Below are 121,814 nucleotides of genomic sequence, written 5' to 3' on the forward strand. Positions count from 1 at the left end.
GCTGGTCTTGCACTCCTGACCTTAAGTGATCCGCCCACCTTGGCCTCCCAAAGTGTTGGGATTACAGGCGTCAGACACTGCACCCAGCCTGAAGGCATTTTATTTATTTATTTATTTATTTACTGAGACGGAGTCTTGCTCTGTTCCCCAGGCTGGAGTGCAGTGGTGTGATCTCGGCTCACTGCAAGCTCTGCCTACTGGGTTCAGGCCGTTCTCCTGCCTCAGCCTCCCGAGTAGCTGGGACTACAGGCGCCTGCCATCACGCCGGCTAATTTTTTGTAACTGAAGGCATTTTAAAGAAAATATTGGCCGGGAACGGTGGCTCATGCCTGTAATTCCAACACTTTGGGAGGCCGAGGCAGGCAGATCACGAAGTCAGGAGATCCAGACCATCCTGGCTAACACAGTGAAACCCCATGTCTACTAGAAATACAAAAAAATTATTCGGGTGGGTGGCAGACACCTGTAGTCCCAGCTACTAGGGAGGCTGAGGCAGGAGAATGGCATGAACCCGGGAGGCGCAGCTTGCAGTGAGCCCAGATCGCGCCACTGCACTCCAGCCTGGCGACAGAGCAAGATTCCGTCTCAAAAAATAAAAAAAAAGAAAATATTGAGATGTAGCATTAACAGAGAGATTGCTCATAACCCATTTAAGATTTTAGTAACTGGCTGGACACGGTGGCTCATGCCTGTAATCCCAGCACTTTGGGAGACCGAGGCGGGCTGATCACTAGGTCAGGAGTTCAAGACCAGCCTAGCCAACATGGTGAAACCCGTCTCTACTAAAACTATAAAAATTACCCGGGCTTGGTGGTGGGCGCCTGTCATTCCAGCTTCTTAGGAGGCTGAGGAGGCAGGAGAATCGCCTGAACCTGGGAGGCAGAGGCTGTAGTGAGCTGAGATTGTGCCACTGCACTCCAGCCTGGGCAACAGAGCGAGACTCAGTCTCAAAAAAAAAAAAAAGATTTTAGTAACTTTTATCCTGTTTTGATAATACTGACTCAGAAACTATAATGTATACTTTATAATTTACTTCCTAAATGACACTTGATTTTCTTCAAGAGCAAGATAGTTGCCCTGTGCAGCTGGTCTCCTTGAAAACTATTTTAGTTCTATCCTCATTTCCTGTGATAAATATTTTGACCTTCTAAAATTTCAGAATATTGCACCAAGTAGAAAGAAAAGGTTTTTTTTTCTTTTCTTCTTTTTTTTTTCTGAGAAAAAGGGAATGTGAACTTTAGCGTTCTTTCAATAGCGTTCTTATCTGTAGAAATGCATAACAGTGTCCTAGTAAGACTTGACAATAACTCTGGTCTTCATCGTATTTTGTGATAAAATTTTTGATTTAAAAGAACCTCTGATCTATTTATCATGGCAAATGGATAGAGCTTTCCTGCCTGTTTTCTTTTTTTTTTTTTTTTTTTTTCCTTTTTTTTTTTTGAGACGAAGTCTCACTCTGTCGCCCAGGCTGGAGTGCAGTGGCCGGATCTCAGCTCACTGCAAGCTCTGCCTCCCGGGTTTATGCCATTCTCCTGCCTCAGCCTCCCGAGTAGCTGGGACTACAGGCGCCCGCCACCTCGCCCGGCTAGTTTTTGTATTTTTTAGTAGAGATGGGGTTTCACCATGTTAGCCAGGATGGTCTCGATCTCCTGACCTCGTGATCCACCCGTCTCAGCCTCCCAAAGTGCTGGGATTACAGGCTTGAGCCACCGCGCCCGGCCAATCCTGCCTGTTTTCTTTCTTTCCTTTTTTCCTTTGAGCTTAGATTTTTAAAAGCACATAATTAAAAATCAGGTATAAGACCGGATGCGGTGGCTCACGCCTGTAATCCCAGCACTTTGGGAGGCCGAGGCAAGCAGATCACCTGAGCTCAGGCATTCAAGACCAGCCTGGGCAACACAGTGAAACCCTCTCTCTACAAAAAATACAACAATTAGCCAGGCATGGTGGTGTGGGCCTGTAGTCCCAACTACTCAGGAGGCTGAGGCAGGAGAATCACTTGAGCCCCGGAGGCGGAGGTTCCAGCCAGCCCAGATCGCACCACCGCACTCCAGCCTGGAGACAGAGTACGACTCCCTCTCAAAAAAAAAAAAAAAGAAAAAAAGAAAAAAAGAAAAATAAAATCAGGTATAGGTTGTGCCCATATGTCATCTTGAGACGTGACAATGTGCTAGCAGCCCTCACTCTCAGTGCCTCCTCGGCCTTGGCGTCCACTCTGGCGGCGCTTGAGGAGCCCTTCAGCCCGCCACTGCACTGTGGGAGCCCCTCTCTGGGCTGGCCGAGGCCGGAGCCGGCTCCCTCTGCTTGCGGGGAGGTGTTGAGGGAGAGGCGCGGGTGGGAACCCGGGTTGCGCGCGGCGCTCACAGTCCAGTGTGAGTTCCGGCGGGCGCGGGCACGGGCGCAGGCTCGTTGGGCCTCGCACTCGGAGCGGCCGTCTGGCGCCGCCGGCCTAGGGCAGGGAGGGGCTTAGCACCCGGGCCAGAAGCTGCGGTGGGTGCGCCCCGTCCCCCAGCAGTGCCGGCCCGCTGGCGCTGTGCTCGAGTTCTCGCCGGGCCTCAGCTACCTCCCCGAGGGACAGGGCTCAAGACTTGCAGCCCGCCACGCCCGAACCCCCGCGGGAGCCTCCCGACTAGCACCGCCCCCTGCTCCGAGCACCGCCCCCTGCTCCGCGGCGCTCCGTCCCATCAACCGCCCAGGGGCTGAGGAGTGCGGATGCACGGGGCGCGGGGCTGGCAGGCAGCTCAGCCTGCAGCCCTGCTGCAGGATCCAAGCCTGTTGGGCTCCTGAGTTTAGTGGGGACTTGGAGAACTTTCATATCTAGCTAAGGGATTGTAAATACAGCAATCAGCACCCTGTGTCTAGCTCAAGGTTTGTAAATACACCAATTGGTACTCTGTATCTAGCTAACCTAGTGGGGACTTGGAGAACTTCTCTGTCTAGCTAGAGGATTGTAAATGCACCAATCAGCACTCTGTGTCTAGCTCAGGGATTGTAAACGCACCAGTCAGCACCCTGTCAAAACGGTCCAATCAGCTCTCTGTAAAATGGACCAATCAGCAGGATGTGGGTGGGGCCAGATAAGGGACTAAAAGCAGGCTGCCCCAGCAAGCCAGGGGCAACCCTTTCCCTCCCGTTTCACACTGTGGAAGGTCTGTTCTTTTGCTCTTTGCAATAAATCTTGCTGCTGCTGACTCTTTGGGTCTACGCTGCCTTTATGAGCTGTAACACTCACTGCGAAGGTCTGCAGCTTCACTCCTGAAGCCAGGGAGACCACTAACCCACCAGGAAGACTGAACAACTCCAGATGCGCTGCCTTTAAGAGCTGTAACACTCACCACAGAGGTCTGCAGCTTCACTCCTGACAGCGAGACCACAAACCCACCAGAAGGAAGAAGCTCCAGACGCCTGTGAATGTCTGAAGGAACAAACTCCGGACACACCATCTTTAAGAACTGTTAACACTCACCGCGAGGGTCTGTGGCTTCATTCTTGAAGTCAGTGAGACCAAGAACCCACCAATTCCAGACACAATCTCAGTTACCATCCAAAACTATGATCAAAATGTATTTGGACCAAACTACAGGATGAAGTTTTATTTCTCCTTTTACCTTCCATTTTTTAACCAGACTGTTTTAGTATCATATAAAGTTAATCTTTCACATAATGTTGTGCTACCTATGTCAAATGACTATTTTGCCATACAAAATCAGAAAATATTGCAATACTCCTTTCTTTCTGTTTGTAAATTTAGTTAATTTCTTGGCAAACACTTTTATTTTCATCAATATGCTATCAGAACTTAACAATTTCAAATTGTATTATGACAGGGCATATTTCTTTAAATATATTATGGCTATACAAAAGCACATCAAATATTTACTTTATGAAAGAGAACAGTGTTTACATTTGCTCTCCAAAACAACATGAAATACAACTTTAAAAACATTTAGATGAAAGTTTGAATAATCTTGACACTAAACAGCTGGATGTTATATACTATCATGAGGAAAACTCAGGGGACAAGCTATGTTCACATGATACAATGGGATTCAGGGCAATTCAAAGATCTCTGTGCACAATGATTTCACAAGTAGTACATGTAAGTGCTTCTTGAAACATGGAGAAGCCATTTCAACATTTATTATTAACATACAGTGGCTCTCTGACAATACCTGCCATCCTAATATAGATGCATGGGAACTTTCAACTCACCCTAGATATATTTTAAATTGTTTACATATAAACAGTTTTGCCAAAAAAGTAGTTTAAATGTCTGCACTAATTTGATAACAAGTTCACAACTGTAATAGTTCTTTTTGTTTGTTTGTTTTTAGAGATTCTTGCTCCGTCACCCAGGCCAGAGTGTGGTGGCACAAATACGGCTCAGTGTAGCCTCGACCTCCCAGGCTTAAGTGATCCTCCCACCTCAGCCTCCTGAGTAGCTGGGACTACCAGAGCATGCCAACACACCCGGCTGATTTTTGTATTTTTAATTTTTTTTGTAGAGATGGGGTTTTGCCATGTTGCCCAGTCTGGTCTTGAACTCTTGAGCTCAGGCAATCTGCCCATCTTGGCCTCCCAAAGTGCTGGGATTACAGATGTGAGCCACCTCACCCGGTCTGTAATAGTTCTTAATCCAAATAGTTTATAGTGAACACATATTACAACACATTCCATATTGTATCATATTAGGTGAAAATATATCAGAAAATGAGTCTTCATTAACAGGGTACAGCCAACGTTTCTCCAAAATTAATTACCTTTTTCCCTTTAAGTCAAAATAGCATAATACCATGATAATTATGGCTTTGTGTCTTTTCTGATAATATCTCAGTCTGATCTCAAAAAACAAAGGAAAAGCTGGGTGTGGTGGTACACACATGTAGTCCCAGCTACTTAGGAGGTTGAGGTGGGAGGGTGGCAGAGCAAGATCCTCTCTCTAAAAAAAAAAAAACAAAGGCCAGATGTGGTGGCTCACGCCTGTAATCCCAGCACTTTGGGATGCTGAGGCGGGTGGATCACAGGGTCAGGAATTTGAGACCAGCCTGGCCAACATGGTGAAACCCCATCTCTACTAAAAATACAAAAATTAGCGGGGCACAGTGGCGGTCGCCTGTAATCCCAGCTACTCCGGAGGCTGAGGCAGGTGAATCACTTGAACCCAGGAGGCAGAGTTTGCAGTGAGCTGAGATCGCACCACTGCACTCTAGCCTGGGCGACAGAGTGAGACTCCGTCTCAAAAAAAAAAAAAGGAAAATTAAAAAAAAGTGAGGATACAGATATGTTTGAATGACAAAGCCCTTAAGTTTGACTTAAGACCTTTACGTCTGTGTTTGTTTGTTTGTTTGTTTGTTGAGACAGAGTTTCACTCTCGTTGCCCAGGCTGGAGTACAGTGGTGTGGTCTTGGCTCACTGCAACCTCCATCTCCCAGGTTCAAGCAATTCTCCTGCCTCAGCCTCCAGAGTAGCTGGGATTACCAGCATCCGCCACCACATCTGGCTAATTTTTATATTTTTAGTAAAAAGGGGGCTTCACCATGTTGGCCAGGATGATCTCGAACCCCTGACCTCAGGTGACCTGCCTGCCTCGGCCTCTCAAAGTGCTGGGATTACAGGTGTGAGCCACCACCCCCGGCCCTATCTCTGTGTTTAAATGAGGGTAGAGATAGGAAAACTGTAAAAGACAAAGGAAGAAGCACCTTGAATTACATGTTTTATGTGAGATGGAAACATTTTCCTTTAAAGCTGTGTAACTGGAAACATCTTCTGGACAAGGCAATACAAAAACACTACATTACAGCATTGTGCAATGAATACACACACTGCATTTCACAATAACTGAAAACTATTGGGGATAACCACCTCCAATGACTACTGATTCAGAGAATAAAAAGATTAATGGTTCCAAATTACTTGAGACTTAGGTAAAATAAAAATAAACAAAAAACTTTTTTTTTTTTTTTTGAGACAGGGTCTTGCTTGGTCGCCCAGGCTGGAATGCAGTGGTGTGATCTTGGCTCACTGCAACCTCCACCTTCCTGGGCTCAGGTGATTCTCCCACCTCAGCCTCCTGAGTAGCTGGGCCCACAGGCAGGCGTCACCACACCCAGCTAATTTTTGTATTTTTTTTTTGTAGAGATGGGGTTTCACCATGTTGGCCAGGCTAGTGTCAAACTCCTAGGCTCAAGTGATCCTCCCACTTTGGCCTCCCAAAGTGCTAGGATTACAGGTGTGAGGCACTGTGCTCCCCCTCAAAAAAACTATTTTTTAAATGGCAGTATATATGGTATGCAATAAGACTCCCATAAATCTGGCAGAGTCTTTTTTTGTGCGAAGTGGGGAGGGCAGGGGTCAAATGTAGCATATTTAATAGTGACTACATTCAAGAAAAATATAAATCCAACTTCAAAACAATGCTTTCTTTTTCTTTTTTAAACAATGTTTTATTTTATTCAAATCAATTCAAACTTTATAAAAATTTTAATGTTGCAAGATAATACGATCTCTTACGAGAACCAATTGTACAATCAAGTTTTAACCAAGATAATGTTTACTAATCTAACAAGATCAAGATAAAACATTTACCAAAGGAAAATACAGATAATACAAAAAATACTATCATAGGAAGCTAAGATCATCTAATACTTTAAAAAATAATAGTTCTAGTTGTCTTTAGATGTTATGACAATGTATAGCAGAGTTTAATAACAGAAAAAGCAATAATGTCTACATTGGTGGGATAAATTTCTTTAAGATTTTTATGTGCAAGACCACTTAAAAAGAGGACAAACCACAGATGAAAATGAAGGCAACAGAAAAATTCAACTTTTCACAACCAAAAAATTAGTGCAACCTTAAAATAATTTGGAAAATGATGTTCTAAAAGATATGTTGTGGATCTGTGTTCTATTGTCTAAGATTATATCAAAGCATAATTCTAAATCTTTCTAAAGTGTAAGATTAAAAATACTTAATCTAATTTACAAGGCATATGTAAATTCTGTGTTTTATCACAGGTATGTCTCTTCAACACTAGCTTTTGAAAATGGGCCATTTGAAGAGACAACAATTTTTAGGCCAGGCATGACCCACCATGACTGTAATCCCCAGCACTTTGAGAGGCCAGGGCAGGAGGATCATGTAAGGCCAGGAGTTCAAGACTAGCCTGGGCAACATAGTGAAATCCGGTCTCTACAAAAAAAAAAAAAAAAAAAAAAAATTAGCTGGGTGTGTTGGCTCGTGGTGGGAGGATCGCTTGAGCCCAGGATCCTCCCACTGCGATCCTCCTACCAAACACCATCATGTCCTGGGATCGTGCTACTGCACTCTAGCCTGGGTGACGGGGTGAGACTATGTCTCAAAAATAAAGACAACAATTTTCATTCGAAAAATTTCATTCAGGCCAGGCGAGGTGGCTCACACCTGTAATCCCAGCACTTTGGGAGGCTGAGGCAGGCAGGTGAGGCAACCTCACCTGAGGTTAGGAGTTCGAGACCAGCTTGGCCAACATAGTGAAACCCCATCCCTACTAAAAATACAAAAATTAGCTAGGCATGGTGGCACATGCCTGTAATCTCAGCTACTCAGGACGCTGAGGCAGGAGAATTGTTTGAACCCAGGAGGTGGAGGTTGCAGTGAGGTGAGATCGTGCCACTGCACTCCACTCCAGCCTGGGCAACCAGAGCCAAAGTCCGTCTCAAAAAAAAAAAAAAAAAAAAAAAAAAAAGAAAAATTTCATTCATCTTTACTTGAGATTGAATACATATGAAGTGTGCTTTCAATACATAAAAATAATAGTGGATAGCAGCAAAGGAGTGGCGGTAGCAGTGGAGGAGGAGTTGTGGCAGATTAAGGAGAATCTGAGAATTCCTATTGTAATTATTTGGAAATTGATAAAGATAATTCACAGTTCTAAAAACTCAAGACTTTACTTTTTAAAGGACCAAAATAAACTCAAGACACCTTGCCAACACTTTCCCACCTCTCAACAAATTGATTACTCTTTTACACATAAAACTGAAACAGTTATGGCATCAAAATTGATAGCAACGAAAGTTTGTAAAACTGTATTTCAGTCTCTTTTTCTTGATTCCAAAGTGCAAGATGCAGGGTTTTCATAATCTTTTAGCAATGTTTCTCCTGTCAATAAGACTTCATTTTGTTTGGCAAAGACAGTTTTTGAAATAAGTCTATTCTGGTAGGCTGACATAAAACAAATGACATGGGTGCTGCAAAGAACAAACCTGTATGAATTGTAATATTGGATTGATCAGTCTTAGAGGGTAAATTGCAGATCCAGGCAACCGAGACCTTGAATAAGAAAAAACTCTATTTTCAGAGTCCCTGTTTGAATGTTCAATTAGATCAACTAATTGTCCTTTCACATCTGGTTGTTCATAAAAGCAAAACCTGCCATTTGAGTGTTCAATTCTAGTGTGAAGTGTTTACTATGGGAGCAAAAGCTTGAGCTTGAAAGATAACGCTCATTAGGGCTATCTGGGACAAGAAAAAAACCATCTAGCACATTTGCTCACTTCTCTTCTGCCTGTCAGCGTGTGATTGCCCCCAGCACCATCCTTATTTTGCAAGTTTTTTCAGCTCCTCTGTAAGGCTTGTCACAACCATAGTGTCACTACTTTGGACAGAATCATCAACTCTTGCCATCCCAGGAGGAGAGTTGGATCAGAATTCAAATGACAGTGGATACTTTCAGACACATGGACAACTGCACCTGTGAGTCCACAGAAGTTCCTTTAGATTTGATTGTTCTGTATTGGAGGTAGTAATGATGAAAGTGTCTTCAGGAATGTCTTCATGACTTGTTCTTGGGCTCTGCATTGTAACTCCTACAGGTGCCAATTAACAAGCCATTCGGCGATGGATCCACAAAAATCTCCAGGGCAACGACCAGGTCCTGCTCTACCCGATTCTCAGCTTTGGGGATAGAATTCCCAGAAACTTCTGTGTTCGGAGTTGGTTCCTTACAGTGGTTCTTAGTCTTGCGGACTTCAAGAATGAAGCCACAGACCTTCACGGTGTTACAGCTCTTAAAGGTGGCATGGAGCAGCAAGATTTATTGTGATAGAGCAAAAGAACAAAGCTTCCACAGCGTGAAAGGGGACCCAAGCAGGTTGCTGCTGCTGGCTGGGGGTGGCCAGTATTTATTCCCTTGTTTGTCCCCGCCCATGTCCTGCTGATTGGTCCATTTTACAGAGCACTGATTGGTGTGTTTTTATAGGGTGCTGGTGCATTTACAATCCTTTAGCTAGACACAGAGCGCTGATTGGTGCATTTTTACAGAGTGCTGATTGGTGCATTTACAATCCTTTAGCTAGACACAGAACGCTGATTGATTGGTGCTTTTTTTTTTTTTTTTGAGACAGAGTCTTGCTCTGTCGCCCGGGCTGGAGTGCAGTGGCCAGCTCTCAGCTCACTGCAAGCTCCGCCTCCCAGGTTTACGCCATTCTCCTGCCTCAGCCTCCGGAGTAGCTGGGACTACAGGTGCCCGCTACCTTGCCCGGCTAGTTTTTTGTATTTTTTTAGTAGAGACGGGGTTTCACCATGTTAGCCAGGATGGTCTCGATCTCCTGACCTCGTGATGTGCCCATCTCGGCCTCCCAAAGTGCTGGGATTACAGGCTTAAGCCACCGAGCCCGGTCTCTTTTTTTTTTTTTTTTTTTTTTTTTGAGGCAGAGTCTCGCTCTGTCACCCAGGCTGGAGTGCAGTGGTGCAATCTTGACTCACTGCAACCTCTGCCTCCTGGGTTCACAGCATTCTCCTGCCTCAGCCTCCTGAGTAGCTGGGACTACAGGCGCCCGCCACCACGCCCAGCTAATTTTTTGTATTTTTAGTAGAGATGGGGTTTGACCGTGTTAGCCAGGATGGTCTTGATCTCCTGACCTTGTGATCCGCCTGCCTCGGCCTCCCAAAGTGCTGGTATTACAGGCGTGAGCCACCACACCTGGCCGGTGTGTTTTTACAGAGTGCTGATTGGTGCTTTTAGAATCCTTTAGCTAGACACAGAGTGCTGATTGGTGCATTTTACAATCCTCTTGTAAGACAGAAAACTTCTCCAAGTCCCCACCCAACCCAGAAGTCCAGCTGGCTTCACCTCTCACTTCCATGGGAGAACTGTCCAGACAACAGCATGACACTCTTGCAAAGGATAGAGCCTCTCATCTAAAGGCACAGAATACTGAATGTAGTCTTGAAGCATAAGTCCAATAAGTACAGGCACATGTTCATTGAGGTGAAGATGCAAGTCTCCACTCTGAAATTCTGAACTCTTTACTTTGTTTTTTGTATGAAGTTTCAGGCTGAAGATAGTGAAAATCCGTGCCAGACTTGGATTGGAAGAAAGAACCAAGGCTTTGAGTCTCATCGTCTCATTTCTGTTTTGATACATGTTTTCTTAGTTTGTAAGCCAAGGAGAGGACTATAGTGAGGATTGTGGAGGGAAGTGGACCTTACTGGTCTTTGAGCTCTCACATCTTTAAAGACTGTTGGTGCCGAGAGAAAAAGTATCCTCATCTGGCAGAATTCCCATAGGATGTGCTCCCCTTGCTGTTCTGCTTTTGTTTTGCAGAAAGCTGCCTTTTCAATGTACTCATTAGGCTTTTACTGTTTTTTCCTTTTTTCCTTTTTCATCTTTCACTGTTGATATCACAGGTGGCCATATCTTTACCAGTGCAGCTACCAAATAAGAAATCATCTTTTCCACATTCACTAGCTAGTGATAGTTGTTGTACTACCATGAAATCAGTGTCTTCTTTACTTTTATTCAGGTTACAAGATTTCTGGAAGGTGTTAAGATTGATTTTAATTAGTCTTTGTGACTGGTTACTTCATCCAGGGGAGTAATTTCTCTCTGGAATATTAGCTCCACACCCCTGGAGAGCCTGTGCGGCTGCATCTTCGTCTGGAGTTGGTTCCTTCCGGTGGGTTCCTGGTCTCGCTGACTTCAAGAATGAAGCCACGGACCTTCGCAGTGAGTGTTACAGCTCTTAAAGGTGGCATGGACCCAAAGAGTGAGCAGCAGCAGGATTCATTGTGAAGAGCGAAAGAACACAGCTTCCACAGCGTGGAAGGGGACCTGAGGGGGTTGCTGCTGCTGGCCTGGGGGGATGAGGGGGTGGGGCGGGGATGTGGCCAGCTTTTAGTCCATTATTTGTCCCTGCCCATGTCCTGCTAATTGGTCCATTTTACAGAGTGCTGATTGGTCCATTTTACAAAACTCTAGCTAGCCGCAGAGCGCTGATTGGTGTGTTTTTACAGAGCACTGATTGGCGCATTTTACAAACCTCTAGCTAGCCACAGAGCCCGCTGACAGCTGCGTTTTACAATCCTAGCTACAGAGTGCTGATTGGTGCATTTTACAATCCTCTCGTAAGACAGAAAAGTTCTTTAAGCCCCCACCTGACCCAGGAAGTCCAGGGGGCTTCACCTCTCACATCTATGTATTTCTTCAGCTTCATTTAACCTTTGGAGCCATTTTTCTTTCAGCAGCAGCAGCGCAGCAGTAGCCACCAGCCACCAGCCACCAGCCACCAGCCTGGGTCTCCTCCAACGCTGGTGCTACTGCTGTGAAATGTTGTGTTGTTTTGAGCAGCTGTATTTGTGATACTTTGTTACACAGCAGCAGAAAAGTAATGCAACGTCAGTGGTGTTATTGGGTGGCAAAGTTTGGGATTGGGGTTGAAGACTCAACTGATTTAATTATAATTGGTTCTAAATTTAAAATTGCCCACACAAAAAACCCAGAAATCAATGTGAACAACAACAACAAACACACAAAAGCACTTCCTTCAGTGTCCAGATCAAGCCTTCTTCGTCACCCCCTCCAACCTTACCTGTTTCCTCCCTAGATATTCATAGAGAGTAATATATTTTACCATCTAAATAGTCTTCTGTATTGCTCTCTAGTAGCTTTTTGTGTATACCTAACTAGGTTTCAGGTTCCTTGAGGGTGAGGATTTATTTTGTTCATTTTTGTGCCCCCCACAGTGCCTTGCACATAGAGACTCTAGTAAATGTTACTTATTGACTGAAGAAGTAGGAGCATGACCTGCATTTCACAACAAAAAGAGTTTTAGTTAATTAGCTAGCACCCGCTCATCAGCAAGGCCTAAACATCTGCCAGTGGAATCGGAGAAGTCTCTTCCTAAAAGTTGAAAAGCTGAGTTTATTCATCACAGATTGGGAACTTGTAGTAGGTGTGTGTGTGAGCGGGGGGGGAGGTTTTACCAATTAAATCAAATTACAAGAGTTTGGTGCCCAATTTTCAGGGGAGTTTGTGTAGTGATCTTTGTCTTTTTCACTGCATGATGTGACTCTTGATTATGGGATGGAAGAAATTAGCATTATGAATTTTCTCTGTGCTTATTTCCATAATTAATTGTTTGTTGATTGTTTTGAAGAAATTTAAGCAGAATTTGAGGATTTAGTTTATCAAAAAATGTAGTGAAGGGGCTAGGTAGCAAAAACTTTTTTTTTCTTTTTTATTATACTTTAAGTTCTAGGGTACATGTGCACAACGTGCAGGTTTGTTACATATGTTGTTACATATGTATACATGTGCCATGTTGGTGTGCTGCACCCATTACCTCTTCATTTACATTAGGTATATCTCCTAATGCTATCCCTCCCCCCTAACAAAAACTTTTTGAAGAAATTCATTGACCTGCTTTCTTAGATCAAGGACGTTTTGAAATAAAAAGGCTCTTAGAGATCCAACTTGTAGCCTCTAGTGGCTTGTAATAATTTCCTGCTGATGTGGCAAGTTACCTTAAATCGTTTCTAGAACAAGACGTGAGGTATAAATGCCAATGTGACAAAATGTCTTAACAGTAGACTTGAAACTGCAGGAGGATCATAAGAACCCATTTGTTCAAGGAAGTGGAGGCAATTCATGACTAAATCTAGACGTGTGGTTTAGGCAGATGGCAAGTGAATTCATTTATCATTGCTGATCTGCTTTGAGCTCAGTGGAATCGCCGATTGTGACAATCCGCAGAGCTAGTTGGTTGAAATGAAGTCACAACTCGGAGGAGAGTCATGAATTTTGACGAACATGATTCACCTTTAACATTTTTATGGCTGCCTTCGGAGTGCAAACGCCCGGCATGTCCCTGAGTTATTAAGCATTTGCCCTATCACTGTGGGGAGGAGTCTTCTGAATACCAAAACGATTTTGAAATTTCAGGCTATACGGTCAACATTGGAGGTGTCTCCATTCAACTGGCCCTGTGAAAGTTTCAGTCTTTTTCATCGAAGTGCTGAAATCGATGGCCGAGTCACAATGAAGACGGCTCCAATCGGAACCCTCTCGCTCCTCGTTTGGAGCAGCTGTCTTTGCGAGGCAATCTTCTGAATTGACTGGATCGGAATTGATCGTGAGAGTCGTAACCATCCGTTTTTGTACGAATAAAGTTGACAAACTTTTTTAGACGCCTTTGGCGTTTATGTTTAAAACGACACCACCTGCTAAGTAACAAACAGACTCTTCTTTATCGCCGTGGCAAAAATGCATTCTTCCCGTGTGTGTGTTTGTTTGTTTTTACCCTTCCGCTACACTCTTAAGAAACTTGGCCGCTTCCGCCCCGAGAGTGCCCTAACCGCGAGTCAGGTTGACAGGGCTGCTCGCATGCGCCGTCTCCACCGTGGTGTTTGTCGCAATGGGCGCTGCGCGGAGGGCTACATGGAATCTCGACTTTGCAGCTTGAAGTCATTTTGTTGGCGGCGCTGGTTACCGGCTACCTCCGCGCGGGCACTTGATTGTAACAGAAAGTAGTTCCGGCCCGTGTTGTTTCGGCCGAGGAGCCGTCGCCGCCATTTCAAGACCGTACTAGGTAGATGGCCAACTAGAGTTCCCAGGGTTCGAAGCCTGTAACTGCTGCCGCCGCTGAAGCCCTCCAGAGCACTGCTACGGCTGCTGCCCTTGTACTACTACCTCCAAATACGTTCTTGCCGGTAGTGGCGGCAGCAGGACCAATTACCTTTTTTTGCTCTCCCTCGAGAAGCTCCTGATGGCGTCTTCCGTGGGCAACGTGGCCGACAGCACAGGTACCGGTGTCCCGTTCTACCTTGGCAGATGCCCCCTTGGGGTCTCGCGCCGTCCTCTACCTTGTATCACTCCTTCCCTCCCTTACCTCGAACCATCCCCATTACATCAGTGACATTGCTGAGCTTTTCGTAGTAGATCGGGTTTTCCGCTGTCGTCCGCTTCCCGAACATTTCCTCCTCCTCCCTTGCTTGCTTTTTGCTCCCTTTCTTGCTTTGTTTTTATTTCGTAAATGTTGTAGCTTTCCACTCTCTTTGGGCGCTTCTATCACACGTGCGCGCTTAGAATGTCGTGGAATGGACTGCATTGGAATCCCTGCCCTTTCACTCCTTTGCAGCGGTTTTCTCCCCTAATTCCAGCTCTTCGCCTCTCCTTTTTCCCCTCCGTCTCCCCCTCCAGCCTTTTCCCCTTAGCCAGATTTGGTCCTTCTCTGCCAATCTAGGGCGGGGGTGCCGTTCCGATGTAATCATATCCTCACTTTGCATCACCCGAGGACGAGCAAAAGCTCGTCGATGGTGCCACAAGTCACCTCGAGAAGAGGGGACGTTGAGCAGCACCCCGCTAGGCAGTGCCTTTCTGGTGTTCTTTCGGTTGAGCGGTCCCAGTTTAGATTGGAAATTTCCAGGGGTTTCCTTTGCCACCGCTCAATTCCACCGCAGCCCTCAGCCCGGAGGGAACCACACCCTTCCCTTCGCGAGGTTGCCAGCCCCACTGTTCACTTCCTATCCTTGGGGGAGAAACCACCCCGATGCTGCTGCTTTGGCGTTGACCACCCTGCCCGCCCAATTCTCGCTTTGTGTTACTTTCTCGATGTATTCCTCCGCCGCCGCCTCTGGGTCTGCCATCCCCATTCTTTAGCCCAGCATCTCTTTATTCACAGGGTGTAATATTTTTTTAAGTTTCCATCCCTGCTTGAAGAGTTTGTAAAGCAACTGGAGTGTAGCTGCACAAGTACAAGGCGGTTGCCCTTTTAGACAATTCAGTCGCGAGCATTTGGTACTAAAAATACGAAAACAACCAAATTATAGGAGTGTCCTTCAGCTGCCTTTCCATATTGAGTCGATTTGGGCGGAAGGGGGTGGGGAATTGGGCTGCGCTTCTGAGGTTTCCCGCGAGGTTATTTTTTGGTTGTTTCTCAGTTGAGATGTGTGGAGGGTTTTAGTTCCTGTTTCTGGAAGTTGTGCTGTAAGTAGTAGGTGAATCGTCCATAGCATCTTATCCGTAATTGTAGGGAGTGGGATTAATAATTAGTCCGTGTCCCTCTCCCCACTTCTCCACCGTGATTTTCAAAGGTTTAAGATTCTGTACTAGCTTGCCCTTTTTAATGTGTTACTTTATTTGAGGAAGCTGTCGTTTCAAGTGTTAAAATAGATAAGCGGCATTGAAAAGTGACAATGTGTGAAAACAAGGAGTTAGGAAGTTCTAGAAACTTAGCTAAAATGTAATTTTAGTTTCTGTTAGAGAGATAACCTCTCCCAGATGTGGATGCCAGTCTCAGTGCTCTTTGTGTTGGTGGTCAGCTGTGCATTCTGTCAGGAAATTTACTTTGCTTTCCTCAGTATCCAGAACACTCAACAGCTCTAATGATTGGGGAGCTGGGCTCAAGATTGAACTCGTCACCTTAACCTTGGTAGAATTAAAAAATTTGTCCATAGTTTCCCATTTCAACCAGCTAGTGAAGTGCTACGGTCGAATTCCCAGTTTTAAGTATTTACAGTTGTGACAAGCAGTTTTTTCCCCTCTATGGGCTTTAGCTATATCCTTTAAAGATCTTGATGTATCTGGATTAAGTCAGTTGCAGCAAAGTGCTTTTATTTATTCATTATGTTGTGCTTTATCAAATATATTTTAGCGTCCATCCCCCCTCCTCCCCAACGTTTTGACCATTGCAGTTGCAGATAACTGCCTGGTTTATATAGGCTTGTTTGCACTGTCTTAATCCTTTAGTCAATACCAGAGCTCTTTGGAAAATGTTAGTGCTAAACCAACGTGGGTGGGATTTAGCCAATTTAGTCTCCTTGTGAGTTTGGGATGGTAGAGGAGCAGTAAAATCTTGGGTCTTTATTTGAAGTGTTTGATGACCCCTTTAACTATTTTGGTTGTTGACAAATGACAAACATCTTGTTTATCAGCTGTTTTAAAAATAGCACTTTGACTTTTTGGTTTTTTCCTTAGGCTCGTTTCTACTTGTCCTTTTAAATAATTAAATTGTGAAATATACAAACACATTGATAGAATTTAAAGAGTTAACACATCTGGTGTCCTCACTGAGGTTAAGACTGGTAGATTGTTACCAGTACTCCACTTCCACAAATCCAACCTGAAATATGGCACAAAATGTTAAGTTTTCCAATATGTTATTCTGGTATTACTAAGTCTTTGTGACCTTGCAAATCACACGTTTAATATTTTGTTTCTGTATGTAAACTAAGATATAAGGAATAATGTTCGGTGAATCCTTAGATGCTACCTATGATTTATAATTTAAAAGTACAAAGTATTTTTGGTCATAAAATGTAATCTCATATGGAAGTAAATATTCCTTTCTAGTTTGGGAAAGTATTAATGGGTGAATTCTAAAAATGTCAATTCTGCACTTGATGTTAACTTGGAGATATAAATAACGTGCAGAACACTCTAGTGCTTTACATAGTTTCAAGCATTTCCATTTTTAAGTTAAATATACCATATTTTTACATTTTTTTGTTTACATTTCTAACTTTTTGTTTTCCCCCCTCCTTCCCTCAAATGTTTTGATGATTCTCCAGAACCAACGAAACGTATGCTTTCCTTCCAAGGGTTAGCTGAGTTGGCACATCGAGAATATCAGGCAGGAGATTTTGAGGCAGCTGAAAGACACTGCATGCAGCTCTGGAGACAAGAGCCAGACAATACTGGTGTGCTTTTATTACTTTCATCTATACACTTCCAGTGTCGAAGGCTGGACAGGTAGGAGATGTGGGGGTACCTGCTCGTGATTGCTGCCTCTGGGTGCTGAGCTTGAAAAATGATACTTAAATATTTGAACTTGAAATTTTTCCAGTACCGGGTTTCAGCTGAGCCGCCAACGCACATCTGCTCTCTCTTGCCCACTTGTGACATGCCCAGCTGCCAGTTTTTCTCCTTCCTTTTGTGGTGGTGGTTATATTATCAGTATGACTAGGGACCTTTTCTAGATTTTTCTACCTGGGTCTGCTGCTTTCTAGACTCTGTTCAGGTAATAAATTATTATCAATGTATATCTGAGCATCCAGTCTCCCTTTCATGAGACCTGTCAGTTTGAGGGACTGAAATGCTCAGAAATGGTGTTTATGTATGCTGTGGCAGGAGATGCATACCTGAAGTTTCGTTAAGTTGTTCTGGTGTGTTGCTTTTAGTTAATCAGTTGAATTAATCAAAAGGGAAGAATTTGTGTTCCTGTCCTTTTAATAATTGTCATTCTGGCATATTTAGACACTTAAAGACATGCATCATTAAATCTTAACAAATGGAAAACGAGATTTTTCATCTTAATGATTGTGATTTCTAATGTGTGTGTGTGTGTTTTTTTATTTTTGTGATGGAATTTCGCTCTTGTTGCCCAGGCTGGAGTGTAGTGGCGTCATCTCGGCTCACTGCAACTTCCGCCTCCCAGGTTCAAGAGATTCAGTTGTCTCAGCCTCCCGAATAGCTAGGATTACGGGCATGCGACACCACGCCCAACTCATTTTTGTATTTTTAGTAGAGACGGGGTTCTCCATGTTGGTCAGGCTGGTCTTGAACTCCCGACCTCAGGTGATCTGCTCGCATTGGCCTCCCAAAGTGCTGGAATTACAGACGTGAGCCACCGAGCCCAGCCAATGTGGTAGTTTTGTAACAAGACCCTAGTTAGAATTTAAAAAAAAAATTTTTTTTTTTTTTGAGATGGAGTTTCACTCTTGTCACCCAGGCTGGAGTGCAGTGGAGCAATCTCAACTCACTGCAACCTCTGCCTCCCAGGCTCAAGCGATTCTCCTGCCTCAGCTTCCCGAGTAGCTGAGACTACAGGCGCCCGCCATCATGCCTGGCTAATTTTTTGTATTTTTAGTAGAGACAGGGTTTCACCATGTTGGCCAGGCTGGTCTCGAACTCCGGACCTCAGGTGATCCTCCCAAAGTGCTGGGATTACAGGCGTGAGCCACTGCACCCAGCCAGTAATTTTGTTTAATAAGAAAAAGCTTTTCATTTTGAAATGTAGAATACCTTCACTTTTGAAAATCTTTGATTTTCCAAATTTTTCTGGCTATGTACTAGTTAAAAGATAAGGTATTATATAATGAGCAATAGCGCAGGTCTCAAACTGTTTGAGTTGCATATGGGCCATACCTTCTCTTCTGTAATGTGAATACCCATGCATTAACACTTCTCACCTTTTCCAGATCTGCTCACTTTAGCACTCTGGCAATTAAACAGAACCCCCTTCTGGCAGAAGCTTATTCGAATTTGGGGAATGTGTACAAGGAAAGAGGGCAGTTGCAGGAGGCAATTGAGCATTATCGACATGCATTGCGTCTCAAACCTGATTTCATCGATGGTTATATTAACCTGGCAGCCGCCTTGGTAGCAGCGGGTGACATGGAAGGGGCAGTACAAGCTTACGTCTCTGCTCTTCAGTACAATCCTGTGAGTAAAATTTTAGTGGTTATTTTCCCTTCCTAGAAACCCAGAAAGAAACATAGTGTGATATTTCAGACACTAAAGTTGGTTTTCACATGGAATAAAGTCAAAAGTTTAGAAATGCTTATGTACTTAAAATGGTGAAATTGCTTTTAGCTGGTCTGCGTTATGTTAAAATATTTGTTTTATTTTGCAAGTTATATTAAAAAGCATAAAAATTCTTATTGCAAGAAACTACATCAATTTTAAAATAACACCTATAAAGTACAGGGCGCATGACTTTTTTTCTGCTGTGATTAACTTTGAATAAATTCTGGTAAGTGTTTGCAAGTTAATTGATTTTCAAGGAATTGTGGATAATGGGTCTTAATCTGTAAAATTTGTAATATAAAATAGTTTAAAACAAGATGCCACTATATGGAATGATGTGGAAACTAGGCTACGAAATTTCCTCAATATCCTGTTCTCTTTTCTTTCAATGTAATTAGAAGTGATAGAATTTAGATGATACTACTCACACTGGGCTTTTGATTAGTTTAAAAATTTTTTTTGTCTAAGTTGCAGATGTATTCTGGGAACAAGTGAGGCTCAACTGGCAGACCTTAAATTCATACTGTGTTTAGGATCTCTGAAAGATACAAAAGCATAAGACTTTCCCTCAGAACTTATGATGTAGTTAGAGAGAGTAGATGTAAACTTAAGAGGTAAGTGATAGTGGGGTTACAGAAATCTAGAAAAAGTTCCCAAGTTGCATTGTCAACATTCAGTTTTGTAACCTACCTGGAAATGGCTAAGTTTATTTTAGCTACCATTTACTGAAAGTCTGTGTGGTCACTCTACTGACAGCTTCAAATCATTGGTCTTAGTTAATCCTCACAATAATTCTTTAAAATAGATGATATTATTTCTGATTTTTATCAATTAAAAAAAAAACCATGGACTCAGGGTTATGTGCTTTCTTGGGATCACAAAGCTAGTAATGAAGTATTAATAGATATTAAAACCTGAGTCTGAATATCCTCAAAGCAAATGTTGAAGTGAAAAGAAATAAAAGTGGGATAATGTGCCCAGAGGGCACCTACCCATCAAAGCAGCCCTTAGCACAATCAAAAAACCATTGATCATATCCTGCTGTCCCTTAATCTCCATTTTATTGGTTAGGAAACTAAAACTGAATTTAGTAGTTTGCTCAAAGATCCAAAGTCACTTTTCATGATGACATCTATTAACAGTTTTTGTAGTGAATTTTGAGAGTTTAAACATGTCCTTAAAAAAAAATCCATTGCTTTAAAAAAATTTTTTTTAAGAGATGGAGTCTTGCTTTGTTGCCCAGGCTGTACTCATACTCCTGGGCTCAAGCAATCCTCCTGCCTCCACCTCCAGAGTAGCTGGGAGTACAGGTGTGTGCCACCACACCCAGCTTCTAAATTTATTGGTTTTTGAATGGATACAGTGAATACCTCCAGTTAGCACTCTTGGAGGTAGCAAATGAAACTAATTTCTCGTCTGTCTTTTCAGAGACACTCAGTATGTATATATGTACATTTGAGTGACTTTTTGTAAGTTTTATTGCAATACTAATCTAGCTAGTTACCCACAGAAAGTTTTAGGGAGTTTACCCACAAAAAGTATGTGCTGCCACTGGGCCTTGGACCCCATTTTTCCCAGGGATCAGGGCTCACCTCTGTACCCAGTTGTCACAGTAAGTTCTTTCCCTTTATTAATCAGGTTGATTCTACTCTTGTTGATAGTGTACTCTCTTACACAGCTGTGATTCTTGCCATCTTTGACTCTGATGCCCTTGGCTCAGATTTCCAATTGCCTATGTGTGTAGCAGAGCAGTCATTGCTACTGATAGTGTACCAAGCAGTAGGAGTATGTTGAGAAGGAAAACTAAAGTGAGAGATGGAACCATGCTATTTAATATCTAACCTGCTGTTAGCAGGAAGCTTATTGTTGTACCCTACCAAGGAAGTGAGATAGTACTAAAATAAATCATGGGATTACCTCTTGAATGCATTGAATGGCCATGTGTTCTCATCTGGTTCTATGTTTCCTTCTAGTGGAAGGTGCTGCTTTATTTATTTATTACTGTTTTTACCAATAAGAATGAAAATGGGATTGTGCAAATTCCCTTGATTTCAACTAAATGTGCCATAGTGATCATATTTTAATTTATTTCAGGATATCTAAAGTCTTAACTAGATTTAAACTTACTGTCAGATGCCTGTTGTCAATTCAGTACTGGTAGAATCTTGCGTCTGTTCCTTATGTTCTTGTTGACAGTGCTTAAATGCATTATTAGTACATTGTGGGCCTGAATCATAGATGTAGTTGGCATTCTATGAAAAATGGTTAAAGAAACTCAGGTTATTTTGGTTTTGCAGCAGTGAAAGAGTAGAATGTTAGGGTAGTATGTTTGGTAACCTTGGTGACTTTTCAACAGTGTTTAACTTTTTAAGTTAATAGATACGTCAATTTAGAAGTTCTCTGTGACTTGATTAGAGAAATTATCTTTGACACAGCTATCTCATTTTTTTCATTCTGAATTATCTTCTATAATGTTGGGTGTTTTCATAATTTTGGTAAGATTTTAGTCTGTCGTGTTTTTTTTTTGGAGACGGAGTTTTGCCCTTGTCACCCAGGCTGGAGTGCGGTGGTGCGATCTCGGCTCACTGCAACCTCTGCCTCCTGGGTTCAAACGATTCTTCTGCCTCAGCCTCCAAAGTAGCTGGGATCACAGGGCCCCACCACCACGCCTGGCTAATTTTTTGTATTTTTAGTAGAGACAGGGTTTCACCATGGTGGCCAGGCTTGTCTTGAACTCCTAACCTCAGGTGATCCGCCAGCTTCAGCCTCCCAAAGTGTTGGGATTACAAGCGTGATCCACTGTGCCCGGCCAGTCTGTTGTATTTGAAGATCTTATTGCAGATAGCATCTTGCAGTGGCAGCACATGTTCTTTTACATGATGACTCAACTAGAGTTGCCTATACCTGGCAATTCCTTTTACAAATTATGTATAAAATTGTCCTTTGTGTAACGGCTATAATCCCGAGTTGTTTTAAACAGGTCAGTTTCTGAATCTATAGGTTGTTGAATTTGTTGCTTGTGCTTTGATTGTGGATGCACAGAACGGAGAGCTGCTGGCATCCTGGCCATCATGTGTGTTCCTGTCATGTTATTTATTACTGCTGAGCCTCACTTATACAGCTGCACTGTAGAAAACCATACATTTCGATTCTTTTTGTTCTGCTTTTTGTTAAGGTTGCTGTGCAAATGTCATATTTAAATACGTGAGTGCTCATTGTGTATGCGATGCTTTGTTAGGAATTGGGGAGATGTGTTGTGGTTGAAGTTGGCGGGTTATAATATAAGACAGGACCTGACCCATAAAGGAAAAAATGGTGTAAGCTCCTCGGATGATAATTGTTGGAGAGTATTAATCAGAAGATTTCCTCGAGTGGGTGCTTATAACCTAAGCATTCTGTAGGAAGGTAAATAGCAAGTAGACTTCCTTGGCTGAAGTGGTAGTCAAGTAGTAACAAGAAGTGAATGTAGTAGAGGAGAGTCAATTGGAAGATTTAGAAAGAATAGAGAGGCTGAGGAGTTTGAATTTAATTTGAGAGGCAATTGAGAATTACTGTAGGTTTTTATCGACCTGATTTTACTTCATATGTATGTATGTATGTGTCTAGATGTTGTGGCTGGTGGGGGTGGGAGGCTCTAGGGGGAAAGGCAGGAAACTGATGCAATCTTAGGAGGAACAGTTCTACAGGAAAATCTTACTCATTTCCATCTCCTTTTATTCTCACGATTTTCCCTTGTTTACAGTGCCCTCCTCCTTTGTCTATTAAAACCCTTCTCATCCTTCAAGGCCCAGCTTAAACTTTTCTTATGAGCTCATCATCTAATTCTCTTAAAATTCTTTACTACTGAGTGGGCATTTAGTGTGTGCCTTGTCTTTTCACATAGATTTTAAGTCCCTTGATGATAAGGATTCTATATCTTTTCCCTACAGTTCCAGGCATGTTATTGAATTGAATAACAGTTTGCATGAAATGAATTAACCTGGATTGGATAGAATGGGCTAGTTTTGAGAAATATAATTGTCAAAAACGTTTTGATTTGATAGATGAAGCAGAAGTGATATCTTAGGTTTTGAACTGTTGGGAGAATGGTGGTGCCCTTGCGTTTTCTAGAAATTAGCTGTTCATGCACATAGGTTTGGATCCCCAGACAGGAGAATTGGATTTCACCGTTACAATTAATATGACGTTTTAGCTTTTTCTAAAACTGTCTTCTTGATTATCTTATAGTAATCTTGAAGATAATCTATTTTTAACTATGAGCATTATGTTAACTTGATTTAGTATACTGTAATGGATCTATATGATAACAACAAAATATAGATAGACAGATACACTGTCAGGACTTAAGTGGCATCCATCCAACAGTTCATAGAAACTAGAGGGTAATAAAATTATGCATTGGTTGGCTACTATGTATGGCCATTACAGTCATTGTTGGAGAATTATTGCAAGACTTCTGATTATTATGGCTTAGAAAAGGCATAGGAATTGGTAAAAGTCCAAACGTATATAACCACAATTATCAAGTAGTAGAAGGAGCTTGTATGAATGGATTGGATTATACAGTCATGGTCTGCCAAAACAGGGGTAACCCTTTAAGTTTAGAAAAAACATAGCCATACAAAGTAGATAGCAAGATTATATAATTCATTACTTCTGAGAGTATAGTGTTAAAAAGTGCTCAGACTAATTAGAGGAGAAGTCAAATAAGATTAATGGTACCTTTGATGTTTTGAGGATTAGTATTAGCCTTTTGTGCTCGAAGTGATGGGAGACAACCTAACTCTCTAGAACATCAGTCATTGCTTGAGGGACAGTACTGAGTCAGGAAGATCATGGAACTGACCCAGTATGGCTGACTGTAAGATTGTTGTGTGGCAGCCTGTCCTTTGTTGGCAGACTTTTTGGTTCACCTGATGGATGATACTATACAACCACAAAAGCTGTTTATCAGTAGAATTAATCAACTGATTTTGGAAACCATAATATAGTTCCAGAGCAAATCATATATATGATGATTTTTCGGCACAGTTGACAGAATTTCACTTTCTTTCTTTCTTTTTTTTTTTTTTGAGACGGAGTCTTGCTCTGTCACCCAGGCTGGAGTGCAGTGGCCAGATCTCAGCTCACTGCAAGCCCCGCCTCCCGGGTTTATGCCATTCTCCTGCCTCAGCCTCCAGAGTAGCTGGGACTACAGGCGCCCACCACCTCGCCCGGCTAGTTTTTTTTTGTATTTTTAGTAGAGACGGGGTTTCACCGGGTTAGCCAGGATGGTCTCGATCTCCTGACCTTGTGATCCGCCCGTCTCGGCCTCCCAAAGTGCTGGGATTACAGGCTTGAGCCACCGCGCCCGGCCAGAATTTCACTTTCTAGGACTTAAGTCTCTTTCACCCATGGAACAGTTTGGAATCATAAGCATACTTCCTATTGTCATTGTTTCTGCCTGTCGACTGGTAGATGTGACTGACAATGGCAAAATAGGGCAAATAAAAATTTAAGCTCACTGTTGTGATGAGTGTCTCATCTAGATGAACGGACTGGTGAGTCAGATGACTAGCAGCACAATTGAGCTGCTAATAAAAAGCAGAGTCAACTGCTTTTCATTATTCACCCACTCAACTCTAATGGCACTTAATACTAATGAGTAATCTAGTGGCAGGTGCCAGGATTGAGGCTTTGGTTGGATAATTCTTCTGCCCGATAGTGAAATGAAGTCAGGGTTTCTAAATATGCCTGACAGCCTAAGGGGAGGTTTGCTCATAGGTAGTCATTTGCTAAATATGTTTTTTTCCACTCTGGAAAATTTTCGGTCCTTGACACAGGAGTGATTCATCATAACCTTGAATAACATAGTTGGACAAATATTTGAGAGGTGTGTGTATATATGTATTTCTTTTCTTTTTTTTTTTTTTTGAGACAAGAGTCTCTGTCGCCCAGGCTGGAGTGCAGTGGCGCGATCTCGGCTAACTGCAGTCTCTGCCTCCTGGGTTCAACCGATTCTCCTGCTTAAGCCTCCCAAATAGCTGGGATTACAGGCACACGCTGCCATACCTGGCTAATTTTATATTTTTAGTAGAGATGGGGTTTCACCATGTTGGCCAGGTTGGTCTCGAACTCCTGACCTCAGGTGATCCTCCCACCTCGCCCTCCCAAAGTGCTGGGATTACAGGCATGAGCTACCGCGCCCGGCCTGATATATATATATATATATATATTTTTTTTTTTTTTTAACGTGACTGACATTTGGGGAGGAGAGAAAGAAGTTCTAGTAAGGTCCCATAGTCTTTTACCTGAAGCTAATGGGGCCAAATGCATTTCAACATTCAGAATTTTTAGGATGTTAGAAAGATAATACCATATATAAAACACCCAGAAAGGTCTGGAGCAGCACCTTTTATTTAGTAAAACACATTTATATTTCTGCAGCAAAAGATAGGAGTATTCATACTAAGTGAGATAACTAAATTCTGTAAATAGTTTCATGTCACCTCAAGTCAGGTTTAACCCTCAAATGAGGTTTTGGAACTTTTTGGGATTTGGAATTGTGGATGAGGGGTTGTGGTCCTGCACTGAAGTTTGTCAGGCAGTATCTTTAGTTGATAGAATGAAATGACAGGGAGCTAGATGCTTAAAAGTGATTTCAAGATATTTTTAATTGACAAAGCAGAGTATAATTAATGACAGTGTCTCTGGGTTTCTAGGATTTGTACTGTGTTCGCAGTGACCTGGGGAACCTGCTCAAAGCCCTGGGTCGCTTGGAAGAAGCCAAGGTAGGTGTTTGATAGAACACATTTAAACATCAGTGTTATGAAAACTTGTACTTTTTGCCAAGTCTTCAACTCTTCATTGAGCTATCTTCACAAAACAGTCCTTTGAAACTGAGGAAAACTGACGGCATGAATCGCCTCAGAATAGAGCAAGGCCAGGCTTTGGCATATCTGTTCTAAATCTGGGGGTAAAGCAAGAACCTGAACATTTTGGAGCCTTTCTGCTGAGCTAGACCATCTTTATAACACTGGGCTCCGTCATGATCTTATGTGGGAATAAATAACATTCCTTCAAATCTGAGGCTTGCCTGCTGGTGACAAGCAGAGCGCCTGTGATTTGGCTCAAGACTCCTATATGATGCAGGTGCCATTGAAAATGCTGCTCTTCTAAGTCCTTTGTGGCTTGTAAGTGGAGAAGAATTTCATCCAAATGTTACCCTGTAATACTGGCATTTAAAATTCTTATTTAACCTTCCTCCCTTCATCTTCCTCACCCTTTACAGTGGAAGAAAGGCTGTTAAAATGATTGCAAATTAATAATTGGAACATCCTGTCCCTTCTTGTCCCCACTCCCTTCCCAAGTTCCTTTTTCCTCTTTTCCAATCCTAGTTGTCTACCTTCTTTTCTTCCTCATTTCCTTCTTTTATTCCTCCCCACCCCAACCCCTTAAAAAAAAGCTCAGAAGGACAAAGCTGGTTTGTTTGGGAAATGGACTGATCGAAAGAAAACTTGCCCAAGTGGAAAGGTGGCTTTTAGCATTCTGTGTTTCCAAATAATGAATTTGAACACCAGGTTGGGTTAATTAAAGCTTTTGGTATAATTTAAAATTAAATTTATAATGCAGTTGTCTTGTTACAAGCCACCTTACGCAACCGCGCTGCAGGGGTGAGGAGTGGGGAGAAACCAGAATGCTTCTGAAACTCCCACCTGTTGCTCTGAGCCCCACGCGCATGCTAATGCGTGGAGTGTATGCGCAGCGTAGCTGTCTGTTTGACTGCTTCATCCAGGGAGGGAGAAGGCTTTTCAGCACCATCTAATGTTAAAAGGCACAGTTTTAAGTGCACAGCTCATAAATTCTGCTGACAGTTTGGATTAACCTTATGTAGGTTGCCAGCTAATGAATTGTAATTGATTTCAATCTTAGCCGATAAATCTAATTGGTAATTTATAGAACAAATATTTGATAAGTTCCTATTAATTGTCACCCCACCAAGCGGACAGCTAACATGAATTGCACTTCACTGCAGCTTTAGAGATCGGTTTAGGCTGAGACATTGCGCCTGCCTTAGGTTGCTGACTTCTTTATTTCAGAGCTCTGGAGACACCTAGTTTGAAAAATGTTATTCTGTTTTTTTGTGAGAACTTAGTAAACAAGAAAATACTCTTGAGTGAAATGCAATGTATTTCTTTTGTAATCAGTGCATTTGAAAATTCAAGCCAGCATATTCCTAGTAGATGGAAGCAAAATTAAGTTGTCTTTGTAGAAAATGAAGAGCCTTTCTTCCAGCAAAAATCCCTGCTGTATGCAATAGCCCTGATTAACCCTCTCCCTTCTGCATGTTTCCCATGTTACAGACTTGAGACTGTCCTCATTCCCATATGTAATAGACATCCAAAGAATTTCAATTGCTTTGTTGAACTTTTACTAATGATCTTGTTTTTATTTTCTCTCTTGTTTTTGGTTTTTCACCATTGATATTGTATTTAGAAGGTTTCAGGTGGGTGAAACCTCCTATTCCATGCGTAAGGTGCCTCGCTGAAGGGAGCTCGAGGCCTGGATCTAGGGCAGACACACAACCTCCTCCTCCTCTTCCAGCAAGGAACGCACCGAAAAGTCACATGATGAGAAATATGGTAACGGGTTTGTAACTGCCACAGCAAAACAATTTGCCTCCATGCCTGAATCTTCTGTCTTGTGGCTTCAGAAACAGCTTAAAATAATTTTATTTACAAGCAAGTTATGTAAGAGAATGTTTTATACTATAGCCACAATTCTGTCAAAGATAAGTAAAAGTTAATTGATATTAAAAATTATTAGAGATAATTTACTTAGTAAAAGCTTCTAACTCTTCTTGTTGTTCATTTTTTTTTCCTTTTTTCTTCTTTGTTTGGATTGCAGCATTCTGCTCTTCTGATGATGCGCTGTGACCCTGCAGTAGCGCACAGGCTGCGCAGCGTTAATGCGCATTGCGTGCGAATGAACCCCTGTGAACGGTTGACTAGATGAGTAATCTGATTGACTGGCTCCCTCAGTCCTATTCTGTAGCCTTTTTGGATAAAATTGGGTTTTAACGTACCTCGAGTCCAACTAATCTCATTAAACGAATATTCTCTATGGGCCTGTCTAGTAGATTAATGGATCTGGTTGGCCGTTTGCTGCGTCTGGGGGTGTTCTATGTAGCGCAGCAGTTCGCAGCGATTGCGCAGTGCGATGCTGTTAGGTTGCGCAAGCGATGTTTGCGCTCGCATTACAGGGACCTCAACCTAGGTGCAATCCTGTCATGTGAGGTTTCAGCTTCAGTCCTCCTTGGGAGACAGGGGCATTGTGAGAATGTAACTTAAGGCCTGGCTTTATGATATCCAACTTGGCAGAAAGACATTTTTCTCTTCAGTAGCATAGTTTTGATGTTAGTGAGGAACGTTGTTGAAGAGCAGCATTTCCCAAAATGTGTTTCCTAGTATTCTAATAAAATGCCCAATGAAAGAAGAGTTCCATGGTCAACTAAGTTCAGGGAACCCTGTTATACTATTAAAGGCTTAGGGAAGTCCAGTAAAGAAACCCGTTTTCCTAATTTATTTGATCATGAACTCCTTTTTTTTCAGCCATACCTCTTAACACCTCATAGAACACACTTTGGGAAACAGTGGGGGTAGGAAAACTCGGCCTCAAGTTGCGCCCTCTAGATAGCACTTGAAAACATGACAAGGGTCAGTAGTTGTTTGGATAAGAAAACTCCATCACAGAGCCTTATAGCACCTGACTTCACAGTTAAGTCCCAGTGTAAGGGTTGGTCTTTGGTTGGCAGAACTGAACATGGTGGTTTGCACTTGGGTTCTGGTGGCGCAGGCGCAGGAGCAGCCAGCTGTGGCAGCGCATTAGTTTTGGCGCAAGCGAGCCTATGCTGCAGGGTCACTTTTGGCTGGTCAGAGAAGGAATAATGATATCACCTTCTTCCCCCCTCCCCCCAATCTTTTTTTTTTCCCTTTACAAATTTTCCCCTTTCCCTTTACCTCCTTTCCCTCCCATCTTCTTTCATTAACCCCTCCTAAGGCATGTTATTTGAAAGCAATTGAGACGCAACCGAACTTTGCAGTAGCTTGGAGTAATCTTGGCTGTGTTTTCAATGCACAAGGGGAAATTTGGCTTGCAATTCATCACTTTGAAAAGGTTAGTCATTAAATTAATAATTGGTATTTTTGAAGTGCTTACGTGTGTAGTGTTTTTACTAGAACTAAATAATAGGTGTTAACCAGTCACATTATATCTTTGTTTCTCTGGCAGTATAGGCAGTATGTGACTTACAGAGAACAATGACTTGACTTAAATATTTTTTCAACTTGACAGTGGTGCAAAAGAGATACACATTCAATAGAAATTGTACTTTGAGTACCCATGTAGCCTTTCTAGTTTTCCCTTTCAATACAAGATTCAGTAAATTACATGAGATGCCCAACACACTATTATAAAATAGGAAGGAGGCTGAGGCCGGAGGATCACTTGAGCCCAGGAGTTTGAGGCTGCAGTGAGCTATGACCATGCCACTGTACTTAGCCTGAGTGACAGAGTGAGACCCTGTCTCTAAGATTAAAAAATAAAAAGGTACCATAAAGACACATGCATGCATATGTTCATCACTTCACAATAGCAAAGACATGGAATCAGCCTAGATGCCCATCAATGGTGGGCTAAAGAAAATGTGGTACATATATGCCATGGAATACCATGTAGCCATCACAAATGAAATCATGTCCTTTGTAGCAGCATGGACACAGCTGGAGGTTATTATCCTAAGTGAATTAACGCAGGAACAGAAAACCAAATACTGCACGTACTCACAAGTGGGAGCTAAGCATTGGGTACACATGGACAGAAAGGGGAACAATAGACAGCAGGGCTTACTTGAGGATGGAGTGTGGGAGGAGTGTGAGGGTACAAAAACTACTCACTGGGTACTATGTTCACTACCTGATGGACAAAATCATTTGTATACCAAATTGCTTTGACACAATTTACCCATGTAACAAACCTGCATGTGTACCCCGAACCTAAAATAAATGTTGGAATTAAAATAAAACTCATATTAAAGTTTTAAAAAAGGGCTTTGTATTAGATAATTTTACCCAACTGTAGACTAATGTGTTCTGAGCATGTTTAAAATGAGGCTAGGTGGGCCAGGTGCGGTAGCTCACACCTGTGATCCCAGTGCTTTGGGAAGCCGAGGGCAGATTGCTTGAGCTTAGGAGTTGAAGACCAGCCTGGACAACATAACGAGACCCTGTCTCTACAAAAATTTTAGCTGGGTGTGGTGGTGTGCACCTGTAGTCCCAGCCATTTGCAGGGCTGAGGTGGGAGGATTGCTTGGGCCTGGGAGCTGGAGGTTGCAGTGAGCCGAGATTGCACCACTGTACTCCAGCGTGGGTGACAAAGTGAGACCCTGTCTCAAAAAAAAAAAAAAAAAAAAAAATTTAGGCTAAGCTAGGATGTTCAGTGTTTTAAATGCATTTCGACTTAAGGTATTTTCAACTTATGATGGGTGTATTGGGACATAACCCCATCCTAAGTTGAGGAATATCTTTGTTGCAGTGTTTGCTGGATAGCACATGGTATGGCAGTTTCCAGTTTTGTGTTGAAAATGTACTTTAGGCTGTGTACAGTGGCTCACACCCGTAACCAGCACTTTGGGAGGCTGAGGTAGGAGGATTGCTTGAGTCTAGTATTTTGAGACCATTCTGGGCAACATAGTAAGACCCTATCTCTACAGAAAATACAAAAAGTAGCCATGCGTGGTGGTCCACGCCTGTAGTCACAGCTACTGGGGAGGCTGAGATGGGAGGATCACCTGAGCTTGGGAGTTTGAGTCTGCAGTGAGCTGTGATCATGCCACTGCACTCCAGCCTGGGCGACAGAGTGAGACCCTGTCTCAAAAAAAATGTACTTTAGTAATTAAAAATGATTTTTATAAATGGGCTTTAAAGAAGCAGGGCTTCTTGGTGAAAAGGCAGATTCCAGGTCTGGGGCAGCAAATTTAAAAAATGTTTTGGAATGTCTGGTCATACCAGAAAGCAAGGAAGCTTTGACATATTACTTTGTGTCAAAAGGACTCAGGAAGCAACTTGAGGAGGCTCCCACTGGCTAAAGATAAAGATGGAGACTTGAGCATCAATAGGAATAATAACTGAAATATACTACAACTTACCAAATATGTTTAAATCTATGAGCTCATAATTATGCTAAAACATTCATTGGTCACCTTTGGAAGACTTATATATTAAGGAGCAATTAATTTGGAAAACTGGTTAAAAAGAGAAGAATAAAGTTTTTGAGGAACCTCTATACTAGTTCCCAAAACGGCTTTACCAATTTATACTTCCCCCATCAGTTACAAGGCTTCCCTTTCTTTACATCGTCACTAATACTTGTTATTATTCGTCCTTTTGATGATAGCTATACTAACAAGTGTGAGATGCTAACTCATGGTTTTATTTTGCATTTCCCTGATGATTAGTGATGTTGAGCATAGTTTTTATGCATCTTACCTGCCATTTTTTTTTTGAGATGAGGTCCTGCTCTGTTGCCCAGGCTGGAGTGCAGTGGCGTCATAATAGCTCACTGCAACCTCAAACTCCTGAGCTCAAACCTCCCATCTTGACCTCCCAAAGTGATGGGATTACAGACATGAGCCACTGTGCCTGGCCTGTACCTCTTCTTTTGAGAAATGTCTGTTTAGATCCTTTGCCTGTAGTTTAATGGGTGTATTGGCTACTGAGTTGAGTTCCTTATCCCTTTATCAGATGTATAGTTTGCAAATCTCCTAACCCGGGGGTTGCCTATTCAGGCTGTGTAATTGTTTCCTTTACCGTGCAGAAGCTTTTTAGTTTGATGCAATCTCATTGCGTATTTTTGCTTTTGTTACCTGTGCTTTATGCTAAGTGAAATAAACCAGGCACAGAAAGTTAGATACTGTATTATATCACGTATTTGTGGAATCTAAAAAAGTTGATTTCATAGAAACAGTAGAAAGGTGGTGAGGCTTGAGGGGTGAAGGAGGGATGGGGAAAAGGGAGATATTGGTCAAAGTGCACAAAGTTTCAGTTAGACTGGAGGAGTAAGTTTTAGTCATCTATAGTACTGCATGGTGACCACAGTTGTTAATCATGTATATTTCAAAATTGCAAAAAGAATAGGTTTTTAATGTCCTCAACCACAGAAAATAGGTGATGGATATGTTAATTAGCTTGGTTGAATATTTCTAAAATGTATACATGGATCAAACCATCACATTGTATGCCATAAATATACACAATTATATGTCAACTTTAAATTTAAAAATTAAAAGTATAAAGCGTTTGTCTTCCCTCTCCTGTATGAATTGGACCATAGAGTAACCTAATAGTTGATGGGGGAAGCTTCTCTTTATAAAAGCATTCTAGCTAATAAGTGAAGAAGGAATGATATAGTATCATCATTAATAGTTAAAGAATTTAGGCCGGGCGTGGTGGCTCATGCCTGTAATCCCAGCACTTTGGGAGGCCATGGTGGGTGGATCACCTGAGGTCAGGAGTTTGAGACCAGACTGGCCAACATGGTGAAACCCGGTCGCTACTAAAAATACAAAAATTAGCTGGGCATGGTGGCAGGAGCCTGTAATCCCAGCTACCCGAGAGGCAGAGGCAGGAGAATCGCTTGAACCTGGGAGGCGGAGGTTGCAGTGAGCCAAGATTGCGCCATTGCACTCCAGCCTGGGTGACAGAGCAAGACTCCATCTCAAAAAAAAAAAAAAATAAATAAAATAAATAAAGCATTTATCAGTGACAAAAATGAGATATAATCAGGTATTAAGTACCTTGTGATAAACAATTTCACTGGTGAAGTAGTCTTGCAAAAAGAGAAAAGAACACAAACCTAATTAAGCTTCTGGTTCTACCTACCAATTCATAGGAGATATACGGGACAGGAAACATGTTAAAGGACGCCATAGGGATGCAGTCAGCAAAATTCAAACTTTGGGAAGCTGACCTTACTTCAACAAATTGTAGTAATAAAAATGGAAATTTGAATTAAACTTTAGGCTGGGTGTGGTGGCTCACCCCTGTAATCCCAGCACTTTGGGAGGCTGAGGCAGGTGGATCACTTGAGGTCAGGAGTTTGAGACCAGCCTGGCCAAGATGGTGAAACCCCATCTCTACTAAAAATACAAAAGAAAGAAAAAAGCCGGGTGCGGTGGCCTGTGCCTATAATCCCAGCTACTCAGGAGGCTGAGGCAGGAGAATTGCCTGAACCTGGGAGGAGGAGGTTGCAGTGAGCCAAGATTGTGCCACTGCACTCCAGCCTGGGCGACAGAGTGAGTGACACTCCACCTCCAAAAATAAATAAATAAATAAATAAATAAACTTTTAAAGGATTGAAAGAAAGGCACATTGACAAATTATATGGGTCTTATTTGGATCCTGACTCAATGAGAAATTGGACCACTGAATGGAATTTTTTTTTTTTTTTTTTTTTCTGAGACAGGGTCTTACTCTGTCTCCCAGACTGGAGTGCAGTGGTGTGATCTTGGCTCACTGCAACCTTCACCTCCTGGGCTCAAGGGATTCACTTGCCTCAGCTTCCGGAGTAGGTGGGACTACAGGCATACGCCATCACGCCCGGCTAACTTTTTGTATTTTTAGTAGAGACGGGGTTTTGCCATGTTGCCCAGGTCTTGAACTCCTGAGCTAAGGCAGTCGACCTGCCTCGGCCTCCCAAAGTGCTAGGATTACAGGCATGAGCCACCGCGCCCAGCCGATATTTAATATGAAGGAATTGCTGTCTTTTTTTGTTTGTTTGTTAAGTAGGATAATGGTATTGTGGTTAGGTTGGGAGGAAAAAGCTTGTGTTGTCCCTGAGATACATACTGAAATATTTTCGAATGGAATGTGTCTGGGTTTTGCTTCAAAATGATCTGCGAAGAGGGGGAGTAAGTTGGAGTATGGATTAAATAAGATCAAACATGATATATGAATTGTTGAAAATGAATAATGGAGACTGGGTGTTATGTTCCTCTACTTTTGTATGTGTTTAGACGTTTCTATTATAAAGTTTAAAAGTTTTTGGAGTGGACATCTATCACTATAGACAATCTAAATTAAATGCATCACGCTGTGTTTACTACAGAGTTGTCATCTAAGTGAAGATGAAGTGTTCTTTTTTTATTTTTTTTGAGACAGAGTCTCACTCTGTTGCCCAGGCTAGAGTGCAGTGGCACGATCTCGGCTCACTGCAGCCTCCGCCTCCCAGGTTCAAGCAATTCTCCTGCCTCAGCCTCCCGAGTAGCTGGGATTACAGGTGTTAGCCACCATGCCTGGCTAATTTTTTTTTTTTTTTTTTTTTAGTAGAGACACGATTTCACCATGTTGGCCAGGCTGGTCTTGAACCCCGGGCCTCAAGTGATCTGCCCGCCTTGGCCTTCCAAAGTGCTGGGATTACAGGCATGAGCCAGTATCTTTCTTGATCAGTGGTTCTCTTCCTTGGTTACACATGAGGAGCTTATAAAAGATCTGGACCCTATCTTCAGAGGGTCTGATTTAACTGGCCTGTGATAGAGCCTAGGTACCTTTTCTAGGAGGTAAATTCTTAATATACTGCCAGGGTTGAGAATCACTGCTCTAGACAACATGACAGCTATTTGAATGATACCGTTTAATGGTTAGTATTTCCTTGAAGTATTGTATCTTACTGTATATACAGCACTATTTGCATGTCTTAATAAGGTCTTGCTGAGCATGTAGTTCTATGCATACAACTGAGGTATATATTTTCCTTTTCAGTAAGAGTTTGCTGCCTCTTTTGCCACTATTTTTTCAGAAGAGTTAAACTGGTGTAATTGTGAATAAAATAGGGCCAATCATTAGAAGTATTCAGTTTAATGAAATTGGAGCAGGCCCATTTTAAATTTTTCTGTTCAGGACCCATTTTGCTCCTGAGAACATGAGGCATGAGAAGTTACTTTGATAATATTGAGGTTTGTAAAAATAATGAGAAGGCACTAAATAAATCATTGGTTTATTAAAATGAAATGTAATTGAAACTCTGCAAGGACCTTGGAGTAAAAAAACTGTAATTGGGAAGTTGATCTGGTGAAATCCTAACTTGCTGTGAGTAACTAACTGTCCTGAAATTTTTAGGCTGTCACCCTTGACCCAAACTTTCTGGATGCTTATATCAATTTAGGAAATGTCTTGAAAGAGGCACGCATTTTTGACAGGTGAGAGAATGTTCTGTTTAATAAATTTTCTTGAATCTTTGTTGTATTGACACTTGACAGTTTGGAGCGAAATGATGACAATAGTCAATTGAAACACATTTGCCTTTTCTAGTACGTTGTTCCCTGCCCATGTCTGCTGTGTTGCCTTTTATTTATAGGTGTTCGTTGCCTGAGTTTTTGTTGTTGGCTTTCCTCAAAGCCATTATCCTTCTCATTGGGAGTTTAGTTGAAATTTTTTAATTGTAAAATGGTTGAAGTGGTTCTTTCTTAGACTAAATTATTCCTTTGACCTGATTTAGAAAGCACAGTAAATCCTGACTTTTAACTTTTTGTTGTTGTTGTGAAAGGGCAGCCTATTTTTTATGTGGGAGTACAAAATTTCTCAGTGTAAAGACACATTTTATAAAGGTATGATTTTGGTTTGAGGTTAAAATATAATACAGCATGAATTATGTAATTACAATGACTTGATATATTTTGATATAGTACAGCTTGAATGAGTTGTAACAAACCATCCATTAAGAATGAGTTACATTTTGTGTATGTGTGTGTGTGTGTTTATTTACAGAGCTGTGGCAGCTTATCTTCGTGCCCTAAGTTTGAGTCCGAATCATGCAGTGGTACATGGCAACCTGGCTTGTGTATACTATGAGCAAGGCCTGATAGATCTGGCAATAGACACCTACAGGCGGGCTATCGAACTACAACCACATTTCCCTGATGCTTACTGCAACTTAGCCAATGCTCTCAAAGAGAAGGGCAGTGTAAGGATTTTTACTCATTCTATTTGTTATCTGGTAGGATTAAGAGTCTTTTCTGGCCAGGTGTGGCGGCTCACACTTGTAATGCCAGCACTTCGGGAGGGTGAGATGGGAGGATTGCTTGAGCCTAGGGTTTTGAGACCAGCCTAGGCAACATGACGAAACCCTGTCTCTACAAGAAATACAAAAATTAGCCGGGCATGGTGGCGTGCACCTGTAATCCCAGCTTCTTGGGAGGCCAAGGTGGGAGGATCGATTGAGTCCTGGGAGGTTGGAGCTGCAGTGAGCCGTGATTGTGCCACAGCACTCCAGCCTGGGCAACAGAAGACTCTGTCTCAAAAAATCACAAAAACCAAAAAACAGCAAAAAATGAAAGTCTTTTGTTCAAGTATTGAGATGGTATATTGGTTTACTTTAGAGTTTTGGTTGAGGGTAAGAATACCAAAAAATAGCAATTTTCTGTAGCATTACCAGCCATTAGGCTTAATTAAGCAATTATTAGAATAGTATCAGTGGAGGCTTTATGATTCTCTACAGTTTTTGAAGACTTTGTTTTGTTTTCTAGGTTGCTGAAGCAGAAGATTGTTATAATACAGCTCTCCGTCTGTGTCCCACCCATGCAGACTCTCTGAATAACCTAGCCAATATCAAACGAGAACAGGGAAACATTGAAGAGGCAGTTCGCTTGTATCGTAAAGCATTAGAAGTATGTGAGGGTGGTGTAGCTGGGTATTTAGCGTGATAGTAGAGGGAAAGCAGTTAAGTTTACCATCATCCACCTCTTTTGTAAAAATAGTGGTTGAATCATTTACAAGAGGATTATTCATTGAAATAGTAATTGAGTACCTAAGGTATGATGTGAGGCCCTATGTGACATTCCAGAAGATCCCTGCATTCAGAGTTCATTATTCTGTGGATAAGATCTGTACAAAAAAATTAAACATTAACCCACAGTTCAAGAGAAGTTACTGATAAGTATAAAATCTTAGTGCCTGATGGCTGTATAGTAGTGGTTAGTAGATACGGTAGGAGTTTAGCAGAGAGAGATCTCAGTGGTGTTGGAGTCAGGTGGTCAGGATAAACTAAGAGCAGAAGAGGTGTACCTCATTATGTTTGAAACAAGAAGAGGTATAAAATAGAGGAAGAGGTAGAATTTGAGAATGAGTAGACTTTGAAAAGGTAGAGACAAGTTTAGGGATGTAAACGTACTTGGGCAAAGTTCTTAAGGTTGTGGTGAGTTATTACCGCTGCTTTAGCAAATTTTTTAACCTCAGTTATGATCTTGACTCTTTATAGGTCTTCCCAGAGTTTGCTGCTGCCCATTCAAATTTAGCAAGTGTACTGCAGCAGCAGGGAAAACTGCAGGAAGCTCTGATGCATTATAAGGAGGCTATTCGGTAAGAGACACTAACGGCCTTATTTTTAAAATTATTCTTAATTTTAAAATGTTTGACATTCGGCACACTGCAGATGCTAAAATGGCTTTAAATAACAACAGAATAAGTTAGCATTACAGTGGGTTAAAGATTTTTGTATTGGAGAAATAAAACCTTGGACTTCTCTTTTAGAATCAGTCCTACCTTTGCTGATGCCTACTCTAATATGGGAAACACTCTAAAGGAGATGCAGGATGTTCAGGGAGCCTTGCAGTGTTATACGCGTGCCATCCAAATTAATCCTGCATTTGCAGATGCGCATAGCAATCTGGCTTCCATTCATAAGGTACTACTGTTTATTATAATATGTGCAATTTAACACCTAAAATTTAAGTTTTGGAAACTTTTTACCATCCTGCTTTATTTATTTTCCAGGATTCAGGGAATATTCCAGAGGCTATAGCTTCTTACCGCACGGCTCTGAAACTTAAGCCTGATTTTCCTGATGCTTATTGTAACTTGGCTCATTGCCTGCAGGTAAAGAATAACAGGCCAGTAATTGGCTCTCAGTGTTGTAATAGCTTTTTAATTGTTATGTGCCATAAGAATCCAAGCCTGACTGGAAATAGTGTTTTTAATAGGCTATCTGACATTACTTTAGGCCAAAGACATACCAAATATTAAATCCTGGGATAGGGCTTTCTGGATAATAACTTCTTTTTGCTTTCTCTAGATTGTCTGTGATTGGACAGACTATGATGAACGAATGAAGAAGTTGGTCAGTATTGTGGCTGACCAGTTAGAGAAGAATAGGTTGCCTTCTGTGCATCCTCATCATAGTATGCTATATCCTCTTTCTCATGGCTTCAGGAAGGCTATTGCTGAGAGGCATGGCAACCTGTGCTTAGATAAGGTGTGATTCTTTTCTTTTAATCTTTTTGTTGTAAACTAAAACACAAATACAGAAAACTGTGCAAATCAAATCTGTGGATTAATGAATGATTATAAAGTGAACACCACCCAAATTGAGAAATAAAACTTGTGAGCCACTTCAGAACCCCTTCCATTTTGTCCTGAGTATAACCCCCTGTACTTCCTAAGATGGAATCCTTAACTCCTTCACTTAAACACTAACAATAGACTGATGGTACTTTGCTTTAACTTGAAAGCCATAATTTTTTTTTCTTTTATCTTTTTTTTTTTTTTTTTTCTTGTTTTTGAGACAGGGTGTTGCTCTGTCGCCCAGGCTGGAGTTCAGCGGTGTAATTATGGCTTACTGCAGCCTCGACCTCCCTGAGCTTAGGTGATCCTCCCACCTCAACCTCCTGAGTAGCTGGGACTACAGGCGCATGCCACCACACCTAATTTTGTATTTTTTGTAGAGATGGGGTTTTGCTATATTGCCCAAGCTGGTCTCGAACCTCTGGGCTCAAGCAATCTGCCCACCTCGTCCTGCCAAAGTGCTGGGATTATGGGTGTGAGCCACCGTGCCTGGCCAGCCATCATGTTTAATGGAGTGCTTGGTATTTTGTATTCACCTTTGAGAATTAGAGCACTACTTGATCAAGGATTGGATCAAAGGTTGGATGATAGATTGGAGTGCTAGGTGTGCTTTTTTTTTTTTTTTAATTTTGAGACAGAGTCTCTTTCACCCAGACTGCAGTGTGGTGGTGCCATCTCAGCTCACTGCAACCTCTGTCTCCCAGGTTAAAGCAATTCTTGTGCCTCAGCCTCCCGAGTAGCTAGGATTACAGGTGTTTGCCACCATGCCCAGCTAATTTTTGTATTTTTAGTAGAGATGGGGCTTTGCCATGCTAGGCTGGTCTCGAACTCCTGACTTCAGCTGATCCGCCTGCCTCAGCCTCCCAAAGTGCTGGGATTATAGGCATGAGTCACTGTCCCCGGCCATAATTTTGTTTTTAGAAAATGTTTCTCTAGAATTTTCTAAAATGCTGGAGGGTTTATCATGCTCTGTCCATACTGCTTCATACCTACAAGTTTTAGATTTGCTCACACTTTTTTTTTTTTTTTTTTTGAGACAGGGTCTTGCTCTGTTGCCCTGGCTGGAGTGCAGTGGCACAACCTCGGCTCACTGCAACCTCCACCTCCTGGGTTCAGGCGATTCTCCCACTTCAGCCTCCCAGGTAGCTGGGACTACAAGCACGTGTCACCACGCCCAGCTAATTTTTGTGTGTGTGTGTTTTTTTTTTTTTTTTTTTTTTTTTTTTTTAAAGTAGAGACGGGATTTCACTGTGTTGGCCAGGCTGGTCTCAAACTCCTGACCTCAAGTGATCTGCCTCCTTGGCTTCCCAAAGTGCTGGGATTTGCTTGTGCTTTATAGATTTCAGGAGCAGGTCAAAGTATGAAGCATATTACATGAAGTGCTGAGGTTGCATCTCTCTGGAAATATTAACTAAATGCTCTGGGCAGACCTTTTTCAACAGGTGTGAGATTTGGTTTGGTGTGTTTTTCGTCAGTTTTCCTAGATGAAAATATATGTGTAAATTTTACTAACAAGCATTGGATTCTGTTGATAGATTAATGTTCTTCATAAACCACCATATGAACATCCAAAAGACTTGAAGCTCAGTGATGGTCGGCTGCGTGTAGGATATGTGAGTTCTGACTTTGGGAATCATCCTACTTCTCACCTCATGCAGTCTATTCCAGGCATGCACAATCCTGATAAATTTGAGGTAAGACTAATGTTTCTCTAGAATCACTATTTGTTTAAAAAAGAAAAAAACCCACAATGTTGGTATGTCACCATTAGGCATGGAAACCCAGTGTCTTTTGGAAAGATTTGAGCCAATGCTATTAAATATGCCATGTGCTGCCTTTCAGGTGTTCTGTTATGCCCTGAGCCCAGATGATGGCACAAACTTCCGAGTGAAGGTGATGGCAGAAGCCAATCATTTCATTGATCTTTCTCAGGTAGATAAAACTCTCATACTTTAACTTTTTATTTTGAGCAAGTTTAAATAGAACTATTAGCATGTAGTTTATTTTTTGATGATAGGTATTAAATGCTGTACTACCACATATAGGCAATTGTGTTGATCTTATTTCCTTGGTCATTTATGTTAAATCAGCATGCCTTTTTCTGAGGTTGCAAATGAAACAGAAATGTGTTATGCTTGTGCTTGGACATACAACTTTTGTGGAGATTGAGCCAGCACTTGTGACAGAAGATACTTAATAAATATTAACAAAATGGTAACTTGGGAGAAGAATAAATAGGTCTTTTAAAGAAAATAGGGCCAGGTGTGGTTGCTCACGCCTGTAATCCCAGCAGTTTGGGAGGCCGAGGTGGGCAGATCACGAGGTCAGGAGATGAGACCATCTTGACCAACGTGGTGAAACCCCGTCTCTACTAAAATACAAAAAATTAGCTGGGTGTGATGGTGCATGCCTGTAATCCCAGCTACTTGGGAGGCTGAGGCAGGGGAATCGCTTGAACCCGGGAGGCGGAGGTTGCGGTGAGCTGAGATTGCACCACTGCACTCCAGCCTGGTGACAGAGCAAGACTCCGTCTCAAAAAATGAAAAGAAAAAGAAGATAGATGAACTATGGTTCATCGGTTTCCATGGGCCTTTGCCTTTGGTTATCTTTATTTCTGTATTTGTTCTATTGTTGTATCCTCTAGGAACATAAGTTTTATGATAAATTAAGATTGAAACCTGTGGGGGAATTAATTTGCTGAGTATGTAGGCTACAGTTTTTTCTTTGTAGACTCTATTAGCCACTTTGACTGATAGAATAAACTCTACATAGTGTTTGTGTACACACATGTATGTATGTACATACACATGCAGGTATGGTATGTATGCATATATGTAAAAACATACATGTGTATGTGTATATACATATGAATCACTGAAGTCCTAGCAGAAAGGTTTTGAGACTTCTCATTTAATAAATAGTATGTACCAACAAATTTTGCAATATAGCTGTTGCTTCGAAAGTTTGCCTGGCCATTTTTGATACACAGTTAGACTCTTTGTGACCAAGAAGCATACCTCTTTCTATCTCTGAGACCTTTAGGGAGTCACTGCTGATTGACTGCAGTCTAAACTCTTCAGCATAGCTTTTGTAACCTTTCTCTGTTTGCCACAACTTTGTTAATACTTTCACCCACCATTCTACATCATGTATACCTTATGTCAAATAGAAGTGAATTACTATTTTTTTTTTTTGAGATGGAGTCAGGCTGGAATGCAGTGGCATGATCTCGGCTCACTGCAACCTCCACCTCCCAGGTTCAAACGATTCTCTTATCTCAGCCTCCTGAGTAGCTGAGATTACAGGCGCCTGCCACCACACCCAGCTAATTTTTGTATTTTTAGTAGAGACAGGGGTCTCACCACATTGGCCAGGCTGGTCTCGAACTCCTGACCTCAGGTGATCCACCCTTCTCGGCCTCCCAAAGGTCTGGGATTACAGGTGTGAGCCACCATGCCCAGCCTACTCACCATTTTCTAAACTCCCTCACACTTTACTCTAGTTCTTCATTCATCCTGTTCTCTACTGAGATTGTATTCTGTTAAACTCCTTCAAACTCCTATTCGTCTTTGAAGACCTATTTCAAATACCAGTTCTAGGCTGGGTGCAGTGGCTCATGTGTATAATCCTTTGGGACAATGAGGTGGGAGGATTGCTTGAGGCCATGACGGGCAACATAGTGAGACCCTGTCCCTACCAAAAAAAAAAAAAGATTACAAATTTCAAATACCAATTTCTCTATAAAATGTTGTTACTCATACATTCAATCCAGAAGTGAACTCTCCTCCTCTGTGTTCTGTTTCTCTAATGCTTTGGGCCCATTTTAATGGCAGTTAACTATATTTGTGCCCGAATTAATATAGTTAATTTGTGTTCTTACCACTTTTCCATCTAGGAATCTGAATTATGTTAAATGCCATTAAAACTAATGGAATTGATCTGAGATTATACATAGTGAGTTCTTATTTTCTATTCTGTAGATTCCATGCAATGGAAAAGCAGCTGATCGCATCCATCAGGATGGAATTCATATCCTTGTAAATATGAATGGCTATACCAAGGGCGCTCGAAATGAGCTCTTTGCTCTCAGGCCAGCTCCTATTCAGGTAAACAAATTAACAGTCATCACTTATAACATGTATTTGGCTAAGAAGACAGTGATGTGCTGCTTTTCCTCCCTCTGGTTAACTGATGTTTGAAACTGTAGGGCAGACATACTTTTAATTTTTTTAAGTTGTTGAAATGCGCAGGACAAAAAGAGTGTAGAGTGCAGTGCTTATAGGTACATGTATATAGAGACATGCTCATGGTTGGCTATGAACAGTTACTCTGTCTTGCAAATTTGAAGAACATTTTAGCATTATGAAAGTTAGTCTAAAATGTAGGCTGGGTACAGTGGCTCACGCCTGTAATCCCAGCACTTTGGGATGCTGAGGCAGGAGGATCACTTGAAACCAGGAGTTTGAGACCTGTCTGGGCAACAAAGCAAAACACCCTATCTGTACAAAAAATTTAAAAATTAGCCGAAGTGGTGGTACACCCCTGTGATCTCAGCTATTTGGGAGGCTAAGGTGGAAGGATTGCTCAAGCCTAGGAGTTTGAGGCTGCAGTGAACTATCACTGTGCCACTGAACTCCAGCCCTGGCGACAGAGTGAGGGTCTCTCTTAAAGAACTACTTCATTGCTTTCGACTAAAGAAGTCAGCCTTGCTGTGCCTGTGGCAAGGCCAGTAATCCTGGCTACTCTGGAGGCTGAGGCAGAAGGATTGCTTGAGCCCAGGAGTTCAAGGCTGTAGTGATCTACGATTGCACCACTGTACTCAGCCTAGGGAACAGAGTGAGACCCTGTCTCTTAAAAAGAGTTAGACCTCCTTGTTCATTTACTTAATTATGGCACCTTTAGGTTCCTTTTTAAAAAAACATTTTATTGAGGTACAGTTGACATACAAAAAGTTGTACATATTTAATGTATATGACTTGATGAATTTAGAGATAAGTATCCTGATGAAAGTTCTTAATCAGTTTTTGATCTGGTTTTTTTTAAGGCAATGTGGCTGGGATACCCTGGGACGAGTGGTGCACTTTTCATGGATTATATTATCACTGATCAGGAAACTTCACCAGCCGAAGTTGCTGAGCAGTATTCTGAGAAATTGGCTTATATGCCCCATACTTTTTTTATTGGTGATCATGCTAATATGTTCCCTCACCTGAAGGTAGGTATGAAACAGTGCTATGGGGGAATTTCAAAGAACTGTAGCTTTGTATTTCCTTGCTATTGTCTATGTAAGTCCTAAAAGACATGTCTGAAACTATTTTTTCCATTAGAAAAAAGCAGTCATCGATTTTAAGTCCAATGGACACATTTATGACAATCGGATAGTTCTGAATGGCATCGACCTCAAAGCATTTCTTGATAGTCTACCAGATGTGAAAATCGTCAAGGTCAGAACCTAGTCAGTATTGTCATTGAAATGAAGTTAACTGCATTCATGATCTTTTTCGTAATCATGCATTTTTTTTTTTTTTTAGATGAAGTGTCCTGATGGAGGAGACAATGCAGACAGCAGTAACACAGCTCTTAATATGCCTGTTATTCCTATGAATACTATTGCAGAAGCAGTTATTGAAATGATTAACAGAGGACAGATTCAAATAACAATTAATGGATTCAGTATTAGCAATGGACTGGCAACTACTCAGGTGAGAAGATAATACACCATTATATGTCCCGCCAAGTATGCATTTATTTCCCTTAAACCTCATAATAACTCTAGGAGGCAAGTATCATTATTACCATTTTATAGATGAGGAAATGAGTTAGTGGAAATGTGCATCTTATGTAGGTGTGTCTGATTTTAAAAGTCTCCTGGATTCAGCCAGCAGATTATTACTTACTGAGAAACTTCCGTGTTAATATCTTGTTATTCCCTGCCTGTGGCTTTACTGTCTTATATGATGAACTATCTGTACATACCATACAGTTTCTTGCTTCTGTAAACCCATCCTTTCCCTAGCTAAATCCTACTCAGACGTTCAGTTCAGACAGCTCTTCCAGGAATCCATTTCCATACTTACCGCTAACGTCTCCATCCCTACTTCATTGGTACCTGTCTTTTATACCTCTGCAATGTTTGGAATATATCATTACATACAGCACAACAGATGATAATTCCCTGTGTTTGTATCCTCTACTGAATTGAATTACTGATGTCTTAATCACAGTAATGTAGTATGTACTCAATAAATAATACATTGCATGCCTAAATAAGTAGCTCTATCAAGAGAGTATAAGGCAAAGATCTCTGACCTCTAGAGGTCATAGATGTCCTTGCACACCTGTAATAGTTATATAACAATGTAAGGCAGTACTCAAATGTGAGAATTGCAAGGTAAAACTAATTATGTGTGTAGAAACTCAGAAACAGTGATGATCGGTGTGAAGAGAGACACTCTTGGGAGAAGAGACCATTTGGAGGAGTAATTTAACCTTGAGGAGTGGATGTGATTTAGAAAAGGACATTTCATTCATGAAGAAAAGAGTGATCAAAAGCTGTTGGATTGTTAATAGGATTTTGAGACCTTTTTTGGTTAGAGCAAGAAGTTTCATAGTGCAGTCTCCCCCAAATTAAGATAATGCCGCAACGGTTTGCCTCTTCTTAAACTTCAGTGACTTTTAATGGTTAGACCATTTTGGATCTTATGGATTGAAATATTGGACTCCTTTTGCCTTTAAATATAACCATCATCTTTTCCTTGTTTTAGATCAACAATAAGGCTGCAACTGGAGAGGAGGTTCCCCGTACCATTATTGTAACCACCCGTTCTCAGTACGGGTTACCAGAAGATGCCATTGTATACTGTAACTTTAATCAGCTGTATAAAATTGACCCTTCTACTTTGCAGATGTGGGCAAATGTGAGTATGCATAGACTTATTGTTACCATCTTAGAGACTAACAAAGATTTTGTATCTAGAGCTTCTTGCTGAAGATGGTCCTTCTACTCCCATTTAGGAGCTGTTCTGCTCATTTCTTTTTAAAATTTTTTTTTGGCTGGTCGCGGTGGCTCGCGCCTGCAATCCCAGCGCTTTGGGAGGCCGATGCAGGTGGATCACCTGAGGTCAGGAGCTTGAGACCAGCTTGACCAACATTGTGAAACCCCGTCTCTATTAAAAATACCAAAAAATTAGCCGGACGTGGTGGTGGGCACCTGTAATCCCAGCTACTCGGGAGGCTGAGACAGGAGAATCACTTGAACCCAGGAGGCGGAGGTTGCAGTGAGCCGAAATCATGCTGTTGCACTCTAGCCTGGGCAACAAGAGCAAAACTCTGTCTCAAAAAAAATTTTTTTTTAAATACTTTTTAAAAAATGTATTTTATTTATTTACATGTGACTCAGCTGGGTTCTGCTCTTTTTTTAAAAAACAGAATCTTGCTCTGTTGTTCAGGCTGGAGTGCAGTGGTGTGATCTCGCCTCATGGCAACCTTTGCATCCCAGGTTCAAGTGATTCTTGTGCCTCAGCCTTGCAAATAGCTGGGATTACAGGCATGTGCCACCATGTCTGGGTAATTTTTTTTGTATTTTTAGTAGAGACGGGGTTTCACCATGTTGGCCAGGCTGGACTCGAACTCCTGGCCTCAAGAGGTCTGCCCACCTTGGCCTCCCAAAGTGCTAGGATTACATGTTTGAGCCACCGCGCCTGGCCTTGTGCTCATTTATAATCTTCAAGAGATGTAGTTTTTCAGGCATTTTTGGTTTCTCCTTCCAGTGTCTAAATAGGGCATTGTGAACCTTTTAAATTTACATATTCAAAGCATTCTTCTGTCTAAAGGGTCAGGAAACTTTTTCTTAAAGGGCCAGATGGTAAATATTTTCAGTTTTGTGGTCATGCTGTTTCACATCTACTCAGCTTTGCCATCATGGCACGAAAATAACCATAGGCATTTTGTAAATGATGAGTGTGGCTGTGTTCCAATAAAATTTTATTTATGCGAACTGGCAGTATGTCAGATTTGGCTCACAGGCTGTGTAGTTCGCCAACCCCTGGTCTAAACTGATAGCATATGCTGTCATGTACATCCACCCATTTTTAACATTCTTGTAGTAGTGTAGAGTTACGAAGGAGTCGATCTATACATAAATCTCTCAGTTCATCAGATAGGTTTGCATAAGTGGGATATCGCATAGCTGTAACTGGCTCTTAATCCATAGAACTAAAATAAAATGGCATGTTTTACCTTTAGGTAGTCTGGAGATAATTCCTTGGTTAATTTTTTCCCCTGATACCTGTTTTGTTTTATGTTCAGAGGAGAGGGGAGGATAGAAGAGAAGAGGAAGCAGATGAGTACAGGTTTACTGTCCTTAATCCTTACTTCCTGATGTTCACAAAAACTCTGAAAATCAAAAGCTTTTTCATAAGTGTGTGACAAATTTGTTTGGCAGCAAAACTACCTGAACTAACCCATTAGGGTATGTATTAGTCCGTTCTCATGCTGCTATAAAGGACTGCCCGAGACTGGGTAATTTATAAAGGAAAGAGGTTTAATTGACTCACAGTTCCGCGTGGCTATGGAGGCCTCAGGAAACTTAACAGTCATGGTGGAAAAGGGAGCAAACATGTCCTTCGCATGATGGCAGGAAGAAGTGCTGCGCAAAATGGGGAGAAGCCCCTTATAAAACCATCAGCTCTTGGGAGTACACACTCTCTATCACGCGAACAGCAGCATTGGGAATAACTGCCCCCATGATTCAGTTACCTACCACTGGATCCCTCCCATGACATATGGGGCTTATGGGAACTACAGTTTAAGAAGAGAGATTTGGGTGGGGACACAGTCAAACTATGTCAGGATATTTGTAGTCTTTTTTTTTTATTCCATTTAATATGACTATTCCTGCATCTCAATGCAGAGGCACTAATATGTTTGTTTATACGAAGTTGCTGCTGAGGGTTTTATGTAATACACACACACACACACTACTTTTTTTGAAATCTGAAATATTCTGAATTTGGAAGTTCATCTGTTCTCATAGCTTTCAGAGAAAGGGATTTTGAACTTAAAAATATACATAGAGTAGATATAAATCTAAATCAGGAGTTGGCAAACTGTGACCTATGGGTCAAATCCAGCCCACTGCTTGTTTTTGTAAATAAAATTTTTATGGACACATAGCCATGCCTACTTGTTTACACACTGTCTGTGGCTGCTTTCAAGCTACAACAGAAGAGCTGAGCAGCTATGACAGTCCGTGTGGCCACAGAGCCAAAAATATTTGCCATCTGGCCCTTTACAGAAAAGACTGATTTATATTAGGCAAATAAAGTTAGGCAAGTGTGAGGTAACTTTCTTGGTTGTATCATAGTGGGGGATTTGAAATTTGGAATGCAAAATTCCTCTCTCTTAACAAAACCCACTGCCTCTGTCAGTTCCCACAGGAGGTGGCTGCCTCAGATTTTGCCAATTAGTAATTTGTTTTGTCTTCCAGCATCGGTCTCCTCTCTTTCTTTGAACTCACTCTGAGGACAGCTAATAAGCAGAAGAGGGATAATTCAATTGATCTAATTCATCTCTGTGAAGGAAAGACTTGAGTTCACAGCAGGCTTCCATCTGGATGGAAAGAATAGAGTGTGGTAGAATTATTAGAGATCTCTGGGAGTCTTTGTTGAAATAGGCAGATATGCTATTAATAATTATTCTTATTTTCCCTATTTTAGATTCTGAAGCGTGTTCCCAACAGTGTACTCTGGTTGTTGCGTTTTCCAGCAGTAGGAGAACCTAATATTCAACAGTATGCACAAAACATGGGCCTGCCCCAGAACCGTATCATTTTTTCACCTGTTGCTCCTAAAGAGGAACATGTCAGGAGAGGCCAGCTGGCTGATGTCTGCTTGGACACTCCACTCTGTAATGGGCACACCACAGGGATGGATGTCCTCTGGGCAGGGACCCCCATGGTGACTATGCCAGGTAAGTTGCTGATAAATCACTGGAGTCTTCCTCATTCTTTTGAAAATCTCCTTTGGGGGAGAAACTTCCAAGTGAAATTATATATACTAGGAGCAACATTAAAGGCAAGGTGATAGAAAGTGAGACTTACTTCATTCTCTTCATCTGCATTGTGTGGAGGCTTAACATAAATAACAACTCTATGCTGTTTTACGTTCTCAGATGTGCAGTTGTTATCTTTTGTATTTCAGGAGAGACTCTTGCTTCTCGAGTTGCAGCTTCCCAGCTCACTTGCTTAGGCTGTCTTGAGCTTATTGCTAAAAACAGACAAGAATATGAAGACATAGCTGTGAAGCTGGGAACTGATCTAGAATAGTAAGTAAACTTTTCCTTGAACAAATTATTGGGTAAAGTAGAGAGAATATAGCTGTTATAAAATGAAGCCATAAAATAAGTGTAATATAAAATAGGTGAACTAGTTGTATGCCCTCTGGATGGGAGAAGTACTTTCTAAACTCTTAGAAATGAAGTGATCGATAGGTTTTACCATGTAAAAAGTAAATGACTGAATAAAAAATATTCAAGAAAATTAAAAGGCAAATGAGGGGAAAAAAACTTTTGTCTCAGATATCAAAGTATTAATTGCCTGGCTATGTAAAGACTGCAGAACATTTAAATTTTAAATCCCCTAGTAGGAAAGTAAAAATGGAAATGACGAGACACCTTGCCGAAGTGGAAATACAAAAGGTTAGCAGGAAAGTGTTTCAGGCTCTGTAGTAGAAATGCCAATTAAAATTATACTGAGGCTGGGTGTTGTGGCTTATGCCTGTAATCACAGCACTTTGGGAGGCCGAGGCGGGCGGATCACTTGAGATCAGGAGTTCGAGACCAGCCTGGCCAACATGGTGAAACCCCGTCTCTGTTAAAAACACAAAAATTAGTTGGGTGTGGTGGCATGTTCCTGTAGTCCCAGCTACTCAGGGGGCTGAGGCAGGAGAATCCCTTCAACCCGGTAGGCAGAGGTTGCAGTGAGCCGAGATCGCACCATTGCGCTCCAGCCTGGGTGACAGAGCGAGACTTTTACCTCAAAAAAACCACACACACACAAAAATCCTAAGGGTATATCCATTATTTGCCTATACAATAGAAAGATTTTTTGTTATCAATGAGGGAGCATTGAGGACTAGCCTTTTCATGCATTGGTGAATAAATTGGGACAGCCCTTCCTCAGAGTTTTTAGAGCCTTAAAAGTTAGATCTTTGGGCCTGGCACGGTGGCTCACGCCTGTAATCCCAGCACTTTGGGAGGCTGAGGTGGGCGGATTAAGAGGTCAGGAGATCGAGATCATCCTGGCTAACATGGTGAAACCCCATCTCTACTAAAAAATACAAAAAATTAGCCGGGCGTGGTGGCGGGCGCCTGTAGTCCCAGCTACTCGGGAGGCTGAGGCAGGAGAATGGCGTGAACCCAGGAGGCGGAGCTTGCAGTGAGCTGAGATCGTGCCACTGCACTCCAGCCTGGGTGACAGCGAGACTCCATTTCAAAAAAAAAAAGTTAGATCTTTGACGCTAATACTGTCATGTCTTCACTGCAGTCAGTGTAAGAAATAAAAACAGCATAACTTAAATGCCTGAAAGAGTAGGAATTACAGTGGTGATGCTTAGATGAGTGAGGATTTATTCATACAATAAACTAGTATTTCTTTCATTTTTTTTTTTTTTTTTGAGATAGGATTTTACTCTGTTGCCTAGGGCTGGAATGCAGTGGTATGATCTTGGCTAACTGCAGCCTCGACGTCCTGGGCTCAGGACGTCCCACCTCAGCCACCTGAGTAGCAGGGACTATAGGTACATGCCACCATGCCCCATGCCTGGCTCATTTTAAAATTTTTTTTGTAGAGATGAAGGCTCAGTATGTTGCCCAGGCTGGGTATTTCTATTTTCTTTTCTTTTTTTCCTGGACAGAGTCTCGCTCTGTTGCCCAGGCTGGAGTGCCGTGGCGTGATCTCAGCTAACTGCAACCTCTGCCTCCTGGGTTCAAGCGATTCTCCTGCCTCAGCCTCCCGAGTAGCTGGGATTACAGACGCCCACTACCACACCTGGCTAATTTTTTGTATTTTTAGTAGAGGCTGGGTTTCACTGTGTTGGCCAGGCTGATCTCGAACTCCTTACCTCATGATCCACCCACCTCGGCCTCCCAAAGCGCTGGGATTACAGGTGTAAGCCATCATGCCTGGCGGGTATTTCTTAAATGAGGTTTTTCTTTCGGTATAATGGGTGATGTTTTTTTCTTTGTGTATTTCTGAGAAGCAACATATTACATAGAAATTAAAGAAATACACTTTTTGGCCGGGCGCGGTGGCTCAAGCCTGTAATCCCAGCACTTTGGGAGGCCGAGACGGGCGGATCATGAGGTCAGGAGATCGAGACCATCCTGGCTAACACGGTGAAACCCCGTCTCTACTAAAAAAAATACAAAAAAACTAGCTGGGCGAGGTGGCGGGCGCCTGCAGTCCCAGCTACTCGGGAGGCTGAGGCAGGAGAATGGTGTAAACCCGGGAGGCGGAACTTGCAGTGAGCTGATATCCGGCCACTGTACTCCAGCCTGGGCGACAGAGCGAGACTCCATCTCAGAAAAAAAAAAAAATATATGCTTTTTGAGTCAGACTACCTGAGTGAACCCAAGCTCTCTACTTACGAGCTTTGTGACTTTGGGCAAGTAAATCTCTGTGTTGTGTCTTGGTTTCTTCTGCAAAATGGAGCATAATGTTAGTACCTACTTTGCAGAGATGATATGAGGATTAAAAAAAGCATTCCATGTAAAGTACTTAGAATAGTTCTTGGTATCTGGTAAACATTCAGCAGATGTTAGCTACTTATTGTTTTCAGAATTTCCTTCATAGAACATCACATATGTCTAAGAAAAGTGAGAAATTTGAGCCTAGGCATTAAAAAAAAATAAGATTCATGTCCATTAGCCCAGAGATAACTATAGTAAAAAATGTACTGTGTTTTATTTTCAGACAGGGTCTCACTCTGTTACTCAGGCTGGAGTACAGTGGCATGATCACGACTCACTGCAACCTCTGCCTCCTGGGATCAAGTGATCCTCCCACCTTAGCCTTCCTAGTAGCTGGGACTACAGGCACATGCCACGATGCCTGGCTTTTTTTATTTATTTATTTTATTTTTTTAATATTTTGTGGAGACAGGGTCTCACCAGTGTTGCCCAGGCTGGTAACTCCTGGGCTTAAGCAGTCCACCCGCCTCGGCCTCCCAAAGTGGTGGGATTACAGGTGCGTGAGACACTGCACCCAGCCTGTAGTGCATTTTAAAATTTTTATTAGACTCTTTGGAACTTAGTTTGGTTCATACAATACTTTTCCCCAACACTTTTGTTGTGAAAATTTTTAATTTTATAATGAACACATCTATACCTACTGTTCAGAATCTACCATTAGCATTTTACTGTTCTTGCTTTATTACATATCTATTCATCCATTTATTCCGTTTATTCATCTGCCAATCCATCTTATTTGACACATTTTGAAATAAATTGCAGACATCAGCACACTTCTCCTTAAATACTTAAGAATGGCTGTCATTAACTGGAGTTAAGTATACATATATTTTTTTGAGACAGGGTCTCCCTCTGTTGCCCAGGCTGGAGTACAGTGATATGATCTCCGCTTAGTGCAACCTCCGCCTCCCGGGCTCTAGCAGTCTTCCCCTCAACCTCCTGAGTAGCTGGAATTACAGGCATGAGCCACCACACCTAGCTAATTTTTGTAATTTTAGTAGAGGCAGGGTTTCGACAGGTTGCCCAGGCTGGTCTCAAACTCCTGACCTTAAGTGATCCACCTGCTTCAGCCTCCCAAAGTGTTGGGATTACAGGCGTGAGCCACTGCGCCTGGCCATTTTTTTCTTTTGAGGCAGAATTTATATACAGTGAAATACACAAATACTCAGTGAGTTTTGAGAAATAACTTTTTTTTTTTTTTTTTAGACGGAGTCTCACTCTGTCACCCAAGTTGGAGTGCAGTGGCACAATCTCTGCTCACTGCAACCTTTGCCTCCTGGGTTCAAACAATTCTCCTGCCTCAGCCTCTTGAGTAGCTGGGATTACAGGCATGTGCCACCACACCTGGCTGATTTTTCATGTTTTTAGTAGAGACAGGGTTTCACCGTGTTAGCCAGGATAGTCTTGATCTCCTGACCTTGTGATCCACCCGCCTCAGCCTCCCAAAGTGCTGGGATTACAGGTGTGAGCCACCGTGCCCAACTGAGAAATACCTTTGTAACCCAAACTCCTATGAAGGCAAAGAACATTATCACTCCAGAGAGATTCTTCATGCTCCTTTTCAGTCAGTCTTTTTCACCAACCCCCAGAGACAACCACTGTTCTGGAGCATTTTTTTCCCTTCCATAAATTAGTTTTGCTTTTCTAGAATTTTATCCAAATGGAACTATGTCAATATGCACTCTAAAGGCTTCTTTCAGCAAGTTTATTTCTTTTGCTGAGTGGTATTTCACTGTGTGTATGTACTACAGTTTATTTCCTATTGACATAGAATTAAAAAAAAAATAGAGTGCACAGGTCTTTCTCTTTGGAGGGTAGCATTAATATGGACATGGTCTAATATGGACATTGAGACCAACAGATATGCACAACCATTTTACTACTTCTGTCACAACAAACATTAAAACAAAGTTGAGCATGGTGGCTCATGTCTATAATCCCAGCGCTTTGAGAGGCTGAGGGAGGAGGATTACTTGAGCCCAGGAGTTCGAGACCAGCCTGGACAACATGGCGAGACCCCATCTCTACAAAAAATACAGAAATAGCTGAGTGTAGTGGTGCGTGCCTGTAGTCTCAGCTTCTCGGGAGGCTGAGGCAGGAGGATTGCTTGAGCCAAGGAGGTTGAGGCTGCAGTGAGCTGTCATCATGTCATTGCACTCCAGCCTGGGCAACAGAGTGAGACTCTATTTCAAAAATTAGAAGAAAATAAATAAAAATTATTGCTTTTAAAAATGCATGAAAATGTTCTGGCTTCTGGTTCTAAAGTATTTAGCTCTTCATCTAAGAATAATCTCATGAAAAATAATATATTCAAAAGGGAAGTAGAAATCTTTTCCCCTGTCTTTCCTGAAGAATCAGTAACTTTTTTATTTCTGAACAGAACCATACTCTTGGTGATATTAGCAGTGTTTAAAAATCTGAACAACTCAGTTCAGGTACAAATGGAAAATTACAGTGGAAAATTACAACAGTAGACTTGCTGTATTTGTCTTCCCCTTGAGTGGTTTCCTATTTCATTAAAATGATCATAAATTGAATACTTCATCTTATATCTATGTTTTAACTTTTGTAAATGATGCTTCAATGAATATATTTGCATGGTCCTGTATGTTTTTGCATCTGATTATTTCTTTTTAATAGATTTTTTTTTTTTTTTTTTTTTTTTTTTTTTTGAGACAGAGTCTCGCTCTGCCGCCCAGGCTGGAGTGCAGTGGCCGGGTCTCAGCTCACTGCAAGCTCCGCCTCCTGGGTTTACGCCATTCTCCTGCCTCAGCCTCCCAAGCAGCTGGGACTACAGGCGCCCGCCACCTCGCCCGGCTAGTTTTTTGTATTTTTTAGTAGAGACGGGGTTTCAGCATGTTAGCCAGGATGGTCTCAATCTCCTGACCTCGTGATCCGCCCGTCTCGGCCTCCCAAAGTGCTGGGATTACAGGCTTGAGCCACCGCGCCCGGCCATTTTTAATAGATTTAAAAGTGTTATTGTTAGGCCAGAGGGTTATGAACATTTAAGGTTAATACATACATTGCTAAATTGCTTACCAAAAAGCTAAGCAGTTTATATTCTAACAGTGCATAGGAATAGTCATGTGCCATTGTCAATTCTTGTTATTTTAAAGGTAGAAATAAAACGAAATGGAGAATGCGTGGTATCCCTTGGATGTACTTGTTTAGGAAAGAACTAAGTTTTTTCAGAGTACATGGAGTTGAGCTCATTTCAGTGTTAGCATTATGTAAGCTGTGACCCTTCCCTTTTTAACAGGAAGCCAATCAGGAAATGAGATAGTGTAAAGTTTGGTCATGGATTTTTTGCCACAAAGGGAACTAACTGGTTTCTCGTTTTTTATTACTCAGCCTGAAGAAAATTCGTGGCAAAGTCTGGAAACAAAGAATATCTAGCCCTCTGTTCAACACCAAACAATACACAATGGAACTAGAGCGGCTCTATCTACAGATGTGGGAGCATTATGCAGCTGGCAACAAACCTGACCACATGATTAAGCCTGTTGAAGTCACTGAGTCAGTGTAAATAAAGACTGCACAGGAGAATTACCCCTATACCTGAGCCTCAACCTTCTGGGGGAAAGGGAACTAGATAACATACTTCTTACTTGTCTGTACAGTACCTTGTTGCAGATGGGTGATATATAATGGCAATAGAATAGCACAGCCAGACTTGCTTCCTGCATGGTAGGGAGAGACACAAGACATGGGAAACTGCTGTTCCACAAGGAATCTCCGTAGAATTTTGCAGCGACCAGATGGTGCATAGGTCTGGAAGGTCTGATCTCCCTTGGTCTTCCATGGGATGGTTAGTGTGGAGGGGAGATACAGATTGTCCGGCCGCTTTGTGATTCCATGGATTGATTCAGTCTTCTGGATTAACTTTTTTCTTTATATTTTGGGTACTGGAGCTTTTAAAAATGTTTGGTTTCAGGTATTTTTATTCATGTGAAGTGTATATGATTCTCTTGAGATAAGGTTTTAAGCTAAAATGTTACTCCCTGTTCTAGTTTCTCAACTCTGACAGATTGACAGGGATTTTGCTGGTGTAGTCTTTTTATAGGTTTTATAAACCACTTGAGCCTATATCAGTCGTTTTAGTGTCTGACCTAATGTTTGGAGCTATCAATGCTTTGTTGATTTAGATGACTCAAGATTTTTTCTGGTCCGTTTCCCATTTCCTTCTCTTCCCTGACTCCCATATCCCCACCCTTAAAATTCTCCTGTAACTCAACTAACAAAATCAAGTCTGATTCAAAACATCCTAGGGTGTTTCTCTTAAACACACCATCTGGTGCCAAATGAAGATTTTTAGGAGTAATGACTAATTATCAAGGACACAGTTGTGGTACTGTCATTGATAATAATACAGCTTTTTTTTTTTTTTTTTTTTTTTTTTTTTTTTTGCCTAATTTTGACCTGTTTCACCAGTGTTTTACCCTTGACTTGCCCCTTCTATGCTGCTTCCAAAAGTGATAGTGTGTGTAAGATTTTTACCTTCCTTTCTAAAGTTTTTTTTTTTTTCTTAAAGTGAGTCCTGTTCTTCCTATTTCTTTCAGCAGAAATGAAATCCCAGGTAAGTATAAGTATTCAAGTATTTGATCAGTAAGTCACAGTTATCTCCACTGCATTTAATAACCTTCATCAAGAAACAGGTTATAGGTAAAATCTCTGAAGGACCATCTGTGTATTCAAGTAATTATATTTTAGATAATAACTGTCTTCTGGACTTGGTCTTGAAGTCTGTACAGATTCAGCCTCAATAGTAGCAAACTGCACTGCTATTTGGTTTGGAGTACAAATTAGACTTATAGTCCTCCTGGAACTTGAGTTATTAAAGTCATAGGAATAAAATTATGGGATCTCAACAAAGAGTCGAGGGTTTGAGGCTTAAACAAGCCAACATATGAATATATGTTTTGTCTCGCTGTACTGCACTTACGCTATCCAGTCGCAGATAATTTTTTGTCTGCTAGTAGTGTTCTAGATTATGTCTTTCCAAAGCGCTGAGGCTGTGCACCTATTCTGTAGTTGCAGCTGATGCCTGAATGTATCCTAGCTGACAAATTATTGATTAATAAGAACTTGAATTTCTGAAAGATGCTTACTGTTAACCAAATTTTGAGCAAGGAGTCTCAAAGGTAATTCTGAACCAGAATTACATGTTAATGAACAGTGTACCTTTTAACAATGTAAATCACGGAATATCCGTGAAGGGATTTCTTAATTTATTTTTTACTGGATGATTGAAATACCAGTTAAAGGTTGCCAGCATGGTTGCAGATAAACTGACGTTTGAAATTCACCGAACTACTTAATGTGGAATAGGGTAATATACTTCCAGTGCCCTCAAGGCTGTGACCTTACAGCCGTTTTACATAGCACATCATTCCTCCTATAGGGATGAACTTTTTCCTGGCACGAAAAGTAGCCGCTCTGGTTGAAGCTTTGCTTATTGTAACAGGCTTTTATTTCCAGGTAACATGTCTGTGGAAGACTTAATTCTGATTAGAGATATAGATATTACTGGAAACTAATTGTTTTTTTTTTTCTGTTGTACTCTGCTTTATCAAAGAAGTAAAACATTTAAATCGTGCTACAGAAATTAAGATGTTGTCTTGCGATCCTTAAACAATAAATGAATGATTTCCCCTTAATACGGCTGATGTATTTTGTGTCCTGTTATATTGAGTGTTGGCCTGATGAATAGGATCATCCAGTGATGAAACCTGTATTTGAACAGCTTCAAACAGCATCAAAGGACCAAATTTCCCTGCTGTAGCTATGATATTAGGAATTGTTTTCTCAGCCAGGTCTGGTGGAGGGTTGGGGGTTAGTTTATGATCCATTAAGAAGGCAAAGTGGCTGGGTGTGGTGGCTCACACCTGTAACCCCAGCACTTTGGGAGGCCAAGGCAGGTGAATCACTTGAGGTCAGGAGTTCAAGACCAGCCTGGCTAACATGGTGAAACTCCGTCTCTACTAAAAATACAGAAAACTAGCTGGGAGTGGTGGCACACATGCTTGTAATCCCAGCTACATGTGAGGCTGAGACAGGAGAATCGCTTGAACCCAGGAGGCAGAGGTTGCAATGAACTCAGATCGTGCCATTGCACTCCAGCCTGGACGACAGCCTGTGATCCCCAACACACCCATTCATGCTTGCTCCTCTTTTGCTTATGACCTCTCTGTTTTCATTGACCCTTGTAGTCTTGGTCTTCGTGTGGACCATTCTTTTCTTGGCTTTTGGGGGCAAAATTATTTTCCTTCCTGCTCTGTATAGTGGTCGAACTCTGCCACCAGCATCAGGGAGGAAGATACCAATTCATGAGGGGTCAGAACATGCTGTTTGCCAGTTTTCTCAGAGATATGAGAGGGAAGATTTGTTTTCAGTAAAATTTCGCATAATTTACTTCCCAACTTCTTAAAGCCCTGATGTGGATTAGTGTTTGTTTCCTAAAAGATTATTATGGGAAGAAAGCCTACTCAAAAGTTTTTACTCCTATCCGCTTCTGTTGAAAAATCTACATTATTTCCAGTTTACTTCCGTTCCTCCTGCCTTCAGTCTAAAGGAGTTGCTTGCACACCTTGAGTAAATGTGTGTAATTTCTGAACTGCCCATTTTAAGATTTGATTCCAAACCTGACCCACTCTTTTACTTGAAGCATATGCCTCTCAATTATAGCTAACATTTTTGGTTCTTTGCCCAAATCTGAGGCACAGTCATGTAATCCCCATTCTTATAAAGAGGCTTGTAGAAGTTAATTTGCAACTTCATTGTAGAGAGAGAGAGAGAGAGTAATCAGCCCCCTTTATCCAATTTTTTAATCAACTGAGAAAGTATCTGTATTTAGGTAGGCAATCTGGTGCTTAAGAGCAGGTTTTGGAACTAGAGTTGGAGTTTGAAGCTCAGCTCTGCCTTTTTTTTTTTTTTTTCTTGAGTCTCGCCCTGTCCCCAGACTGGAGTGCAATGGCATGATCTCGGCTCACTGCAACCTCCACCTCCCAGGTTCAAGTGATTCTCCTGCCACAGCCTCCCGAGTAGCTGGGATTATAGGGGCATGCCACCACGACTGGCTAATTTTTTTTGTCTTTAGTAGAGACGGGGTTTTACCATGTTGGCCAGGCTGGTCTCGAACTCCTGACCTCGTGATCAACCCACCTCAGCCTCCCAAAGTGCTGGGGTTACAGGCGTGAGCCACTGTGCCCGGCCAGCACTGCCCCTTTCTAGCTGTGTGATCTCTAAAATGAGTGCTAACAATTGCCTACTTTAAAAAGTGTGTATGAATTAAATCGTGAGACCCTGGGAACGATGCTTAGCACAAAATAATATCAAACGCAGGGCCATTTTATTTGTGTACATTATGAAATATATGGATGCTCGCTGGAGAAACTGGCACACTCTAGAAAGCGCTGCTTTCCCCGGTTGTTTCTCTTGGTGTGTAGGGAGTGAGTGCCAAAAAGCCTCAAGTAACCAACCTTTTTTTATCTCTAGTGTTTGGAGGGTTCTGGAAGTAAACATCATAGTTCGCCGTTGCCAGGCGCTGTTGAGTTGTTGCCTTGCTTTTATCTAGGGGTCTAGGTGGCCTTCCCTGCAACCCCTGACCCCCCGCTCCCCCGCCCACCCTGTGTTCCCGCCCATGCCCCTGCTCCCGCGCCCCCGCCCCAGTTCCCGCGCCCTCGCCCCAGTTCCCGCGCCCTCCCCCAGTGTTCGCAATAACGGACTTAGAGGTCTGGACAATTCAAGTAGGGAACAAGGCTCGCTTATCCAAGTAACCGCAGGATAAAAGTTTGTTAGGAGGGATTTCGCATGGTTTCTCTTTATCAGAAAGTTGTTAGGGACTTTTAATCACAGAATTGGCCTCGGGTGCCCACGCTCTAGTATTGAAATGGCGCTTTTGGGACAAATAAGCAACATCCGTGGGAGTGGAAAGCAATAGACCAGATTCCGGAAGCATTACAGCTAGGCGCCAAGTTCACAGGCGCGAAGTTCAAATTTGCCTCGTGACCACACTGTGATAGGTGGGTACAGGGGAGCGCGGGCCGGCACACGTGAGTTCCTACCGCCCCCTAGGTCTGGGCACTATAAAAGGGCCTGCGCCTGGCGTTGTTCACCGCAGTTGCTCGGGATCTTTGCACATACTCCACGGGCAGTTGGAGGTGAGCTGCTGCCGGCCACGCCAGAGGCTGCAACACCAGGTAGGTCGTGACCGGCTGGTCGGACTCAAATGGGTGCTGAAGTGGTCCAGAGGCTAATCCCAATTGAGTGACTTAATTGAAATCAGGACCACTGTGTATCTTGGACTCTGGTTGCCCATGTAGGCCTGAGGTGGGAGTACAGGAAGTGGCAGCGTGGGGAGAAGTGGAGGCGCCAGTGGTGGCGCTGGGGGAGGTGGGGGGCGCCGGTGGTGGTGTAGGACCATATGGTTGCGCCAGTGGCTGCGTTGGGAGAAGTGGGCCGCCATTGGCGGCATTGGGGGAGGTGGAGGCGCCAGTGGTGGCGCCAGTGGCGGCGTTGCAGGAAGTGGGGCTGGTGGCGGCGTTGAAGGTGGGGGTGCCAGTGGTGGCACAGAAGGAGGTGTTGGTGCCAGTGGTGGGTGGGGAGAAGTGGGGGCACCAGTGGCGGCGTTGGGGGAAGTGGGGGTGCCGGTGGTGGCGCTGGGGGAAGTGGGGGTGCCGGTGGTGTAGGAGCAAGTGGTGGCGCCAGTGGCGGTATGGGGAGAAGTGGGGGCACCACTGGCAGCCTTTGGGGAAGTGGGAGTGCTGGTGGCCGCGCAGGAGCATGTGGTGGCGCCAGTGGCTGCGTAGGAATACGTGGCACCGGTGGCGGCATGGGGAGAAGTGGGGACGCTGGTTGCGGTATTGGGGGAGGTGGGAGCGCCAGTGGTGGTGTAGGAACAGGTGGTGTTCCTAGTGGCGGGTGGGGAGAAGTAGGGGTGCCAGTGGCAGTGTTGGGGGAGGTGGGGGCGCCGGTGGTGGCCTAGGAATAGTTGGTGGCGTCGATGGTGGCATAGGAGCATATAGTAGTAGCACTGGCGGCGTGGGGAGAAGTGGGGGCGCCAGCGGCCGCATTGAAGGTGGGGGTGCCAATGGCGACGTTGGGGGAAGTGGGGGTTCTGGTGGCGGCGTAGGAGCACTTGGTGGTGGCGGAAGTGGCCTAGGAGCACGTGGTGGTGCTGGTGGGCGTGGGGAGAAGTGGGGACACCGGTGGCGGCATTGGAGGTAGGGGTGCCAGTGGCAGCATGGGGAGAAGCGGGGATGCACGTGGCGGCGTTGGGGGAGGTGGGGGCACCAGTGGCGGCGTAGGAGCAGGTGGGAGTGCCAGTGACCGTGGGGAGAAATAGGGGTGCCCGTTGCAGCACTGGGGGAAGGTGGAGGGGGCAGTGTTGGCCATGGGGGGAGGTGGGAGCCAGTGGTTGTGGGTAGGGGGTGTGTGTGTGGGGGGGTCGAAATCTCATTGGCTGAGGACTGAGTGATGGTGGGAGACAGGAGTGGGGTAGGGCAGAAGTTGGATAGAGGTGTGGGGGGAGTGGAAGCCTGCTTGGAAAACCGGTTGGAAGCAGTTGAAGGTGGCTGGAGGTGGCTGGAGGTGCGAGTGTGGGGGAAGGGTGGTTGGGTTGAGGCCTGATTGGTGGAAGACTGAGGCGAGAATGGTGGGGGTAGGGTCCAGACCTGATAGGAGGAAGGAGTTGGGGAGGAGTCAAGGCCTGTTTGGTGGAAGATTGACTGGAGGCTGGAGGCAGGAATAGGGAGCGGGAAGCGGGTGGCCGGATTCATGTAAGACCAGTGAGAAGCCAGAGTGGCGGGGGGTAAGGGGGCAGTGGAGGTTGGGCAGAAGGAGGAAGGTGATGAGGGGGCGGTGGTAGCCTATTCTGGGTAAGATTGACAGTGGGGAGTAGAGGTGGGGGAAGAGGTTGACAACCGGTAGGTGGGAGACTTCCTTGGAGTGGGAGTAGGGGACTGAAGGTGTAGGGAGGAGGAGGGCCAGTGGGATGTGGGGGTGGTCGAGCCCTGGTACATGGAAGACTGGCAAGTTGAGGTGGGAGTGGAGGGAGTGGGAAGTGGGGGTGCGTGGAGGGTGGGAAGGGATTGGGGTGGTAGAGGCCTGAGTGGGAAGTTTGCAATAAAACAAATTTAAATACTTTTCATTTTGCAGAGCAAAGTTTTTCGGCTTTAAGGTGGGGAAGACACCCAAAGATAAATGCAGAATGTGAGATGTCTCTGGTTTTGAGTTCTGGCTTTCTTTTTTTTTTTTTTTTTTGAGATAGAGTCTAGCTCTGTTTTCCAGGCTGGAGTGCAGTGGCACAGTCTTGGCTCACTGCAAGCTCTGCCTCCAGGGTTCACGCCATTCTCCTGCCTCATGAGGCCTCTTGAGTAGCTGGGACTACAGGCGCCCACCACCACACCCGGCTAAATTTTTTGTATTTTTAGAGACGGGGTTTCACCATCTTAGCCAGGATGGTCTCGATCTCCCGACCTCGTGATCTGCCTGCCTCGGCCTCCCAAAGTGCTAGGATTACAGACGTGAGCCACTGTGCCTGGCCGAGTTCTGGCTTTCTTAAGAAAGTGTATCTTTGTCTTCACTACAGACATGGATGGGTACAAAGAAGAGCTGCCCCGTTTGCAAGACCCAGAGGAGGACGAGGATTGGTGAGATTTGGAAAGTTATGGTTTCTTTTAGTTTAGTCTTAACCGTATTGGCAGAACAGCTTTCTCGAGAAGTATGTTTATTTCCTTTAGTATCTGTAGTGCGTATAACTTGGTTTGTCATAAAATGAGAATTGTAAAGAAGGACTTTACAAACTAGGAGTCCAGCCTCCTATGAAATTTATGAATCCACTATGTAATTTCTCTGTTAGTGGCTAGGAAATGATGACACTTGAGGCAACAGTGCATCATTGAATATATGTGGTTTCTAGAAAGTTCTTCATTCTGATGCAATTAAAACCTGTTGTTCCACGCCAGTATCGATAGTGCTGCCCTCTAGAGGTACACAAGTATTTTTCTTCTCCATGATAACACAAGGTGTTTTTGTTTTAAATTTTTTTATGGAGATGCACCCTGAACCAATAAAGGTTCAGAGAGCTTCCAACATGAGGTATTTGTGTGTGTGTGTGTGTGTGTGAGACACAGGGTCTGCTCTGTTGCCCAGGTTGGAGTGCAGTGATGTGATCAGGAGCTATTTTTAAGATAGCTGCCTGTCTCTAAGTTTTTTCTCTTCTGGAACACTACCCTGTTTTCTTCCCTCACAGATCCGCGTTTAAGGGTATGATATGGGGGAAGGTACAAACCAACAGAAAGTCTGGAAATAGACCTAAGTACATAAGAAAATTTACTAAACAAGAAAAATGACATTTCAAATCAATGGGGAAAAATATGGATTAGTCAATAAACCATTTGAGGATAACTGGCTAACCATTTGGAAAAAAATTAGACTTGGGTTTTTGCTTTATTATTCCTTATGCCAAAATAAATTACAAATGGATCAAATATTTTAAAATAAAAAATGAAACCATTAAAATGTTAGCAAACAGATGGATTTTGTTTCCAATAGTTTTGGAGTAGAAAGGTCTAAGTTTGATATCAAACAAAATATATGGTAAATAAAGTGGAAAAAATATTTGTATTACATATATAAAGGGCTATTTTCCTTAACAAAAAGCTTTCTATAAATAAGTAATTTAGAAAAAGGTGAACAAACGCATGGAATATGACAAAGAATATTAGAAGGTAGCTGTCTAGGAAAAAAAAAATAGAAACGGACCTCAGACATTAAAATTTTCAGCTTTGGCCGGGCACACTTTGGGAGGCAGAGGCGGGCGGATCACCTGAGTCCTGAGACCAGCCTGGGCAAGATGGTGAAACTCCGCCTCTACAAAAAATAAAAAAATTAGCTGGGCACGGCGGCCGCACCTGTAGTCCCAGCTACTCAGGAGGCTCAGGTAGGAGAATCACCTGAGCCTGGGAAGTCGAGGCAACGGTGAGCCGAGATTGTGCCACTACACTCCAGCCTCTGCAACCCAAGTGAGACCCTCTCTCCAAAAAAAAAAAAAAAAAAAAAAATTCAGCTTTTAATTATATTGCTTCTCATTAAATAAGTGATAACTTTTAATTATATTGCTTCTCATTAAAGGAATGATAAATCTTATTATTTATTTTTTTCTCCCACTTGGAAAAGTAAAGAAATGATAACTTTTAAAATGAGATACCATTTTTTATAAATTTGCAAAAAGTTTGATGATACCCAGTGTTGTCAATTTATAGGAAAACAGAAAATCTCCTACACTCTTTGTGGGAGTATATATTTGGTATAACCTTTCTGGAGGGCTGTCTGGCAGTATCACATTTTAAATGCCCATGTCCTTTGAAGTAGCAGTTCCACTACTGAGACTTTTTCTTTTAAAATAATTTTATTTACTTTCCTGATACTTGTACTCCCATATACATGAGTGCATAAATGTGATTATATCATATGTGTAATTCAGTAATTATAATTCAGTCCTATTTTTTCTTGACTTTTCCCCCCCTTCTCCCATGCCTTTCTCCCTGTAACCCATGCTAAATATTTATGTAGCTAGCCTTCCATACTTTTCTCCATGTTCATGTAATCATATATAGACAATTACAGGTTATTTTGGTCTTTGTTCGCTTTTGTGAAAGAAGGATATATGATTTAATTACCAGGACATAGAGAAATATGTACAAGAACATTCATTGCAGCACTGTTTGTAATAGCACAAATTTGAAAAGAGCTGAAATGTCCTAAGGGTCTAGTTGAATAAATTATGGTTCATTGCAAAAATGTGGTAAGAGCTATGTGTACTGATAATGAAAAGACTACGAAGAAATATAAAGTGAAAAATGCAAGTTGCAGTACAATGCATATAGCATAATATTATTTGTAAAAAAAAAAAAAGAGAGAAAATGGTGTGTGTACTTGTTCTGATGTGTGCTTACACTTAACTTTCTAGAAGGATAAATAAGATACATTGTCTCTGGGAAGAACAAGACAGAGTGTCACTCACTGCTGTTTTCAGAGTTCTTTATTAGGTAGAAAAAAAAACGACCTGGTAAACATTATTTTGCCATAGTTATTAAAAATGGGGGGTGGGGTGGCTCACGCCTGTAATCCTAGCACTTTGGGAGGCTGAGGCAGGAAGAATGCTGGAGCTTACGAGTTTGAAACCAGCCTGGGCAACATAGCAAGACCTCATCTCTATTTTTTGTTTAAAAAAGCGGGGAGGGGTGGAGGGGATTAGCAAAAGAATGAAGCCAACATTGGAAAATATACGTCTTAACAATAAAAAGGAATGCTAATTTAAAAATCATTTATTAGCAAATTTAAAATATTTAATCTTATTATAGTAATGCTGCTGACATCACAAACTGACACAACCCTTTAGAAATGATTAAGCAGATGTACCAAGAGGTATAAAATTGGACATACTTTTAGATTTTTTTTTTTTTTTTTTTTTGAGAGAGTCTTGCTCTGTTGTCAAGGATGGAGTGCAGTCGCGCGATCTCAGCTCACTGTAGCCTCTGCCTCCTGGGTTTAAGCAATTTTCGTGCCTCAGCCTCCTGAGTAGCTGGGATTACAGGTGCACGCCACCACGCCCGCCTAATTTTTTTTTTGTATTTTTAGTAGAGATGGGATTTCACCATGTTGGCCAGGCTGGTCTTGAACTACTGGCCTCAAGTGATCCATCCGCCTTGGCCTCCCAAAATGCTGGGATTATAGGCATGTGCCACTATGCCTGGCTCGTTTTTTTTTTGTATTTTTAGTAGAGATGGGGTTTCACCATGTTGGCCAGGCTGGTCTCGAACTCCTGGCCTCAAGTGATCCACCTGCCTTGGCCTCCCAAAGTGCTGGGATGACAGGTGTGAGCCACTGTGCATAGCTGGACATACTTTTGATTGAGTAATTTGATTTTTGGCAACCAAGCATAGGAAAATCCAGTTTATGAAGCCAATTAAATGTCCAAAGGTGCTATTCGTAGTATTTAATTTTTTTGTTGTTTGTTTGAGACGGTATTACTCTGTCATCCAGGCTGGAGTGCAGTGGCATGATCATGACTCACTGCAACCTCTGCCTTCTGGTCTCAAGTGATCCTCCCACCTCAGCCTTCAGAGTAGCTGGGACTACAGATGCACCACCATGCCCAGCTAATTTTTGTATTTTATTGTAGAGATGTGGTTTCGCCGCCAAGTTGCCCAGGCTAGTCTAGAACTCCTGGACTCAAGCGATTTGCCTGCTTTAGCCTCCCAAAGTGCTGGGATTGTAGGCGTGACTGCCGTACCCAGCCTCATAACATTTAATTTAAAAATTAAATTAATAGCCGAGCGTAGTGTCTCATGCCTGTAATCCCAGCACTTTGGGAGGCTGAGGCGGATGGATCATGAGGTCAGGAGATCGAGACCATCCTGGCTAACATGGTGAAACCCCATCTCTACTAAAAATACAAAAACAAATTTAGCCGGGTGTGGTGGCAGGCGCCTGTAGTCCCAGCTACTCGGGAGGCTGAGGCGGGAGAATGTCGTGAACCTGGGAGGCAGAGCTTACAGTGAGCCAAGATCGTACCACTGCACTCCAGCCTGGGCGACAGAGCGAGACTCCATCTTAAAAAAAAAAAAAAAAAAATTATGTGTGTGATCAAAAATGCAAAAGTGGCCAAGCCCAGTGGCTCACACCTGTAATCCTGGCGCTTTGGGAGGCTAAGGTGGGCGGATGGCTTGAGTCCAGGAGTTTGAGACCAGCCTGGCCAACATGGTGAAACCCTGTCTCTCCAAAAAAAAAAAAAAAAAATTAGCCAGGCACAATAGCATACACCTGTAAGCTACTTGGGGCGCTAAGGCGGGAGAATTGCTTGAGCCCGGCAGGTGGAGGTTGCAGTGAGTTGAGATCGCGCCGTTGCACTTCAGCCTGGGCGACGGGAGCGAAACCCTGTCTCAAAAAAAAGAAAAAAAGCAAAAGGTCAAATTGCAGCTCCATGACCCTCAGTCACTTGCCCTCAAATAGAGAGTACCCAGGGTGGATTGTTGGTCTCAGTTGTCCTGAGAGGTAAATGGGTTATGTGTTTTATCAGCCCCTTGTGAATTTGGTTGACAGGAGTCATGCCTTTAGCATTTGATGAAGAATTGATAAATCTGAGTTTCTGAAGCTACAGGTCCAAAAAGCAGATCTGGGGCTTCCGGTTGGAGATAGCCCTTGAGGCCAGACACCAAGCTGCCAGTCTCTAACCCATCTTAGCTCCAAATTGGGACTGCTACTTCCCTTGATGTGGGCATTGTATTTTCGTTAATGAAGATAAGATTGTTAGCTTTTTTGTTTTTTATTTTGGGCTGACTCTTTACCTCGAGCCTCCACATAGATGGGCATATATGTGTAATTACATTTTTACACACAGAAAATTATTACTTAGTGAGATCTAGTAGGCGGAATTCTTTCACAACTTGAGGTTTTTTTAGGGGGTGGAAAATAATAGAAGGGGTCTTTGGAATCACTCTTTGAGATTCATTCATACATTCATTCATTTAAAAAATACTTACTGAATCCTGACTTTGTATGGAACAATGTGAAACAAATACACTCCCAAGTCCTTGCATTGCTTAGTGTCTGGGGTGGGGGTTAGAAACATGTAAACAGGTAGTAAAGTGTGATAAACGCTGCGATGGGGCAGAAGTGCATGATGCCATACGAGTACAGAAGTACAGAGGAGGGTAGACAGGATCTTGTTTACTTTCCACAATAGCCCTATGAAATAAATGTTGTTGTTTTTTTCAACTGAGTCCCAAGAACTTGGTATTATAAAAGTCTAGAAGTGATAGTGGCTTAGAGTAGGGTACTACTAGTGGAGTTGGAGAGATTTAGATGAATATGTAATATATTGTAGTTCATAAATTCAGAGATGTCTTTTCACATTTTCGCATTCTGAAATTGGCATGTATCATACATTTGATGGCAGGTTGTAGTTTAGTAGTGTTTTTTTTCTTTCATGGAGGAGGTATATATAATAATATCTTAGATTAGATAAAATATATTAGAGAAGTGGAGCCAACAGGTCTTGCAGATGGATTGGATATGGGAGGTAAGGGAAAGAAAGAAATCAAGGATGACTCCTAAGTTATTGGCATTACTGGGTAGATGGTGGTGCCATTGACTGAGATGGGTAGGGCTGTATTTTTTTTTTTTTTTTTTCTGAGACGGAGTTTCACTCTTGTCGCCTAGTGATCTCGGCTCACTGCAACCTCCGCCTCCTGGGTTTAAGCGATTCTCCTTCCTCAGCCTCCCAAGTAGCTGGGATTACAGGCGCCTGCCACCACACCTGGCTAATTTTTATATTTTTAGTAGAGATGGGGTTTCACCATGTTGGCCAGGCTGGTCTTGAACTCCTTCTATTATCCTAGTGTCTTATGAGACAAGGTCATTAACACAGTGAAGGGGGTGGGGAAGGAGGGATTGGCACTTCAAAGGCAGAAGTTGTACTGAAATGCATAATGCAAGAGGTGGGGGTCTGATTTTCATTGATAAGCCTAATTAGTACTCTCTGATGCCCACTGACTAGTCTTTTTTAGCCCAAGCAAGATTCTTTGTTTTGTCAATACTATTACAAGATAGCCTTGATGATATGCAGAAATATTGTGTTTTAAAAATTATCCTGTTAGGCTGAATTTAAAATAATCAGAAAAGCAAGTGGGTCACCTAGTGGGTTGGCTATGTTTTAAATTTCTTGACAATGCCAAAGTTACTTAATTAGCATTCTATTGATATTTTCAATTCCTGATTTCAAGGAAAAGAAGGCTGTCACACTTAACTGGTGTTCCTGAAAGTGGGGGTGCTTGTTAAAAAATGCAGTTTGTTGGATTTTTTTTTTTTTTTTTTTTTTAAACAGTCTTGCTCTGTCGCCCAGGCTGGAGTGCAGTGGCACAATCTCGGCTCACTGCAAACTCACTGCAACCTCTGCCTCCTGGGTTCAAGTGATTCTTGTTCCTCAGCCTCCCCAGTAGCTGGGATTACAGGTGTATGCCACCATGCCTGGCTATTAAAATTTTTGTCTTTTTAGTAGAGATGGGGTTTCGCCATGTTGGCCAGGCTGGTCTAGAGTTCCTGGGTTCAAGGGATCCACCCACCTTGGCATCCTAAATCGCTGGGATTACAGGTGTGAGCCACTGCGTCCAGCCAAAAATGCAGTTTCTGATTTCTGTTGTTCTAGAATAAGGCTCATGAATATTGTCTATTTGTTTTTTTGTCTTCGCTACTGGACTGTGAGATCCCTGGAAGTCATTCTTTTTTTTCTTTTTCGTAGCCCCAGTACCAAGTATATAGTAGATGCTTGATAAATGTCGAATTAGTGAATGAATGAACCATAGATATCCTCATCATATTATAACGTATTTATTGAGTTGTAAAAATTACTAAGGGAATATAGGTCTGTGGTGAAAATAAACAGTACAGAAGCATATAAAGTAAAAATTGAAAGTCTGCCTTCACATGCATGCATCCTCCCATTCTTCTGAGGTAATATTTTTGAATAATTTGGCAGTGTTTCTTCTAGAGATTTTTCTGTAGTCATATAAAAGCATACATAATCTTTATGATTTATGGCCTTTTAAAGTTTTAAAGGAGGGATCTGGCCAGGTGCAGTGGCTCACACCTGTAATTCTAGCACTTTGGGAGGCCAAGGCGGGCAGATCACCTGAGGTCAGGAGTTCAAGACCAGCCTGGCCAACATGGTAAAACCCCATCTCTACTAAAAATACAAAAATGAGCTGGCCGTGGTGGCACACGCATGTAATCCCAGCTACTCCACAGGCTGAGGCAGAAGAATCCCTTGAACTCAGGAGGTGAAGGTTGCAGTGAGTCGAGATTGCATCACTGCACTGCAGCCTGGGTGACAGAGTGAGACTCTGCCTCATAAATAAAATAAAATAAAATAAAATAAAATAAAATAGATCTTCTTTTTATCTTTTATAAGTTGTTTTTTTAAAGTTTTTTTTTTTTTTTCTTTGTCAGCCAGGTGGGAGTGCAGTGATGCCAATCATAGCTCACTGCAGCCCCGAACACCTGGGCTCAAGGGATCCTCCTGAGTAGCTGGGAGAATCCCACATCCAGCTAATTTAAAAATATTTTTTGTAAAGACAGAGTCTCGCTATGGTGCCCACGCTAATCTTGAATTCCTGCTTCCAAGTGATCCTCTGGCCTCGACCTCCCAAAGTGTTGGGATTATAGATGTGAGCCACTGCTCCCAGCTCTTCTACAGTTTTTGAGTTTTTTTTTTTTTTTTTTTTTTTTTCAAATGTATCTTTAAAGCCTTCCAATGTTATTTCTTAGTCCTTTCATGATAGAGTTCTGGTTCTTCTTCCTTCAATGCATATTTTTTTTTTTAACGAGGTGTAGTGGGGGTCTCGCTGTATTTCCCAGGCCAGAGTGCAGTTGGTATTCACAGGTGTGATCATGGTGCACTGAGGCCTCCAACTCCTGGGCTCATACAATCCTCTCCTACCCCATGCATAACTGGGACTACAGCGTACCTGGCCTGCATATATTTCCTTTTTTTTTTTTGAGACAGTCTTACTCTGTCGCCCAGGCTGGAGTGCAGTGGTGCAATCTTGGCTTACTGCAACCTCTGCCTCCAGGGTTCAAGTGATTCTCCTGCCTCAGCCTCCCGAGAACTTGGACTGCAGGCATGTGCTACCGCACCCAGCTAAATTTTGTATTTTTTAGTAGAGTCGGGATTTCACTACCTTGGCCCAGCTGGTCTCAAACTCCTGACCTCAGGTGATCGCCCACCTCAGCCTCCCAAAGTGCTGGGATTACAGGCGTGAGCCACTGCACCCAGCCTCCTTTTTTCTTTTTCCCCGATTCTTAACATGTCAGCTAGCCTGCGTATATTTTCCTTTTTTTTGAGACAAGGTCTCACTCCCGTCACCCAGGTGGGACTGCAGTGGCGCTATCATGGCTCACTGCAGCCCCGACCTCTTGGGCTGAAGCAACTCTCCAGCCTCACTTTTTAATTTTTTTTTTTTTTTTTTTGTGGAGACGGTTTCATCATGTTGCCCAGGCTGGTCTTGAACTCCTAGGCTCAAGTAATCCTCCCGCCTTAGCCTCCCAAAGTGCTGATTACAAGCGTGAGCCACTGCATTCAGCCACCTGCATATATTTTGTAGTAATAGTAACATGAGCCTTGAAATACATTTTAGGGACTTGTTCCCCTGGTGGTGACTATCACTTGGAAAAGATACCAAACAAAATCTGCCTTCTTTTTGACCATGTATTTCTTCCTTAGTGCTTTCCTTGGACTACTTCACTGTTGGTTACTATCTCACCTGGAATTTGATATTTTGCCATTAGGGATTTGGGTGGGGCTCTCTGTCATGTAACTTTCTGCCTCATGTTGATCCTTTGTTCCTTTTGCCTGACCTCTCAAAAAACAGATGTGTTTGTAACACAAAAGTATATAAGAAGATGGATGAAGTCTGAATCAGCTGTTAGTTTATATAATATATAGTTCTGTTTACTGACAACTAACATCACATACTGACCTATACGTGGGAAACCGTACACCCAGCAAAAGGTTTCTTTCCTGATTAAAGAAAAAAACTTGAAGTCTACTACTAAGTAAGTCTAATGTACAGTGGTTGAGAAATGCATAGGAAGTTTAATCAAGGAGTTGAGCCATCTGTATTTTGAAAGATTGGAAAAGTATACAGGCAGCGCAGTATCAGCCTCTAGGCCAAATGAAAAGCCTTAAAGAAGTGGCTAAGTCTAACTTTTTTTTTTTTGATGGAGTCTTGCTCTGTGGCCCAGGCTGGAGTGCAGTGGCGTGGATCTCGGCTCTCGGCTTACTGCAATCTCTGCCTCCTGGGTTCAAGTGATGCTCCTGCCTCAGCCTCCCGAGTAGCTGGGATTACAGGCACACACCAACAGGCCTGGCTAATTTTTGTATTTTCAGTAGAGATGGGGTTTCGCCATGTTGGTCAGGCTGATCTTGAGCTCCTGACCTCAAGCAATGCAACTGCCTTGGCCTCCCAAAGTGCTGGGATTACAAGCGTGAGACACTGCACCCGGCCGAAGTCTAACTTTTAATATGTAGAACCTGGACTTCCTTATAGCTATTAGATTCCCCTCCTTTAGCATTTTGATACCCTCTGTGGACTATGTGTCACAATAACTAGTAACAAGATGACCTATGATGTAGCCAGGCGCCACATCGGAGGAGTGGCAGTGGGGTCACTGCAGTGTGACTCCTCTGGACTGGAGTTTGGATCTGGCTGACAGTGGATGTCCAGCCGGCTGCTGTCTGGTGAGCTGAAGGGTTCCGAGCAGGAAGTGCTTGGCTTCACCTCAGGCACATAGCTGTCTGGTAAGCGATGGCAGGAGGCAAAGTAGCCTGCCACAGAGCAGTGGAGAGTGAGTGCTGGGGCCCCTGGCAGATGAGGTGGAGAAGCAAGAGGCCCCAGCATCGTGGCTCACTGCAGGGAGCAGTGGCAGCTTAGAAACCGTCCGTTCATTGCCTCCCCATGAAATGGAGTTCAGTTGTCCATTTACCTAGATAGCAATCCCAAACAGTAGGTTGTCTCCAAGAAGTACATCTGGAAAGGGGACCTCCTTGCCCTTTTGCCCTTTGAATTTTTGACTACAATCTTTTCATCCTCAGGTCCTTTCCACCGTGGCCCCTTTCCCAAGACTCACTTTCATGTCTTTATTTTTATTTTTTATTTTTTTAGAGACAGGGTCATGCTGTGTCGCCCACATTGCAGTGCAGTGGCACCATCATAGCTCACTGCAACCTTGAATTCCTGGACTCAAGTGATCCTCCCCCCTCAGCCTCCCAAGTTGGTGGGATTACAGGCGTGAGCCTTCATGCCTAGTGTCACTTTCATACCTTTAAAGGGAAATAAATTACTTGGCAGAAAACAGGCTTTTCACTGATAGCTAATGATACTCAGCTAACATTCTTCCCCTGTCTTTGATTCAGCAGTAAGGACTGAGCAGCTCATTGCTTCCAATTTTTGTTCACTTGTGCTATTGTGATCCTAGTTTCCTACGGGGTTAAAACCCTTAAAACCTTTTTGCATTTCAGGAATTCTGATTGGTTGTTTTGTTCACTTATTTGGGATTTTTGATATTTGATTGCTTATGCTGTCGATAGCCCTCCTTTTATAAAGTATCTCTTGTATTTTTGCAGTTACATCCTTAATGTTCAGTCAAGCAGTGATGACACCAATGGGTCTTGTAAGTAGAGTCCACTCAAAGCAGGAACATTTTGAAGTGTCTTTGTAGAGATGACTCAACTGTGATTTGGGATGTCTGGCCTAAGTTAGTTCTAAGTTTATCACCTCTAGGGCTCTCTTTAGGTTGGTGAAATGAAATTTCCTTACCGTCAGGAGTGGAGGAGGTTCTCCGCCTTTTTTCCAACTTACTTCTTTCCTCTTTTTTTTTTTTTTTGGCTCTGGGTTTCCTTACTTTTATTTGCTTTCTATGTTTCATGGGAGATGTACATTTTAAGCAGCTCTCATTTATAGACTTTGGTTTTAGGGAGTTCAAGATGTAGGAAACCAGATTTTATCATGCCTCAGATGTTTTCTTAATGCCCTCTTTCTCTGATTTAGCTGTGGCCAGAACAGTTCCAAGGAGACAGGTCAGGTGAGTAGAAGAATTAATGAAACTTGACTTTTTTTTTTTTTTTTTTTTTTGATTAAGCGGGAAAAATCCCCATTCTCTGTCTAAGGAAATTTAAGAGTGAATTTCACATTTCCTCTGTGGACACTCTGTGGTTCTCAGCAGGATCATGATGGCTGTTTGACATCACAACCAGGTTCAAAACATTAGATTCCTTATCCCTGACCCCATTATCTAACTGGTCAGTTTCTTCTTTGAGGTATCTCTGTGAACTATGCCTTAACATCCAGGCACTACTAGTCTAAGCCCTTATTAGTGTTTACTCCATTTTAGTTTTATTTTTAGTTTACTTTAGTTTTTATTTTTATTTTTTTTGAGACCGAGTCTTGCTCTGTTGCCTAGGCTGGAATGCAGTGGCATGATCTCAGCTCACTGCAACCTCCACCTCCCAGGTTCAAGTGATTCTTCTGCCTCAGCCTGCAGAGTAGCTGGGATTATAGGCACACACTACCATGCCCAGCTAATTTTTGTATTTTTAGTAGAGACAGGGTTTCACCATGTTGGTCAGGCCGGTCTTGAACTCCTGACCTCAAGTGATCCACCCACATCGGCCTCCCAAAGTGCTGGGATTACAGGCGTGATCCACGGCGCCTGGCTGAAGTCTAACTTTTAATACGTAGAACCTGGACTTCCTTATAGCTATTAGATCCCCCTCCTTTAGCATTTTGATATCCTCTGTGGACTATGTGTCACAATAACTAGTAACAAGATGACCTATGATGTAGCCAGGCGCCACATCGGAGGAGTGGCAGTGGGGTCACTGCAGTGTGACTCCTCTGGGCTGGAGTTTGGATCTGGCTGACAGTGGATGTCCAGCCGGCTGCTGTCTGGTGAGCTGAAGGGTTCCGAGCAGGAAGTGCTTGGCTTCACCTCAGGCGCATAGCTGTCTGGTAAGCGATGGCAGGAGGCAAAGTAGCCTGCCACAGAGCAGTGGAGAGTGAGTGCTGGGGCCCCTGGCAGATGAGGTGGAGAAGCAAGAGGCCCCAGCATCGTGGCTCACTGCAGGGAGCAGTGGCAGCTTAGAAACCATCCATTCACTGGCTCCCCACGAAATGGAGTTCAGTACTTATCCATTTACCTAGATAGCAATCCCAAACAGTAGGTTGTCTCCAAGAAGTACACCCGGAAAGGGGACCTCCTTGCCCTTTTGCCCTTTGAATTTTTGACTGCAATCTCTTCATCCTCAAGTCCCTTCCACCGAGGCCCCTTTCTCAAGACTCACTTTCAAGTCTTTATTTTTAATTTTATTTTTTTTTAAGAGACGGGTTCTTGCTGTGTCGCCCACACTGCAGTGTAGTGGCACCATCGCAGTTCACTGCAACGTTCAATTTTGGGCTCAAGCCATCCTCCCCGCTCAGCCTCCCAAGTTGGTGGGATTACAGGCGTGAGCCCCCATGCCTGGCGTCACTTTCATACTTTCAGATAGAAATAAATTACTTGGCAGAAAATAGGCTTTTCACTGATAGCTAATGATACTCAGCTAACATTCTTCCCCTGTCTTTGATTCAGCAGTAAAGACTGAGCAGCTCATTGCTTCCAATTTTTGTTCACTTGTGCTATTGTGATCCTAGTTTCCTAAGGGCTTAAAGCCCTTAAAACCTTTTTGCATTTCAGGAATTCTGATTGGTTGTTTGTTCACTTATTTGGGATTTTTGATATTTGGTTGCTTACGGTGCCGGCAGCCCTCCTTTTATAAAGTATCTCTTGTATTTTTGCAGTCGCATCCTTAATGTGCGGTCAAGGAGTGGTGACACCAATGGGTCTTGTAAGTAGAGTCCACTCGTAGTGGGAACATTTTGAAGTGTCTTTGTAGAGATGACTCAGCTGTGATTTGGGATGTCTGGCCTAAGTTGGTTCTAAGTTTGTCACCTCTAGGGCTCTCTTTAGGTTGGTGAAATGAAATTTCTCTACTGTCAGGAGTGGAGGAGGTTCTCTGCTTCTTTTCCAACTTACTTCTTTCCTCTTTTTTTTTTTTTTTTTTTGACTCTGGGTTTCCTTACTTTTATTTCCTTTCTATCTTTCATGGGAGATGTAAGTTTTAAGCAGCTCTAATTTATAGACTTTGGTTTTAGGGAGTTCAAGACGTAGGAAACCAGATTTTATCATGCTTCAGATGTTTTCTAATGCCCTCTTTCTCTGATTTAGCTGTGGCCAGAAGAGCTCTGAAGAGACAGGCGAGGTGAGTAGGAGAATTAATGAAACTTGACTTTTTTTCTTTTTTTTTTTTTTTGATTAAGCGGGAAAAATCCCCATTCTCTGTCTAAGGAAATTTAAGAGTGAATTTCACATTTCCTCTGTGGACACTCTGTGGTTCTCAGCAGGATCATGATGGCTGTTTGACATCACAACCAGGTTCAAAACATTGGATTCCTTATCCCTGACCCATTATCTAACTGGTCAGTTTCTTCTTTGAGGTATCTCTGTGAACTATGCCTTAACATCCAGGCTCTGCTAGTCTTAGTCCTTATCAGTGTTTACTCCTTTTTATTTTTAGATTAGTTTAGTTTTTTGTTTTGTTTTGTTTTGAGACTGAGTCTTGCTCGACTAGGTTCGAGTGCAGTGGTGCAATCTCGGCTCACTGCAGCCTCCACCTCCTGTGTTCTGGTGATTCTTCTCCTCAGCTTCCCAAGTAGCTGGGATTACAGGCACATGTCACCACGCCCAGCTAATTTTTGTGTTTTTAGTAGAGATGGGGTTTTACCATGTTGTTCACGCTTGTCTTGAACTCCTGACCTCAAGCGATCTACCTGCCTTGGCCTCCCAAAGTGCTGGGATTACAGGTGTGAGCCACCGTGCCCAGCTTGTTTCTTCTTTTTAAGTGGCATCCTCACCTTGATCTCTTACTTCTGATCCAGTCTGTGTACCACTTACAGCTGGATCTCCTGAGGTACTGCTTTGATCATATCAATCCCCAATTCAAATAGCTCATAATAGAAAAATCAAGCTGTTGACCCCAATATTTAATGCCTTCTGTGATCTGGCCATAACCTCTCTTTCAGCCTCATCTGCTACTGTTCCTATTAATGAATCCTCTGCTCTAGCCAGATCCTGATGGAGGGGTGTTTCCCAGGTGCCAAACTGTAGGGGGTGCTGAAAAAAATTGCTGGAGTAAATATGAAGTATGGTGCTACATAACTGTTTTCCACATTGACTCCTTGAATTACTGTACAAACGTGAACTGGTCATTCTTGTTCTCCCCATCAAGCCAAATAGTGCTGTCAAGTGGGAAAATTTTTGTTCTGGCTATCTCTGATTTATCTCTGTTGAGTATTTTTACAACATATAAGCCACCAACTTCTGACACCAATGTGTGAAATGTCATGTAAAGTCTGCAGTTACAGGCCGGGCACGGTGGCTTATGCCTGTAATGCCAGCACTTTGGGAAGCCAAGGTGGGCGGATCGCTTGAGATCAGGAGTTCGAGACCAGCCTGGCCAACATGGTGAAACCCTGTCTTTACTAAAAATACAAAAATTAGCAGGGTGTGGTGGTGGCATGTGCCTCTCATTCCAGCTACTCAGGAGGCTGAGGCACGACAATCACTTGAACCTGGAGGGGGAGGTTGCAGGGAGCCATGATTGCGCCATTGCGCCCCAGCCTGGGTGAGAGTGAGACTCTCTCAATAAATAAATAAATAAATAAATAAATAAATAAATAAATAAATAAATAAATAAATAAAGTCAGCAGCTACAATCAACTGAAATTCTAGAGCCAAATAATGCATTGTATAAAACTATTAATCATTGATGATCAGTTTTATTAATTGTATTTCTAAAGTCTGGTTTATTCAGGTATGATTTACATATGGCAAAATTCACCCTTTTTAGGTGTACAGTTTGATGGATTTTGACAAGCATATGCGGTAGTATAACGATCACCACTGTCAAGATGCAGAGTATTTCCATTGCTGTTATTTATATTTTAAATGTTCTATCATGGCGCCTAAGAAGTAATCCAGTATATAATATTATACATAATGAAGTCGTTTTTGAAATTAAAATGTATCTGAGTTTTAAATAGAAAAAATAGTTTTTTCCAGCCTCTGCTAGATAGATGGTGAACAAATATTTAAAGAAAATCAGTTTTAAGGGGCTTGAAAGGAGTGCCCACAAGTCTTGGTCCAGTCCCAGGTGCCGTCTATATATGGGATACTATAGGAAGAGTAGATTTGGGAGGAAGGTGATGAGTTTGATTTTGGGCATGCTAGAATCAAGGAGCCTGTAGGCAGGGCTGATATTCAAAACTTTCTAACAACCAACAGAGCACAGGCAGGAATTAGTCAGGGTGGTTGCCTGCTGGTCAGGACAGACACCATCAATAAACAAATCGGTAAGGCTGTACCTCTGCATACTGACTAGATATCAGCTCTGCCCACAGGATGTCCAGGTAGGAAGTTGGAACTGTGGAGCTAGAAGTCAGAAGAAAAGTTGGGCTCAATATAATGGATTGGGCTGGTATAATTAATAATTGATTGCATTGGCATGAGAGGGCTGGGGATAAGTCCTGGGATTGAGTCGAGGAAGGTGAGTGAGGAGGAGTGAATGGAAAGGTGAGATGAGAACCAAAAGACGACTTTGTCCCAGAAATCAAGAAAAGAGTTTTAAGGATGGAGTGGTCAATAGGATAGCAAAGGCACATCAACTTGGCAGTGTCAAAGTGGTAAACATGGTGGAAGCAGATGAACATGTGTGTCTGTAGCAGGTACAGACATGTCCTGTAACAGTGTATTAAATATTTTCTTTCATTATGAAAGTATATTATACTTACTATACACTGTTTGGAGACAGGAAGGTGGCCAATTTCATCCTGCTGGAACTTCTGAGCCAAATACCAGGATCAGCTGAGGATGAGGACCCCAAGGGGTGCTTACCACTGGCACCCTGGGTGGTGCAGGTGCACTGCTGAGTTTGACACCTACCAGAGCAGTCCGTCAGTTCAAGTGGGTGGTGCTGGTTTGGGGCTGCAGAGAGTAGCACTGAACAGAAACTCCCTACTTTGAAGCTGCCTCTCTCCATCTGTGGCCCTCTACCCTTCTCAGACAACTGGATCTCAAACTTGATAAAGAAAGATGACAGCTCCCTGATCAATTTTTCCCCTGTGCCAAAACTATCTGAATACATAAAATAGGACAGAACTCTTTTCACTCTCAGTATGTGACAGACTCCTCCTCTTTAGAAGGATGTGAGACAGATGGAAAGATGTAGTAGGAAGATGGAAAGATTTAGAAAATTAGGTAGAATGGAAGGATTGAGTAGTTCCAAAGGAGGGGAACAGAGTTACTGTGGGAAACAAAAAATTGACGAGTGGTCAAGATCAGAAAAGGTGAGAAATGCCATGAAAAAGAAGACTGTTGCATTCATACTTCTCTCTTGTTTTTCTCCTGTCTCATCCCTCAGCTCCGTGGTGGTGATTGACTCTGATTCTGATGACGAATGTTACACCTATGAGGAGAAGAAAGCTAAGTTATTGGAAATAAACAGCGACGGCAAGTATATATTACTTTGTTAGATAAGTAGCTGAGCTCCAAAGCCTCATCACACATGGTAGTTTCAGGATCAGAGTCTGCACACTTTCTATTCAGAATCCTTCAGTAGTGAGTGCCACCGTTTCTTTCCTCGTATGTGCTGGATGTGGATATGGCTGGGTTCCCTATAACCCTCTGGTCAATTTCCCAGCAGCAGCAACTGTTGTTGCTGCCTGAGACCTTGGGGGCCCCCTCAGTAGAGTTCTCACCTGCCTAGAGCTACATCAGTGAAGCGGGGTTGGGGTGGCGGGTCAAGAATTGAGGCTGGGAAGTATGGAGGCTGCTCTGTGACTCCCTCTTCCCCTCTCTATGTGTGGGAATGATGAGGAAGAGAAAAGGAGTAAGAGGCCTGGCTCATTCTTCCTTCCAGCTTGAAGGGTGGTGGTTGTGGGCCAGCTGGCAGTGTCGTGTTGAGAAAATTCTTACTTTCTCCATTGAGCTGCTGGTCCTTGCTGTTTGCCAGTCCTTCTGTATTTTCTAGAGATTCTTGTGTTTCTTTAGAGCCTGTTTCCCTTGGCAGATCTTACCTGTTTGGATTCAGAAGCCCCTTTAACCTTCTGGGTGACTTGGAGCTTAACTCAATTCAGAACTTACCTGCTCAATGGGGATGAAACACAGGAAGACTAGAAACTTTTTTTTTTTTTGTGACGGAGTCTCGCTGTGTTGCCCAGGCTGGAGTGCAGTGGCGCGATCTCGGCTCACTGCCATCTCCGCCTCCCAGATTCACGCCATTCTCCTGCCTCAGCCTCCCGAGTAGCTGGGACTACAGGCGCCCGCCACCATGCCCGGCTAATTTTTTTGTATTTTTTAGTAGAGACGGGGTTTCACTGTGTTAGCCAGGATGGTCTTGATCTCCTGACCTTGTGATCCACCCGCCTCCGCCTCCCAAAGTGCTGGGATTACAGGCAAGACTAGAAACTTTTTAAGCATTAGGGACAGTATTTCATTGTCCTTTGTTCTCTCAGTACAGATACAGGGCATGATACGTGGGGCACTTAGTTAATATTTGCTGAGCTGAACTCAACTGAAAATGGGAGATGCTTAAAGCGCCAACTACTTTTTTTTTTTTGGAGACAGAGTCTCAGTCTGTCCCCCAGGCTGGAGTGTAGTGGCGTGATCTCAGCTCTCTGCAACCTCTGTCTCCTGTGCTCAAGTGATTCTCCTGCCTCAGCCTCCTGAATAGCTGGGATTACAGGCGCCCGCCACCTTGCCCAGCTAATTTTTTTATTCTTTTATTTTTTTTTATTTTTAGTAGAGATGGAGTTTCACCATGTTGGCCAGGCTGGTCTTAAACTCCTGGCCTCAAGCAATCTGCCTGCCTTGGCTTCCCAAAGTGCTAGGATACAGGTGTGAGCCACTGGGCCTGACCAGTACCAGCTACTTCTTAGATAACTACCCAAGTGCTATTGTTGGCCAGAGTTTCTTAGCTAACCCAGGATATCAGAGCAGGGAAGGGAGAGGTCGTTTGAAACGCTAGTCTCCTATTGTTCTACCACTCATCATTTCTTTCCCTGCTTCCTCTCTCTAGCTCTGGATGGCTGTGCCTGAGCAGGACAGTGGTCTGGGTATAGAGTAGAGGGTCTGACATGACAAGCCGTTCAAATGTGAAAGGAACTCCAAGGAGGCAGCTTGAGGGCAGGCAGGAATAACAGAGCCAGAAACCAGTTCACAACCAGAGGCTGCCAGGTGCTTGACTCCTTAAATCAGAAGAGACAGATTCTTTTAAGAGTGAACTTTTAGCTAAGGCTGCTCTTACCTTGCTGGCCTGTAGACTGTAACTGGGCATCCATCGCAGCAATGGAGGGATGAAGAATGCTCCTATAGGACTGGCTTTGTACGTTTCTTTACTGTTCTCTATGTGGCATTTCTTTCTGTTATAATGAATTTAGGCAATTCTACAGAAAACAAGGCCCAGTGAACTCTAAAACATACCTCCAACCTTTGTCGCTGTACAGTCATTTTTAAATATGTTGTAAGCAGTGTGTCCCTACTTTTTCTAATTTTTCATTTTAACTGCAGGTGGCAAATCTTTTAAGTTTTCTAGGAAGGAGGCAGGGCTTTTTACCATAGGAACATCCACTCCTTTTCTCTTCCCTCACTGCATATTTGAAGTTTTTTCACAATTAATTCAAATAACAGATAAGACTCTCAAAATATATTATCTCAAATCTGCAGTTTTAGGATAAAGAGTTTTTGCACCATAAGTATATCTTTCACATCTTGCCGATGCCATGGTTTAGATTTTTAGATTTTTTTTTTTTTTACATCCAGAATCATAGAAAGCTAGAACCTGAGCTCCAAACAGACTCCAAAGAGTGTGTGGCGTCAGACACACTGGCCTTCATTTCAGTGCAGGCTGTGATGTTCCAAATGTTCCTGAGGCCTCTCAGAGAGTGCTGACATCAGGACGTACTCCTGACTCATATCAATGGTTCTGAGAGCTTTGCACTTATGAACTAATTTAAAGAATGAAATTTTGGTGACCAAAACAGAGTTGTCAATTTTTGATTTGTCTAATGAAGGAAATTAAAAAAAAAAAAAACTTCAGCTACCATTTACTATCTTTGTAATTTTGTAAAGAACACCAAAAGTTTAGCCAAGACGTAATCACAAAATAAAGGACAGTCCTTTAAATTATAGAAATTTAACTTGATGGGGGAAAAATACCACTTTATTATTCTAATTTGTCTTATTTTGCTGTGGACCAGTGAAAATATTCAAGTCTGTACACCTGTGTTTGGGAAGCCCGGAGCAACTACTACATCTTGCTACTTAGAGGCTATGATTTGAAAATTGCCACAGGAGTTTGGTTGCTATTTGATCTGTCACTGCTCTCAGTGAAATAAAAAATAGAGGGAAAAACAATCTAAGATAACTTTCTTTTTTAAAAAATAATTTTTAATTTTTGTGAGTAGATAATAGGTGTATATATTTATGGGGTACATGAGATGTTTTGATACAAGCATGCAATGTGTAATAATCACATCATAGAGAATGCAGTATCTGTCTCCTCAAGCATTTATCCTTTGTGTTACAAGCAATCCGGTTATACTCTTTTAATTATTTTAAAATGCGCAGTTAAGTTATTGACTTATAGTCATCCTGTTGCGCTATTAAATAGTAGATCTTATTCTTTCTATTTATTTGCATCCATTAACCATCCCCACCTTTCCACACCCCTCCACTCTCCTTCCCTGCCTCTGGTAACCGTTCTTCTATTCTCTATCTCCATTAGTTCAATTGTTTTCATTTTTAGACCCCACATATAAATGAGAACATGCGTGTGGTGGCTCACGCCTGTAATCTCAGCACTTTGGGAGTTCGAGGCAGGTGGATCACGAGGTCAAAAGATCGAGACCAGCCTGGCCAACATGGTGAAACCACATCTCTACTAAAAATACAAAAATTAGCTGGGTGTGGTGGTGCGCGCCTGTAGTCCCCGTTACTCGGGAGGCTAAGGCAGGAGAATTGCTGGAACCCAGGAGGCGGAGATTGCGGTGAGCCAAGATCGCGCCACTGCACTCCAGCCTGGTGGCAGAGCAAGACTCCGTCTCAAACAACAATAACAACAGCAACGAAAAAAACATGAAGTTTGTCTTTCTGTGCCTGGCTTATTTCACTTTACATAATGACCTCCAGTTCCATCCATGTTGTTGCAAGTGACAGGATCTCATTCTTTTTTATGGTTGAGCAGTACTCCATTGCTCCATTGTGCATATATACCACATTTTCTTTATGCATTCATCTGTTTTTGGTTTTTTTGTGTGTGACAGAGTCTTGCTCTGCTGCCCAGGCTGGAGTGCAGGGGCACAATCTCAGCTCACTGCAACCTCTGCCTACTGGGTTCAAGCGACTCTGCTGCCTCAGCCTCCTGAGTAGCTGGGACTACAGGCACCCTCCACCATACCTGGCTAATTTTTGTATTTTTAGTAGAGATGGGGTTTCACCGTTTTGGCCAGGCTGGTCTCAAACTCCTGACCTCAAGTGATCCGTGTGCCCTGGCCTCCCAATGTGCTGGGATTACAGGCGCTAGCCACCATGCCCGACCTCCATTCATCTGTTGATGGGCACATAGGTTGTTTCAAATCTTGGCTATTGTGAACAGTGCTACAACAAACACAGGAGTGCAGATATCTCTTTGATACACTGATTTTCTTTCTTTTGGGTATGTATGCAGCAGTGGGTTTGCTGAATTGTATGGTAGCTCTGTTTTTAGTTTTTTGAGGACCCATCAAACTGTTCTTCAGGGTGGTTGTACTAATTTACATTCCTACGAGCAGTGTACAAGGGTTCCCTTTTCTTCTCATTCTCACCAGTCTTTTGGCTAAAAGCCATTTTAACTGGGGTGAGATGATACCTCATTGTAGTTTTTTTTTTTTTTTGTCTTTTGTTTTGTTTGAGACACTCTCACTCTCACCCAGGCTGGAGTACAGTGGTGTGATCTCAGCTCAGTATAACCCCCGCCTCCCAGGTTCAAGCAATTCTCGTGCCTCAGCCTCCCAAGTAGCTGGGACTACAGGCACGCACCACCATACCTGGCTAATATTTGCATTTTTAGTAGCAATTGGGTTTCACCATGTTGGCCAGGCTGGTCTCAAACTCCTGACCTCAGATAATCCATCCGCCTCGGCCTCCCAAACTGCTGGGGTTACAGGTGTGAGCCACCGTGCCTGGTCATTCATTATAGTTTTTTGATTTGCAATTCTCTGATGATCAATGATGTTGAACACCTTTTCATATGCCTGTTTGCCATTTGTATGTCTTCTTTTGAGAAATGTCTGTTCAGATCTTTTGTCCCATTTTTTCATTGGATTATTAGATTTTTTTTTCCTATAAAGTTGTTTGACCTCTGTATATACTTTAGTTATTAATCTCTTGTCAGATGGGCAGTTTGCAGATATTTTATCCTATTCTGTGGGTTGTCTCTTCACTTTGTTGATTGTTTCCTTTGCTGTGCGGAAGCTTTTTAACTTAATGTGATCTCATTTGTCCATTTTTGCTTTGGTTGCCAGTGCTTGTGGGGTATTGCTCAAGAAATCTTTGCCCAGACTGATGTCCTGGAGATTTTCCCCAATGTTTTCTTGTAGTAGTTTCATAGTTTGAGGTCTTAGATTTATGTCTTTAATCCATTTTGATTTGGTTTTTGTATAGCAAGAGATAGGAGTCTAGATTCATTCTTTTGCATATGGATATCCAAGTTTCCCAGGACCATTTATTGAAGAGACTTCGTTTTATTGAAGTACATACACTTTTTATTGAACATACACTGGCTTATTCATTTATTGAAGAGCCAGTGTATGTTCTTGGCACCTTTTTCTAAAATGAGTTCACTGTAGGTGTGTGGATTTGTTTCTGGGTTCTCTATTCTATTCCATTGGCCTATGTTATCTGTTTTTATGCCAGTACTATGCTGTTTTGGTTACTATAGCTCTGTAGTGTAATTTGAAGTCAAGTTATGTGATTCCTCCACTTTTGTCCTTTTTGCTCAGGATAACTTAGGCTATTCTGGGCCTTTCATGGTTCCATATAAATTTTAGGATAATTTTTTTCTAGTTCTGTGAGGAATGTCATTGGTATTTTGATAGGGACTGTATTGAATCTGTACATTTCTTTAGGTAGTATGGGCATTTTAACAATATTGATTCTTCCAATCCATGAACATGGAATCTTTCCATTTGTTGGTGTCCCCTTTAAAATAATTGATTCTTAACTGCTGTTCGAAACGCCATAGTTCCTGTCTTGTTTAATTTGTGCGAAATAATCTGCTGAAATTCAGTGTATACAGGAGATGGTAGAGGGAGTATATTTATATATGATTGTGTCTCTCGAATTTCAGATGAGAGTCCAGAGTGTTGTTATGTGAAGCCTGCCATCCAGGAACCTCCAATAGTTATTAGTGATGATGACAATGACGACAACAACAATAATGATTCGGAAGTTCCCAAAAACAACAGCAAGGATTCGGAAGCTCCCGACAACAACAGCAAGGATTCGGAAGCTCCCGACAACAACAGCAAGGATTCGGAAGCTCCCGACAACAAAAGCAAGGATTCGGAAGCTCCCGACAACAACAGCAAGGATTCGGAAGCTCCCGATGACAACAGCAATGATTCAGAAGCTCCCAACGACTACAGTAGTGATTCGGAAGTTCCCAGTGACCACAGTAATGATTCGGATGTTCCCGACGACAACAGTAATGATTCGGAAGCCCCCAACGACAACAGTAATGATTCGGGAACCCCTGACGACAACAGTAATGATTCGGGAACTCCCGACGACAACAGTAATGATTCAGGAACTCCCGACGACAACAGTAATGATTCGGAAGTTCCCGACGACAACAGTAATGATTCAGATGTTCTCGACGACAATAGTAATGATTTGGAAGTTCCTGACAACAATAGTAATGATTTGGAAGTTCTTGTGCCAGCAGAAGATTTGTGTAATGAAGGCCAGATTGCTTCAAATGAAGAAGAGCTGGGTGAGGCTGCTGTCTCCCAGCACGATTCATCTGATGATGCTGGTGAGCAGGATCTTGGTGAGAATCTCAGCAAACCACCAAGTGATCCTGAGGCTAACCTTGAAGTTTCAGAGAGAAAGCTGCCAGCTGAGGAAGAGCCTGCACCTGTGGTGGAACAATCAGGGAAAAGGAAGTCAAAAACCAAAACTATTGTGGAGCCACTAAAACAACAGAAGGCAAAAACCAAAACTATTGTGGAACCGCTGAGGAAAAGGCAGGCAAAGACCAAAAATATAGTGGAGCCACTGAGGAAGAGGAAGGCAAAAACCAAAAATATATCTGTGACACCTGGTAAGTCAGTCATGCCAAGTATGCCTGTCCCACTGAATGTGCCTTGCCTGCCAAATGTGCCTGTCTTATCCAGTCTGCCTGTCCTCCCTGTCAACCCTGTGCCATTTCAGCAACTTCCTTGTGGCCCAAGGAGGCATCCATCCAGTGAAAGGATGGTTCTGGGAACAGGGGAGGAATGCCCACACCTTTCTCATGCTCCTGTATCTTGGTATCTGCTGTTCACTAGCCTGGAGTGCTGTCTCCCTGAACCTTCCGTTCTGAGGATATCTTATTTTTCTTAGGACCTAGCCCAATTATCACTTCCTCTATGAAGTCGTGAGTCAGAGTGGCTCCTATCTCCTGAGTTACCAAAGTTCTAGAGCCCATCTCTACTAAAGCACTAGTCATACTGTTAGAATATGTTCCCGAGTCGGTCCCCTTCCCTACCCCGCCCTGGTAGACTGTGAGCCTCTTCATGGGAGGACTCTTCCTCATCTTTTAGTCTCTCAGGATTTGGCCTAGTGCTTGGCATGTGATAGAGGTTCAATAAGTTTTTTGGATATATGAATGACACTATTGATACATAAACCTTTAGCTAGAACAGCTGGCAGGATGGGTCCTAGGCCAAGGCAGAAAGATCTGCCTTGCCCTGCACGCTGAGTGAAGGTGCTGCCTAGGATATGAGCCACTCATCGGAGCAAGTGTGTGAGCTGTACTGTACCACCCCTTCGACTGTGCATGCTTCAGTTGCCCACACCACCTAGCTTCCTAAGGGCACACTCTTGGACCTTCATAGTCCTTGGTGCCTGTGACAGAATCCTGCCCAGCTCATGCTGCTGGCAGCTCTGTGATTCACGTGGGTGAGATGGTTGAGAGTGATGACGGCGGCAGTATGCCACTTCAGACAGTTTTGTTTAGAGATGTTGCACTGGGCTTGGCTGTGAGGGCTCCTTTTGGGTTTACCTTTCTGTTAGTCTCTTGATGGTACCAATTTTTGGGGTACAAGTAACCTATTATTTTTTCAGCTGGTAAAGGACGTAAGAAGCGTGGACCTTCAAAGAAGAAACACGGTGCGGCAAAAGTTGAAAAACGCAAAACTAGGTATGTACTACCCATGTTCAGTTGAACAGGAATTTATTGCACAGTTGTCACACTGGGCAGTCCACTGGGCACTTGGGTGGGGGTGGTCTGTAAGGGGATGGAGTCTGGCTGGGATGGAATTGGGGGATAAGATTTCTGTCCTTGAGTAGGAGGGCCCAAGCAAGGGAGCAGGCACCTTGGCGGAGAGCCCATGCCCAGCCTCAGAGAGTGGGGAAAGAAGTGGGAAGGGAGCCAGTGGGTGGTATTCTCTGGGTAGGGGGGGCCTTTCTGCACCCACAGCAGCTCTGGCCTCTGAGATTGCCCATGTCCTTCAACTCAGATCAAAGAACTATGTGTAGCCAAGCAAGACACTTTTTTTCAGGCTTGATATAGCTTCGTGGCCACCAGTTTATGCTAACCCAAGGCAAAGGCACTGGAAATGGTGAGAAGGCAGAAGCAACACATTGATCTGTTGGAATTGGAGGGAGAGTGGTCAAGATTGTCTTCCAGGTTTTTCTAGTGCTTTAGCTGAGCCCAGTTACTGTTACTACTATGTATATCCTTATGAATTTTTCAGCTTAAATGTTAGGATGAAATGGATTGCTTATCATTCCTTTATTTCTATTAAGCTATATATAGTTGATACTGAAAACAACAACTGATCCTGTAGACCAAATACATGTTAATGCTTAAGGCAAAAAATTAATGTGTTTTCTTATTTAGATTCCAGGAATTTCTTAGTTTTTCCCTTAAAAATTTGATATAGTAAGCATAATTTTCTTTTTTTTCTTTTTTCTTTTTTTTTTTTTTTTTTTTGTGAGACAGAGTCTCGCTCTGTCGCTCAGGCTGGAGTGCAGTGGTGCGATCTCGGCTCACTGCAAGCTCCGCCTCCCGGGTTCACGCCATTCTCCTGCCTCAGCCTCCCGAGTAGCTGGGACTACAGGCACCCGCCACCACGCCCGGCTAATTTGCATAATTTTCTTTTACTTTCATTGAAGAGTAATGTATACTCACATCTGAATTGTCTTACAAGACAAGGAATGTATTTGAAGGACTCATTATTTTTTAACGAGTGTTTGAGGACAATAAGTATATCTTAAGGGAGGGGAAAAAGACTGATTATGTCAGGCATAGGGGCACCAGGTTACCCTGGACCTGAACAGAAGGGCTGTCTGTTTCTGTACTGGCTGAGGTAGCTGGTAGCACCTTGCCAAGTGCTCTTTTAGCTGGATCCCCTTTCAGCAAGGTTTCTGCTCTAGACTCCTAACTACATATTTAAGCTACTTTGCCTCCAGGGACGTGTGTCTTGGGTAGCTCCCAGGTTGCTTTGCTAGAGCGTGACAAAAGAAGGGAAAAGCTGTCCCTTGGTGTCATTGTCAGTCTGCATTATCCAAAGGAGGCTAGCCTATTTGGACTCTTAACTGTTGTTTAGCACTTCCTGTGTCGTCTGGAGGCTTCCTGTTATGCTTAGCATTGTTCCTGTGTAGGCTGCTTGCTGGTCATGGTGTCTGATTTTCCCAGTTTGGGGTCTTGTCGGTTCCTGTGATGTGAAGGTGCTCAGTCTGCAGTAAAGAGCCACAGGCCTTGAGGTGAAAGTATGCTAAGCCACAAGGCTGGCGTTCTGTGAGCACAAACACACAGGAGTCTGGGCTCTGCCAAAGTCTGCAGAGGGTTCAGGTTTGCATCTGCCGCCTTAAATACTGATGTAAGTTTGCTTCCAGACCTAAGTAACTGGAGGCAGAAATGTTTCAGTCCCCCATTTCAGGCTTGGGATGAAGACCCTTCCGTAACCTCTGTCTTGTCTGGTACTTTGCCTCTCTGCAGCCCAACTTCCTCACGTAGGGTTTAGTTTATGACTTAAGGGTTAATAACTGTTCTGGCAAAATCTCATTCTTAGGAGTTCTGTTAAGTCAGAAACTTGCTGCGTTTGCTCCCCTTTTATCTTTCCAGCTCTTTGGGCTCATCTCTGGACTTAGTGGACTGTTCCAGCTAAGATAAAAATGCTTCTGTTTAAATGGTAGTTATTACAGTATGAGTCCTTTATGTGCTCAGCATTATTCTTTGTGCCATTTGAATTAGGCTTGAAAGATGGGGCAGCGATTGTGGTTTAATCAAAAGACCATGAGATTTGGATCAGGAGATTCACTGTCTCTGTGATCTTTGGGCAAGTCACTTGACCTCTGAGCACAGTGGAGATCGTAAAAATAGTAATAGCTTCTTTGAAGGGCGGTTGTGAGGATTAAATATGACAATGCAAAAGGAAGTTCTTTGCAAATGATAAAGTGCTGCGCAGATGGTTATTCTCAGTAGAGGTGGAGATGTAGTCATTGTAAGCCGTGGGAAAATAGATTGTGCCGAGGCACAAATGCGGGAAATTGCAATTTGTGTCCAGGGAACATTTAAGTTGCCCACTTTGGCTAGAGTGGCAGTGGTAGCTGGGAATAGAGCTTTGGACAGGGTTGACCCTGGCCATGAATGTCAGGCCAGGCAGTGAAAAACCAGAGGGGGACAGTAATTGGAGCATGGCCTGCAAAAATGAATCTGGAGGGGTATGTGTGATTGGATGAGAAGAGAAAGAGCCTGGAGGTAAGGAACACTGGAATGTTCTCATATCCAGGCATAAAGGGTAGGACAAGAACTTGAACTAGAGTCGGAACCAGGGGGATGGAAAGGAGGGGCTGACTGGAAGAGAAAGTGTGAAGAAGATAGTCTGTCTCTGTGCCCAATAAAGAGAGAAAAGGAATTTTATTTTATTTTTTGAGACAGAATCTCGCTCTGTCACCCAGGCTGGAGTGCAGTGGCGCGATCTCGGCTCGCTGCAAGCTCTGCCTCCCGGGTTCACGCCATTCTCTTGCCTCAGCCTCCCGAGTAGCTGCGACTACAGGCACCTGCCACCATGCCCGACTAATTTTTGTATTTTTGGTAGAGACAGGGTTTCACCGTGTTAGCCAGGATGGTCTCGATATCATGACCTTGTGATCCACCCGCCTCGGCCTCCCAAAGTGGTGGGATTACAGGTGTGAGCCACCGTGCCCAGCCGAGAAAAGGAATTTAAAAATGTCTTTGAGGTTTTTCAGCCAATTGTAACACAAGTTTGATAATTGAACACATGTTTAGCTGGAGATACATTCATGTTAGTCAGTTGGAAGTTTGCACTGGGCAATTGTAAATTCAGAACTAGGTCTCAGGAGAGCTCCAGAGTGCAGATACAGATGTGGGGATAAGTCTCTGAGGTTGAAACCATGGGCTTTATACCTCTGAGGGTTGCAAAGAGTGAAGAGAAAAGGCTGCAAATGAAGGCTTGGGAAATGCCCTCATCTAAGGAGCTGGATGGAAGAGGGAGCGACAGGTCTTGACAAGACGCTTACATGTGCATTCCTTCTCTCTCTTTAGCTACATAAACCTCAGTTGAATTTATCTTTACAGGACTCGTAAGTGCAAAGTCCCTGGATGTTTCTTGCATGGCCTTGAAAAGTCAAAGAGATACTCTGGAAAAAATTTAAAGCGAAATAGGGATGAATTGGTTCGGAGAATCTATGACCTGTTTAACAGATCCGTCTGTGATAAAAAGGTAGGATCAATGAATGAGCACTGATTGAGCACCTACTATACACCAGTACTCTTGGTGCTGTGAGGTGCACTAACCATATATACTTCCCGCCCTTGAGCAGAGGCAGTTGAGGTTGGGAGATGAGCCCTGGCACAAGTGAAAGCAATAGAGAATGTGTATGAGTTATAATGTATAGGACAGATGGCTGTTACCACAGGAGATCAGCAGAGGGAGAAATCATTGAGAGCCTCAACAGCCAGGAAGTAAGATTACCTGGAGGAAGTGAGACTCTGCTTAAAGGATGGTAAGTGGCGAGAACAACAGGATGGGGGAGAGGGAGAGTTGAGGCTCGACAATCAGGAAGAGAGGATTCTTGTGGAAGGATAATGGAAAAAGAGCTGTGTGACCTTGAACAAGTTACTTGACCTCAGTTTGCCTCAGTTTCTTCATCTGTAAAATGGGGACAACACGGTACATATTACCTCATAGGATTATTGTTACCCTTCTATAAGTTAATACACATACTGTGCCTAGAACAGGGTCTAGGACATAGTAAGCTCTTATTTTTTGATAGTGTAGGACTGGATACTGGAGGGCCTTGGGAATCAGGTTGGAGGAGGTTAAATTTACGTGAGAAGGCACCACTGCACAGGGATGGGGTGCATCAGGGAGTGAATAAAATTAACCCGCTGAAAGAAATTAACCTGACAGTAACCTGTGGGTATGGACTGGATTGGATAAAATCTGGAGGCAGAGAGACCTATTGGTCATTAGATTTTTCAGACTTTATCATCTCTGGTGACAACACTTTATGGAGGGAAGTTCTTACATATTCCTAAAGGTTCCCCAGCCTTTGGTGCCCTTCCGGATGACAGTGATGTCACATCAGATGGGTGGAACCTGAAGTGTTCTGAGTTGCATTTTCAGTTCAGCCTCGCCCACCTCAGCAGGGTTGTCCTTCTCTCCTTGGCTGCCCCAAGGACAAGAGAGCCCAAGTCCTGCACTCACATGTTCTATCAGTCTCCCTTGTGTCCTGATTGCCTGTTTATTGTCTTTACCCAGACTTCAATGTGGCTTTTATTCTCCTCTGAATGTTTTGATTTGTATTCTCTTTGAATAAATTTCTTCTCAAACTTGCTCTGAGCCAAGAACCTGGGGGAGAAAGTTCCTTTTCCTTTTTATTAGAGGGTAAAAAACTCTGGAGTTAATATTTTCTGGTCTGCTTAAAACTGCTTTCTGGGCCCAGCGTGGTGGCTCATGCCTGTAATCCCAGCACTTTGGGAGACCAAGGCAGGCGGATCACCTGAGGTCAGGAGTTCGAGACCAGCCTGATCAACATGGTGCAACCCTGTCTCTACTAAATACGAAAAATTAGCTGGGTGTGGTGGTGCACGCCTGTAATCCCAGCTACTTGGGAGACTGAGGCAGGAGAATCACTTGAACCTGGGAGGCAGAGGTTGCAGTGGGCTTAGTTTGCGCCATTGCACTGCAGCCTGGGCAACAAGAGCTAAAACTCTGTCTCAACAACAACAACAAAACAAAACTGCTTTCTGATTCCTTTAATTTGCTTTTCATTCTCAGCTGCCAGAGAAACTACGGATAGGCTGGAATAACAAGATGTTGAAAACTGCTGGCTCATGCAGCACTGGTGAGATGTGGTACCCAAAGAGGCGCCGCTTTGCCGCGATCCAGATTGGCTTGAAAGTCTGCGACTCTGCAGGTGATGGCAGGAGTGTGGCAGCTTCACCACTATGCTCTTTCCTTCTGACACTGTGCCTGTGAAATCACTCCTAGCTGGTAGCCTGTGTCACAGCTCGAACTGTCATTCTTGGGTGGGCAGGCATGCTGTGTGTTGCTTAGAGGACATAGTTATTGGATGTCTCACCATCCCTGTGAATCAAACCCATCGATCTTTATACCAGGCCTGCCTTTCTCTCTGCATTTCCCCCTTGCCAGCAGAAGCATCTTCATTCTCTCAGGGGCTGAGGTTCAAGGTCCTCTATGTCTAGCCAGTCACCAAATCTTCCTTCACAGTAGCTCACCATTCCTTCTCTATCTGTGCCTCCATCCAAGGACAGGCCCTCATCCCTGCTCCATTTCGTCTCCCATATGTAACTACATTGCTTTCCTGCTGAGAAACCAGGGCTTTTCAAGGCCTAGAGCCTGGCTTTTGAGGCCATTGTAATGTGCTCCTGTTTGGCTTGGCCAATCTTGTCTCTCAGTATTCTACCACTAGCCCACGCCCCAGACAGGCTGTCTTCACACTGGCCTTTAAAACATACCACAGGCTGGGTGCGTTGGCACACACCTGTAGTCCCAGCTATTTGGAAGGCTGAGGTGAGAGGCTCGCTTGAGCCCAGGAGTTCGAGGCTGTAGTACACTATGATCACACCTGTGAATAGCAGTTTCACTCCAGCCTGGGCAACATAGCGAGACTCAGTCTCTAAAATGTTTTTAAAAATGTGCCACATACTCATGTTTTGCCATACCCAGAATGGCCTTTCTAAATTCAATCAATTAGTAAGAACCTGTGAGATCCCAATTTCACCATGGAGCTTCTAACCAAATCCCACGGCCATAGCGATTGCTCCCCACCCTGTCCATCTCTGTTCCTGGAGGGCAGAAACTAGATCTTGTCTGGATATTTTTCTAGAAGTGCCTCACAAAAAAATGAGCATGTTGGAGCTGCTCTGAAAAGACCTGCTCACCGAAGGCCCTTTGCCATAAACAATATCGGGTTGAAGTAGGTTCACTATTCACTTTGAGAATCCTGGGAAGGTAGCACTCATGCTTACCTGCATGTGCTTCTGTAAGATAACCTTGTGTCTGGTGGGGCTGAAAGTCGAGGGGTTGTTGGGTAGCAGATAAGAAGAGGATTGGGGCCGGGTGTGGTGGCACACGTCTATAATCCCAGCACTTTGGGAGGCTGAGGTGGGTGGATCACCTGAAGTCAGGAGTTCGGGACCAGCCTGGCCAACATGGCGAAACCCCGTCTCTACTAAAAAAAAAAGACCAAAAAATCAGCCGGGCATGGTGGTGCACACCTGTAATCCCAGCTACTTGAAACCAGGAGGTGGAGGTTGCAGTGAGCTGAGATCACGCCATTACACTCCAGCCTGGGCGACAAAGCAAGACTGTCTCAAAAAAGATAAAAAAAAAAAAAGAGTATTGGTTTTAGTGCTCACAATTTCTTTTCATTCTTCTTTCAAGACCGAATCCGGGATACTTTGATCCATGAAATATGCCATGCTGCCTCCTGGCTGATTGATGGTATCCGTGATTCTCATGGTGATACATGGAAGTATTATGCCAGGAAATCCAACAGGATACACCCGGAGCTGCCCAAGGTCACCCGTTGCCATAACTATAAGATTAACTACAAGGTCCATTATGAATGTACTGGGTGCAAAACCAGGTAAGACTCTTCTTCTCAGACTTTTCCCAGTTACGTTTTGCTGGGGCCTCCAAGTGGCTCTTGAGTGATTTCATAAGTAGATGGCTGTCTGAATTGAGGAGGAGAACCTCTCTCCTTTCCATGTTCTCTTTCTCCTTTCTCTTCAGTAATTTGAGCCGGTCTGACCACTGCTGCCACTTGGTGCCCGGGTCTCTGACAACCCGGAGAAAATTATTGCTTTGGGCCCAAGGCCAACATCTCAGAGCCGATGCTGAGGTGCAGTGACTGATTCTTTTGTTGTGTGTTGTTCCTTTCCTTCCCAGGATTGGCCGCTACACCAAATCGCTGGACACCAGCCGCTTCATCTGTGGCAAATGTGAGGGGTCTCTGGTCATGGTGCCGTTAACTCAGAAACATGGGACCCGTATTGTGCCCCACGTATGACCATTTGCTGTGTATGTGCAGAAGTATTATAGAAAAATTAAGCAGGAGATGGCTAGGATTAGCCACGGGGATATGATGAAAACACTTGGCAGGAATTACAAGGCAATGAAGAATTCTTAAAGTTATCTGAGAGTATATTCATGTGAGCTATATCCTTTACTGGTAAGAAGTTTTAGAAAAGTTTGTTTTTGTGAAGTTAGGAATATTAGAATTTAGGTAATGTTAAGCAAGTAATATTAGAATTTAAGATTCAGGTTATTAATGATGATTGACCTTAACCAGGGACTCTGTTGCTAACTATTCTGTGCCCTTGACAGGGTATTTCTGAAGCCCTTGGGATCTACCTTGGGTCTTAGTTGAGTTCCATATTTTTCACATATAGGACAAAATGCAAAAGAAAAGTGAGTTTTCAAGAGTGGCAGGTTGAGAGAAAGAGGAGAACGCTGGAAAGAGGACAAGTTTTAGAGGCAACACTTAAACACCAGGGCTACTGTGACATCTATGTAGACAGGAAAGACAAACGTGTTTCATAAAATTCGTTGCTGATGGTATTGATTGAAACTATCTGAGCCATGTAATCAAAAAATAAAGTTTTCTGCATCTCACTTGTTAGCAAAGTCTGTTCATTGACTCCCTGCACCTAGAGCAGAACAGACCCTCTGGTCTTTTGTCCAAGACTCCGGACATCTGAAGCCCTCCAGGACTTGTCTAGAGGAGCGCGCCGCACTCCGTGTTTCTCTCTGGCTTCTGTGACTGCCCATAGGGACTTAGCAGCCTCCCTACTTCTTGGAGCAATTCAGGATATGGACTGGGATCCACATTGTATTCATTTCCTATGGTTGCCACAACAAATTACCACAAGCATAGTGGCTTAAAACAACACACATTTACAGTTCTGGCGGTCAGGTAGTCCATCACTGGTGCCACTGGGCTAAAATCAGGGTGTTGACAGGGCTGTGTACCTTCCTGGAGGCTCTGGGGGAGAATCTGTTGCCTTGTATTTTCCTTTTTTCTTTTTTTTTTCGAGACAGAGTCTTGCTCTGTCATCCAGGCTGGAGTGCAGTGGCACGGTGTTGGCTCACTGCAACCTCTGCCTCCTGGGTTCAAGTGATTCTCCTGCCTCAGCCTCCCGAGTAGCTGCGATTACAGGCACCTGCCACCATGCCCAGCTAATTTTTGTAGTTTTAGTAGAGACAGGGTTTCACTGTGTTGGCCAGGCTGGTCTGGAATTCCTGACCTTAAGTGATCGACGCACCTTGGCTTCCCAAAGTGCTAGGATTACAGGTGCGAGCCACTGCTCCCAGCCTTTTCTGCCTTTTAGAGGCTGCTCACATTTCCTGGGTTCATGGTCCCGTCCTCCAGAGGCAGCAACAGCTCCCTCTCTGACTCCCCTGCTGCCTCCCTCTTTCACTTTTATTTTTATGTATGTATATATGTATGTATGTATGTATGTATGTGTGTATGTATTGTCGCCCAGGCTGGAGTGCAGTGGTGCACGTGGACATCTTGGAGGCCACATTTTCAGCCGGCCACAAGCATCTTGACTACCCTGATACTTTTTCTAGGCAGGGTGCGTTCTGTCATTTCCCTGCTTTTCTTCATTTTGTAAAAGCTTGGAGTGTCTGGTGGCCACAAAGCGGGATGGTGTGTTTATATGGTGGGACGAGCTTCCCCAGCTAACTTGAGATTCTTCCTCCCCATTCCCACCTCTAGCCGTATCTGCAGTTTCAGCAGGGGCCCAGCTGGCCTGTGAAACTGGATCCTAGCACATTGGTGACTTAATTAGGGGGCACTGACAGTGCAGTAGACCCACCCGTCACCTTCTGTTTTAACTCAGTAGCCCTGTCACTTGCCTTTCTGGGAAACCCCAGTTATTTCCTCCCCTCACTTCAGCCTCATTGATAGCCCTGGAAAAATGCTCCCCACAGCCCGCCTCCAGGTGGCTGTGTGCTAATGACTATTGGCAAGTCATCTGGCCTTGCTTTTCTTCAAGCCCGCAGCCATTTCCCTAGTAAGCGCTTGTATCACTCACCTGAAAAACCAGTAGGGCCTTCTGAATGGTCTCCAATATCATCACCTGATCCCAAATTAACCTTTCAGTCTTACTTTCAGCCTTCCCACCTTTGCTACTGCCCTCCCTTATGCCTGGAAATACTACCTGCCCTTTAAGTCTTCAAGAAGCCTTCCCAAATGGCTCCAACCTTCAGTGCCCTGAGCTGTGGGTTCACTGTGCCACTTATTTGCCCCATGGCCCAGGCTGCTGGGTTTCACTAGTTTCGTACACATCTTGCCTCCTGTCCTGAGCTGCTGGAGTGCAGAGCTCTCGTGTTCATGTCTGATGGCCCCTTCCCCAATTATGTCAACCAGCTGCCTAACTGGTCACTCTGCACCCAGGTACTTGGGTGTTTCCCTGTGAGTAGAACAGGAGTGCCCACGGGGGCAGAGACAAAGCTGCAGACAGACATTGATGAAGGCAGGATGGGCTGGCATAGACCCAGGGCCAGGCAGGGAGAAGCAGAAGTGCCCCTGGAGCCCAGGTGGGCTGGCTGTAATGATGCACGAACACGCCTTGGTCCTGACGATCTTGTTTATTGAACAGTTTTAAGCAGGATTTTCGACGTAAAAATAAAAGCAAATATAGAGGTCTTGGGGACCATGGCCACAGTCACTGCTGAGCTGGAGGCCTGGGCTGGGCTGCGGCTTCATGGGGCAGCGCCCTCTATGCCATGCCTTGTACTCCCAGCACTTGGGGAAGGTGAAGTTTTAGTTTCCAAATGAGAAGGGCAGTGGGGCTCCACGCAGCCACCTCGGGCGGCAGGATGGGGCTTGGCAACTAAGGAGCAGCAATGGTGCAGTCCTCAGAGCTGGGAGGGTGGCTTGTGGCTTCCCTGGAGACCTGGTGGTGCTGGGGCTGCCAGTGAGTCCCGGGAGCGAGGATGTGGGGAGAGCCAGAACCGGCTCAGCAGAGGGAGGGAGGAGCCTGGAATGCGGGAAAGTCAGACTGTGTGGGCGAAAGGGGAGCCCGGATTCCGGCCTCACAAGCCCGAGTAGGAGGCCTCTGAGGTCTCAGACCAGGATGAATCCCGGCGGGAAGACGATGGCTGCCTCTGGAGCCCTCTCTGGTTGGGGCAGCCCAGGCGCAAGAGCAGCATCCACATCCGCTCCCGGAACTTGACCCCTACAAAGGCATAGAGCAGGGGGTTGAGGCAGCAGTGCATGTAGCCCAGGCCTGAGGTGACCGACTTGGCCACGTCTACCCTGCTTTCTCGGCCACAGTTCCGGGCTAAAGCGCCCAGGTCCATGAGGATGTCCACCAGCACCACCAGGTGATAGGGGGTCCAGCAGAGGGCAAAGGCCACCACGACCACCACCACCAGCCGCATGGCCCGCAGGCGCCGCTGGCCCCTGGAGACCAGCAGCACGGCCAGGATGTGGGCATAGCAGTAGGCCATGACCAGCAGGGGCAGCAGAAAGCCAGCCACCAGCTGCAGCACCCGCAGAGCCGTGCGGCCCACCTGTGGGAAGTTGTACTGGCAGTGGGTGGCGTTGAGGCGCTCGTCATGATGGGCCGACAGGAAGATGAAGTCTGGGAGGGCGAAGAGCAGGCAGAGCCCCCAGACAGCCAGGCAGGTGAGGGTCACGCGGGCCGGGGGCCCCCTGCGGTAGAGCTGGGTGGCGTGCACTATGTTCAGGTAGCGGTCAAAGCTGATGCAGGCCAGCAGGAGGGCCCCTGCGTAGAAGTTGATGTTGAAGAGGGCACCTGCCAGTTTGCAGAGGCCAGAGCCAAAGACCCACTGGATGGCAGCGTCCACTGCCCAGAGTGGGAGCGTCAGCACCAGCAGCGTGTCTGCCACAGCCAGGTGGAGCAGGAAGGTGTCGGTGCTGCTCAGGGCTGCCCGCCGGCTCAGCAGCACCGCTGCCACCGCGCCGTTGCCCAGCAGCCCCAGCAGAAAGAGGAGGCTGTAGAGGGCCGGCAGGAAGGCCCGGTCGAAGTTCAGGCTGAAGTCCTGTGGGCAGGGCGGGGAGGTACAGCACGAATCACTCTCGTTTTCTCCATAGTCATAGGAAGAGCTGAAGTTCTCCAGGAGGGCGGCAACCTCGGCGTCATTTAGCACTTGGTGGTCACTCACCTGTGAGGGAGGGAACGCAGAGGAAGGGGCTGTGTAAAGGCCCGGCAGGAACTCCTTTGTGACTGAGTCTGATTTAGTCTGTGATTTACTCTGAGCAGCTCCTCCTATAACTGTCCCCGCCAGTCTTCCAGGGCCATACCTCCTCAACTCCATCCGCTCAGCCTGGGCTCTGGGATGGTGACTTCCCTTCTCAAAGGCTGCTTCTCTTGAACTCTTCTGCGTGATCCCATAGGCCCAGGACCCCTGGGCAGGAGGAAGAGCGTCCCCCCGGTGCCCAGAGCCCTCTCTGTCCACTGTCCTGTCTCTCCCCACTCTCCCTTCACAGCTTGCCTTGCATCCTCAGTGCCCCACCCCCAACACATAGTTCAATCACCTCCCTCCCCAGTGCCTCTCCACAATCCCCTTTTCCAGTCACTGACCCTCCTCTTCCCTCCTCGGCCCTTGTCCGGGGACCCCAACTTCCTGTCCCCCTCTCCCCGTGTGGCCTCTCTACAAGTCACCACGCCTCCCAAATGCATGTGGTCTGCCCAGTCCTTCCCCCTCCCTACACTGAGGCTTGCACGGCCATTTAGTTGCCCACGAGGGGATCCCCCACTGAGCTTGAGAAGGAATCTTCTTTACCCCCTCACCCCCAGCACTGCGGACCTGCAGGCCTCCGCAGTGCCAATTCAATCCAGCATGCGAGAGTCAAAGCTCCAAGTCGCCTGAAGGGAGCCTTAGAGTCTACTTGCCCCCCCCGCCCCCGCATTTTGCAGACGAGACACCAAAGCCAGAGAGGAGAGGAGAGGCACCCAGGGTCAGTGGCCAAGCTGGGTTCCTAATTCCCCAGTGCTGTTTCTGCCATAACCCATGCAGCCTCCAGCTACTCACCCAACCCTGTGGTGACCCTGGGCTGTGAGCGAGCCGTGGTATTCCCCTAGTGCCCCGGGTTCTCCACTTCGAACTCTGTCCTGGCCTTGCTGGGCAGCAACACTTACCTCAAGGACCATGGCTGGGCTGGTGCTCTGGCTGCTGGGTGATGTGCTGCCTGCCCCTCTGCTTTGGTGGTTGTGGTTGGAAACCTGCAGTCACAGAGGAAGTGGGAGTTTCAGGCAGTTCTCAGCAGCAGCCTGTTCCAGGGAGTTACCTCTACCAGACCTCCCTAAACCTTAGGCCGCAGAGTTTCCGTGGCTGAGTGAAGCCTTTCTGGAGGAGCTGGCCACAAGCTTGGGACCAGAAAAGCTGGGCAGAGGATGACTGGCTGGGGGAAGGTCCTTTGAGAAGAGAGGTCTGAAGAAGAACCAATGCAGCTGAGAAGTGAAGGGCAGCCCTGCTGCCTGCACTGGTAGGGTCAGTGCTCCATAGATTGGAACTCATCTGTCCTGACCTTGAGTTGATCTTTGCATGATTGTAAAGACTGGGTAGAGAAATAAGTCTGTAGAGAAGATCCACCTTCTTAAAAATTTCAGTCAGGTGCAGTGGCTCATTCCTGTAATCCCAGCTACTGGGGAGGCTGAGGCAAGAGGATCACTTAAGGCCAAGAGTTTGAGACCAGCCTGGGCAACATAGCGAGGCTCCATCTCTACCAAAACTAAAAGAAGCCAGCCAGGCATGGTGGCATGTGCCTGTAGTCCTAACTACTTGGGAGCCTGAGACAGGAGGATTGCTTGAGCCCCGGAGTTCAAGGCTGCCTTGAGCTACAATTGTACCACTGCACTCCAGCCTGGTGACAGAGTGAGACCCTGTCTCTTAAAAAGGAATTAAAATATTTTTTAAAAAGTCATTACCCTAAATCTAGCTCTTTACCATCGCCCCTCCCTGCTAATCAATGGGGAAAAGGAAAGGGAACTACCAGTAATGAACTTGCTATGTGCTAGACATTGCTTTAGGTGCTTTCTCTGACACTGCCTTATTCCAACCACACAACTCACTTGTGAAGTGCGGGGTTATCTGCATGGATGATTCAGAAAGGGGACAGGCCTTCCCCAGACACACCAATTAAAGGTGGGCGTGAGGATTGATCCCACGGCTGTCTGATTCTCCTTTTCCTACTCATGACACTGTCTTCAGTTTCTTTTAAGTGAATAAGCTATGATATATTCATGCAGTTAAAAACAAATGAAATAAAGCTACACATTTTAACATGGATGCATCTAGAAAAGCCAACAATCACATGGTAGAAGAGGCAAGTTACAGAATGCCATGTATAGTTTGATGCCACTTACATAAACTCTAAAAACCACTGCAAAATCAATACCATGTTGTTTTGGGTAACACTGTTTGTTCTCAAAGTTTAAAACAGGGATGGGAGATACCACAAGTTCATAAAAGCAGTTGCTTCTGGGGCAAGAAGGATGGGGTTGGGGAGGAGGCCATAGGAACCTCTTGACCTTAAGGAAAAGCTGTAAGGCAGCCTTGGTACAGCACATCAGTCACTTTATGGCGGAGAGTGGTGAACAGTTCCTCTCCCCACCTGCCCTCAGCTCTCCCCTTCGCCTTCTTCTCCCCTCCCTGTCGCCCTCTTCTCATTATCAGTGGGCAAGGCTGCCTATAACTTGCTTCTACCAAGCAGTTTCCTCTTTCTGTCTCTCCCTCAGTTGGAAAGCAGGGGTGGAGGGAGAGAGAGAAAGATGAGAGAAGAGAAAGGGGGGGGGGGGGAGAGAGAGAGAGAGAGAGAGAGAGAGAGAGAGAGAGAGAGAGAGAGAGAAGCAAATGCTAGCCCATGGTCTTGGGGCCAGTTTTCAGCCAGAATGCTCCACCAAAGCCTCCAGGCTAGGGCCTGGAATTCAATTTACACCTACTCACATGATGCATACTTGCAAGGCATCAAGGCCCTTCCCCTCCTGTGGACAGATGTGACTCTCCTTGCTCTAAAACAGCTTGTCACCTGCAGGTTCAGGCCAGAGGGAACTGAGGGCCTGGCAGAGGTCAGGAGCAGTGCCAGTGGAGCAAACAGGAAGGATTCCAGAAAGCAGGCCAGTTAGGATGAGCAGGACTTGGCCAGTAGCTACCTATGGGAGTGGAAAAGGGATGGGAGCTGGGACCACAGTTTCCCAGTGCTGACCTGTGAAGAGGTTTGAGTTCCCTAGGCTTCTGCAAATGAGAAAATTGACCACGGAAAGCCACATCTGTTCCATTTAAAGGCCTGTCTTGTATTCAGCAGTCATGTTATTTGTCCCCTTTTTTTGGTATCAAAAGGGCCTTTTCTTTGTGAAATGATGGGGAAAATAGATGGTAGTTTTGGAAATATCTTGTGATGGCAGAAGTTGACAACCCAATGTGGGTCCTCTAAATCAGCAGTCCCCAACCTTTTTGGCACCAGGGACTGGTTTCATGGAAGACAATTTTTCCACGAACTGGAGTGGGGATGGTTTCGGGATGAAACTGTTCCACTTCGGATCATCAGGCATTAGATTCTTATAAGCAGTGCACAACCTAGATCCCTCCCATGCGCAGTTCACAACAGGATTTGTGCTCTGCTGATCTGACAGGAGGCAGAGCTCAGGCAGTAATGCTCCCTTGCCCTGCAGCTTACCTCCTGCTGTCCAGCCTAGTTCCTAACAGGCCACAGACCAGTATACTGGTATACTGGTCCACGGCCTGTGGATTGGGGAGCCCTGCTCTAAATAGATGTTGAAATGTTACTGGTCCATGTGAAAGATAAAAATCCAGGCCAGGCATGGTGGCTCATGCCTGTAATCCCAGCACTTTGGGAGGCCGAGGCGGGTGGATCACCTGAGGTCGGGAGTTTGAGACCAGCCTGACCAACATGGAGAAACTCCGTCTCTACTAAAAATACAAAAATTAGCCGGGCATGATGGCGCATGCCCATAATCCTAGCTACTCGGGAGGCTGAGACAGGAGAATTGCTTGAACCCAGGAGGCGGAGGTTGTGGTGAGCCAAGATCACGCCACTTCACTCCAGCCTGGGCAACAAGAGTGAAACTCCATCTCAAAAAAACAAAACAAAACAAGACAAAAAATTAACCAGGCTGGCATATGCCTGTAGTCCCAGCTACTCGGGAGGCTGAGGCAGGAGAATGGCTTGAACTCAGGAGGGGGAGACTGCAGTGAGCTGAGATCGTGCTACTGTACTCCAGCCTGGGCGACAGAGTGAGACTCGTCTCACAAAAAAGAAAAAAAGGTAACCCTGGTGTCCTCCCTGGTGTCCTTCCAGTCTCCTCACTTGTTTGTCGCATGTCCTTCCCAGGTTGCTGGGAAGGATACATGAGAGTAGGGCAAGAGCTTTGGAAAGGGGCAGAGAGCTTTCCTTTCTGAGCTTGGACACCCTGATATCAGGGCCGTGTCCTGATAGCCCAAGCTGGGCTATGGGGCTGAGCTGTTCCTGGTGAGGCCATGATGTTGTGGGAAGAATGCTAAACTTGTCTGAGTTCCAGCCCTGACTCCACCCTGTTCAACCTGTGTGACTTTGGACAAATTACATAGCTGAGTTGAGCCAGTTTCCTCAGCAGGGTTGTTAAAAAGATGACCTGGAATAACCAAGTCTGTAGGCTTCTAGCACAGGGCCCAGAGCTTAGTAGGAGTGCAATCGAGAATGTTGAGTGAGAGAGATGTTGGCTACAAACCCGGAGCAACCAGGAGCCTTTCATATCAAGGGAGCCAGTGATAGAGGGTGGCACTTGTGGGGCATACAGGCGTGGACTTGGCTGGAAGGCTGGTTTTCCACAGAGGCCACCTCCTGCCTTAACTGAGGGTGGAGGGGGACGGTGGGTTTGCCAGTCCTAGCTGAATCCTCTGGCTGCCCAGCTGTGTAATCTCAGGCAAATTATTTAATCTCTGTACCTTGGTTTCCTCATCTGAAAAATGGGTCTAAGGATAGTATACATTTGATAGGGTTGCTCTGGGGACTGCAAACGATATGTGTAGAAAGTGTCTGGGGCAGGGTAGGTGCCCAGTGAGCAGCAGTCTCCTCCTGCTCTAGGAACTTTTCAAACCGACCCCTCCCAACCTCCCAATTGCAAGTCTGTGGTGGGCTTCTGCCGTCATGTACAGCTAAGATGCCTTAGAAGGTTCCTGCGTTATGGGGCCAAGCCAAACCCTTGACCAGCTGTCTAATTTGGTTCTTTCTGGTCCCAAACAGCTCCCAGACCAGGACAGAACCAGGCCCAGCTTAGGGGAGAGCCGCCTGGCCAAGAGCCTGCAATCAGAGTTCTGGCTGGTGAGCCTCCTGCCTCCGCCCTCCAGAGCAGCTGGCGGGGAAGCCTGAGGAGGAAGTTAGTCAGAGTGAAGCTGCTCCGGGCCCCACCTGTGGTCAAGGTGTGAAATGTGCACCTGGCTCTTCTCTGCCACCCCTCCCCCTGTTTTTTTCTTTTTTTCACACCTCTGGGCTGTGGTTTGAGGAGATGAGAGGCTCAAAGGTTGAGGCCTGGGCCCAGTGCCTCACAGGAAGGAGGGCCCCTACTGCTGTCTGCCAGGCCGGCCAGCCTGGGAAAAGGGCCATTTCCTCCTCCTCTCTGTCAGAGTCAGCTGCTTCACAACCTCTCTCACAGCTCCTCTGAATGCCTCTTGGAGCACTACTCCAAAAGCTCCTGGACTCGGCTGCGGGCCCCAGGCTATTAGGGGAGCAGGCTCAGTCAGGCCTGAGGTTCCCGTGTGGCCCAGGCTGGGGCTGAGACTCTCTTACGTGAAATTAAGAAGAGTCCGAGCCCTGGGCAGGGGCGTGTATCTGCTCCAGACAGTGCTGGGACCCTGGGCTTCCTTCTCCTGGCCCTGAATTTCCCTTGAAAGATAACTGAAGTCACAGGGAGACCTGGGGCCTGGGGCCTGCCTCTTCCTCTGCCCATGTCCCGCAGCTCTAATCCCTCCTGGGAGGCAAGTCCATTTTAAGTGCTGGGGGCCATGGACTGGGGCCTTGGGAGCCCAGGAGGTGGGACAGACAGCCCCAACCCAGGAGGGTGAGTTCCCAGACGTGTGGGGACACTGCTTTTGGGGGACTGGAGAAGGCCTCACAGGGGAGATGAAGTTTGAGCTTGGTCTTGGAGGACGTTGCTGCTGTTTGTCACGTGGCAAAGGGAGACGAGGCTGTTCTCAGGCTGGGGGAACACCAGGTGCCAAGACAAGGAAGTAAGGAAGAGCTCCTCACACCAGGGGCGATCAGACTGGTTAGAACGGAACATTCTTGTGAGGGCAGGGTAGAGGGGGCTGGAAAGCAGCTCAGGACCCAAGCCCCACCACCGAGCACAATGACCTTCCTGTCATCCTGTCTCTGGCAGTTCCCTGGGAACTATTAAATAAAACGACTTCCATTCTGCAAGGCTTTACTTTCATACACACAATCTCCTTTAAACCGTTCAGCCATCCAGTGAGGGAGAGGCTACTGCGCCCATTTTGCAGAATGGAGGTTCAGAGAGGTGAAGTGATCTGTCCAAGCCTAGTCAGCCAGGAGGGCTGTGTCACACTGCCAGCCCTCCAAACATCCTGCTGCTCAAGGACACATCAGGAGCCACACATTCCTCATCACACAGCCCTAATCAGGCATCTTGTGTGGTGAGAGCGGACACCCACTTGGCTGGGCTGGAGCCGTAGAGGGGAGTGTTGACATAATTTGCTTCTTGCATTTCCTTGGGTTTCCCCACAGGATGAGGTCAACCAGGGTCATAAGAACTGAGGACATTTATTTGTTTTGGGGCTTTTTTTAGTTCTTTTTTTTTTTTTTTGCTTGTTTTTGTTTTCTGTTTTTTAGAGACAGGGTCGCACTCTGTTGCCCAGTGAGGAGTGCGATCGTAGTTCACTGGAGCTTCGACTCCCTTGGCTCAAGCAATCCTCCTGCCTTAGCCTCCTGAGTAGGTGGGACTGTTGGCATGTGCCACCACGCCCAACTTATTATTATTATTTTTAAACTTTTTGTAGAGACAGGGGTCGTCTCGCTATGTTGCCCAGGTTGGTCTCCAACTCCTGTACTCAAGCCATCCGCCCGCCTCAGCCTCCCAAAGTATTGGGATTATAGGCGTGAGCCACCTCACTGGATGGACATTTATTGATTACCTATGTGCTAGGTGCTGTTCTCAGGGTTTTACTGGGATGAATTCATTTAATACCCACAACTATGTAGTAACTATGCGGCCGTTACTATCATCATCATCCTCATTTTATAGATGACAGAAACACAGAAAGTTCAAGTCACATAGCTAGTTAGTGGCACAGGCTCCTCACCCTCCCCCATTACACTCTACAGGGACGCTGTGTAAGGTGAGAGGGGCTGGGAGTGAGAGCGTCGTTCAAAGAGGACTACTTTGGCCTTGTCTGTATTGTTTTATTCAGAGACTGCATTCATGTATTAGCTGTGTTATTAAACAGTCATCAAAAAGGAGAATAAGGCCGGGCACGGTGGCTCACACCTGTAATCCCAGAACTTTGGGAATCTGTAGTGGGCAGATCACAAGGTCAGAAGTTCAAGACCAGTCTGGTCAATATGGTGAAACCCTGTCTCTACTAAAAATACAAAAATTAGGCATGTGACAGGCGCCTGTAATCCCAGCTACTCAGGAGGCTGAGGCAGGAGAATCACTTTGACCTGGGAGGCGGAGGTTGCAGTGAGCCGAGATCACGCCACTGCACTCCAGCCTGGGCAACAGAGCAAGACTCTGTCTCAAAAAAAAAAAAAAAAAAAAAAAGGAGAATAAGCTGGGCATTGTGGCTCACGCCTGTAATCCCAACGCTTTGGGATGCCAAGGTCAGCAGATGGCTTGAGCACAGGAGTTTGAGACCAGCCTGGGCAACACAGTAAAACCCTGTCTCTCTAAAAAAAAAAAAAAAAAAAAAAAAAAAATACAAAGATTAGCTGGGCATGGTGGTGCACACCTGTAGTCCCAGCTGCTCGGGAGGCTGAGGTGGGAGGATCACCTAAGCCCGGGAAGTTGGGGCTGCAGTGAGCCGAGATCACACAACTGCACTCCAGCCTGGGTGACAGAGCAAGACCCTGTCTCAAAATAATAGTAATAATAAAAGAATAAAATTAAGCTAAAAGATTGGGACAATTGGTAAAATTTGAATATGGCCTGGAGATTAGACAAAAACCTTATATTCCTGTTATTTTGCTAATTTGGACAATGTAAGAGAATGTCCTTGTTTGTAGGAAATACACATTGAGGTATTTAGAAGTTAAGGGTCATGATGTCTGCAATTTACTTTTGTGTGACTTGGAAACCAAATATGCAGAGCAAGAGAGAATGCACAAAGGATAAAGCAAATGGGGTGACATGCTAACAACTGGTGATACGGAGGAAGTGCATAAAGGAAATCTTTGTACTATTCTTGCAACTTGTTTGTATTAGGTTAGTGCAAAAGTAATTGCAGTTTTTGCAAATTTAATTGCAAAGACTGCAATTACTTTTGCACCAACCTATAAGTTTTATGTTACATCAAAATAAAAGGCCGGGCATGGTGGCTTACGCCTGTAATCCAGGACTTTGGGAGGCCGAGGCGGGCGGATCATGAGGTCAGGAGTTTGAGACCAACTTGGCCAACATAGTGAAAGCCCGTCTCTACTAAAAATACAAAAATTAGCCGGGCATGATGGCGTATGCCCATAATCCCAGCTACTCGGGAGGCTGAGGCAGGAGAATCACTTGAACCCAGGAGGCGGAGGTTGTGGTGAGCTGAGATCGCACCATTGCACTCCAGCCTGGGCAACAAGAACTCTCAAAACAAAACAAAAAATAAAAAAATAAAAATAAAAATACAAAATTAGCCGGGCGTGGTGGTACATGTCTGCAGTTCCAGCTACTCGGGAGGCTGAGGTGGGAGAATCATTTGAACCCGGGAGGCGGCGGTTGCAGTGAGCCGAGATTGCACCATTGCACTCCAGCCTGGGTGACAGAGTAAGACTCCGTCTCAAAAAAAATAAAAAGTACCGAAAGAATCTCAGGCAGGATGGGTTTGATATTGGATGCTATTCCCTGAATCGGCTTAGAGGCCGTTTGAGAAGAAGGTGGGGTCAAGCCTGCCTGGGAACACATCTTTTCTGGCAGTGGCCTCTGGCCTCATCCCAGTCCCAGGAAAGCACCACTCCCTCACTCACTTGGTTCCCACCTTTACTGCTTGTGGCCTCACTTTGTGCTTCTAGAGTCCTGGACTTCTTCCCTTTTCCCACTGTCTGGCTACCTCCAACCTCTCAGCCAAGTTCCTCCTGACTTCCCCTGCAGCCTTTTGGACCAGGGAGGGAAGCCTGCCTGCCCTCCAGCTGCAAGGCATCAGCAGCCCGCTTCTCCAAGCCACTCAGGGCCCCTCAAGGAATACAGACCATGCCAGAGGCTCCCGGGGTGACCCCATACTTGGCTCAGACTGGCTGAATAGAAGGGATTTGGGTTGTGTTATTCAGAAGGTGTCATCAGCGGAGAGCCTGAAGTTCCTTTTCCCAGACTGAAGAGGGCCTGCACAGCTGGCTAGGGCCGCTTCCTGAAGAGCAGGTAGTCTGGACTGGGCATGGCCTGGGGCTCTTGGCTGCTGCTGGGCTTCCAGGAACAGGGAAAGGCACACCCTAGAAACCGTGGTGTCCAACCCAGACACTTCACTGAGCAAAACTGCCGAGTAACGTTCTTCCCTGGGTCCATACCTTCTGAGACACCCAATAATGCTTGAAGCTGCCCTCCCAAGACCTGCATGAGGCCTCTTAATTGTGGGCCCGACTCTGGGCCGAACTTTACCTGCTTGGACTCTCAGGCCTTCTGGAAAATTCCTCAACAAGCCAAAACTCGTTTTCTACAATCCCAAGAGGGTGTGGTGTTGGCCTTGGGGACTTTGTCCGCATGTCCTGTGCCGAGGTGCCACGGCCCAGGCCCTGCCTCCTCTTAGAGTGGAGCCCATATTTCTCCAACTAGGCAGTCAGCCATCTGTACAGGCATAGGCATCAGTGGCAGTCTGGCCAGATCCTGGCTAGTCCCACGCAAGGCAGGGCAGCAGAGTGGGTAAGCACTTGGACCCTGGAGCAGGCTGTCTGGATTGGGTTCCTGGTCCTGGCTCTGCCATTTACTAACTATGTGACCTCGGACAGGTTATTTCACCTCTCTGCCTTCTGGACTAAGAGTCAATCTAGGGCTGGGTGTAGTGACTCATGCTTGGGTGCTCCCAGTACTTTGGGAGGCCGAGGCGGGTGGATCATTTGAGGTCAGGAGTTTGAGATGAGCTCGACCAACATGTTGAAACCCCGTCTCTACTAAAAATACAAAAAATTAGCCAGGCGTGATGGTGGGCACCTGTAATCCCAGCTACTGGGGAGGCTGAGGCAGGAGATCGCTTGAAGCAGAAGGTGGAGGTTGCAGTGTACTGAGATCGCACCACTGCACTCCAGCCTGGATGACAGAGCCAGACTGTCTCAAAAAAAAAAAAAAAAAAAAAAAGGAAGCTTGAGGAGACAACAAATTAAAAACATCCTCTCGCTTGTGGCACCCACGAATTCCTCACTCACAAAATCCCAGACTAACTGCTGACTAAGCCAAAACATCTGAAGATGGGTGGACAGATAGATGGCCACAACAACAATATTGACCAGGAACACTCCCCAAGTGCCAGGTGCTGCTTAAAGTACTTTTACAGCCAGGCGTGGTGGCTCACGCCTATAAGCCCAACACTTTGGGAGGCCAATGGGAGCGGATCACAAGGTCAGGAGATCGAGACTATCCTGGCTAACACGGTGAAACCCTGTCTCTACTAAAAATACAAAAAAAACTAGCCGGGCATGGTGGCGGATGCCTGTAGTCCCAGCTACTCGGGAGGCTGAGGCAGGAGAATGGCGTGAACCTGGGAGGCAGAGCTTGCAGTGAGCCGAGATCGCACCACTGCACTCCAGCTTGGGCGATAGAGCGAGACTCAAGTCTCAAAAAAAAAAAAAAAAAAAGCACTTTTACATATATGTATTCTTGTGAAAACTCTTTGAGACAGGTTCTATTTTTATTTCTCTTTTAAGGATGATAAAACAGACTCAAAGAGGCTAAGTCACTTGCCCAAGATCAAACGGCTAGTAAGTGACAAAGCCTGACTTTCAAACCAAGCCATCTGGCTTCAAAGTCTACACTGCTAACCAGCCCACCCTTCTGTCTCTGGGAATACATTTTATTTTGTGAATACCCTTCCTGCCTCCAAATGGATTTGAAAAGACCATGATATGAATTAAGGGGCTGAGGACACCCAGTCCAGGACGTGGTGATGGGCTCTGGAGTGGAGCACTGAGACAGCACAGGGGCTGTCGTGAGAACCACGGCAGGGCATCTTCCTGGAGCCAGGGAGTGTGGGAGTGCCTCAGACACTCTGCAGTTACCGAGGACAGGAGGTCTAGGGGTCAGAAACTAGAGGTGGTTACCAAGGAAACTTAACAGTGCAGTAAAGCTCTGTCTAGTTCTAAAAAAAAAAAAAAAAAAGCGAACGATATTTTTAAAAAGTTAAGGCTGGGTGTGGTGGCTCACGGCTATAATCCCAGCACTTTGGGAGGGCAAGGCGGGTGGATCACCTGAGGTTGGGAGTTCGAGACCAGTCTGACCAACATGGAGAAAACCCATCTGTACTAAAAATACACAATTAGCCAGGCCTGGTGGCACGCGCCTGTAATCCCAGCTACTCAGGAGGTTGAGGCAGGAGAATTGCTTAAACCCGGGAGGTGGAGGTTGCAGTGAGCCAAGATCATGCCATTGCACTCCAGCCTGGGCAGCAAGAGTAAAACTCCATCTCAAAATAAATACATAAATAAATAAAAATAAAAAGTCAATTTTTTTTCAAGGATGGCTTTGGACAAACCCTCCGTGAGACTCAGATGAACTTTTAGCATATTTGCTAGTGAGTAGTGGTCTTTCACATAACTAATTACCTGGAGTATTTAGCATTACCACAGCTTATAAAATAGCTAGAGAAGCGCTTTCATCTGAAGAGGCACAGGGTAATGGGATGGTCGAAGAGGATGGCTGTGGTGTGGGCAGGGAAGGTGAGTCTGGAAGAGGGGAGATGGTATGGGGGCAGGTAGGTTCAGGGAGACCCGTTAGAGGGCAGGAGGGTGTTAGTTGAAGTGGAAGTAGCAGGGTGGCCGAGAGCAGAGAGAGGAGGCGATAAAGAGCCGAATCCACAGGATTGACTGGCCACCCCCAGGCCAGTCTGCCTCTAGCGGGGCTCCATCCATGTTCACTGTGAGGATGGCACTCACCGTGAACCATTGGCTTGCCCTCTGGCCCTCATGCCAGGTTGGAGAAACCATGCACAAAAGGAATCTGTTCACTTTCACTGAACCTCAACTTATTTAAGAAGGAACCTTCACCTTCTCACAAAAGATCACCTCCTGTCACTGCTATCACTATCCCCAAACACGAATGGTCTGCAGGACACGCTTTGGCAAACACCAGCCCAGAGAATGGAGGCTGTTCTCCTGGCCTGGCCATTAAGGGCTTCCATGATCTGGCCCCAGCCTCCAGGCCAGCCCGATTCTCCACTCTCTCTTGTGCATCCTATATTCCAGCCGAACTGGGCCGCATGCTGTTGTAGACCTGCTCCAAGCTTCCACTGCTTGGCTGGTCTGTCTGCCCGAGTCCCACCCACTATCCAGGACTCAGAGATGCAGCTCAGAGCCACAAAGGCATGAAAAGTACCTTTAGCTGGACTCTGTGGCTCTGCCTGAGGGCCCCAGGTGACGGGGCAGGACACAAAGGAAAGATGAGGAGACCCAGGAGAGGAAGCAGGAAGTTTCAGTACCCTATGACTGCCTTCCAAATATAGAACTAAGTTGAAGCGATTCTGCAGGGCAAGTCTCTGACTAGAAGTGTCCTTTGCCATCTGATCCCCTGCCTCCAGATTTCTTACCCTCAGAATCATTAGTCAATGATTTCCCAAACTCCACTGGGAATCAGTGAACAACTGTAGTAGAAAGGACAAGGCAGGCTCTAGTGAATTCCAATGGGAGCTCAATTGGGTACAGGAACCGTGTAGCATGGTAGTAGTAAATGGGCTTTTTTTGGTGTCAGACCCGCCTAGGTCTCAATCCCAATCCCATATCGACCAATTCATAGCTGTGTGATTTGGACAAATCACTTCACTTCTCTGAGCCTCAGTTTCCTTGTGTACAAAGTAGAGATGACACCCACTTTATATGATAATAATGAAATGGTTGTTGAGAGCATTACAAGAGATTAATTTGGGTAAATAACCTGGTGAAATGCCTTGCCTTCTCTGATCACCCACTGTAAAATACACCCTGCATCCCTCTCTATCCTTTTGGCCCATTATATATACGTGTATATATATGTGTGTGTGTGTGTGTGTGTGTGTGTGTATATATATATATATATATTTTTTTTTTTTCCTTGAGACAGAGTCTCACTCTGTAACCTAGGCTGGAGTGCAGTGGCGCAATCTCGGCTCACTGCAACCTCTGCCTCCTGGGTTCAAGCGATTCTCCTGCCTCAGCCTCCCAAGTAGCTGGGAGTACAGGTGCACACCACCACGCCCAGCTAATTTTTTTTTTTTTTTGTATTTTTAGTAGAGATGAGGTTTCACCATGTTGGCCAGGCTGGTCTCAAACTCTTGACCTCAGGTGATCCATCCATCTTGGCCTCCCAAAGTGCTGGGATTACAGGTGTGAGCCACTGTGCCTGGCCCATTTTATATTCTTTATAGCATTCATCACTATCTGCTACTTATTTGCTTATTTATTGATTGATTATTTCACTAGAATATACTTTTCACAAGAGATATAATTTGGGTTTTATAAATCACTGTATCACCAGGGTCTTGAATCATTTCTGACGCATAGTAGGTGCTCATTCAACAAATACATTTTTATTTATTTAAATATTCAATAAATAGGCTGGGTGCAGGCGCTCATGCCTGTAATCCCAGCACTTTGGGAGGACGAGGAGGGCAGATCACTTGAGGTCAGGAGTTTGAGACCAGCCTAGATGACATGGTCAGAGGAATTTAAACCAGACGACTCCATCTTGAACAGGGGCTGGGTAAGATAAGGCTAAGACCTGCTGGGCTGCATTCCCAGGAGGTTAAGGCATTCTTAGTGAGAGGATAAGAGGTCAGCATAAGATACAGGTCAAAAAGACGTTGCTGATACAACAGGTTGCAGTAAAGAAGCCGACTAAAATCCACCAATACTAAGATGGCGACAAGAGTGACCTCTGGTTGTCCTCACTGTTACTCTCCCACCAGTGACAGTTTACAAATGCCATGGCAATGTCAGGAAGTTCCCCTATAAGGTCTAAAATGGAGAGGCAGGAATAATCCACATCGCTTGTTTAACATATCATCAAGAAATAGGGCCAGGCTCGGTGGCTCACACCTATAATCCCAGCACTTTGGGAGGCTGAAGAGGGCGGATCACCTGAGGTCAGGAGTTCAAGACCAGCCTGGCCAACATGGTGAAACCCTGTCTCTACTAAAAATACAAAAATTAGCTGGGCATGGTGGTGGGTACCTGTAATCCCAGCTACTTGGGAGACTGAGGCAAGAAAATCGCTTGAACCCAGGAGGCGGAGGTCACAGTGAGCCGAGATCGCGTCACTGCACTCCAGTCTGGGGGACAGAGGGAGACTCCATCTCAAATAAATAAATAAATAAATAAATAAATAAAAATTGAAAAATAAAATAAATAAAAATAAAAATGGGCAACCAGCAGCCCTTGGAGCTGCTCTGCTTATGGAGTAGCCGTTCTTTTATTCCTTTATTTTCCTAATGTGCTTTCACTCTACTCTATGGACTCACCTTGAATTCTTTCTTGCACGAGATCCAAGAACCCTCTCTTGGGGTCTGGATCGAGACCCCTTTCTGGTAACAAACTTCATCTCTACAAAAAATACAAAAAATTAGCCATATGTGGTGATGTGAACCTGTAGTCCCAGCTACTCAGGAAGCTGAAGCGGGAGGATCACCTGAGCCTGGGAGGCAGAGGTTGCAAAGAGCCGTGATGGCACCACTGCACCCCAGCCTAGGCAACAGAGTGAGATTGCCTCAAAATAAATAAATAAATATTCAATAAATAATTCTTTATTGGAATGAGTTAGAAAATGAATAAATAGTCTCATGCATAAAGGTCTTGCACACATACAATCTGCAGTGCTGAGAGCTTGGTTCGTGGTGGCTGGCTAAGGTGTGACCTATTGCAGGGTGTGTTCTGTGGAGCACTTGTCTGGGGCCTGTATTTGGAAAACAATGCCCATTAGCATAGGAAAGTTTTCAGGACATTCTGCTATAGACAGAGTCACCAAACTCATTTGGTCACTGTATTAGCTTCCTGAGGCTACCGTAACAAATCACCCCAAACTGGGTGGCTTAAAATTACAGAAATTTATTATCTCAAAGTTCTGAAGGCTGAAAGTCCAAAATCAAGGTGCCAGCAGGGCCATGTTCCCTCCAGAAGCTCTAGGAGAGAATCCATTCTTCACCTCTTGTAGCATCTGGCAGCTGCTGGCTGTCATTCCTGGGTTTGTGAGAGCATCACTCCAGGTTCTGCCTTCATCTTCATGGGGGCGCTCTCTCTTCCGGATGTCTGCTCTCTCTTTGTCTCTCCTTTATAAGGACATACTTGTGAGGCCATTTAAGTCCCACCCAGATAATCCAGGATAGTCTCCTCATGGCCAAGTATTTAACTTTATTACATCTGTAAAGACCCTTTTCCCTAAATAAAGCAGCATTCACAGGTTTCAGGGGTTAGTACCAGACTTATCTTTGGGAGCCATTATCAGCCAACCACAGTCACTAACTACTGTGTTTTTCCCAGCTCCCCCGCACTCTTTACCGAATATATTCTGAGAAATGTTGACTTGAGGAAATGGGCTTTTAGAAAGAATGGGGTGGAGATGGGAATAGAGTACAGGAGGAAACAATTTCTCAGAAATTTCAAAGAATGCTACACTTGTCAGACCTCCTCAGGATGGGAGGGATGGGGCTGGATATCGACCAAGTGCTGCTGCTGATTCTTTTTGTGTGTCAAGGACTAGGACCCACAGCGCACAAAGACATGGAGAGGTAATTATGCCTGATAGAGAGCAATGAGGACGCGGTGCTTCTTGTTTAATTAGGCCGGGGAGAGTGTCTGGCTCTGGGTAGTTTTCAAGAGCTCTCTAGGTAATTGTAATGCACATCAAGAGTGGAAAGCCACTAGTCAATAGTGCTGAGGCAATGAGAATTTCAAAACAGCTGTTAATGAATATTATCTTTAAGAGTAGTAACAAGTTTCATAACATTGTCATCAATAATTAACCCTCTTGACCTTCTCAGTGAGATAATAATGAATGTGAAAGACCAGGAGCACTGGCTGTTCTGGGGAGAAAGTCTCAGCAAGCATGAGGGGCAGTGAAAAGCACAAGAGAAAAAGGGTCCCTGGAGCCACTGATGTTCCACAGCCTTGGCCCCTACATGGAGACTACAGGGCCAGGGGCGGCGGAGACGTAGGGGACCAGCAAGAGCTGCCAGGAGTTGCCTGGAAGAAGAAAGAGATGTTCTTCATTGTTGTTGTTTGTTAGTTTCTGTTTCTGTTTTTTTAAAAGGGAAGCCCCTGGTTTGGGCCCAGTGGTCAGCGGCATCTACTCCCTTCTGCCCCTGGGGGATTGGGACAACCCTGTCATGACTGCCGAGGCTGGAGGCGAGGGACTACAATATCTCTCCTCTGACTCCCTGCAAGAGAAGTTGACCTTCAGGAGGGGCCAGTGCTTTTGGTGCCAAAGTATTAAATGTACATGTGAGGTTCAAGCTAACTGGTATGAGGCCTCACGAAGGATTTACTTCCACCCTTTTGAGGTTGGCACTTCCAAAAAGGAATGCTCCTTCCTTTCTCTACTGGGTCCTATGCAGGGCCTAGCTCCCTCAGCGTCCCAGCTCCCTGGGGAGAGAAACCAGGCAGATTCTTTTTTTTCTCATTTTTTATTGTGAGGCTGGGGCCAGAGTCTGTGTTGCACATGTTTGTGCCTGAAGTGAGGAAAGCTCAGGCACTGCCTCTCGTGGCCACATGAGTGAAGAGGCTGACTAGGAGACAGAGAATCTGGTAAGACCCAGAGCCTGGTGTGGTGGCACACGCCTGTGGTCCCAGGTACTTGAGAGGCTGAGGTGGGAGGATCGCTTGAGCCCAAGAGTTCGAGACCAGCTGGGGCAACATAGTGGGAGCCCGTCTCTATAAGAAAAAAAAAAAAATTAAATTAGCCAGGTGTGGTAGTGTGTGCTTGTAGTCTCAGCTACTCCGGAGGCTGAGGCAGGAGAATCACTTGAGCCCAGGAGTTCGAAGCTGTAGTGAGCCATGATTATGCCACTGAACTTCAGCCTGGGTGACAGACTGAGACCCTGGCTCTTAAAAAAAAAAAAAGACCCAGATTTGTCAGGCCAAGCCAGACTAGGCTATGCTGTAAAACAAAAAGTACCAAACCTCAGAGCATTAATCAAACAGAACTTTATTTTTCATTCACATTAAATGTACAACACAGGTTAGCGAAGGCTTGGCTCACTGTAGTCACCCAGGGATCCAGGCGCTGACAGTGGCCCCATCTTGGCACATTCGCTCATGCTCACTGCAGCAGTGGAATGAGACTGAGATGGATTGTACACTGTGTCTTAAAGCTTCATTGGCAAAGGCAAGCCACATGTCCACACCTAATTCTAAAGAGGTTCCCGGGGATGTGCAATCTTACCACAGGCCTGGAAGGAGGACCTATTTGTAGATCCAGCAGCTGTCAACACTCATCTCTAGTCAAGACTTGGCTTTTACATGGTTTAGAGGGAAAGGGGAGACATGGATTTCTATGAGCCCACGAGGCCAGGGCCAGAGGCAGACCATGTGTCCTAACCCCATCCTCCACCACCCTAAGGTGTGGGAGAAAACAGGATACCAGCCACGCTCAGGGCTACCTTCAAGCCCCAGAATGGAAACAGTTACACTGAAAATCGTAAGAAGAAATTAAAAACCATGAATTTCCTTTTGTAGCTTGTATTCATTTCCTACTACTGCTGTAAAAAATTATGACAAATTTAGTGGCATCAAACAATACAAATTTATTATCTTATAGTTCTGGAAGTCAGACATCTGAGATGTGGACTGAGTGTGGTGGCTCATGCCTGTAATCCTAGCACTTTGGGAGGCTGAGGTGGGCAGATCACCTGAGATCAGGAGTTTGAGACCAGCCTGGCCAACATGGTGAAACCCTGTTGGGTTTCACCTGTTGGGTGAAACCCTAAAAATAAAAATAAAAAATTAACCAGGTGTGGTGGCACGTACCTGTAGTCCCAGTTACTGGGAAGGCTGAGGCAGGAGAATTGCTTGTACCCAGGAGGCGGAGGTTGCAGTGAGCCAAGATCCTGCCATTGTACTCTAGCCTGGGTGACAAGAGCGAAACTGTCTCAAAAAAAAAAAAAGAAAAAAAAGAAAAAGAAAAAAGAAAAAAGCCTGAGGTGCGCGTCACTGGACTAAACTCAAAGTGTTGGCGGGCTTGGTGTTTCTTCTAGAGGCTCTAGGGAAGAGTCTATTTCCTTGCCTTTTCCAACTTCTGGATGCCTTGGCCCATGGTCCCTTTCCCCATCTTAAAACCTGGTAACATCAGGCCAAGTCCTTCTCACACTGCCATCTCTCTGGCTCGTTCATTCTGCCTCCCTCTTCTACTTATAGGGCACTGAGATTACACTGGGCCTACCTGGATAATCCAAGAGAATATCCTTGTCACAAGTGTGCTGATTGGCAACCTTAATTTTATCTGCAACCTTCATTCCCCTTCGACATGTAATCTCACATACACACAGGTTCTGGGTTAGGATGTGGATGTGGATATCTTTGGTAGTTGGGGAATTATTCTGCCTACCACACAGGCCTAGGAAGAAAAGGGTCGTCATTCTAAGAGGAAAAGTGGCAAAGTCCCCTGGAAGATTTCCCATGAATCCATGATGCTGGGCTACACTCCCACTTACGTATTTTAAGCTTGATTTTTTCTTTTTGTGGAGACCGGGTTTCACTATGTTGACCAAGCTGGTCTCGATCCTCCCACCTTGGCCTCCCAAAGTGCTGGGACTACATGCATGAGCCACTGTGCCTGGCCTAAGTATTTTAACGTTAGATTGGATGTTGACATTTTATTTTATTTTATTTTTATTTTTTTCTCGAGACAGAGTCTCGCTCCATCACCCAAACTGGAGTGCAGTGGTGTGATTTGGGTTTACTGCAACCTCAGCCTCCTGGCTTCAAGCGATTCTCCTGCCTCAGCCTCCCAAGTAACTGGGACTACAGGCACGCGCCACCACACCTGGCTACTTTTTTTTTGTATTTTTAGTAGACAATCAGTTTATCCCTTTAGGTGCCATAGGCTGAAGCCTGTATCTTCTTCCCTCCTTGTGTTTCCCTCTTTCTCCCAACACATTATCAAAATGAAGCCAGCTATGTGCTTTATTGCCTCAGGAGAGGTATACAGCCTGAGTAGAAGGAGAAGAGGGAGGAGAGAGAGAGCTGTGGGTCCCTGGGCCTTGCTTCCTAGTAATACTATTAGGAGGTGGTAATTCCCCAAGGAGGAGTGGTCCCCTGGTGTGCGCAGAGAGATGCACCGGAAACTGCAGGCCTCCCAGCTGCCTGGCGGATTTCCTCAGCCACAAAAGCAGCAATGAACAGGGTAGAATGAATGGCTTAGCAGAAACTTACAGACAACAAGACCCTCTACCCCTCTGCTCCTAGATGTCTGATACTGTGAAAAGTCCCCAGACCTCTTCTTGACATCAGGGAAACAGGAACCGTGAAGATGACTCAGGGTGAATTTCCTAGACTCTGCCAAGATGGAGTGCAGAATTGAATTAGATTGATATAGAAAAACATAAAGAGAGGCCATGTTTCTTGTATACCTAGATTTATAGTCTGGGATGACTAACAATAAAGAAAGATACACCTTTCAATGTACTGAGGAGCCTGGGCATAGTAGAAGAGAAAGCAGGGACAAGCCATGAGTGGTACACGGGGAATCACAAGTTTAACATGAAGCTTTTGATTTTCTTTATCATCAGAGAATATGATTCTCCTTCACAGGGCAGTTGATATGCAATAGCATTATGGGAAGACTGAGAGAGAATGAAAAATAGCTGGGATGCTCTAAAGAACATTTCCTATGTAAATTGGTGCAGCATTTTTGGAGAGCAGTTGAGTAGTATTTAGGCAACAGATGCATCTGCGATGATTCATCAACCCTACCAGCACAAGTGCTCAGAAACCTATGTTCTTAAATAGGTTCCCTCCTCTCTGCCCTTCCTCCCGAGGCTCAAGCTGGCATCTCTCAACTGGCCCACCGCGACAGCCCCTCTTGCCTGATTCCCCTGTGCCCAGTCTTGCCTTGATATGGAAAGATTGCTCAGAATACAAATCTAATCATATCATTTCCCTGTTCAAAACTCAACAGTGCTCTTCCCCATGGCCCTGTGTATACAGGTCGATGCCCTGAGCCTGACACACAAGGCCCCAGTGGCCTGGCTCTTTAACAAGAGTCCCACTTACTAAGCATACTGTCAAGTTTGTTCACCAAATGGGTCAACAGGCTCATCTCCATGCCTCTGTGCATGTTGTTCCCATGTGCTCTGTCCTAACTCAGTTGCCTTATCCATTGGGAATCTCTTCCTTTCAGAAGTTGGCCTCAAACATCCAATGCAGTAGTGACTGCTTCTTTTTGGGCTCCCACAGGACAGTGTGCACCAGCATAGAATAGAAATTTGGATATTGGATTTTAATTTTTTTTTTTTTTTTGAGACAGGGTCTTGCTCTGTCGCCTAAGTTGGAGTGCAATGGCACGATCTCGGCTCATTGCAACCTCTGTCTCCCAGGCTCCCGTGATCCTCCCACCTCAGCCTTCTGGATTGTAATTTTTAAAAAAATTCTTTCTCCTCCACTTAAAGAATTCTTTGAAGGTACAGGCTATGCCTGGTAGCTCTATATTCCCACCATCTTGTAAGATTCTCAATAATTCTCTCCAAGGACCTGGTTTCAGGCCCTGGGGCTCCGCTCCTCATTCTCCCAGATCACCTCCTTCTGGTCTCAGTTACCTCAGGCTGAAGGGACTGGAGTTAGAGATGACTTCAACACCAGAGGGGTGGCACAAGCAGTAAGTCTTGCTTTCACTCAGCTGGATCAACAAAAGAACACGATATCTGGACTGCATGTGTGTATCTGTCACTTCCTGTGTGATCATGGACAGATCACAGTCTTTAAGGCTGTTTGTTCCTCAGTAAAATGAGCAAAATAATAATAGCTACCCTCAGAGACTGTTGTGCAGATACTGAGAGACGAAGTGAAAGTGCTGCACACTGATAACCTCCAAAGAACCAAGTTAGTTAAATGTGGCCCAGAAAAAGATGAAAAAAAATTAAGTTCCTAATTTAGGAACTTGTTCATACAGATTAAATCCTCCCTATTCCTTTCCCAATCTTTAAACTAACTTCAAGCTTAATTCTGCCTCGACCTGCCTTCGTCTGCAGGACATTGTCCTCCCCTCTCCATGTCATCTTTTTTTACCCCCTTCCCAGATCTTATCTTCAGTGAGAGCAAAGCACCATCTTCCTTTCATGACACGATCAACTCGACCTGAGAGTTACAGATCTGGTTAAAGCTCACCTCCTCCATTTCCTAGCTGCGTGACTTTGGACTGGTTACTTAACTTCTCAGTGCCTCAGTTTTTTCATCTCTCTGGCCTATATATATGATGAGGATTAAATGAGATCCTGTGACTGTTCCTTTCAATTTCAGTCATCTCCATCTTGACTCTCATTCAGCCTCCCACACATTTAATCACACTTAGGATGCCTTCTTCTTCACTCAATCATTGTTTCGTTTTCAAGATTTTAAACTTGGAAATCCTCTTATTTGAGTATAACCTCTGGTTCTTCTTTTTTTTCTTTGAGACAGAGTTTTATGCTTGTTGCCCAGACTAGAGTGCAATGGTATGATCTTGACTCACTGCAACCTCTGCCTCCCAGGTTCAAGCGATTCTCGTGCCTCAGCCTCCCAAGTAGCTGGGATTTCAAGCATGCACTACCATGCCAGACTAATTTTTTTGTGTTTTTAGTAGAAACAGGGTTTCGCCATGTTGGCCAGGCTGGTCTCAAACTCCCAACCTCAGGTGATCTGCCTACCTTGGCTCCCAAAGTGCTGGGATTGCAGGCATGAGCCACCTCGCCCGGCCAACCTCTGGTTCTTTCAGTTCTCTTCCTTCCACCAAACTCACTCTGTCTCTAGCTTGGGTTCCAGTCTTGAACCATTCTCATTCTCCCAGACCATCTTTTTCTGGTCTGTCACCTCTCTGCCAAGACAGAACTTCGTGGCCAGACGTTTCACTGTGCGCTCACTGTTACTTTGCATTTCCACACTCCCTGTCTCTGGGTGGTTTCCAGGCCCAGGTAACCCCCTGCTTACTGTTTTAACTTCCAAATGTCCACGTTTGCAGGAGAAAAAGTCCTTCGCTCTTATGCTATGGGGCCACTCCCATTACCAGAAAGCCTCTCTGCCTCTCCTTGGTCTCCTCCTGTCATGGCTGAGGAAGAATCATCCCCTTCCTTAACAACGGTGTCCTCTGACTCTCACCCCAGAGCGCTACCTCCAGGCTTTGTTCCAACCATGATCTTACATTTTATTTGCCTCTCCAGTTGTTCTTTCTACATCTCCTTTCCTTCTGCTTATAATACACTCAGGTCTCCTCCATTCTATAGATACCTTCTCAGCTCCACGCCAGATACCACCCTATGCTGACCTATCCCTTCATTAAACTCTTTTTTTTTTTTTTCAAGACAGAGTCTCATTCTGTCGCCCAGGCTGGAGTACAGTGGCACGATCTTGGATCATTGCAACCTCCGCCTCCCGGGTTCAAGCGATTCTCCTGCCTCAGCCTCCCGTGTAACTGGGATTACAGGAGCACGCCACCATGCCCAGCTAATTTTTGTCTTTTTAGTAGAGATGGAGTTTCATCATGTTGGGCAGGCTGGTCTTGAACTCCTGACCTCATGATCCGCCCACCTCGGCCTCCCAAAGTGCTGGGATTACAGGCATGAGCCACCGTGCCGGCCTATTAAACTCTTTCAAAGGATAATCTACACATGCTCCTCAACCTGCTGATCGACTATTCACTTGTTAATCCCTTGCAATCTGACTTCTACTCCCACCACTCTACTTGATCACCAACCTAACGACCACCAACATGATGACCTCTCGCCTCCCAAATTCAGGCGGCAGTCTTCATCCTCTGTCTAGCACTTGGCACCCTGGCCCACCTGTCTTTTTTGAAACACTCTCCTTCCTTGATATCCACTGCTGCTTTATTGTGGTTTTACCTCTGTCTATTCTCTTCCTCAAGCATGATGCTCCTCCCTCGACACCACTCACTTGGTGAGCACCTCTACTCTCACGGTTTTGACGGGGCCTTGGCAGACTTTTCCTAAATGTCAGAGAGTAAATCTCTTTGATTTTGTGTGCCAAGAGGCAAAATCAAAGCAATTCTGTAGGTCTTTATATAAACATTTAAAATGTAAAAACTGGCTGGGTGCAGTGGCTCATGCCTGTAATCCCAGCACTTTGGGAGGCTGAGGTAGGCGGATCACTTGAGGCCAGGAGTTCGAGACCAGATTGGCCAACATGGCGAAACCCTGTCTCTACTAAAAATACACAAAATTAGCTGGGTTTGGTGGTGTGTGCCTGTAGTCTCAGCTGCTTGGGAGGCTGAGAGGCACAAGAATCACTTGAACCTGGGAGGTAGAGGTTGCAGTGAGCTGAGGTGGCACCACTGCATTCCAGTCTGGGTGACAGAGTGAGGCTCTGAGTCAAGAAAAACAAAAATTATATATATATATATACACACACACACACACACACACACACACACACATATAGACTCAATTGTGAGTCTCACTATGTTGCCCAGGCTGGAGTGCAGTGGCGAGATCTCGGCTCTCTGCAACCTCTGTGACATTTGTTATAATGTCTCTCTCTTCTCTTCTTTCTTTTTTTTTTTTTTTTTTTTGAGATAAAGTCTCTGCCACCCAGGCTGGAGTGCAGTGGCATGATCTTGGCTCATTGCAGCCTCTGCCTTCTGGGTTCAAGCGATTCTCTCTCCTCAGCCTCCTGAGTAGCTGGGATTACAAGCACCCACCACCATGTCCAGCTAATCTTTGTATTTTTAGTAGAGATGGGGTTTCACCATGTTGGCCAGGCTGGTCTTGAACTCCTGGTCTCATGATCCGCCCGCTTCGGCCTCTCAAAGTGCTGGAATTGCAGGTGTGAGCCACTGCTCCCAGCCTTCCTCTTTCATTTCTGATTTTAGTTGGGGTCTTTCCTCTTTTTTTTTTTTTTTTCTTAATCTAGCTAAGCATTTGTCAATTTTGTGGATCTTTTCAAAAAACAAACTCAGTTCTATT

The 121,814-nt window shown here is 44.4% G+C and overlaps 3 protein-coding genes across 4 annotated transcripts; 2 read left to right on the top strand and 1 right to left on the bottom strand.

Moving 5' to 3' along the window:
- The first annotated feature begins 13,792 nt into the window (after window positions 1-13,792).
- On the top strand, window positions 13,793-56,558 carry OGT (O-linked N-acetylglucosamine (GlcNAc) transferase). 2 transcript variants are annotated; one of them, XM_010366585.2, is made up of 22 exons: window positions 13,793-14,061; window positions 16,828-17,008; window positions 18,457-18,700; window positions 25,486-25,554; window positions 28,823-28,939; window positions 34,936-35,015; window positions 35,584-35,779; window positions 36,342-36,482; window positions 37,073-37,173; window positions 37,345-37,498; window positions 37,588-37,689; window positions 37,886-38,065; window positions 39,690-39,848; window positions 39,997-40,086; window positions 42,135-42,260; window positions 43,199-43,369; window positions 43,482-43,598; window positions 43,686-43,856; window positions 44,919-45,071; window positions 47,871-48,123; window positions 48,354-48,477; window positions 54,253-56,558. In XM_010366585.2, exons 1-22 carry the CDS (start codon window positions 14,025-14,027, stop codon window positions 54,425-54,427), a joined length of 3,141 nt encoding a protein of 1,046 aa, XP_010364887.1. In that variant the 5' UTR covers window positions 13,793-14,024; the 3' UTR covers window positions 54,428-56,558. The 2 variants fall into 2 exon arrangements, with proteins under 2 accessions (XP_010364887.1, XP_010364888.1); XM_010366586.2 differs by having other exon boundaries at window positions 13,801-14,061; window positions 16,858-17,008; window positions 54,253-56,506.
- Window positions 56,559-61,491: 4,933 nt separating this feature from the next.
- GCNA (germ cell nuclear acidic peptidase) lies at window positions 61,492-93,963 on the top strand. Its single transcript, XM_030934586.1, has 12 exons — window positions 61,492-61,550; window positions 72,026-72,132; window positions 72,510-72,543; window positions 74,298-74,344; window positions 74,725-74,758; window positions 77,975-78,063; window positions 83,939-84,913; window positions 85,918-85,993; window positions 89,399-89,543; window positions 91,104-91,242; window positions 92,733-92,937; window positions 93,240-93,963. The coding sequence occupies exons 1-12, from the start codon at window positions 61,492-61,494 to the stop codon at window positions 93,358-93,360; spliced, it is 2,031 nt and encodes a 676-aa protein (XP_030790446.1). The 3' UTR covers window positions 93,361-93,963.
- A 1,966-nt stretch (window positions 93,964-95,929) lies between these two features.
- CXCR3 (C-X-C motif chemokine receptor 3) lies at window positions 95,930-98,629 on the bottom strand. The gene is made up of 2 exons (XM_010366589.2): window positions 98,468-98,629; window positions 95,930-97,490 (listed from the first exon to the last, which is right to left on the bottom strand). The coding sequence occupies exons 1-2, from the start codon at window positions 98,477-98,479 to the stop codon at window positions 96,396-96,398; spliced, it is 1,107 nt and encodes a 368-aa protein (XP_010364891.1). The 5' UTR covers window positions 98,480-98,629; the 3' UTR covers window positions 95,930-96,395.
- Between the last annotated feature and the right edge of the window lie 23,185 nt (window positions 98,630-121,814).

Source organism: Rhinopithecus roxellana, chromosome 7 (assembly GCF_007565055.1).
Source record: "Rhinopithecus roxellana isolate Shanxi Qingling chromosome 7, ASM756505v1, whole genome shotgun sequence".
NCBI classification, from domain to species: domain Eukaryota; kingdom Metazoa; phylum Chordata; class Mammalia; order Primates; family Cercopithecidae; genus Rhinopithecus; species Rhinopithecus roxellana.

Bases quoted from the DNA above. Each gene is read 5' to 3' on its own strand.
- OGT (XM_010366585.2), top strand. From the start codon at position 14,025: ATGGCGTCTTCCGTGGGCAACGTGGCCGACAGCACAG. The intron at 36,483-37,072 runs GTATGTGAGGGT...GACTCTTTATAG, and splicing joins TGTATCGTAAAGCATTAGAA to GTCTTCCCAGAGTTTGCTGC. The intron at 42,261-43,198 runs GTAAACAAATTA...GTTTTTTTTAAG, and splicing joins TCAGGCCAGCTCCTATTCAG to GCAATGTGGCTGGGATACCC.
- GCNA (XM_030934586.1), top strand. From the start codon at position 61,492: ATGGATGGGTACAAAGAAGAGCTGCCCCGTTTGCAAGACCCAGAGGAG. The intron at 78,064-83,938 runs GCAAGTATATAT...CTCGAATTTCAG, and splicing joins ATTGGAAATAAACAGCGACG to ATGAGAGTCCAGAGTGTTGT. The intron at 91,243-92,732 runs GTGATGGCAGGA...TCTTCTTTCAAG, and splicing joins GAAAGTCTGCGACTCTGCAG to ACCGAATCCGGGATACTTTG.